The sequence below is a fragment of the Strigops habroptila genome, chromosome 5 (genome assembly GCF_004027225.2).
Source record: "Strigops habroptila isolate Jane chromosome 5, bStrHab1.2.pri, whole genome shotgun sequence".
NCBI classification, from domain to species: Eukaryota; Metazoa; Chordata; class Aves; order Psittaciformes; family Psittacidae; genus Strigops; species Strigops habroptila.
The window spans coordinates 20,002,398-20,146,576 of NC_044281.2; the positions used below are offsets into that span (position 1 = coordinate 20,002,398).

Genomic DNA, 144,179 nt, shown 5'->3' on the forward strand with positions numbered 1-144,179 from the left:
CCACTCCCACCCTGACTCATCATGCAGAGATTATAGTATCTTTTAAAGTGCTCCAGGGTAATTTTTAGCACATTCTCTTTTGGAGACACAGTTTATATGATCACACTGAATGACCAGTCAGACCACACCATGCCTTTTGAACTTGTTGCTCACTTTCCAACTGAACTGGACTGGGTCGTTGTGGTCTCAAAGCTACCACATTTCTGTAGGTTTTGTGAAAATGAGCAGGTAAATAGAGTCTCCTCCATGGCAACAAGAAATTCAGTGTAAATGAAACCATGATATAAGGCACTGGAAAACTCACAGAAGAACATTATGAATATTCCAGCCATAAATGTCAGTCTGAGCTTTCGCTCTGGGCTAATCCAAACAGGAGACACAAGGCTATAGGGAGGCAGTCTTTATCCACTGCTTTCTGAACTACACTTTTAAGTGAGCAAGATTGGAAACTGACATATCTTAATATCACTTAACCCATTCCTTCCCTTTTCTGGTTTGTGCTTCTTGGACCTTCATTAAAATGAATTGCTTTGCATATCTGATGCTAAGATTTTTGTAAACACATTAGGCAAAAAAGAGCATTGAATATGTTAATCTTCTCTGTGTCACATTATTTACTATCTTTCTTTTTAGATACTGGATTTGAACCTTCCTTTGTCCCCCTTACTCTGTGCGTGTGTAACCTTGTATTGGCTTTTAGGTCCTTTCCCAGTTTAAGTCATTTTGCCTTTAGCCTTCCTGATTTGTTCCCTGTCTGAGCATGCTATTCTTTTAAACTCATTTTTAATCGTCTGTTCTTGTTTTCACTTTTCTGTGTGATCCCTTCTTGGTTTTTTAGTTAATCAAATAGCTCCTGTTGAAGCCTCGCTGCTCTCTTTCAGTGCTTTCTTTGCATCAGGGTCTTCTGCTGTTGTGCCTTTAATACACTTCTTCAGTAACTGTCGGCTCTCCTATGCTCCCATTTCCTTCTGAATTTCTTCCAAAAGATCTACCCACCCATTCATTCCCTAAGCCAACTAAAATCTGCTTTTGGAAGCCTATTCTCTTTCTGCCACTCCATGCTTTCTTTGGCATCATTGATTTTATTGTTTTGTGATCAGTTTCATCCATGTACCTTCCACCTTTGTCTTAATCAGGAAATATTAACTCATAAGCTAAATAATATTCAGAACAGCCTTTCCTCTCTTACCTCCTCAACTCTCTGCAACCACAAATAGTTGTTCTCAGTACCCTTCAGGAATGTGCTGGCCAGCTCCCCTCTTGTATAGCAATTTTCCAGGGCTGCGTGTGTGTTGTGTGTGGAAGGCTGGTGGGTGAGAACGAAAGGTTGTCCCAGATCTGCTGACTATGGGGCTGTTGTCTTTTTCTTGGAGGAACATGACATCTCTGGACAGAACCAGGGAGAGGACATTGGACTAGGTGGGTGTCAGATCCAATGGAGCAAATGCAGCTCCCCTGTTCCCAGCACAGGGGCATTGCAGAGTGAGGCAGCAGAGCAGCTCACCTGCAGCTGGAAGGGAACACAGGCGGGGAATCTGTAAATTGTATTACTGTATTTTAATATCTAGTATTTCATCCTCAATCTGGCTTTTCGTTGATGTTATCTGGGCAAAAATTGAAGGCACTATTCAACAGTTAAAAAAACCAAAACAAAACAACAACCCAGCAACCCTAAACTGGTATGACTTTTGCCTGAAAAAAGCATCAAGACATAACCTATTGCTATTAGAAACCACATACAGACATGGCTCTCTGCAAACACTGTCTGTCTCTAATGGCTTAAAATCAAAGGCAACAAAATAAGCTCCAGGCAAGACAGATACTTCAGGAAAGAAGATATAGGGTGTAAAGAGTGAGACAGAAGTATGAAAGATGTGTGGAAAAGCATGAGCTTAAAAAAGAGAGGAAGCCTGAAAGATAAGAGGGGCCTGTTTACCTGAGAGCAGCGTTATAAAAGGAGTAGTCTGACTGTACGAAAAAAATTGCAGAGAATAGCAGACAAGTAGATTGCAAGGAACATGGGAAGAAAAGCAATAGAAGGAAATTATAACAGACAGGTGGGGAAAAAGCAAGTGAATGTAGCATCCATCGCGAGGGTTTTTCATTTCTTCACCAGAGAACATTTAAAACCAAATTACTTTTTATTAAAATGACAAACACAAGAAGGGATTATAAAACTGTCCTTGATTCTGACTGGAATGTAGCTAATAATCTTAGTAGCTAAAGCAGGGAGACTTGAGTTCAGGGGAACATTTCTATGGTAAAAAACCCCCACTGTTTAATTTCTGTGTTTGGTTTGAAGGGAAGCTGTTTTTAGGCTTCTTAGAGATTTGGAGTACAAATAACCATAGCAGAGGTGGATCACTGGATCTGACTGATGTTGATGATAGCAAAGGTATGATAAATGCAGTTTGACAATTACATCAATGATAAAAATATATCTGTGCTTACATGGTGTTTGTGTCTATTTCTCGAATGTAGGCTTAATGCAATACCATTTTTTTCATTTTGGCTTCTCTGCATTTTGATATGCTGGTATATTTAGGGAAGATATTTTTGCTAGTATATTATTTATGTATGTTTTTGTTACCTTGCAACTCAGAGTTGCTAGGAAGTGCTATATTAAAAAAATTATAAAGCATGTAGTGCAGTATATGGCTCGGGGAGAGAGCTCTAATTCAGCAAGGCTCAAAATTGATTTAATCAAGATCTAAATAACTTTTTCCTATAAAAATATTATTGCTCTAAATCAGTTTCAGAAAACTTGAACTAAACTTGAAAATGAATGTTAGTACAATTGCAATGTTCCTGTTTGCTCATAAATGAAAATGCTACGTGAGAATCAGGTGCAGAAGCTGTTACAATCTGAGATGGTGTTCTATCACAGCAATGCACTTGCTGTCACAGTCACTTGGCATTTTACCTTGTATTTGTGCCAAAACTGCATTTTCAATCTTCTGAGCTACAGGACATAGACTGGAAGATTCTAGTCATCATTCCAGCTCAGACTGGCTAGGAGCACATTAGTCTGATACAGGGAGGGTCCATATGTGTGCTCAGCTGTGGCAAAAGGACAGAGTGTTTGAGCTCAAACTTCCAGCATTCCCCAAGACAGAAAACAGCATTTTCTTCTCCAAAGCTGTATTTTCCCAGCATCCTACATTCCATCTAACCTAGAAATGTCATAAATACATCATTTTGATGGTGAAATAATTTAGGCATTTTCTACTTTAGCTGCTGTACCCGTATGTCTATTTAGCTACAAGAATATTTTTCTACTATGATAGTTAAATCGGATTGGCTGCTGGTGTTGGCATAGATACAGGGTGTGTATATGTCCTCCTATGTATGGGGTAGGTGAGTACATATGCACATGTGTGAATACATATACCTATGTATAAAATTTATATATATATAGGCAAATATAATAGCAAATACACAAGTGTGGCATACTGTAATAGCTTATGCTTTAAAAAAATACCATGACGGGTCTATTACCCAAAGTGCTAAGATGACAGGGAACTAACAAAGAATTTGATGCCTTCTTAACAAACAAAACCTCAGTTTCACTGGCACTGCAAATAATTGATGGGCTGAATCAAAGGACTTGAATATTGCTTACAGATGAAAATTGCTTGTTTGAGAAAACAGTAGAAACAAGGGTAGGTAGCTCTATTGTCTGTTGAAGGAGCTGACTTGCTCCAAGTTCAAGAAGATGGAAGGCGGCTACATATTAAATATTTCTGATTAAATGTATGAAAAGGTAAAAGCAAAGAGATGTTATATCCTTGTTTAGTCTGTTTAGAACTCTTAATCAAAAGAAGTAGGTAAAGGAAATAGATGCAAAATGCATCTATAGTAAAAACACTAACAATCTCTGATTCCTGACATTTTTATAATCTCTATCTTACAAAGACTGATTTAAGTTTGGAAGCGTACAGTTTAATACCTTTCCAGGAATGTTGTCATTTATCATAGTTCTGAAAACACTTGACTTTCATTCCTAGAAGTATGAGCCTGCTAAGTCACATTCCTCTTCTACCTCTCCTTCTTCTTGTTCCGTGAATCTGAGGCCTTCCTTCTAATAATTGACATAATTTCAAAATGGCCTTATTTGGAACCTATATTTAAACATACGTTATTTATATAATTGGTTATCTGACCTGAGCAGTCACTACTCCCAGGTGTTGCAGTATCTGCTGCTTACAGGAAACCTAAGCCAGTGAATTTCAGATTGGTTTGCTGGGAAAAAGATAGGTAAGAGATGCCCAGTTATTAAGAACATGTATTATTTGATGTTAATACAGTACATATTTTCTATTAGGACACCAAAATGTATTTAGTGCCTCTGCGCAGCGAAGGTGAACATCTCAGAGTAGGGAGGAAACTAATCTCTCTAACTGGTCCCACAATCATAGCATATTCTTCCTCAAGAACACCTGGGATAAACTCTGAGTTTTATGACAATAACGTTTAGAATGACTTTTCCTTGTTCTGTAAAGGATGTATGTAAAAATTTTGAAATTGACATTTGACCTGAGTGTACCCTTTTCTTTATAGATGCAATGCAGATGTCTCCAGAAACTTGCTCCTGCTGTAATCTTATTTTCACTATGCAGTCCATCAATTCTTTTCTTTAAGCCCTTTCCTTCACTATCTGCCAGTTAACTTCTCTTACGTTTCTAAAGATTTAGGGGTAGATTGTGAACTTCCTGTGAGAAAAGTTTCTTGCACAAATAATTCCAGTGGCAAAGTTGAAAGCTCTCACAATTTCGATGTTTTTCAGGATTGTTGTTGCTTGGCTTTATCATCTTTGGGATAATGAAATGTCTTTATGCTTTTCTGTTCTTCAAGTGTCCTTGATTTGAGGGTTACTACTGTGATAAACCTTGCTAACTTCCATTTGACACATTCTCATGAGAAAAATAGCATATAGGCATTCCACTCCTCCCCGTTCTGATCTGAATTTTGAGGCCCTCTTCCTTACCAGTTAGCAAAACTAAATGAGCTCTCTTGGGCTTCACCTGGAGTCGAGCTTTCCCTTGTAGGTAGGTATATGGCACCTTCTGCATTATTATCCAGTGCAATCCCATTGCAAGGGGATTTCCCCATATCTACTACCTCAAGTTATGCGTGATGTTGATGACATGCAATGTTTACATATGACACTTTGATAGCAAACTGTTTTGCTCCTGAAAACCAGAAGACAAAGATCTGTTATATTTATTTTTTTTTTAAGGAGGAGTAACTTATAGTTACGCCTTCACATAGTACTTATTCAGTACTATTTGAGTTGGATTTAGTTTTTAACATTTTGGGTGCGTGACACTGAGCTGACTGCTCACCACTGTAAGAGAGAGGTTATCCATCTGGCTGGTGGACCTTAAAGTTTTATTGCAAAATGAAGGCAGGGCATTCAAGGAAAAGCATTATGCACACTAATGATGCTGTGTAATAAGGGAAGTCTTTTAGAATATGTTTGGAAATTTACAAAAGGTATTAATGAAGATGTTCTTTCCTGCCATGATGCTATTAAACTGGTAACACTGAAGCAATGCAGCTTTACAGATAAAGGGATACCTTAAAATCAGTGTCAGCACTAACGCATTAAGAAAGTACGTTTTCTGGAAACTACAGAGGGAAAATATACCAGCTCCACGTACTTTTAGAGTCATATAGATTGTTTTATCTGGAGATGATCTATGTAATTCACATTCTGCTTTCAATCTACATGAACAGCTCACAAAACAATGAGATACAGCTCTGCTGTATTACAAAAAGTAGACCCTGACCTGTATTTGCAGCAGGTACCTCATTCTGCCACGTAGGAGGTGCTGTGTTTAAGGAGTGCTCTGATGGTGAGTCCTGCAGCACATGCCCTTTCACTCCTGGTCCCTCAGTGAGGTGCCTTCTAACACATACTGAGATATTGCAAATATCTGGGGTTTTTTCATAGTGTTAATTTATGACAATTTAAAAGACATCATGGCATTTTTGTCATATTTAAACTGCATGTCTACTAGAAGTAGTAATGAATGAATGGGATCTTCCTCTTCATAGCCTGTTCTCTAGTCAAAGCAACTGACGCTTTATTTAAACACAAAGTCCCAACTATCAGTGGAATGACTTGTAGGCAACAGTTTGTAAGCAAAAGTAGCAGAAAGAATGCTTGTTTATGTATGTTTTGGTAAGGGTAGCCGGGGTTTGCATTAAGTGGATGCAAATGAGTATAAACAAAGAGACTCAATTTCTGTAACTTATTGCTTCTTACTTGACAGATTTTAAGAGCAGCATACTGCAGCAGGATAAACTCATCAGTAAATGAGGTGCACATTCACTTAGGCTATCAACTGGATTGTAGGATTATAAGTATGTTTTGTTTTTAACCTTGCAAGAAGTTTCTATGCCAGCTGCTAAATATTAATATCGCATTCAGTGAACTAGCACTGGTTTGCTTCATGCCTAAGTACTAGCAATTTCCTGGTATAACTTCCTTAGGTAAAGCCTGAGAAGTCTTCTCTAGGATCAAGACCTTAAAACCAAGTAAGTCTCAGCTAAAGTATCAGATCACTTTTCCCTGCCCTCCCCTCCCCCTCTCCCCCATGTATAACTGTTACTAAATATATGTCCTGGAACAAACTTATTTAGCAAGTAAATATACTACTTTTTACTTCAAGGTAATACCAAATTGCTAAGAAACTTGCAGCTATGCTGTATACTTGTGGGAGGTGAAGAACTTAGATAATTTGACAGATGTCACTTTAAAAGGAAGAGACAGAATTGGTAATATCTGCCAGATCTGCCACACAACATTAGTAGTCTATTCCTGCCTTTCTCAAATAGAGGAGAAAGTAGGTTAGTAGATGGCCAGGATGTCTCCACACAGCAACCACAAAATGAGTGCCATGCCTGGCTGATGAATATGCTTCTTTATATATACAGAATGCAATGTATCTGCAAACCATGACTTTTTAAGTAATCTAAGTAACTCTTATACCTAAGTTACACGCATAAATTAAAAGGCTTTGTTCCAGAACTGACTTTGCCATGTATCTCACATTCTCAGTGACGGCTATGTTAAGTTTTAAGGACGGGAAAACTGAAAACTGGGTTTAAATTCCGCTATGTCTGCACTTCAGTCTAACTCTAGGAGGAGAGGTACGTTCTGAAAGACGCACACGCCAGGGTTGGTGCCCAGCGGGGAGCCCCAGCCTGTTGGGTGAGGCAGGTGGGTGCTGGTGGGGCCTGGCACATGGCTCCTGCCGAGCTGCAGCGCATCTGGCGGGAGCTGCTGCTTTGCAGCGAGGCAGGTTACGGCTGGTGAGCAACACCTTCTCCCTCAGGACGACAGCTTCTCTCGGGTCCCGCCGAGTCTCCACCGCCACGCCGCCCTGCTAGGGAAAAGAGAAACACTTGAAACCCGGCACAGCCGCGGAGGAAAAGCTGCAAACACAACGTGCACCCACACCGTGCTGGGGAGCGCCCCGCTCAGCCCCGCCGTTACCGCCCGTACTCACCGCAGCACCGGGCTGGGCTGGCCTCCCGTGGTCCCACGCCGGGTGGTGCCGGGTCTCCTGCGCGGCCTCGGCCTCACCGCGCACCGTCTCCGCTCCTGCCCTCGGGCCGGTCGCCGCGCCTTTCCCCGCGACCCGCATGCGGGTCGCGGGGGAAGGCGCGGCGACCGGCCCGAAGGCTCCGTCGCGGGCAGACCGGGCCGCCCAGGAGACCCGGACGAAGGGAAGCGCCGCGGCCTCAGGGGAGCCACCCCCGGCGGAGCACTGCCAGCGGCGCGGAAAGTGCGCGCTGGCCGGGGGAGGGAGGTCCCCGCCGCGGGACAGGGGTCAGCCGGCTAGGGCAGACAGCGGCCATGGAGTCAGGGGCCGGCCGGCGTGCTGAGGCCGCGGGGCAGGTGCGTGCGCGGCGGGCGTCGCTTCCCCGCCCGCCGCCCCTGGGCGGCTACAGCACGGCGGGGCTCGGCTGGGCGCCGGCGGAGCGCGGCGCTCGCTCGGCTCACGATCGTGTTTGCGCATGACCCCTCCCCGCCTGCGCCCTCCCCTCCCCGGCGGCAGCGGGGAAGGTTAGCCTCAGACACAGGCGGCTGCTCGGCGGCGGCGACGCAGTGCAGAGGTGCGGGCAGGTTGCGCTGGCCCCGCGCCCCGTCTCTCCCGCGCCCCGCCTGCCTCCGGAGCCCGCTCCCCGCCGGCGGCCTCCCCGCGCCGGTGTCGGGCCGGCCCCCCGGCCATGAGCGCGGCGCTGGGTGTCCCCCCGCCGCGCCGCCTCCCCCGCCGCCCCCGGCGGCTGCCGGGCTCCAGGAAAGTAGCTTGATGAGTGTCCAAAGTAGCAGTGGAAGTTTGGAGGGGCCGCCATCTTGGTCCCGGCTCTCCACGTCCCCACCGAGCCTGCAGGGCTGCTCCGCGGCGGCGGCCTCCCAGCTCCACGGCGCGCCGCCCGGCAAGCCGCCCAAGGAAGGTAACCAGCGCGCCGCGGGGCTGCGCGGGGGGCCCGGCCCTCGGGGAGGGGCCCGGCAACCGCCGCCGGAGGCCGGTCCCAGGCTGGCGGGGAGCGGTGGTGGTGGTGCGGGGTCAGCGTTGGGCCCGGTGGCGGCGAGAGGAGCCTCGGGCGCTGGGTGAGCGGGGCCCCCGCCCGCGCCTCCCGCCGCCGCCGCCGCTCGTCAGCGCGGCGGCGGCGCCTCGTTGTTCCCCCCCTGTCTCCGGGCCGCGGAGGGGGATCGGCCGCGCTCCCTCCGCTCCGGGGCCGTCCGCCCGCCCGCCAGAGCCGCTCGAGTCTCCTCCCGACGCGGCTCTCCTCGGGCGGCCGCTCGAAATCGGTTCCCCTCCGCTAGCGGCAAAGTAAAAGTGCTGCGCCGGAGGATGCGGCCGTTGTTGCTGGATGGAGGGAGTCGGGCACTTTTGGCATCATGGAGGTGGGGAGGAGAGAGGGGCCGACACCGGCGGGTTCGTCCCCGTGGGGAAGGCGCCCTCGGGGTGGCCGGTTTTGCGGCCAGAAGTGACAGGGCGCCTTACGGCCACCGCGGAATGACTGCAACTTTCTCCTGTCCTCCATCACGCCTTAGATGATAATATTTTTCTCCTCCCTCCCCTGCTCCTCCCCTCTTGTGTTACACCGACAGCAGGGTGTTGTGGGTGTTTGCAGGGAATATCTGTATGAAGGTTATGAGCAAACAAGTCCCTTCGCTATTCCCTTTCGGGTATTGTCTGGTTTTCCTCCGTGTGTTGAAATGTATTGCCACAAGATGTAGCAGTTATACAGCTAGTGGATCGCTCGGTGCTTTTAGCTAAAATAACTACTTGCTGAACGCCGGTTAGTGGTGGAGGAGAACTTTTATACACAGATACTTGCATACCGAGCAGTTGTATAATTTTACTCCATTTGCCCCGGTTTAATGAATACCATGTAGCATTTCTTGTGGCGTCTGCAGAATGTCATCGCCCAAGCAGGAAACTTGCTAACTTAAAATAGAAATAATAGTGAAAATGGGAAGTCTTTGTTTTTCAGGTCTTCCTGTAGCTGCTTGCTTGCCGTTTTTTTTTTTTTTTTTTTTTTTTTTTTTTGGTTGATAAGCGATGTAAGGACTTGGTAACAGGGATCCGACATCCTGGAAACGCGCAACGCAGCCCGTGTTTCTCCATTTTCCACGCCAGTAGTTGTCAGACTTGTATCACTCTGTGTCACTTTTGCACATGCTCCTGCAGGTAGATTGACATGAAATGCTCTAGAAAATACCTGGAGAGGAATTATGGTATATGTTAAAGATGCTGAGTAAAGTGGCAGGCATTTTGTGCTCGTCTGCTCTAGGAAACGGAAGCTTTCAGAAAAGCATCAACCACCGGCCAAATATGTAGTTTAAGTTTATGGAGAGTAGGTTTCTTCAGTGTTGCAACACTTGTTATGAATATGCCTGCACATAATATCCACATAGCGTGTATACGTGAGATATATTTGATGTATTTCAGATGGCAGCATACAGGCTTGAAAAGATTATTGAAGCACAACTTATGTATGTTATCTATTTTAAAGAAAAAGCGTGTTCCTTGAGTACCTCTATTTAGACAAGGAAGAACATTTTTGTGAAATTAATTTCTAACATAATCATTCTTTTTACTTTTCTCTTTCTTACCACTCATGCTGTTGGATTTTTCTGGCTACTGTAATTTACATCCTCTAATACAGATACAGGAGTTAAAGAGTAATCAAAACCCTGGTGTTTGCTTGGTCACTATATTGTACTGTATTTGCACAGTGTTTCTGGGTCGTGATAATTGTGTGTCCTCACTAGGTTGTTCTGTTTGAAGATCAGCATCAGCTGCCAGCCATGCTTGGGTTTATATTTTGCATTCATGCTCGTGGGATGTTACCAGCACACCTTACTTCATGTATATACATTCCACAGTGAAGTATCTTGCCTGAAAGCAACAGGCCCTGAAAAATAGACATGTCAGGATGTCATAGACATTGGCTTATATATGTGAAAGAATGATGTCAGATCAAACTAATAAGCGTGCAGTATTTGCAGTGCAGTGTATTTATAGGAGCTTGTGCTGTCATCGATTCTGAACTTGTGATACCTTGTGATGTTAACAGAGGTTGTGAGCTTTGGAGCAGTGCACGAGGCTGCTGGTCCATACCAAATCAGAGCTGCGTTGCTGCTAATGGCTCTGCAGGTTCTGGGTGGGTGATGTTTCCTGGTTACGGTGCATTCGGTGCTTGGCTGGCCCAGCCTGGCCTTTCCCCCTTGTGGATTCAGATCTCTGTGACAGTTATGCCTATGTTGCCTTTGGATGCACAGGCCTTCAATGCATGCACCACGTGTGCTGTGGTTTATCTGACCTTACCTGTGATTCACTGTGAAAGTTTGGCAAGAGCCCACTTCTCTCTATGGGCTTTTAAGGATTGTGATTTATTAAGAACAAAAACCTCCAGCACCCTGATTTAGGAAGTCCTAAAAATATTCTCTGAAGCTGTAACATGGAGAAAGCAAAAAGAAAAGCTCTGACTTTATCTTTTAAGGTTTTAAAATGAAAGAACTGGAATGGACGTGAATACAGTTGCATCTGTACACTTTTATGGTACCAGAACTGTCTCTTGTTTGCATTTCAGTATAGCTTGTAAATGTCTGTAGTTATGTCAATTGTTTTATATGCCAGTAATTGATGTGTGGGTTATGTGGTCACTTATTCAACAGCCCTGCAATAGATGCTATTGGGAATTTAGGAGGACTGTTACGCATGTACAATTTTGCATAAGGTATGTGATCCTGGGGCTAAATCCTGTGCTGCAGCTCACACAATTGCAGTCACGCAACTTCATGTTTGAAGTTTCTTGACTTTAGACTGCTTTATGTGTGCAACTGAAAAGACAAGAGCACACAGTTGGAAAGTGCTGTTTTGTATATGGGGATGTTCATGCCATTGCTGACAAGGCAGAGAGGCAGAAGAAATTTCCTAAATCATGCAATGGTTTGAGTTAGAAGGGAGCTTAAAGACCGTCTGGTTCTAACCCTGCTGCCATGGGCAGAAACACCTTCCATTAGATCACGTTGCTCAAGGCCAACGTGGCCTTGAACTGCCAGGGCTGGGGCATCCACAACTTCCTGGGCAACCTGTTCCAGTGTCTCACCACCCTCACAGTAAAGAATTTCCTCCTTATATCTAATCTCAGTCTACCTTCTTTCAGTTCAAAGCCATTCCCCCTTGTCCTATCACTACATGCCCTTGTAAAAAGTCCCTCTGCAGCTTTCTTGTAGGTCCCTTTTAGGTACTGGAAGGCTGCTGTCAGGTCTCCCCAGAGCGTTCTCTTCTCCAGGCTGAACAACCCCAGCTCTCTCAGCCTGTTTTCATAGGAGGGGTGCTCCAGCCCTCTGATCATCTTTGTGGCCTCCTCTGGACTTGTTCCAACAGGTCCACATCCTCCTTATGTTGGAGACCACAGAGCTGAACACAGCACTCCAGGTGGGGTCCCATGAGAGTAGAGGGGGAGAATCGCCTCCCTCAACCTTCTGGTCACACTGCTTTCAGTGCAGCTTTCTGGGCTGCAAGTGCATGTTGTCAGATCCCGTTGAGCTTCTTCCTCAACCAACACCTCCAAGATTTGGGAGATACATATGGGTGTTTTAGAATAGCTTCTCTTTTGAGGTTGGGAGCAGTGCCACAGTGTCTGGTAGTCAGGCATGATGCAAGTTATTTTTTGTTTGTGCTGTTGGCTTTCGACACTTTGCTAAAAGTAAAACAGAATGCAAATACAACTTTGAATTACCGTGACAGGAATGTGCATTTCAGTTTTCAAATTTGAGGCCAAATTAACATACGATGACAAAATGTTCAGTAAACTTGGGACGTGTATCTGAAATACTTTGGAGAACTAATGCTGTAGGTGTAACAAATTTTGTTGTTTGTTTTTTTTTCTTTTAAGTTTGATAAATGTATATTATTTTTATTTATTGTTACCTGAAATTTAATGGTAGTTGTCTGTCATAAAGGTACAGTTTTTGCTCCTTAGGTTTCCAGTCTAGAAAATGTTTCTAGATGCGAGGTTGTATCACATATGCTACATATAGTGTATTAGTCCATGAACGTGAAAGCTGCCTGATCTTACCAAATCTTCCTGGGTTGTTTTATTTTTCCCTTTCTTGTTTGCTTGTAGTGTAAAAGCTCATCTGCTTTATTTGCTTAACCAGTAAGTTCTCAGTAAGTTTGTTGGGTTTTGTCATTCAACTGTAGGTTGAGAATTTGATGGATTTGGCTGGTTTACATGGGGACAGAGAAAAATGGGAACACTTGGCATTTAAAGATGATGGTATGTTTTTACTTAGGATGAGCACAGCAATCATGAAAGATTATTTGGGCTGGCTGCAGCATGAGCAGGTGTTGTGGAAGACTTCATGTTGTTCCACTGGTATGCAGAGATTCTAGCTTGGGACATTGTTGCTGGTTTTGTTGCAGATGTGTTTCTCGTAGTGAGCTGATGCTAATGCCAAATTCTGGTGAGATTTTGTAGCATGCCCAAATGAGAAAAGGTGACCTTTTTTTAAATATAGGTCCTTGTTTGAATCTGGTTTTTCTGAAAGGCAAGTGCTGCAGAGAAGAGAGCAAATTAGTACTTGGGTGATTGTTTTGTTTTAATTCTCCTTTAACTTGCTAAAATGGAATTTCCCATTAACCTATTCTATTTTAATGGGAGAGAGAATCAATATGTTTAAGGACAGGCTGTATTTATTTATTATTATCTCCGTTCAAATAAAAAGTTTGTTATTTCACTTTTTTCCCCTATGATTTTTTTCTTGTTTGCTTTTTCTTTCAGCAAGTAAATTTTTTTTCTTCAATAAGCTGTAATAAGCTTGCTTATTAATAATAACTCTGGTCTGCAATTAGTCTTGTTGTTTCTTTGGATTTTCTTAAAGCTGGGTAATCCTAAATGGCTGCAAAATGCTGTTGGAAAGAGTACTGTATATATGTGCATCATGGTCAAAGTTAGGTCTACAGAATTTTGCTACCTGAAGAACGGAGGTTATGGAAATATGACAGGTTTAAATAATTCTTTGTGCTTTCTGTGTTCTGGATATAAAGTTGTGTTTTGAAGTAGTACTTGCTGCCAATCCATATTACTCCCATACGAAATTTCTTGCCCCCATGCTGAGTTTTTTTTTTACACATGAAAAGGTTGAAGTTAGAAAATCGTGTTTATGCAGTAAAGCATTTCCTGAACTGTAGCTCCCCTAAAATGTAAAAGCACACAAGGGGGGGGGGGGGGGGGGAAGGCTTTATGAACTGTATGAACTTCTTTCTGTTTGGCTTGGTGTGTTTCTGCTGCAGAAGAGGAAAAGGGAAATTTGGTTTGCCAAATTGCTCTGAGTGGAGGTGAAAGTGGTTAGAGGAAGAAGAGTGGTCAGGGTTGCTGTTAAGAATGCTGGTGCTCCGCTTGTCATTGCTGGAGGGTGGTTAAATAGAAACTGGCCACCATAATATAATCCAGTTTCTCAGGTGGGCTTGCAAGTAGACAACTTCTAATGGTTGCTGAAGACAACAAGGGACGAGTACTGCATTTTATGTTCAGTGCTTAAGGATTGAGTTTGGTAGTAGTAGAGAAGAGTTAGTAAGCATCGGAAGGTATTTTGAATCCTACGTTTCCCTTCATCTTGACTCCATCGTTATTGAGATGCTCTGTTTGGGGTAGAACCTAAGGCTGTGCTTCCTTCTCAGGCACCTCTCTGGAGGTCTTACTCCTTCCTTTCGTTCCTGAGCAGGGCACGGGAGTACGCCAGCAGAAAAATCCTGGCAAACCAGCCTTTCCCTGGGGACGATGCCGTAGGTGGAGGGAATATGAATGCTTGTAAGCTTTAATTGACCTTTGTCAAACTTAGTCCCCAAAGAGGGGAGGAGAAGGACTTAAAGTGAGGCTGGACGTGCTGAAGTTTAACGGGGGAAGGCTGGGGCTGTGCGAGCCTTTGGGAGTGGGTCCGTGCTAGAGGGATTGACTGAAATCAGAGTGATTATATTACTAATTTTAATCATGACATAAATCAGCAAGCAGGAAATCCTGATTAAATAATTGTTTTTAATTTTATTTTGCATTTGTGCTTAATTATTTTTTCTAAAGAAAAGTTGATTCTAATTGGTCTAATTTGATCATGCCTTTTGCCAGGGAGGAGGGTATGCATCTATATGCATTTACGTAGTTATGCAGCTTAGATTCTTAATGTTTAAGAAACATAATTCCCCATGCTTTAGATAGCTTTTAGCTAACTTTATTAGCTAACTAAAATGAATCCTAATTGTGCTAGATGCATAAGAAACAAATATATCCAAATGTGTTTTGCATTTAAACCAGATTAAGTAGACTTGTCTGTAGTTCGTGGCACGAGTCCATTATTTCTGGTCATCGCACCGTGCAAGATTTGGAGTTAGTAGATCAAATCCAGTCACTGTTCCTTCTTGTTCATCATTTGGAAAAGAAAGCCAGGCTTTCCTGCTTTCCTAGTTGTCCGCTGCTCTTCAGCAGTTCCAAGTGAACCAACTGTTGAAGTGGTTGAGCAAATGAAAATGACAGAAGCAGTTGCTGGTGAAAGCTGGTCAAGTGGCTCAGAGCTCCGACTTGGGCATCTTGCCGGCAGCTTCCAGCGATGTGATGGTTTGGCTGCCAGCAGAGCATAAAAGTTTATATCATTTGAATGTATTTTTCCCTTCTATGAATTTAATAGATTGTAAACATTAAACCTCACCATAGATTCTTATCGCTCCAAGTTTAAGCTTAAGCATTTAATGCTGGAGTGTATTTTTAAAATAAACAAGTAGGAAAAATTACCAACCCTGTCCTCAAAGGGCCGTTTTAGCTCTAGCTGGAGGGGCTCTGGGGCAGATGAATGTCCTCCGAGGACTTAGAGGGAAAGCTAGAGGTTGTTGGATGATTACACAACTGCGATGGGAATCTGGTTGCTTTGGAATTTACTGGAGCTTTTACATGAAACGGAATGCCACGGAGAAGGTCATATTCCCTGGGGCTGCCTCCGCGTGCTGAGAGGTGGCAGCAGGAGCATTAAGAAATATATCTTGCCTCATCATATCTGCACAGTTTTAAGTGGGTGGAAACTTAAAGGCTGCAGTGCTTTCTTTATAATGTCCTTAAGAACCAAGCACTTTGCACTTCTTTAAGAGATGAGGATGGTGGTAAGAAACTCCAGAGTGCCTTTTACAGGAAATGAAGCCCAACCAGAATTACTTGGAGATTGGCAAGTGCTGGGTTCCCTTTCTTTGGACTTCTAATACAGCTATATCTGTAAGAAAAAAGGAAGAAAATTACCTCTTTTTTGGGTTTTTTTTTTTTTTTTTTTTTTTTTTTTTTTTTTTTTTTAAGAATAACAGGTAATCTTGATGCTTTTAGAAAAATCCATTGTATGATGTCACATACACCCAACCTTTTAGATATTTAATTTTATGACTGTGCCTGGAGCTCAAAGCATGTAATAGCTTCAAGCAGTGTGTCCTGCAGCTGCTGCTTCCCGTGGGTTGCAAATTCTTATTTTTTTAGTAAGTAATAGAACCTCTGAACTGCTACCTAAAGGCAGCAAACTGGGAAGTGATGTTAAATACACATGTATTTAAGTTGCTTTTCTTAACTGCTGTAGGTCTGACATCATTTAGTTTAGATCTGGTCTTCCCTTGGTGGGTGTCTACCCTTGGCATCACAGAGGTGATTCCCATTTCTCCACCACTGAACTCTTGGACCTCTTGGTTCTATGGAGAAAACCTCAGATGACGCTACCAGAAGGATTTCTAATACTTCTTTCCTTCCTTCCTGTGGCTTAGGCTAATCAGGCCTGTGCGCTGCAAGCTGTATTTGTTAAGTATTGTATTTTCTGGCTAATGCTGCATTCGCACAGGTTTCCCAGTTTTGTCCTAAATGTTGCAGCTGTACTTCAGCCAATGCTTTTTTTTTCTTTTGTGCCCTAATACCTTGTTTCTAGCTATTTTGGACCTTGAGGAGGTTGTGGTCTTTGCCATTTCTTAGCTTATTCCTAGTAAAAGTGATGAGAGTAGTGTCCTTTAGTAAGTCGATATTTTCATTATAAAGCAATTGAAAATATACACAATTAATAGTATTCATTTTCACATCAGGAGAAACACAAATTTTTAAATTAAATATACAGAATTATAATTTAAAATATTTATTTGTTTAGACAGAACAAATTCTATTTTTGGTGGACACTGGTGACTTACAACAATGTGTGATACAGTGTGATATCACCGTAAAGACCAACCATATTTGCACGTACAAGATCATAATGAAACCAGTTCTCTTAATAAATGTTGTTTGTATAGTGAAAAATAGAGTAATTTTGGAATAGCTTTGGTTTTTTATCTTTTACAAATATTATGTTTATGTAGGAAAACATTTAGCAGGTATTATGCTGGAAGTTTTAATTTATTGGCAAATTCTCTTAGTCTTGATAGGTGATGATCTGTTTTTAACAGTTCTGTTAAGAGTTGTATTGAAAGATGTATCAGAAGTTTTGAAACTTTTCAAAGTAAAAGTCTTTTACTTTAAGTGCTGAGGCACGCTAAGGTATATCCACAAGTGTCTTGCTTCCCTTTCAGCAGCTCTTTTCCCCCTGTGTGTCCCCTTCCCCTGCTAGATGAGCACTTACACGGTGTTGTGAAGGGTGGTGGTGGTCTAGGTAGTGTGATTATCTTCACAAAGTAATTTTAGTTGTGGTAGTGCTGATTACAGGTTATTAAGAGTAGGTTTATTGGTATTGGTCACTATGGTTTTTGTGTGGTTTTTGTTTCTTTTGCAAGTCAGTTATTTCTTGAGCTGGCTGTTGTTTAGGAGTAGTTGCTGTGTCTTTGATACATGTTCTAGAAACTTTTTGATTATTAGTGTTGCATTTTAGTTTCAGTAGTTTTATTCACAGTACAGACCTATGGTAAAAGGCTATCTTGCAAGTTTTCTACAAGTTTCAACTTTGAATAAGGTAGGCTAATTCTTGTTATAGTACCTCTGTATTTAGTGTCATAAAGAGCCATTATGAGTGGGATTTTCATATTTTAAAGTGATACAAATAGAAGGAATTCCTGAAGATGCAGGTGTGGAATTTTTAAATGAGATACAAAAAGTACTTTTGCTGTGCATGTTATTGCCTCAGTATGTGATTGCTTTTTGTGAAGTTCATTGCCTATTTAATTCACCTCTACTTACATAATCAGATTGTGTATTACCTCTTTCTAATTAAATTGTATTATTAAATGATTGTGATCCTAATAGTGCCTAAGAGGGGTAACACCAGTATTCAAACTATGAAAGGCAAAAATCATGGTCTTTGCTTCCTTGCTAGGTGGTATTTTGTATTCTGCATCCATAGTTAATTTTCTTTTTTCAGTCTCTTGTTTGATACATGCTGTCACATCCAGCACATCCAAGTGGTTACTATTAAGGAAGAGGCAATTTTTTATATCACGCATGTACACACTTTTATATATATACAAAATGTGTGTGTGAAGTCTTGATGAGCAGTCTGTTTAGTCATCAGGAATACTAATGTTGTTAGGACCCCCCATCCCCCAGGGCAGTCTCATAAACAAGCTTAGCTTACACAAAAACTTCAGCTGCCTTTTAATAAAAATGTTCTAAATTCCTTGGTTCATTTTTCCAAATATGTGATTTTGCTAAACCTGCTGATGAATATTGCAGATGATACAAAATTTGGCTGCTAGATTGATCATGATAGTTTTGCCGTATCTGGAGTTTTAGCTTTTTATATAGGTGTTTGCTTCTAACCGGAATCATAGAATCATAGAGAAAAATAGAAACATGTAGAGTTCACAAAAAAGCAGAGTCTGGTTGTATATTAGATTATACATTAATGTTACATTTCTTGTATTTTTTTCTCCCTATTTGTTATACTTGCAACATATATCATAATTTGGGAATGAAATGTTGGAGCTATGACAACAAAATAATTTCCAGTAAATGACCTTAATAGTGATGTGGGGTTTTTTTTCCCCCTCTCTGTGTCGTGTGATTGAAAGTTGACCTGATTTGTTCTCCTGGCTAAATCGCAACGTGCTGTTCTCTCCAAGCCTTTCACTTGTTTTTCTTTTCTAGAGAAGTGCAAACAACAGGCACCGGCCTCTGCCAGCATCTGACACCACCTTCCCGCTGCTTTCCTTAAATCTTTTTCTTTAAGTTTGTCCATACAAAAAAGAGAGAGAGAGAACCTGCTATTTTTACTTTTTTTTTTTTTTGTTGTTGTTCTTGTGGCTTTGAAATCCCATCTTTCTAAGGGAAGCAATGATGAGGCAGCAGTACCAGTGACTGTCAGGAGTTGCAGTTTGGCAGTGCGCCACTATCCGACTGGGTTGTGTGCTCTCCCCTAGACCAGGTTCCGTCAGCCTGCCTCCTTCCACGGCCCCTTTCCCTTCCTGACCAGTGCTGGGCCACAAGGGTGATCTCCAGTCTTGTCCTGCTCCTCTGCTTCCCCTGGGCTTCTCTGAACTGTCATTTTCCTCCCGAAATCGTGGTCCCCCTGCTCAGCTTCCAGTTGTACACACTGTTGATTTTGCTGGAGGGAAGGTAGTCTTTGATAAAGGGAGCAGGTCAATGTGGTAGAAGCCAGAACCTTCCGGACATTCAGGTATTGACTGCCCGCGCTCAGGTGAAGGTGCACTCAGTGGCATGGTTTTGCGCGGATGCAGCCAGGAGTGTCTCCTCTCTTGTCCCATGGTGTGTCACCATGTGGGAGCTCTGCCACCGTGGGGCTGGCAGCAAGTGCCTTGTGCAGTTAGGAGTTCACAGGTGCCTGGGTCTAGAAAGACTGGAGAGGAGTGTTGGTTTACCTTGGGTATCAAAGTCCTGCTTGGCCAACAGCTACCTCTTGAGAAAAGGTGAAATCCACTTTTCAGATTGTTGTGGATAAAGGACCAAATGAACGATTTGGGGGAAAGAACGTATTTTGTTATACGTATGCTTTTGGTCTTTAATAATAGAAATTCCTCATTTTTTGGGGTTTAAGTCAAGACTGGTCATGACAATTGCTTTTTGTTACATCCTTTGAGTCATTGAATCTGTTTGGTTTGTTTTATGAATAAGCCAAAGATACTGAGTGATTTCTGGCACAATAAGACATTTTTAGTATGCGTTCTCTCAGTTGGTGAATGATCGTGTTAGGATGTAGTACTCGCAGAACAACATCTGGTTATGTAAAAGCAGTAAACGAAGATAGTGAATGAGTAGTGATCGAGGTGACTGCGGGCCCAGGTGGTGTGGCTGGCTGTCAGGGATGTGGAAGGGTGTCGTTAGTGACCCGGCTGATTCTGTGTGACCGTTCCGCCAGCCCCTGCCGGGCGCACCCGCTCAGTCGCGTTTGCGTTTGCCACCTGCTATTTAGAAGCAGTCCTGTCTCTTTAAAGTCACGCGACCGTGTCACGTGGGCATGCCGGCCGCGGCCGCGTGGTGGCTGTAACTGCCGGCTGCCACCTGCGGGGGGCGCGTCCCGGCCGTTGGCCCTGCCGGGGCGGTGAGCGGGGCGGCCTCCGCTGCCACCCGCATCTCTCCCGGGGAGCTGCTGCCGGAGAAGCTTCCTCCGTAACCGACGTGGTTTTGTACGGTTGCTTTTACCTGCTCTGAAACTTCCGTTGTCTTTTCGCCACTGAGGTAGCCCACCAAAGCAGCGGAGGCCCATCAGGGCTTTAGCCTTGTGTAACTGTCTCATTTGGACTCTGCCTTTTCTAACTGGTGGAGGTAAGCCTGGATCAGCTCTGGATCCTCTCTAAGTCCGCCACAGATTTGTTGATAGATTTATTCAGTTTTAAAAAAATCTCCCATGTAGTTAGCTCGGTGTTTAGTCACCCCCAAAGTCAGGAGTGTGGAAACAGGCGTGTTAGGTGTGCACCAAGTGAAACGCATCCTCATTTCTCAACCATTGGTAAGGTGTGCTGCTACCTCCTGGTAGCACTGGCTGTTCTGTCTCTGTCAAATTGGCTGTAGGAGGTAGGCTTCAGGAGACCTGCTTCAACCATCCCAAGAATTCCATGGTCCTCCTCTGCATCTGGTATGAGCTATTTTAGAGAAAAGTCCTGCGTTATCTCCTGTCAGTTGGGGAAGAGAACTTGGATCACACTTGGTTTTGCTTTAATTACAGCCACAGTGGTCCACAGAAGCTGATGTAGCATCCTTATCCTTTAACGAAGAAGAGATGTGGTTAGTTTTGCAGAGGAACAAGTACTGTGCAGCTGAGTGTTCAGGTGCTTCTACATGATGGATGATGTTAATTGCACAGAAGTATTTTTACTGGTGTCTTGAAGTATGTTTGGAATAAATACCTGAATCCATTTGTTTGGGGTTTTTTTCCACTATCAAAGCCTAAAACTCTGCCCTTTTTCAGGGCTTTAACTTGTGTCCCTGCCCATGGCAGGGGGGTCGGAACTGATTGATCTTATGGTCCTTTCCAACCCTAACTATTCTATGATTTATGTTATGAAGTTTTATTCACATGGTCGCAGACTTTCTTCCATGAAGTCAGTTCTCTAAAACCTGTGCGCTCTGCCTGCAAGATGGGCAGTTCTCAGGAAGGAGGCTATGTTGAAAGGAATGAGAATCCCTTTCTTTTAAAACTTGAATGAAAGTGATAGTATAGCAGAAAAGAAAGCTGGTTTAAAATTAGGCATTGAGTGCTGGATAGGAGAAATGGCTGTAATGCAGATTTCTTTAATGGTAATGCTGAGCAACACTAAAACTGAATTTTTGACAGATGATTACATAGGATGTTTCTTTGTCTGTGAACTGGGTGGGTGCTGAATTTTTGAAAATGTTCAGTACACAGAGTTGCAACTGAATTTAATGTACACTGTTGGTATCAACAGGCTTTGTAGCTGTGCTGTAAGAAAGACGAGTACAAAGTTTAAAATATTTTTTTCCCCTTACCTTTAAACTTGATTTTGAACTGATTCATGTGTGATTTCATATAAGTCTTATTTTTTCCTTGTCTAGAATGGGAGCAGGACCGAGGAGTCCTAAGGAAATACAGGCGTAGTCATTAACATGTCAGCTTTACGCGTGTGTAATTTATCTGTTTAGAGCCATATTCTGAGAGGCTCCTCCCTGCAAGGGACTTTGAGGAAATGAATTTCTTCCCCTATTCAGTGAAGTTTGGATTGTCTTGTCGGTTCAGAGGCTGTTGGTTGAGTTGTAAATTAAAAAGCTGCAAACCTCTAAGGAACACCACCAAAGGAGCACCACAAAAACCTAAGGAGCACCTTCTTTGAGCACCACCTCTAGACAGGCTGCCCACAAGAGAAAAATCATGAGCCATCTTGTTGGTAACATGGCCCTCTCCGCATGGGGGGCAGGGTCCCTGTTGCACGAGCTGCCCACTGGTGTGGTGGTTTCTCACAAAGCTGTGATTCAGCAGTCTAAATCTCTTAATGTAAATTTGTTTTATTTGTTTGTTTGTTTCAATTCTCAGTATTTTCTATGCTGTGTACACCACACAGGTATTTTGAAAAGAGGAAATTGGCCGTGTTGTTTGAGGTTAGTACCTTTTTTTCTTAAGATGGTATAGTTCAAAAGCCATAGTTCATAAGTCTTGTGCTTACAGTTATAGGTGAATTTACTGTCCCAGTTTAATCTTAGAGGTGCAATAAGCTTTTCTGCATGTTTGATGTTAAACTGTGGTTGCTTATATAAGTATATGGGAGTTGAAGTTGATCACAATGTTATGAGTGAAATAGATGAATGTATTTGGAAAGACTTAGGATTTTTTGCGTAATTTCTTCTTTGTAGCCTGTTCCTTACCGTGTCATGGTGAAAACAACATTGGTTAGGAGTTACATACTGTGATCAGCAGTTCATTATATCCTGTGTGCTTTAGAGAGCAGGGCACTTGCGTCTGCCTCTAGGGTCAGTGGACTGTCTGTGCTGGGAAGATTTTGGAGATCATGAGGGCAGAAATGGCAGTAGGAGTTACGGAAGTAAGGAGATTAGGAAATACAGGGAATTAACAACTGAAACACACTCCTTTTGACACAAATACAGCTTTCAAATACCAAATTACTGGTATTAAAAAAAATAAGATACATTTATTCCATAACATTGTTGGAGGATTTTGGACTGCCTTTCTATCCTATAGGTAACTTCCAGACAAATTTATTTGGGGAAAAGGTGCACAATTTATATTTGTTCCTTCATGGTTTACTTTTTCTGAAGAGTTAGGATGAGAACCAAAAACCCTATGGGAAGAGGCATTGCTCACTCTCTTCCTGTGCTCCGTAGGTGACCTCTGCTTTTAACTTCCTTTTCACTTCTTCCTTAGATAGCAGAAACCACTGTTTATTTTTGATATGTGCAAAAGGCCTGTGCCATTTTAATCCTTGCAGTACAGCCATTTCGTGGACTCGGGTGTTTAGAGCTCCCGGTTTGTTTCCTTATAACTGAATCCAGCAAATCAAATTTGCTGTACTTTCTGGTATTTCTCTAGGTAGATGTTTTTATTCTTCAGGACTGCTCCAGGCTTTTAGTCCTTTTCAGCACAGAAATAGATGGAATGTAGCGAGCTTTTGTTCAGAACGTGATGCGCTTTTTGAAAGTATCACAAAACTGGTGTTATCTTGTGAGCTGTTAGTCTGCATTGCCAACAAGTGACCCATGAACTTGCAGTGTGCTTCTCCCTGCTCACTGCCTCTTCCCCAAGGGGACAGGGAGCGTCTGGTTTTGCAGCAAATGAAGCTGAAGTGGGCAAATTCTGCTTTTCTGTTTCTGTTTGGGTACCTTTTACAGAGCTGTCTGGAAGCAGTAGTAATTGCTGCAGATTCCTCTACGTAGAGATGAAAAGGGAGCTGGTAGAGTTAAGAAGGCAGCATGTCACCTGCATGTGTGCAGCCCGGGCTGTGTTAGTGTTTATCTCTCTTAACATAATGTTATGTTCAAGACAGATGTTTGCTACCTAGGAAGACAGTGCTTTAGTGTTCCTGCCACAGATGTTTTGTGTAACTTTGGCCAAGACATTAGGTGCTTTTTGTAAAATATAAACAGGCTTCTCTTACGTTATAGGGGGATCGTAGGCATAAACTTCTCATCCTCATATTGTATATTTGTATATTGATTGTATATTTATATTGTATATTGTATATTGATCGCAGTAGTAGTAGTACAGTGCAGTACAACAGCACTGATACTGCCCTATGGGACACTAACAAGGATTTTTTTTACTTTCAATTGACCGAGGATCTCCGGTAGACAAAAGCATATGCAGGGGTGCCATCATATTTTCTTCTAATCTTTCTTCTAACTTGGTAGCATACAATCATATAGCTATGCATTTAGTGTAGTTTTTCTTTAACCAGAACATTGTTCTTAACTCTGAAGAAAGAAAACCGCTCTTGACCTTAAAATTGTGTAATGAATCTTCCCTTTCCAGGAGAAAGCTGCATGGAAGCTAGATGTGGTTGTTTAAGGCTTTAGGCGAGACTTCAGTGAAGTTAGTATCCAGTTTATGCAGGCACAGACTATAGTGGTCAGAGATGACAAGAAACATCAGGAAGGATCTATTAGTAGGCTACCTGGTTGCTGCCAAAACTGACGGTTGTCTTAACAAAACTTTATTAAAAGCACTTCAAATGATTGCTTTGTATCTCTGATTATTCTGTCACTGAAACAGATGTTCACATCAGATGCTGTCATTACAAAAAGTTTTACTGAAGATGCATTTGTTTTCAGTATCTATACATTTGTTCAAAATGAACTAAATGCTTAGAGTAGCACTTCAGACAGCAAAAGTCAACTAGTCAATAAACCTGCTCATGGATATCACTCTCTTTAGCTGTGAAGAGTGCAAAACAATCAGTGAAGACTAAGTTAACAAATCTACTTGTTTCTTTGAAACACTCTGGCTCCAGCAGTTCACTATTAAATAGTAGGAGTTGGTGGTGTTGATACAGGCATCAAAATCCTTCTGTCAGATCAGAACCCGCTCTTTGGTTGCTCTTGGCAGTTCAGAATAATCTAGAAAACAATTGTGAGCGAGTAATCCAGGTTTCTAAAAAATGAGGAAAATACAACACTTGGGATTATATAGCTACAAGTTTCAAAGGAATGGATACTATTCGCTGTAACAAACACGTTCAGGATATCAGCCGTCTGGTTTGTATATGTTCAAAGCATTGACTTCTTTGTCAGGCTTATTCTGCATATGGTATTGTAGCCAACAAGTTTGGAAATCTGTTTTTAGCAATTTTGTTATTATTTAAGCTCTTAGTTGTAAGAGTTCAGCTGGAAATGTTCAAGGCCAGGTTGGATGGGGGTTTGAGCAACCTCATCTAGTGGCAGGGGGGTTGGAACTAGATGGTTGATAAAGGTCCCTTCCAACCCAAACAAACCATTATATTATTCTATGATATTATTCATTGATGCTACTTTTCTGCAGAGTATTTTTTGTAATGGCTTTTTTCTTTGATTATTACAGGAGGGCTTTCATGGTGGAGAAAGATCTTGCAGTTTGGGATTTCAGTGTAGGAAGTACACTCTGATCTTGCTTAGATCAGCATTGGTTTTAAGAGCCTAGAAGGGATTACTGGACAAGGAGAGGGATTTTGAGTGTGGGGAATTGTTTTTCTGAGTGGACTGTTCTGCTGTTGGGCACAGCAGATGTTTCTGTTACTCTGTACATGGATTGATCTGTTGAATTCAGTTTTCATCTAGTTAAGATGTGCAGAGAAGAGAAAATACAGTTATACCAGTCTTCAAAATGTAGCCTCCTTACTGCTGTTGAGGGGTGGCAATTCCAAGATAAACAGCTTTCAAGATGCTAGTAATACACTGCATGTTCTTTCAGTTGTCCTTTTTCCCTTCATTCATCATGCTAAATGTTATTCAACAGACTCAGGAAGGACCTTGTCGTGGTTCTGTTGCTCATAGCAGTATTTGCTATGCTAACGCTTCCTGTACATGGTGCACATGGGAGTTACATTAGAAGTTTGGGAAATGGATAAGTGGATGCCATGTTGAGTGTTCTACACTATATCTTATTTTCTCTTTATTAATTATTCTATACCTGCCAACTCTTAACACTAATATGGAAAAAGAGACTGCAAAAATAATGGCATAGTAATTTCTGGGTCAAGATATGGGGAAAATGTGGTCTGTGAAGAATTCCTTCAGGAAGAACTAGTGTAAAGAAAAGTCTGGCTAAAACCCAACCTGTTGTAAGGATTCACATGCCAAATAAAACTAAATGTTGACTTGTTTTCTGAATAATGAACAGGATTGGAATGAGACACAGCATGCCTGTTTCAGTGAATATTGCAAAAAAGCTTCAGTAGCTTTCAGACCCATCAGCACCATTAATTGTTAGACAGACCTCAGTCTTGAAAGCTGTCATGGACATGCGTGTTACCATTTTCCAAGTTTGGGATGTAATTTTTAAAGGTACTTAGTCAGTTGGTTTTTTTGTTTTCAAGTCTTTCTATTTCCTACATTAGTACTTACCTTAAGTGCTGTGCTGCACCTCAAGCAGGTTGTCTACACCTGTGCAATGGGTTTGTTGTCTCTGGTGTTGAAGGAAAGTGCAGTTGCTTATATGCAATATGTATTAAAAATGCTGTCACTCAGAAATAAGAGCTTTTTGTTGCTTCAAGAGGCCTGTGCATTGCTCTTGAGCCATGTGTGACTTCAAGGCAATTCAGTTGTACTTCCAAGGGGTTGGATTAGTAGAGGGACTTGTCAGAAACAAGGCATCACCGGTTTGCCTTGGTCATAGTTGCATGCGTGGTTCAGCCCCAGTTACAATAGAACAGGCCCTTGGGGAGCTATTGTTCTCTCTGTTGTATGAATCACTCCCTGAGCTCTTGAATGAGCCATTCTGAGTTGCCATCCTTGTGGCATATACCCACACGCATGAGTATACGTTGTTTGTGGCCAGATAAAGGCATTGGTAGGCAACTTGTAAATTCAGCTCTTCCTTCGCTGCCTACAGCCATCTGAGGAGACACATAATGGCCAAGGGATCCTTAGAAGAGGGTGCCTAGCTGAAAGGTGGGGAGAGTTAAACATTCTTAAATTGTTTTCCAGAAATGTCTGCTGGCTGATCTGGTGTTGGCTCAAGTAGTTCATTCATAAGTCTTTCTTCAAGGTGTTAGCAGATGTTCCCTCAGGAACATATTTCTCTGTAATTCACTTTTCCTTTCCAGGTTGTTGGCCAGACAATTGAAATCAAAAAACTGACAGCACAGAGATGAAGTCTAAAGATCATTATAATCTTTTTAGCATTAAAGAATTGATTTCTGTTGTAGAATGATTTGCAGAAAATTACTTATCTATCCAGCAGCCAAAGTTGTTTTTTTGTTTTAGATCATGTTTCTGGGCCGTTGGACTGTTGGAAACAGTGAAATAAACAATGTTCAAATGGCATTTTAAAAAAGTGAGCTGCGGTCATTAAAAAAAAAACCCAAAACTTCAACTTCCCAAAAGAAATAGACTGCATCTCGGAGAGAGAAGGTACACAAGGAATATTTTCCTGTGCTTTGAGCACCAGCATAATAAACATTGAGTGGTAAAGTCCGGGTAACCCAACAACCTCTCCGAAAGGCACTTCCTCGCCAACTCTGTAGTTCACAGGAAGTTGGTGAGAATTGTTGTGTTTGGGGTTATCTCCTCATCAGAAAACCTTATTTTCTCTAATTTGTATTTTAACAAGTTTGCATCCAACAGTCATACAACTGTAATCAGCAGGCACAAAAGTTTTATTTGTCAAAACTGTCTTCTGATGTTTATATGGAAGTTGGTGTTTTTTCTTAAAATTCGTTAGATTTACCATAATTGTGCTTTTTTTAGGCCAAAATTTTGCGCTTACATTATTTCCCTCCCACAGATTTTATGTAGACAAAAGCCTGATCTGTATGCCTGCTAATTACCCAGTTTTTCCCCTTCTTTCTTTCACCCCCCAGCCTCCCATAAACAGTAGTCACATTTACCTTGTTGCATCCCTCTGCCCATTCTTTTGGACACAGTCTTTCTCATTTTAAGAGGGTCAATTTGTGGAATAAAAACTCTCTTTAAATTATTAAGAAAAGAACTTTGAGTTCACCTGGGCACCTTCGCAGTGGTGGTAGTGGTGGTGTTTGTTAGGAAACGGGAGTGCCTAAATAGAGAATAGAACTTTAATGAGAAATACTATTTTTATACTTAATTTTCTGTGTTGTGTGCTTCAATGTCACTGGCTCAAGTGCTGAGAAATGCTGCATTTTCACTGTGCATGTAAAACGACTCTCGATTAATTAAATGGATTCTGTTCTTTCCTGACCCTGGGCTTACATATGTGTCTCATTAGGAATTTCTTATCACTTCAGATCTTTTCAAACAGCTAGTTTCACTTGAATATCAGGATGTATTTTTCCCCTTTGCTATTGCGTTTACTGCTGCTGTTTGACTTCGGCTACAGTGATGGTTTTCATCTCGAATGTAGTACACTGAACTTTTTCATGTTAGCTGTTGTTTGGAGGCTCCAGTAGCTACATAGTCCTCTGTAGAAGTTGTTAATCCTCTTCATTAGAAAACCAGTGATTTTAAACATTTCTGAATGTTCAGGTTAAACTTTGTCATGGGTAATCTGTAGCTTGTTGTTATTCTGTAAAGTATTTTGGAAGAGCTGGAACCATGGTGTCCTTTAGGATTTGGTTATGTAGCTATTGTTAGGAGGTAAATATGGTTCAGGGATTTTTTTTTATTTGTTTTACTTTAAGTCTCAGAGATTGTATCTTGCTGTCTGCCCTATTGACTGCTAATTTAGGTTGAGTGGGACCTTCTTGACTACTGAGTCTGCAGTACTGAATCACTGTGGCCTTGGGATTGTGGCTCACATTGGATGGTGATGCCCTTCAAAGCCTTCTGGTAAGGGCAGGCTGTGTTTTTACTGTTACCTTGGAATTGAACTCTTCTCATATTTCTGCTGCTTGGCTTTATGCCATGATACAAGCATCTGAACTTGTTTTCTTAGCACATTAGTAGTTTTCAAGGCTGTTTCCAGTTCTGTTTTCTGTGATTCCCCAAAACATGCTATGGAAGAAAGACTATTCAAGACATGGTTTAGCAACACAGGTCAGTTTTGTGGGTTGTTGTTTGTTTTTTGGGGGTTTTTTTGACTCAATCTCACAGCCCAAATGTTCTATTTTAAATGGAACAGGTGTCATTTTTTCCAATTTAAAAATCAAGAAATTTGGATTCACTCTGTAGAGTTTGTTGTCTTACTGTATTTTGATTTGCCATACTTTTTCGCTTGATTAGACTTATATTTTAGAGCTCTGTATGTTCCTTCACTGACAAATTGTTCTGTGTTGCTTTATTCGCCATTGGCTTTGTAAGGTACTGAAGCATATATAAAGTACAAGCTATAATTAATAGAAAGTTTTACTATTAATAGGAAGAAACCTTGGTCAACATGACAGTCACTTGCTAGAATTTACCTGACTACAAAATAGTTTGTTATTAAATAGTTTGTTTTCTTGGAAGCAGAAGTGTTTGCTTAATTGCCTTATTTTCCTGGAGACTGAAAAAGTCCTTTCTCATTCGTTGGGCAATAAGAAAAGCTCAGACTTTCAGAAAGATGAGAGAGAAGAGTGAAGTCGAGTGCATGGTTTGGTTGGTTTGTTTTTCTTTTTCCCGATGGACAAGACAATAGCTCACTTAAAAGGAAATACATGTGGATGCAGAGACAAAAGGTGCATCTTCATGTTGGTGAAAGAAGAGAAATAGTTGTGTGGGCTTTTTTTTTTTTTTCTTTTTTTTTGAGACTGATTAAGGACTGATCAATTTTTAGTAATTTTCTGTAGTCTGTTTTGCACTTGATATTTTAAAGCTTTGTTTTTATCTGCTGTTAGTATGTTGGACATAATTCTCATACTGTGTGTGTTACCATAAAAACTAAATGCCCTCCAGGAGCACATCAGGAAATTCTATTTACATTTGGGCTATTTATTATTATTAATTCTTCTATTCGATAGATATGTCACCATGTTGAAGTATTTTGCTTTGGCATAAAAAGCTATATGGATGTAACTCTGTTAAAGAAACCAGACCAAACCAGTATGCCTTTCACTTAAGTGATAGGTGGCTTGTGCTGGCTTTGCATTCGGGGGACGGGGGCCTCAGTCAAATCTGAAGGGTTGTTCAAAGACAAATCTGGCTTCTGCGTAATGAACTTTATCTTCGTTGTAGAGAGCTGACAATGTGTGAAGCTGTTGAGCTTTCTTCATCTCCAAGCTGTAATTGATTGCCAGATAACAAGAGTCCATTCAGGGTAATAAGAGGGTTAGAGATAAAGATTGAGTCTTGGAGCTTGTTTCCATATTTAGTGGAAAAGAGAAATATGTCTCATCTGTCAGGCCTGTGTGTTTGGGTCTGTGATGCTGCTCTGTAGTCTAGCAGTGTTTTGAGGTAGAGACTGTAGTAAATGTGTATCCCAAAAGATCCAGTTTTAGGAGGTGAAGACTTGCAGTTGCAACTCACTGCTAAACTTTTTCTCCTAAAATGTCCATTTTACTCAGATATGAGCAAATACTTGGTTAAATAACTGGATCTTTTGCAAGTATTTGTATATTTGGAGGTGTCAAGCCTTGGGGTACAGGTGTAGTTGCACTTTATTATTTTCCGGTCACCAGTTCAGAAAAATTCAAACTACCACGAAGAATCCTCTGATTTGTTACATCTCTGTTTTGCTAAGGTAAAGTACAGTATAATTGATTTTATATTGAATGCTATAAGAGAGCTTATAAATTGCTTCTCTGAATTTACAACTTTGACTTCTGACAACCCATTGCTCAACCTATTCTCAGAGGAGTTTGGAGTTCTTTTCTATAGAGTTCTTGCAAAAAGTGTACTCTTCAGGACAAGAAATCTGTGTATTTTATATTAGTTTTTAGAGGAGAGGCTTTGTGGTTCTGAAAGATAAATTAATATGGAAGATACCTCCAATCCCAAAAACCGCAAGAACTAGGTAGTGTTGGTAACTTTTTGAAAAAATACTAGAATAAGCATTCCAAAACCTGTAGCAGTTACAAGAAGTTAAGAAAAGTAGTGGTGTGTTTTAGGGCTTTTCTGTGAGTTTCAGGTGATAGTAGGTTTGAATGGTAGTGGATTGTAGCAATGCCAGTCCTTCGTTTAGCATCATTGTAAATACACTGAAGGTACTTCCAGAATGTGATTGTGTGTCCTTTTGAGTTAGTGAGTTGGCCTTCAGGGGTAGGAATGAGCTTAGTTCACGTAAGAAGTCTGGGTATATGTTCAGAACTGTAAGTTATGTCGATGTTGTGGGCAGCAGGAGACTTTATAAGGTTTGGTATTTAAAAAAGCTGATTTTTTCACCCCTTACACGAAGCAGCTTAAAGCTTAGGGCACCTTTAAAAGCAGGTAACTCGTGCTGAGAACTGCAGAGTCGTACAGAACTGTGTGTTCTTGAAAAAACAGCTGTGTGTCTGGGAGTGAATGGTGAATTTTAAATTACAGTATGAATGAGGAAGGCAATTTAATAGATGTTCCTAGGATTTACTCTGTGTTGAAAGAAAGTTTGAACCCAGGTTTTCTGTCTTGTCCTTCAGATGACAAGAATGGAGGAGTGTGTGTTGATTTTTGGATCTGGATACTTAACACCAATAACCAAAGCCAAAGCAAAACAACCCCCCTAAACATAATGAAAAACAACCACTCCAGCAGAAATAATGAAGAGAATACAGTGTATTTGTTAGCATATGCAGGCTCTAAAATCTGAGCAGAAAAGAAAGAAGGGTTGTATTTCATCTGTGCTGTGGACTACCCCTTTACCTGCTAAATTACAATTCTGACTTGTAAGGTAACCTGGGATGCCATCTATTCAGTACATGAGTATTTAGATACAGTATGTGAGACCTGCAGTAGCAATTTTACCTTGCAGCACTTTGAATGTGCCTTAGCTGTCCACAGTGGTTATTGCTTTCCCATGTTTCGTAAAATAAACAACATAGGATATGATAGTATTTTTCTGTAATATATGCATGTTTTGTAATTGCTAGAATGTCAGTAATTTTAAGTAAGCTCAAAACTTCTGTGGGCAGTGACTATCAAGTAGGCTAGTAAATCAGAATAGTGCTTCATTAAATGGGTCGCTTTGGTAAACTAAAATAGGTTGTTTCAGAGTGGCATGCACTTAAACATTTTCACTGTTACGAATCAAAACAATAATAATTTAAACTTGCCTGACGAATCTGGTGTGATTAGTTTGTTAGGCTTTTTCAGAGGAATACTTGCCCATTATAGATTACATACATACTAGGAAGGGTGTGCTGTACACATCTGTGCACAATGTATAAATGTGAGAAATATATTCTGTGCATATGGGAAGTGTACAATTTGGTTTTGAAACTCTTGGAAGCAGTACACAAGCACATTTTAGGAAGCAAGTGTATAAAGAGGATTCCTGATTGTTCTGCATTGTGCATACGCGTAGTAAAACAGTCTTTACCCTGGAGAGCTTGCAATCTAAAATATGTAGAGATTGGAGGAATTTTTACAAGGCAGGTTCAGAAGCAGTGTTACAACTGCTGGTAATAAGCCAGCTGCAGTTTCAAAATGGGTAAAATTTGCCTGTATTGCTGGAAAAGAGACCTGCAGCTCTGTATGTGGCTGCATTTGGGTAAACTTCCCTACCTCCAGAAACAAAATGTGGTATCCTTAAACCACCACTTGCGGTTTGATATTTTCAAAAGAAGGCGTTGGCAACCAGACATTTCTCAAATGTCTCCTTTTCAACCATTTTTCTCTTGGTGTGGTTTTCTTCCGTCGGAGGAGGTCTGGGTACCAGGCTCTGCACTAAAGAAACGCTGACACCACACTTGCCATCATCTGCTGACCCACAGGAACAAGGGCAACTTGAATTAGCCAAATAGCAGAGCCCGTGCTTTTCTTACCAGGAGGGTTAGCTGCATCGCCAGGAGTGGCCAAAATGTGCGATACGGAAAGGTCTAGTTCTTGAACGTTGAGATTGGTGAGATACTGGAGAGTTGGATAAGAAAGTGTCTCATCTTTATTATTGGTGATAATATTATCAGCTACGCTGTTGCCTTGGTTGTCAGGATGCTTAGCTGATAGGTAGAAGTTCATGAAAAGCATTCATGAAAATGGAATTCCAAAAACCTTTTCTCATAGCACTCTGAATATACATAGTTATTACTGTAATGTCCTTTCTGAACTCCTGTGTTGTCCTCTGGGACTGAGAAGCACTAACTTGGTAAGTTGTGTCTTAGTTGAAAAAAATGAGGCTGTATCTCTTTATATGGTGCTTGAGGGATATGCTATGAAATAGTGCATAAAGACTTCGGCATTAAATATCTTACTTAAAATAAAGCAACTGGAATGTTTCCAATTGAAGATAAACTGAATGTTCAAGTAGTTGAAAAGATAAAAACAAAGAATGCAGTTTGTGTAAATACGGAAGACTATTTGTCTAGATCAACTTTCAGACTCATTAAACAGCCGTAAGTGATTTAAATACAAATTAGAAAGCTGCACATCATGTTGCAGCCTACTCATGTAGGCTGAGCTCATCAGGAACTCCTTTTGTTCCTCCATTTCCTTCCATCTTCTTTTCCCTGCCAATGCCAGCAGCACTGCTTTACCCTGTTTAGCAGGGCTCTGTCAGAGGCAGCACCTGTGCGACGGTCTCTGTTACTCATGGCTCCTCTCATATTGCTTCTTGCTTGTCTGCCCTTCAAACCTCCATCTAATCCTGTATTCCCTTGCATGTGTTGGGGACTGTGGTCTACCTTCTGATTTTCTTTTGTTTTTTTCTTTCCTATGATTCTTGTTTGTCTTGGTTATCAACATATCAATGTCCTAAACAATTTTAATAGTATGGAAAACAAGGGGATTGCAGAATTGGGAGGGTTTATGCTGGAAAGTGTTTTGCTCCTGTCAGCTAGTTTTTAATCTATAAATAATTTCCTGGTTGGCGTATCGCACACCACAGACTTCATGTCTCTTACGCGCCTCTAACACATTCTAGTTTTCACCAACATTGACAACGCTATTCTGATACACAGAACTTCCCCCTAAATTTCTGGAATTCATTGAGTGCATTTGCTATTAGGTAACAGATGGTAAATCGTTGTCACATTGAGAGTATAAATCTTTTCTTTGCATAGGCTGGTGGTATGTTTGGCTTGTTTGTAAAATATTCCACTGCAAATACTAGGGAATATAATGAATTGATTTATCTTTTTTAGGAGCAATGGATGAGCTTCATAGCCTGGACCCAAGAAGACAAGAATTGTTAGAGGCAAGATTTACAGGAGTAGTAAGTGGCAGCACTGGGAGTACTGGAAGTTGCAGTGTTGGAGCTAAAGTAAGTTCTAAGAGCAGTCTTCCAGATCTACCATCTTTGAAATATGAATGTGTCTCACTTGCATATTGCACATGTGATTTACTTGCAAAAGTACGGAATTGGAAAAATCTCAGGAAAATCCTTACTAGTTGGTAATTTTATTTTGAGATAGGGCTGTTTATCCTAACCTGTCTATGTCATGGTCATTGAATTGTTCTGAAAACCACCAAAGAGTAGGCTTATACAGGCTCTTCTGTGGTTTTGCTTTCATGCACGTGTGATCAGAGGTGGGAGTTTTTCTTGGTATTTAAGTGGAGTTGTCCATTCTGCAGATGACCAGCTGTTTACAGTTCAACTTGAAATAGACACAGGGAGTGTGGTGTGGCCTGTTTTTAAGGTTAAACTTGTTTGAAGACTAATATATCTAGATTAATAAAGCCAAATTCTTTCAAATTTTCCAGACATATATATCAATTTTACCTACTTTCACTGTAGACTTTCTGGAGTTTGTCCATTAGTGTCTACATCAGGATGCAGCAGTTGAGGTAAAACCTTATGAACATTGAATAGTGGGGCTTCATTAAATTCCATATGTCATATATTGCCCTTCAGTTGATGCATCTGCAAAATAAATTTGCATTTTTACAAATTCTGCTCAAGTTACTAGCTTCAGCTTCCAAGACTGATTTCTGCAGTACTGTTGCCTAGCCAGAGGTACTTCATTTTGTATTTGTACGTTTGAATATTCTCACCAAGTGTAGTACTTAATACACTGCTGTTAAAAAGATGTAATACTAATTTTTTAGGCACAATTCCCCCATGACCAAAGTACTTTCAAATTCCATTTTCAATGTGTTTGCAGTGTCCTCATATTTCTAGTATTTTACTCAAACTTGGTTAGTATTTTTTGCTTCCTATTCCACATTTTAATTAGCAGTGTAGATCAGAGATCAAAATACTACCTGATAGCAGAAGTTGATGAAATTTCTGGAGACGTGTGATGTACTGATGACTATTAACAAACTATAAAGGGTTGAAATTGGTGCATAGTAATCTTGCATCATATCTTCTTAATTTGTTTTTGGGAGTGACAGCAAGTTAACTGTCACAAAGGTGTAAAATGGGTGACACATCACTTCTGTTACTACCATTTTAACCAAGAAGTGAGTTAAGTGTCCAGGGGAAGGAATCAGGTTGCATTGGCACAACGTAGTTGATGCACTGTTTTTCTTCTCTTGTTAATTGCCTTCCAAATATGACTGCAAAAATGTATTCTAGCCGTATCTTGTGATTAAAATTAGATACAGACAAACCTTGGGTTCTCTAGTACTACTTACTTCCCTAATTTGTTAGCTCATTGTAATTGCTCAGGTAAACGCTCATAATTCAGATGACTACTTGTCCTTTTTCGTTACTAGCTCTGTACCTTCTTTTAACTTCATTTAACTTCATTTAACTAGTGTATTTATAAACACTTCCATTAGTTTTTGATACAGTTGTGCTGGTCCCTTGCCTTATTGCCAGTCTTTCCTTCTCAGAATCTGTCTGCTGCTATGTGTGTAATACATTTTCCCTACAAGTAATTACCAAGTTTTATCCCCTGTAAGTCACTGCTTACCATTTCCATAAATCTGTTCAAGTTTGGGGGTGTTTGTTGTTGTTGTTACTGTCTGTTGTTCAGCTGATTTCACTTTCAGACTAATTACATTCCACTTTCAGGTTTTCGATTTGTTCATCCAAATTAGCCAGAAAAAAAAATTAAACCAGCTGATTTCCTTTTTGGCTCAACCATGTAAAATATAAATTTCTTGTCCCTGACATGTTCCAAGGTCTATTTGAACATACAATTTTATCGCATCCAGTTGCTTTTCAAATGGATAGAAGGATAAAGTGTTTGGTGTTTTTTTAATATTACCAAAAGCTTTGATAATTGTTTGCAGAAGGTACTTTTACCACTGTCTTCTGATTGATGCAGATACTTACCTAAGACATTGTTCTTACCTTCGGCCAGAAATACTCTGCAAATGATCTTCAGTATACAGTGCAATATCTCTTCTTTTTGCTGCTTCCTTTTTTTTTTAGTTTTGGGAGGCAGGGAGGCAAAGGGGAATGCCAGTATATAGTCCTGTGATTTATCCCACCATCAGTAAAATGGCAATATCCGATTTGTATCTCTTATTTCTGCTCATTCAGGGTATCCAAGCAGATAACATTAAGGAAGGTCTGGGCTGTGTTTGGAATATTCCTTTTTTTTCCTTTTTTTTTTTTTTTATCTCCTTAATACAGTCTTTAGTCTTGGTGGGAGATGTTGATAGAGTCTTGTCTGATTTTTATTAAAGAAACCTGATAAAACCTTTTTGATCTGATGTACAAAGGTAACTGGGAAAACGTGATGTATAAATATGATCTCCATTGGTCTGCTTTCACTTTGAAGGCAAAAATGAGAAAAAATCCTCTTCACATACCTATCCAAATCCACACCTACCAAATTCTCATTTTCCGAACCTAGCAAGACAATAGAGCAATACAGAGCTTGCAGCTGCACTTACAGATTATTTTTTGAAACATTCTAGGTCATTCTTTTTCTAGTAATTAAATTGAGATGTACTTCTGTTTATTGGGGCTACTATTTTGAAAGCCTGCCCATATCTACTGTTTTGCTGAAGAATTTTGGAATCGTTGAGGGGAAAAAAGCACATAATCTTCAAGCTTTTGCAGTAAGCAAGGGTGGAAATATTTATATAGGTTATTGAGATTGTTTTATCTGATTCAGATCACCAGATACTCAGACATTGCAAGGAAGAACTACATATAGGCTTTTCTATAGTAGCAACTGCCTGTGGAGGAGAACACACAGGGAAATTTTGTGGGTTTAGTTAACATTTCTCCAGAAACTTCAATTCAGAGATGATCTAGTTGTTCAGAAGGTGTCACACATCAGTATTGTCCTGCAAACTGATGCAGTGTTAGAATGTAATGCTTTGAAGCAAACTGAGTGTTTGCCTTGAAAGTAGTTGTTTCACATCAAAGTATTTGCTCTGCCTTCCTATATGGAAGAGAATAATCCAGTGGCATAAGATTTTTGGTTTACTTTTAACAAAAACGTTAGCATTTTTGTTATATGAATGTGGAACAGACTCTTTCAGTAAAATCTCCTTGTTGCCATTCTGTGTTCAAAAGATCTCAGCATTAGAAAATTTCTGATTTAGAAGTATTGTAACTTGAGACTATTTCAGTTTCTTATCCCCTTTCCTGCGTTCTAAATTTATTACTTTGGGGGAAATTATTTGTTTAAAGAATGTAGAAGAATATTGTCAGTAAGTTTTTGTTTTCTGTTATTGAATGGATAAAAAAACCTTCAATCTCTGCAGCAGCCTACTATCTGTCTTGGAGAAAATTAATTCTTTGAAAAATGATGAAAAATGAAATTTTTTAGTAGTCTCCAGCACCTTCAGCAGTATTGGCTTTTTAAGTTTGTTCTGTGGAATTGTTTGGTAGGATTTTTCATTGGATGTTTTGCTATTCCCAAATAAGACTGAAGTGGTTTTGACTGTTCTGGGGTTTTACTTGGCTTAAAAGCAATTGAAATACAGAATTTACTGTGCCCTGTCAAAACATCCACCTGTCATACTCTTTATCCTCCTTGCAAGTCACAAATGCTCTATAGTTAATAGATTGGTTTTTTTAATAGATTGGTTTTTTCCTTGCAAGCATGAGATTTTATTATTGTTACTTGTTATAACTGTGAATGATGATGGTGGATTAGCTGTTTTATAAATCTGCATATAATATTTAGTATTTTATTTGTCTTGGTAGGCCTCAACAAATAACGAAAGTTCAAATCACAGTTTTGGAAGCTTGGGATCTTTAAGTGATAAAGAATCAGAGGTAAGTATATGGGGGAGATTCATCATTACTTCACAATTTTAGTGCTGCAAGTAATAATTTTATATTCCACTTTGTCTTATTTTATATAGAAGCTTTTAAAGTAAAATACAAAATACGCAGCTAGATAAGAAAAAGCATACATTACTAAAAGATACCATTTCTTGAAGGAGGAGACATTACTTCATAAAAATTTCTTAGGATTTTTGGTCATGAAACTAGGTGCTTCTCCTCCTGTATTATCTTACGTAGTCATGTTGTGATGATGCATACAGCTTTTGGAGATCAAAATGCTTAAAACAGTTTGCTGTCTTTTGTTTACTAAGTAATAAGGTTTTTATCAGCACAGATAAACTTTGACTAGTCTTTGGCTGCATCTTTAAAAATAATCTAGAAACTAGTTTGCTATGTTTTCTTCAAAAATATGGATTTACTCCAAGTTCAGGCAGGAGCTATCATCTGCATTTGTAAAAGCTGCAATTGTCACTGTGTGTTCTCTTACCTAGTACCACTTCAGAATCCAAAAAAAGGATTCATACTATTAATAGGCTTTAATGTGCAGAGTGCAGATTTCCCCGGAGTAGAAGATTTGCCTCTTAGTGACCAGCATTAATATAGGTACTCTAATGCAGCTCTCAAAATTTACCTGTTTTGGAGTCAGCGAGTCCTTTTTGACAATTTTGCCTGTGTACGTCACAGATTGCATCAATAAGATTATACCCATTGTAAGCAGGAGCGTATTTCTAGCCAAGGCTAGACCTGTGTTTAAGGATGTGTCATGCCAGAGGGAATGTTGTTTGGAATGTGCTTTCAACGTTAATTTCACTTTATTTGGGGGCCTAATTGTTCATTCACTTAGTCACTATGAGACACTGTCTGATGTTTGCTTTTACGTTGGACTGACTAGCAAGTGAATTTAGTTTATTCCTAATACCAATATCTTCTAAAGAATTGTGTGATTTCATGTTTTTCTCTTTGAAAAAGGCTCTACTATCGTTTTTTCCCCTTGTCTTTCCCGGCTGGATTTTCCTTTCAATTGTATATAGACTATTTTCTTAACCAAAAGAGTCTGCCTGTTGCTTTTCTTCATGGCTTTTCCTAGAAATACTTTTGGTAGTGTTGCAGTGAAGCAGTTCTGATGTAGGGGTGGGAATGGAAATGTGCTGCAGTAGCCTGAAGGTTACAATGCATTATTGCAATTACTTGACAGAATAACGTGTCTGATTAGTCAAGTGATCTCAGAACACCAACTATATGTGTAATAACTTTTTGGTGTAGAAAAATATTATTTTACAGTTGTATAAATGAGATATGGAGGCAAGGGTTTTCCAAGGCATGTAAATTTGAAAGTTTGATGCCTATCTTTGGTGTTTTAACCTCAAGCAATGCTTCTGGGTAGGGATACTTGGGTTTGTTTTCTTTTTACATGTTCTAAAACTTGGATTCTAAAATAGAAATAGGCTTTTTCTTAAAAAAATCGCTTCACAGACAGATTTCCAGTGCTCCATTGCACTGTGCTTCAGGTTTCTTCTGTTTTCTGAAAGATGAGTCTTAATGACATAGAACAATGAAATATAATTTCTTCAGCCATTTTCAGAAGTTGTCAGTTGTATTCACTTAAATTACAATTGTAATACCAAATATGATAATAAGTTTTTAGAGTTTTGTTCTTAAAAATAACATCTGGTTACTTATATACGGTAATCCCATAAAAGCACACTTTAGTTCTCAATATTGCAAACTGGTTGTGGGATTTTTTTGAGGGGGGTGGGGGTGGTCGTGGTGGTTTTTTGGGTGCTTGGGTTTTTTAATGGTGTGACAATGAAGGTTTCCTCATAATAGGGAATTCCTCTTGTGGATGGTAGCATAGAAGTACAAAGACTTACTCATATGGGAAGCAGAGAACTGTTTCATCACAATAGATTTTAGGAGGAAAAAAAAGTAGAAATGCAAGTCTCAGAATAATTGAAATTAATTTCTAGCAAGAATGTCAGTTTCTGATCAATTTGTGATGGTACATTCATGTCACCGTTCTGTGCTTTCATCACTAAGCAACACATTAAAAGAAAAAGTCTTTCACAGTTTTCAAAACAAGGCAGGCTTCTCGCACACACACATACACACACACTCTTTTTGTTTCTGGTGTGAATTTTTTCCTTTTTTACTTTTTGCACATGGGGTTGCAGAAAATACACTCTCTTTTTGTTGTTTTTCTGTCTGATGGATGTATTAAGAGAGGCAACTTATCTGAATAATATAGTTTTAATTGAGATACTTCACAGAGGTAAACTTTGATCTGCAAAATAACTTGAACCAGGCTTTACTCTGGATTCAGTTCAGCATTGTAAGCAATAAACATTAGCTGCATGTTTAATATTAATATCCAGACCTGTATTCCAGTTTCTTTTTAAATGTATACATTATTTTTATTTTATTAAATGCTTTATTACTGTTGTACATAGGTCCTAATTTGAGTGTATATTAGCTATTTGTAGTTAAGATAAATCCTAAATTGGCTTCCTCGGGTTATGAACAAGTGTTTCTGGTAGTCTTCTGATATTTCGGCCCTCCCCACCATCCCTCATTAAGGAGATTGCTCTTCCCTGTTTTGGTTACAAATACATTCTTTTATTTATAACTAGTATTTTCTGTTCTCCATAGATAATGAATTATGTAAAGGAGGACAGCTTTGTTTGTTGCTTGTTTTGTCCAGTTTGATTAGTTATATAAATGTTTCACTGTGCTCTCTAGTAGTTGCTGTTTAGTTGCTGTGGTTCCCAATAATCCAGAACCCTCATAAATGTAATTTCAGAAGTAACTAAAGGTTTGATCTAATTGAAATTTATAATGTGCTGCAGAGGAAAACAGTGCTGCTGTATTTGCTGTAGCTGTGAAGCTTGGGGGGGGGTAGGATTTAGAAGAAAATAATTGTGGAAAACTATCAACTCATTATGCATATGAAAAATATTTACAACAAAATAATAAGTATTAAGCAGACTGGAGATCTACGTTTTAAGAGACAAAAAATTAAAAAATGTATTTTATTACACGTTAATTTCTTTTTTTCTCTACAAAATTAAATTCCTGAATTATGTTGTTACCAGTTCTACAGTAATGGTGGAAAATATGTAACTATACGTAAAATACATAAAAATACTTATCCAAGTATTTTTTTTTTAAGAGGATTAACTATTTGAGAATTGGTACTTAGAAATGTGTATTTTATAAAAGAGGATGTGGAAAGCCAAGATTTAAAACTGTAAATGTGAAGAGAGAACTCAGGGGAAGCATATTAAAATTGAAGGGTAAACTAGGATCAAGACCATGATGTATGAGGCTCTGGTGGTGGGCCAAGCTGTGGATAATTTTAACGTAGCTTTACAATCTAATTTTGGATAACTTCAAAACTAGTTGTCTTGCTTGTGGAGTAGTGCTGTTTTAATCTAAGTCTTGGCTATATGTAAATCCTTCTGAAGTAGCTGAAAACAGCTTCAGTCTTCATTTTTCAGGATACTCTTCAGCCCCATTAGTCTTCAATTTCTTGTAATTCGTGTGATTTCATTCATTAGAAGAGATTTTGGAGAACGTATTCTAGTGATGTAAGCTGTACATTACCATGTGAATTTTGTACTTGGAAGAGGTGAGCGTGACCTTGTTGGGTAACCTCATTACTAACCTGATTAGTGTGCTAATACTTTTTAGTTTGGAAGGTTAAATTAAACACTGAAAAAATCAGAAGAGCTTAAGGAAATAGACACTTATGAGTTACTTGAGCTTCAGTTTTAAAACTATAAACCTTTTTAAATATCTTTTTTTAAATACAAGACATCAGTCACTGCAGTTCAAAACTAATTTTGGTGGGGGAAATCTTAAGTATTTACTCATTAACTGCCTTTTAAACAAAATTTTTTGCTTGGTGTAGTAGGCAAAACTGACTACATTAGAATGATAACTGCAGAATTGAAAGCTGGAAAATAAAACTGACATGAAAATGTTAGATTAAATAGTTTCAATTTATTTTTGTGGAAAGATAGCTTAATGCCATTTGTTTACCTGGCAGTAATTGCAAGTTATTAAAGTAATATTTCTGAGCTATGCTTTTGGCTTTTAGAATCATGCAGTCTGAAGATAAAGTAATTTCCAGAAGTCTGTGTTGTACAGTTTGCTAATGTAAAAAGCAAACTGTAAAAGATGCAGATTTTGGTTGGAAGAGTTTATTTAAAATAAAATGTATTTAGTTTGAATTTCATTTGTAGCCTGATAATGCACCAGGTACAATTGTAAAACTTTCAAAGGTATTTTTATGAAGGTATCCACAGAGCTAAAACTTCTAAAAAAAAAAATACATGATATAAATAAGAAAGACCTTTTTGTCCTACTGTTCTTTTATAGACTGATAATTTTCTGTGGATCACAGGTAACTTAAAGTGGTTCTTTGCCAAAATAAATATTTTAGGATATTAGTAGTAAAATTATATTTGAAAGTATCCACATGAAGATTTTGGAACTGAAACATAACTTGAAATGCTTGTAGGGATGGGTTGAAATTTGAATTTTGGTATCATTTGCTGTGTTGAGAAAAGGTACGTGGAGTACAAAGTGACGAATACAGTGAAATAATAAAATGATGGTATCATAAAAAAAATTAAGCATCTTGTCACTGATTTCAAATTTAGTCCAAGGTATTAGGGGTCATTGATTTCTTGATTGTAGAACAGAGTACATGTAATGGCTTCTGTGCTTTCTCCAGCTTCTGTTATGAAGCTGCTTAGAGGCTGAATACATACACAGCTGCAGTATCTTTTCCTTGAACCAAAGCAGCTTGCAGAATTTAACTTACACTGGGGAGACTAACTGGTTTGAATCCTCAGATCAAGGGAGAGCAAATATAATTTAGAGATGCTTCTGATCACAGCCCTTTCTTGTTATCTGTGTTGTACATGCTGACTGTAGTTTCTAGGCAACTATATGTAATATTTCTGGAATAAAAATTTAACAGGTCTGTATTTTTTTCACTTATCATTGATGTTTTTCTTTGACCTTCTTGAGATACAAATAAAATGGGATGGGGATGGCAATACTTTCCAAGTGGATACTCAAATTTTGAGCAATTGCTTGCTCTCTCCTTTTTTTTTTTTAATCCTAAGCAGATTCTAGAAATCTACAGTTTATATTAGTTTGGAGATGACTCCTGCACTTTGAAAATGCATAACATTATTGGCTTCTTATCAAAGCACTAGCACTTCATTTTTATAGCATGACAAAGTGTAGAAAACGCCATCACGAATCGGCTTATTTCCCTAAGTATTAAGCTTTAAAACACCCAGAAACAAAGATACGAAGATCTTGGTAAAATGTAGCCATAGTGAAATCAAATTGGGTGTTCATAAACCCCAGAATGGATGAAAAGGTATGATTGCTTAACAATTAATATGTAGAATTGCCTTTTGGGAAATTATTTAAGAATTCTCACTTTCTTAAGTATCTTTTCTCACTTGTATTTGTCTGATTGACCAAGGACCATATTATCTGCTTCAACTATGATCTGAAATTACATCCCTGCTGAATTGTGAAATCATGTTTTATGAATGAGGATTTACATTAATTTCACAATAATATAGCAATAATATAAATAAATAGAGCTGCTGTTGGATCATATTCTTTTTGTTGCTTGTAGACTCCAGAGAAGAAACAGTCAGAACCTTCCAGAGGAAGAAAAAGAAAAGCAGACAGTCAGAGTGAAAGCAGCCAAGGTAAACTAAAATATAAATTGATTAAATAGTTACTGCATGTACTTAATCAAATTATAATGCACAAAATTTTCACTGTTAACCTTAAAAAATCTGTATTTTTGCTTGCATAAGATAGGTGTTGGGTTTTGGATGATAAATTATGTATCCTCCCCCCTCTGCCCTCATTTGTCACTGGAAGGCATGGGCAGGTAAAACCCAAACTGGGCTGGTGATTACCTGTAAGAATTGTGCACCACTGCGTGTGCAACTTGCAGCTATGATACAACTCAGTATACTTTTTAAGAACTGTAGCAGCTCTTCTCATCCAAAATACCTTTGTGGTTTGTATTTCTTTTCAGTAGGTAAGGTAAGGGGGAAAGGGAATTATGGATTATAATACCCAATTGCTTGTTTTTCAGGTATATTTAAAAATTGAATTTTATTCTTTCTTTTCTATGGATTATTGTACGGGGTAGTTGTCTAAAGGGTTGGGGAAATCAGGATGAAATTGATTTCTGATTTAATATTTACAAAGCATAGTTTTTGTCAGTCCTCTCTTTAATATGACTTTTGGGTAAGGAATGGTCTAAATTTAACCTCAAAAGAAAAATTCATCAAAAGAGGAGAGGAAATAGTTTTGATAACATCTGTATTAACTTTTTTTGGTTTCTAACTGAGCTAGGAAATGTCACTTCAGATACGTATCAATGGGCTCCATATCTGGAAGTCTTCATGATGCAACATGCTATTAGTAGAAGAATTATGTAGTTTGACTAAAATTAATTTCTTTGTAAGTGTTGCTTCATAGAGACCTGCTTTGTTTGAAGAACTTGAATGAAATTTCCTACTTCCATTGTTCTAGAAGCCTATCCTTCCTGCTACCAATGAGAGTTGAAATTAGAGATGATAGAAATTTTAGGAACTTTTTGTCATAGACATTATAATAATGTCTTATAATTGCTATTTTACTGTCAGCAGCAGTGAAACTGAATAGTCTGCACAGCAGTATTCTCAAGGACCTAGTCTAGGGAGCTGTAGCATGTTGGAATGGTACATACAGTACAGTGGAAGCACACCAAATACCACTATCGAAAAAAAGAACAAGAGATCTATCTCTTGTATATTGCATACCTAGAATTTTTGTGATATGTACTTTGTGATATGTGAAATGAGCCATAAATGGTGAAGAAAAGTATTATTTACAACAAGGAAGTAATTGGGAAGTGGGATAAAAATCAGTGTAAATCTATTTGTAATTGGCTGTGCCAAAATGATATATTTCTTCAGCGTGGAGTTCTGTAACATGATATAGAATAGATTTTTCTATACTGAAAGGGAATGCAGTCTTGTCTCATTTATCTGGGTGAAAGCAAATTTTAATTTGATAAAGTGGTATATGAGAATTAAGCATGAAGACAGAAATCACTCGCAGAATTATAGGGTGCTAAAGAACTGGCTAAACGGCAGTAGCAGCAATGTGAACACTAACTGGGCAACTACTGGAAGAGTTAGGTGTATGCTGTTCTAGGTGTTTGAATATTTAGGTAAACTTAAATATTTCTGTTTAAAGTCTTGACACAGAATGGGCTGCCAGATATCTCTGTTTCTTCATGATATTTTTTAGTGACACAAAGTTAGCAGCAGTGCCAGCACATTGGACTAGAATTTAGAGCTGAAGCAACAGAAAAGCTTGGAAATCTTGGCTAAGTCCAAAATTACATTTTTGGACCTATGGCTAATTATTTAATTCATCAAAATAATTTCTTTCTATAAAGGAAAAAGCTTTGAACAATAGTCCATGTTAAAGATATCTCCTGACAGGTAGTCTGACCTATACAAGAGACAAATACAGTCTTAAGATTTATCAGTCATCTTAGGGCCAAATAGATGAAAGCATTTATGCCACTGGGTAAAGCATTGGTGCAATCTCTGGAATGCCACATATAGGTCAGGTCCTCATGTTGAAAAAAGATTCATTCACATTGATGCTTCTCAAATCTCAATACTGATTAAGAGAAAAGAAATTCTACTCTCTCATTCTGCTCTATTTATCTCCCAGGTTAACCCTGAGAGTTAATCGATTCATAATCAGGTTGGGAGGAATGGAAATACTTGTCACCCTCCATGCCCTCACTGTTACTGGCACTTGGGCTGGACATTTGGGCACAGTGACTCACCTGGATCATATAATGTTATAAACTTGGATAATTTGGTATTTTGGAAGTGGATGAACTTTGAGATAGTTCTTAAAAAGGGGAAGGACTTGAAGCTAAAGGTTTGATCTGTAGGATGAGAGATGAGTTTCCTGTTATCTAGAAGAGGTCTAAGTTTACTGCTAAGTCTGCACTAATCTGGTTTAGGAATTGAAGTGTGACTTAATTTCTGATTTCTCAATGAATGGAATATGCAAATTTCTTTGTTGTGGCAAATCCTTTAATTATCTACATAAGGAGATCAAATAGTAGCACATCAAAGAAAACCAATTAACAAGTGGTAAGACTTGCTATAATTACTATATAGGTAAAAATGTAAGACATCTATAAGTAATTTATTTAATCAATTCTAGCATGCATTAATGTATTTTTTTCAGGAAAGAATATTGGGGGACGTGGTCACAAGATAAGCGACTATTTTGAGGTAAAGTTTTTGTGTGTTTGTAAAACTTTAGCTTTAAAATGTGCTTTTAGCACTTTTTTATGTTAAAAGGATTTTTGTTTGTAATGGACAGGCCTCTCGAGAGAATACTTTCTTGTCTTTGTGTATGTTTATGAGTATTAAACCTTGAAGTAGAGATGCACTGTCTCTTGGTGCAATCTGACCTAAAATACAAAAAACATTTTCTTTCACGCTTTTCTTTAAGTAGACAAAGGCTACACTACTAAAAGTAGTACAATCTGATTTACAAATCTTGTGTACAGATAAGCCATGTCATTCAGTAGATGTTTAATGTATTTTGATAATAAGATTGACTAATTGGAGGGCCATATCTTCTCTACAGTACCAAGGTGGAAACGGCTCTAGTCCAGTGCGAGGCGTACCTCCTGCAATCCGATCTCCTCAGAATTCACATTCCGCTCCTTCTTCTGTAAGTTCGTGAACTTTGTAACTGCTGGAGAAACTTTCACAGTCTAAAAGTAGCATAATTGAAAATAATCATATTCAAGGGAAGAGTTTTCAAAGTAAGGAATCCTTGGAAGATGTTCATTATTTGAACAGGGAAAAAAAGGATCAAATTAAATATTAAAACTAAAATTTTTTGTTAATGCTGGGACTTTTTTTCCAAACCATCATTTTTAAATGCAAAGAAAGTATGTAAAATGAAAAAATGTTAAAATGTTCTAATGACACCTATTTAGAAAGTTCACACAAAGGGGAGGATTTTTGTTACTTATGAGGAAACTGGACCCCTAACTTGGGACTTTAAAAGCTCAGGTTTTGATAAATTGTAAGTTTTTTCATAATTGACACCTGATTTGCCTGTATCCTTTTAAACTTCTTTGCTTATCACGCTAATTAATTGTTTTCTTCCTCATATGCACAATTGCAGTGTTATGCATATCCGCATGTGATTCTGAATTGCCAAACAGATTCTGCCAGTTACAGAAAGGGTTTGTTTTCTCTGCTGGTAGACCTCAGCTTTTGTTCCATATACTTTCAACTTAAGGCATCCTCTTATTCTTGCTGACAGTATGGAGTGTAATACAGAATGTAGAATTTGGCTTGAAGACGGTCTCATTCACACAAACTGGTGGATTTTGGAAAGTTTCATTAACAGGATTTGTGTTCTGATCTGCACTAGCTTCCCCTTTGTGGTTCTCCCATGGGAAATAACCACTCCAAAAATAACTCACATTATTTTTGAGTTGTGAAAGCTTAGAATCAGAAAAATAAGTCTGTGTAAGTCTGACATCACCTTATGTTAGTCTTGTATTGTCTTAAATCTTTCAATCTGTTTCCAAAAGTGACAATCTTTAGTTTTCTCAGAGAATATATTGCATCCTTTCTACACTACAAGTGATATATAACAGCATAGTGATAGCTCTCAGTGCAGTACTCCAAGTAGTATTTTCTTTAATAAAGATACCTGATTTCTCTATTCTATCTTGTTTTCCTGCCATGAGTTGTAAACAAGTCTATATTCATAATTATTACAGCTGTATCTAAAATACTTTGTTTTCATATATTCCAGGTTCGACAGAATAGTCCTTCTCCTACTTCATTAGCTTTTGGGGACCACCCTATCACACAACCAAAGCAGTTATCTTTTAAAATTACTCAGGTAACTATTTTTGGGTCGAGCTGTCCTGTATCACTTAAGACTGTGGAAAAAACCTGATAGGTATATTTCTTTGTCTGTCAACTTCTTCTAAACTCTTAAAGGCTTTCAAAAGCTTTGCTTTTTATAGTCCACCAAAGCATTTCTCTGTTAAGTTCAGCAGGTCATAATTTAAATCTCTCTGATTAGTTTTGTATTCTGCACTTGCTCTGCTGCCAGTGTTGCACTTCACAAGTAGTTAGATGACCATGTCATCGGTAGGCTTTTACTCAAGCTTTGTGTGATCTTAGAAGTAGAGGCTGCTCTTTCAGGCAGTATTTGAAGTGACAGCTGCTGTTGTCATATTGCATTTAAAATATGACATTGAAGAAGAAAAATGAGTTGCTGATCAGAATGATCAAGATGTAGTTCTGTCATGAGTTTTAAAAGCCAAAAGCAACTGTTTTATCCTCTCTGTCATTTATGACATGATCTGTTCTATCTTTCACAAGTTAGTCAGAACAAGTCTACTTCACCTGTTGACCAAATACAGAGAATTTAAAGTAATTAGCTGACATTTACATTCGTGACCTGTTTTGTATGCTTTTTTGTGAACAATAACTTTCCCCTTAGAGATGACATCTTGTAATACTGTTAGTGGTTTGTCACGACAGTTCACAGTCATACTCATGAAGAGGGAAAGCAGTTTTGATTAAGAACCTTCTCTGTCACTTTCAAAACACATGAAAATAAGATGTGCTAGTTTTGTTGAATGTTTTAAAGCAGTTTATTTTTCTGCATAACAAACATGAGAAAATAATGCTGTAATTGTTAAAGGAAAGGATAAATATTTCAAAATGTTCTTTTTAGACTGATCTCACAATGCTGAAATTAGCTGCACTAGAAAGTAATAAAAATCAAGACTTGGAAAAGAAAGAAGGTCGTATAGATGACTTACTCAGGGTAAGTGTTAGACATGGGGTAAAGATGTTTATTCAGAACAACAGACAGTCAATCTGAAGCAAGTATTTTGAATGTTTGAATAACCTTATTTTTAAAAATTGCCCTTGAGTTACCTAAATTAAAAGGTGAAATGAGTTTTTAATTTTGGGTTGGGGTTTTTTTTTTTCCCCCTGAAAATCCAAGAAGTCTATAAAATGAAATGTATAAAGCTTTTTTTTCTGCTTCTGTGCTACAGCTTGTTAATGATTAAATATTTTTACAGACTTTCTGAAGGTACAAAGAAAACTGATGCTGTTTTGCAGGCAGTTGATTAATTCCTTAAGTTCATGATATAATTTGACATAACAGGTGGTGGTTTTGTTGTTCTAATTGTGAATAGCAGTTATCAGTGCTACAGAAAAAAAAAATCAATGCTTGTGCTCTTGAAAGAAGTGTTAGAGAGGTGATACTTAGAAATATGAAATAAAAAGCACTTTTCACAAGTTGTAGTCTATTTAGTGCTAATATGTAAACAAGTACACACATATTAACCTGTACATGCAGATTTTTCTAGCACATGTTCAACAGTATGGGATAGACAAACTTAACCTTAAAAAAAAATCACTTAGTTTTAAACAAAATAATATTGCTGTGCTTTTTAAGGTAATAATTTAAATACAGTTGGGATGTAGGGAACTTGTTAAACTTCCTACTCAGATAATTGAAACTTTTATCATTGTGAACTTCTTGTTTCCTTTTTAAAAGTTAGGATTTCACATGACTTCAGTCAGATGTAAAGGATCCAGAGCTAAAATTAAACTTTCAGTTTAACACTGGAGGACTAGAAATGGGATCAGTACAATGCTTTTATATATTATCTATATGTTGAATGCTCTGTGATACAGAATGCAGCTCAGTGTAAAGGAAACAAAAAAGGAAGCGAGACATCCTTCTACAATATGGGATAGATCTGTGAAATGAGATTTTTGCATATATATTCATTTCGTATATATACACATGTATTTAAGTTTATGCATGTTCCTTACTTCAGTCATGTGAAGGTAAATATGTTTATTTTCTATGACAGCCGATTTAAACAAAAGTAGTTTTTCCATATATCTTTTCATATTTTGTATGTATTTGTTAGGCTAACTGTGATCTTAGAAGACAAATAGATGAACAACAAAAGCTACTTGAAAAATATAAAGAAAGATTAAACAAATGTATTTCAATGAGCAAGAAGCTTCTTATCGAAAAGGTAAGTTTACTGCTTTTAAAATCTTTGATTAAAAACTGAGGGTGCTGCAGAACTCCATTATGATTCCTTCATTTTAATTTAAGGAGGGTTTTCCCCAAGTAATTCAGATATAACAAAATAAAAAATATAAGAATTTAGCATGTGGCAAATTATCTGGACAACCTGTCAGAATAAGATTACAGTGGATGAAAAAAATTCTGAATTGTGGAGAGGAGACAGATAAAATCTCTTTGAGAGACACTGAAGTGGCTGAGATAATTTTTCATGTACAATGATTAAATGCTATGTTAGCTCTGAATTAATGGAAACAAGGAAATGAAGGTGACCATTTACATTCATACTACTGTAAAGGAAATGTTTATTTCAAATCTAATGCTAATTATATGTAAACCAGCACCAATTTCTTAGAAGGTAAGGATATTTGTTTCTCTCCCTTTTCTTCAAAATAAAAAAAAAAAAACAAAAAACCCCAACCAAGAACCAAAAAGTGAATAGAAAATCAGTTCATTAAAGTTAGGATAGAAAAAAATTTAACGTAAACAGCCAGGTCTCTTCCCTAACACTAGCTGCTAGATACTGCTGTCAGATACAAGGGCACAAACTGATCTGCTGGAGGAATAGGGAGAATTTCCTTACTAGCAGGCCATAAATAAATTATTGCAGTCCTTTTTAAGTTCCAGCATGAGGGGAATGTGGGGAAAAGAAGCATCAGATCTGATCAGCATGATGCTAGGTGAGCAGCTTCAGACTGAGGGTATCACAATAGGCCATTTTTCATGAAAGGTCATACAGGTGTCCCTTTTGATCTAGAAGTCTGTTTGCACAAAGATCCTTAATTCTCACTTCAACTTCTTCCTACTTTTTCCTTTCTCTCTTTTATTTTTTTTCTTTCTTTTGTATGCGTGTGGGTAATTTTGGGCCACAGATATTTATAAAGAAGCGAGCGTTTGTAACAATTAAAGAAGCTTCTGTCCATCAGCGGTGCTCATAGTGCTCGCTCTTCTTGTGCTGAAGCAGACTAGGTAGACTCAGTTATTTATTACATCCCAAGGATGCTTGTGGTAGTAGTGACTGGTTCTGAGAAGGGCATCTGCTTCTGTTACTGCAAGTTAAGTCTACCTGCAGTGCGTTTCTACATAGAGGTTCCTGAACTCAGTCAGTTTGGTACAAGTAGTAACATAGATGCTCTGACAAGGGAGTTTCCAAGTTAAGTATAGTAGGTGCACTCTTTCTAATACCTAATCAGGCTCAATTAGTATAATAGGCATGTACAGACATAATTTTAATGTATGATGCTGATGCTCTGTCTGTTTTGCTGTACTTACAAGTAAAATATTTTGTTAATTATAAAGAACAGTGAACTTTATAGAAAAACTGTGTCAAACTCAGATTATCTTTTTTAGTGCACAAATCATTATTAGTACCAGGTCTGACAACTGCCAACTTTAGAAGTTCTACGGAAATGAGAATAAATGAAATAAAGTAATAAAAGATATTTCTATCTACTCTCCTTTTATCCCTCCCTTAGAAACTTGCTTGGGGGAGGGGGGGGCGGGAAGTGTTTTACTGACTTTTTGAACACTTTATATTACTACATATGAATTTTCTTTTTGTTGTTTTCTTAGAGCACACAGGAGAAGCTGGCAAGCAGAGAGAAGAGCATGCAAGACAGATTACGCCTGGGGCATTTTACAACAGTTCGTCATGGTGCTTCATTTACTGAACAGTGGACAGATGGCTTTGCATTTCAAAATCTTGTGAAGTTAGTCCATGCTATGTTCTTAAAATTCTCACTAATTGTTAGTTCCCTCTAGTGGATTTCTTTACTACTGAGGTTCTAGGATTTTCGTACATTGTATTTTGCTTTGCCTTTTGCAGACTGAGAATACAGTGCAGAACTCCCTTATGAGGGAGTACTAAGCTGGGTTCCCTTGAAAGACAACTTTGTTTCACTTGATTTTTAACTATCCTTAGAAAAGCATCAATGTACTAAATGTGCAGCACATAATTATTCAGCTGAGCTGGTAGAAAGAGCTGTAAAACTAAATTGGTGATTTTTCAGGCGTCTAACTACGTATCACTGGTGATCATTGGGGCAGATGAGGTCTGTGAAGTTCTCATTGGTCACATAGGTGTTGCCTGTGCATCCATCACTCTAGCAGCTTTTTCAGGCATCCTGCTCCTCAGTGCCATGGAGGACGAGTGACAAATCTGACAGCCTCGGGTAGGGTCTAGTGCAAGTGGATGGGGGAGAGCAGCCACCTGGAAAAGAGCTGCTGCAACAGGCATTTCAGCAGAGATGGGACCAAGGAAAAGGGCTCTGGGAGAGCATCGGGATAATGGTGAAATAATTAAGCAAGGCCTCAAAAGGTGTTCTTCGGTAATGGGTCTGATTCAATCTTTGGAGATGTATATAGGGGGATGTGTGTGTGTATATAGATATATATAAAAATGTAAAAGTAAGTCACCAAGATTTTAGTTTTTGAAGGGCATTGCATAGTTTTAGCATTACGTGATTGCCTAGGGCATTGGGGTTTTTTTAAAGAGTCTTAAATACTATCTGTATAACTGTTTTGCATAACAGCTGTAATTGTTTACCATACAACCAAGATGATGATTTACTTGGGATTGATCAGATCAAATTAAGTATTTTGCCTAAAAATCAAGTACACTCTGTTACATTTCTTTTTGTGGTATGAAAGGAGGTATCTACCAGCTCAGATACATTTCTTTTTTCTAATAGAGAAATCATGTGTAACATTTTGGAAAACAAAATAACCCCCACAACAAAAAACAAAACACTACATTTCAGAAGTAAATTGTGCCAAAACTTTAGCAAAATTTTTCCACGTCATGAAGAACATTGGTGTTCTTTTTCCTTGGAAATATTTTCACATGTACAGTAAATGTTCTAAAAATTTCTTTATGCTTTATCAGTTACAAAGGTAGTTCTTTAAAAAATGCAAAATGATGAAACTTTAATAAAGCTTTCTTTGGGGTTTACAGGCAGCAAGAATGGGTGAATCAACAAAGGGAAGACATTGAAAGGCAAAGAAAGCTCCTGGCCAAGCGAAAGCCTCCAACTACAAATAATTCTCAGGCACCATCTGCCAATTCTGAACCCAAGCAGAGGAAAAATAAAGCTGTGAATGGGGCAGAAAACGATCCCTTTGTTAGACCCAATTTACCACAGCTGTAAGTTTAACATTTCAATCAGTCTTTTACATAAATTCTCAGATATTGTCTGTGTGAGTTCTATTCAAATAACAGCATAAAAAGACACTCAGTATATTCAGCAGCTATATTCTCACTGAGGACTTGCTGATGTTAGGGAAATTTGCACCACTGCCTATGAAGATGTCATACAATTGCCCAATTTATTTTTGGTAAAGTCATCAGAGAAAGGCCCGTTATGTGTTTATGCAATGTTCCTTCTGTTTTCCTGATCTAGAGGAGTCCTTATTACGGTTTCCTCCTTTTACAGTGTCATTGATACCTATTGAACTTTTCTTGATCCACATTGGTTTAGGAACCTCTCCTTTAGTTAGAGATCATTTCATTTTTCATATAAGAGACTTTAGCTGACAAGAAAAGCATTTTTCAGCCTTCAGTATTTCAAGACATGTATCTACAACAAATGGAAAAGAATTTTTTTTTTTCCCCTTCTGAATGCTAGATCTTGAGAGCAACTGTCAGAAGTTACTGATCCCATCTCACATATTGACAATGTTGATTACTTTTTTTTTGTCATTTGAACATAAAAATTGAGAGCTATCAAAGAATTCTCCATTTTTTCAAGTGATATTTTTTTCCTGCAGACAGAAATGGCATAGTTCAAGGCACAGACAGATGTGTTCTTGACATTTAATTTGAGTATTTTAAGAAGTTGCTTCTTGGAGATATTAGTTATTGTCCTTGATGCTAAGAGGCTGCAGCTGATAGTGTGTCTGTTCCTAGTCAGCTTAAATAAAAAGTAAATAACTAGGGTTAAAAAGACTAACAAATTAATCTGTGTTACTTTGCAGAAGTAGGCTACATGTGTTGAACAAAATCACCTGTCACCTTTCACTTGCAGAGGTAGTAATTTATACCTCTGGGGGTGGCGGGTAAATAAATTACTCTGGTTAGATCTGCAAAATAAATACAGTTGGACAATCAGTTTGAAGACAGCTGCATATGTTTTGCATAATGCATCATTCTTAATGTTCTATTGTGAAATTGTTTGGCTGTGACAAAAATATCATTAAAATACTGTAGTAAGGCTGGCGATGTAAGCAAATCCAGATTAGTGTTACTCGTGTATTTTGATAAAAAGCTGAAGAGTCATCGCTCAAATTGATTCTTTAGTAATACTTCCTGCCTATGTTCGTACTTCTGAATAGTATGGTAAAGATTACTGTCACATGAAAATACCTTTTTGTTTGAATGCAATACCTCATATTAAAAGTAACATTTAAGTAATGGAAAGACCTGAAAAATTACAAAACTTTTAATTTGCCAGCCTTTGTTCATGTCTTCATTCATGTTAAATTTCCATAATCTCATTGCTGCTTTAGGAGATGATAAAATGTGCATTTGGGAAAAAATACAGAAGACACATTCTAATCGTTAAGTAGGACAAGATTCATTCCTGATAATAGACTTCTGAATATTTTCTGGTGTTGGGCAGTTTTAAATAATTTCCAAATGACTAAAAACTTTTCAAATTGTCATTTGATTTGGCTTAACCAGTTCCATGTTAAATGGCATATGAAAATGCTTGCTGGTTATGGAATTGCCACGAGAACTATCAGAATTGCCCTTTTGTATCTAATGCTAGCATAAATATAAGCCGTTACTGAGTCAAAGCTGGTTTGCCTTTAAGCTTCCTAATTTGAACATTATATAATCTAGATAGAGATTGCTTGCCTCAGTGATAAGCTTATAAATTTTGTTTCAGATCTTTGAGAAAGTCTCTGATATGTCTGAGATCACAGAATCATTAAGCTGCATCATACTCTTAGGCCTTTACTTGAAAGAGTTTTTTAAATGTTTGTATTTAGGGTTTATTACAATTTTGTGTAGTAGTATGTGTTCACACATCTTGTGTATTTTGGTAAACCAATAATGGTGCACTTCCATTTTAGAGTAAATTTGTCATCTTTCCTATTACATTGTGCTTATCACTGTTCTGTGTTAGTTTGAAAGTAATCATCTTAATTAGTAGAGCCAAATGGAAGAGGTTCTGTTTATATAAGGCATGGGGAAATGCAGAGCTGCTTGAGATTGATGAACTAAACCAGTAGTAAGTCAGTACAACGTACATGCAAGTGATTAGGCAGATCTTTTTAAAATAAACAAACAACTTGCTAGCAGTTGTTAGCAACAAGTGTCTCTGCTACTGCGTTGTTTGCCTTAGAAAATGTCTCCAGCTGCAAGTATTGACAAGACAAAATGATCTGTAGCTTTGTAACAAGCAATATTATTGAAGCCCTTTCCGAAAACAGGTGAAATGGATTGAAGGTATTGCCTGAGGCATTCTTAATAAGAGCATTGTTGTACTTTTGCTGAACATACTATGGTCTCTGGTAGGAATTCAAAAGCAAAATATTTGCACTGAAGTTATTAGTATAAAAGTGGCCATCTGCCAGTGCCCTGTGAGTGAATGGTGGGTTTGGTGTTTAAATAACATGCAACAGGTGAATCTAAACATTGTCCTGGTTTTCCATCATTCTTTCCCTTTTTGTGGCCCAAAACTAAAAAGTAGGTTTCGTTTTGAGAGATCTCTTTTCTACTGAGCAAAGTAATTTTATTAGTCTTACATAAAAGAAAGAAATTGAAATTTATTTAAAGGAAAAAAAAAAAGACCCACACATTTATTTGAAGTAGAGGTTGCTGCTTTAGCCCTTGAGAAATCTGTTTGAAAACTCCATTCCAAATTCTTTGGAGACATTATAGTGCTAGTCCTTGCTTTTTGGAAGCAGCTCTTATTTCACTAGACAGTTATTTCTAGGAGCGATGTTTTACTTAGTTTAGGTGGCATAGTCCTTTCTGTGCAGCTTCAGCCATGTCACTTATATTCACTTCACAGTCACCTCTTCCTCTGCTTCTCAGTTCCTCCATTTGAGTCTACATGCATCCTTTCCTTGTCCCTGCATGCAATTTGGAATAGGGGAGCAGAGGGAGCTGGCAGAGTTTGTTACTGTAGCTGAACAAATGCATCATTTAGAGGAGCATTCTGTTCCGTATGGAACAAATAAAAATATTTTCAGAAACTTCTTCAGGCTGAAGTGCCAACAATGTGTCTGGGCTTTACAGGACAAGCAAAGACAGCTCCTTTCCTGAGGCAGTCTCTTTCTAAGGCAAACATGGAAACAATGGGCGAGAAGACCTCATGGAAGTCTTTGTCTTAGTCAGTGTCTGCCTGTCCTTGCAGAAATTTGAGGAACTAGAGTGAGAATAAGGCTGGACCAAGAAAGGGGTGCTTCAGAGATTGTAGCCAAAAACTTATATTGGATGTGTGTATGGTTGGCTGCGGGCATGGCCACATTCTGCTGTGCCTGGGTATCCAGATGATTTTTCAACTGGGAAAAGGAAGGAGGAGAGACAGTTCTAAATATGCCAGGCTTGATCATCATGAAGACCAAGGAGCTGATGGCTGTTTTGTTGGAGTTTTTTTTGTCTTGTCTGTACCCCCTAGTAAGAGTGGTTTGATCACAGAATCATAGAATGGTTGGGGTTGGAAAGGACCTTAAGATCATCTAGTTCCAACCCGCCTGCTATGGGCAGGGATGCCTCGCACTAGACCATGTTGCCCAAGGCTCCGTCTAACCTGGCCTTGAACTGCCAGGGATGGAGCATTTACCACTTCTTTGGGCAACCTGTTCCAGTGCCTCACCACCCTCATAGTAAAGAACTTCTTCCTTATGTCTAACCTGAACTTTCCCTGTTTAAGTTTAAACCCATTCCCCCCTTTGCTATTGCTACAGTCCCTGATGAAGAGAAGGTTTTGTCTGAACATGTGAGGAAGAAGTGCAAAGAAGATCGGTTATGTCTACCCATGCATAATATGTCAAGGCCTTTGCAATTTGGCTTTAACATTGTTAAACAACTGGAAGGCCTATTTTTGCTAATTAAAAAAAAGGGTTTCAGGCCAGGGAAGCTGGCCTTTCAGTGACAAGTAAAGGTGACACACTGTGGCCCTACATGTCACTGGAAAATTACGCTACATGCACAGAATATGTCCAGTGCTTTTCGGTGAATTTTAGGAATCCATTGCATGTGTATGATAGCTTGTTCAGCTGTAGACAGTTAAAAGACAGCATTTATTGCACTGTAATTTTGAGCAGAAAAGATCAAGGTCAGGACCAGATTGTTACCAGATTAATTCATGCAACCTACTCATAGTTGCCTTTCTTCCCCGGTGCGCCTCAGGTTAGCCTCAAGCCTGACTATCCAACTAAAGTTCACTTGGTTCATTGGCAGCAGCCTGTTTCTGTCCAATGTCCCTCCCCTGTGCTCCTCAACCTTTCTTCCTCTACATCTGAGACCTGTGTGTCTCAGGTGATGGAGGAGCAACCTCTTCTGCGGGAAATGATGATCTCATAGGTGACTTCTGTTCTCAGAAGGTGCCTCCAGCGTGCCACTGCTCTGCAAAAGGTGCAGGAAGGTGCAGGTGGGAAGCAATGGGCTGATCGTAAGCAGTCTCTAGGCTGGATGTATTCACCCTGTGCAGCAGGGTGGTGGTCCGTAGCCAGAAAACAGACAGCATGCACACTGTTGTTGTTTTACTGCTGGTTGTTGTGTGCTATTTTAATAGGCATATGAAGTGCAGTATATTTATAGATAAGAAGCAATAAACTAAAAAAAAAAAAAGAGTAAATGTTTCTGAATATGAGGGAATAAAGTTTTGTTTTTCATAAGTAAACAAACAAAATCCAAAGCGACTGTGTCTGCAGTTCAGCATTTTATATGCCTTTTCCAAAGTGTGGTGGTCAGTAACAACAGTTTCAAATTGCTGTGAATCATGCTGTGTCTCTAATAGAGTTAGATTTGTAAGGAAATAGAAAAATGGAAAACAGTCATTTATTGGGGTATAGCATGGAAACATGGAAAGAGTGACTTGGCATCTTAATGTTTTCAATATGACCTCTATGTTGTGCTCTGTGCTCAGGAGGGCTATTTAAAAACTTTTTGGAAGGCAGGACTTGCTAAAGCTGTCTAGGCACTTTGTCATAATTCTGTGTAGATAACTGAGGTTTCGTTAAAAGGACCACATTTTCTTTATTACGTTAGTTTTTCAAGGGAGCCTTGGTTTTGGGGCTCTCAGTGTTCATTGAAAATTCTGGAAGGTCATATCATAAACTTTGTATTCAGTGTCTTTTACTTGTGGTTCAGCTTTGCTAAGCCACCTTAAATACTTTTCTTCCTAAGACAGACAAATGTTACTATCTGCATTTCTGGAAATTCAGAAGCCTGTAGTTTATACCGCAGACAAGAATCTGGAAAGAATAACATTCAACCTCATATACATTGGCATTGATCCTTTGCCTTTTAATTGAGAACTTAATCCCTGTTAGAGTAGCTCACTGTTTGAGTAGAAGTATTGAAAAAGTGGCAGGGATGCTGCTGTGAGTTGTCTAGCACGGTCTCGATATTCTCTTTGATAGGTATAGCAGATGTATTAGAGCAGGAATTAGAGCATTGCTTTCTTGGGTTTCTTGCTGTTGTTTGGACTGTACAGGGAATGCATTGCCAGCTTTCCTAGGTATTGAGACACCCTGTTTCATATTTGCTTTAATGCCTCTTCTTTTAAGATGTAGTGTAAATTGTCTAAAACCAAAGAAGATACTGCGAGGAAAAGAGTATAACCATTTGGTTCCAAAATCTGGTACTAAGGGGCCTTTGCCTTTCTTGGAGAGGCAAATTTTCTCACTCTGACGCCTTCAGAGTGTTTGGGAATGTTTGCTGACTGGACTACAAGGCTGCTTTTCATTCCAGTAGGAAAAAAAGGTGCAGGATAGCTTTTAAAAGAAAGGATTGCTTCCTTCTCAGATGCTCACGGGGTGCGGTGATGGGTGCTTTTGTCACCTGATCTGAAAGACTTCTATACATTATAGACCAGAAGGTTGATGAAATATTTAGAGTCTTGTGAAGCTGTTTCTTGGACATTTAAATGCTGTAGTCAAAAAAGAATCTAGCAATTTCACTAATATTAATGGAGTATATCTGATCAATTAAATCTTCTGTCCTGGCCAAGTCAGGAAGGGGGCAGTGAAATTCAGTATTTATGAAATCAGGAGTAGGAAAGGGCTCTATGAAAGCTTCAGAACAAGCAGGTTTTATCCTGAAAAGATTCACGCCTGTTATTAACAACTTTTGACACCAAATTAATACAGGGTTTAGAATTCTAAAAACTATGATGAACTACATCCAAATTTAAGAGGGAGGAAGAAGCCTTACGGTTAATTAGAATTCTGCAAATTTTGTCAAAGTTGGCATTTACTGTAAGAGAAATTTGAATTGGTGTTCCTCACCTTTGGGGAAACTCCTGGTGATTCTCAAGGCACTCTTGTTCTTCAGACTTGCAATATTAAAAGCCTGTATAGCCTTCTAAACACTTTTTGTAACTTACCTTCCCATTGATAATTTAAGTCCCTAAATGAACTTTGTGAAAATGTATTATCCTATTAGTTTTAGTTTTGCATCATGCAAGAAATAATAGATCTAGGCAAAACAACAAAATGGTTAATTTTAAGTTGTTAGTAGAATTTTGTGTGAATTCTTTCAGTGAGGCTATACCTCTTTCTCTTTCCCCATGCCTTGCTCCCCTTCATCCTACACATATGGTTTCTTTTCTGGAACTTGAAGTCTCTTTGGTTTCTTTTCTTTAGTGGTTTGTCTCCTGTGTCTTTTTCTTTCATTTGTCAGATGGATACTGCATACAGTTCATGGGTTTCTTAGTTACTAATCTATATGAACAGTCTAGACCTTCTGGATGGTAACTGACTTTGTGTCCTAGCAAGTCTACAGACACTGCTGAATTAATTGTAGCCAGGAATCTTTTTCCAAAGGAAGATAAAACGAGAACAAGCAGAAGAATCACATGCTGATTCCAAACTGAATTTTTGGTCTCATGCAAAATGCAGTGTTAATGAACTTGGAATGTGTGGGTTTGCAGTGTGTTCTTTAAATCACAGCTCAAAAATCCAGTGTTATCAGTCTTGTCTAGTTGGTTTCTGGATCTCCATCTTTTGGTTCATTAGGAGTTGAGAACCAAGCAGTGGAGTAGCATCAGCTAAAATACTGGGATAGTGATAAGATTCAGGATGCATCCAGATAATCTAAGAAGCAGTCTGAGAGAAGAGAAATGGTGCAGTGGGAGAGGCAGTTAATATTCCAGAATACCAGAGACAGAGGCATTCTTTAAGTATGTTTTGACCCTGGAATTACAAACCAGGATGTTCAAATGGTTCAAAAATGTATTGCTAGCATCGTGGTAGTAAATAACATAAGATACTGTATTTACTGTAGTATTTAAGAATGCTATTGTTTTGTTTGTCATCATGTAAAAGCTATAATTACATGTTTGGTTTTTTCAGTTTGACTCTAGCAGAGTATCATGAACAGGAAGAAATCTTCAAGCTTCGATTAGGACATCTCAAAAAGGTATGTATATGGGCTTTTAAGATTTTTTTTTTTTTTTTTTTTTTTTTTTTTTTTTGGACCATGCCCCAGACCATAAAAACTAGTACTGTCAAAAAAAGGAGAGGGCTTGTTGAGAGCTGACTTATTAGAAAACATAGCACTAAAAGTGCTGTACAATTTTATGCCTAACAGTGGCTTTGCTTCCTTTTTTGTTTATTTGGGAGTTTTTTTGTGCAACTTGCTGTAAGCACTGGGAATACAGGAGAATAGTTGTGAGTCCATTCAGTGTAACACTGTACCGATTCCTTGAATCCTTCTAACAGTGGGAATAGTGATGATGCCACCAATACTGTTCTTGTTTCAGAACAGAGGAAGTAGAGTTAGCCAAGTTTGATATATGGGCTTTTTATGTTAGTTTTTGGCCTTTAAAAAGCTCTGTTTTACAAAGCATTGCATTTCTGAATGAATATCAGGTTTTGATCATCTACAGCATTCACTGTGGTTTTATCAGTTAGGGAGATACAGTTTTCCTACTTTTATGGAAAATCTTTTTTCTGTATCTTAAATTTTTTTGCAGTCAGGTATTTTACTCCAGTTTTTGACTTTTGGAAAAAAAACCCCAAACAAACCAATATTTTTTTTCTTGAAGCCCATCATTCTAATAAATGTGTGTAATGAGATAATTGTGATATTAACAAACTATTGCTTATTCAAGTAAAGCTTTTGAGTTATAACCTGTGAAAAGGAATGACAGTTGAAGCAGGCAGAAATATCTCAAGTGTGAAAGAAAAGTGCCTTTATCTGTTGAGCAGTAGTTCTTGAGATGTTCACTTGAAAAAGGTCATAGTGTTTTTCCCCTTGAAATATTGGAAGAGTCTGTTTCAGGCCTGTTCTTTTCAAATGTATATGTCACCTGTTATAAATCCTGCCATAATAAACTGAACTGGGTCCCTTTGGAACATTGCTGGTTTTGAAAAATATGAGAAGAAAGTACTTGAGTCTGTGGTAGGGAGTCTGCATATAAACTTGTTGGCACTAGTGAAGTAGACTGCCCACATAGTTCTTCATGGCTAATGCTTTAGAAATAGCACCAGCTTTACAGGAAGTTCTGTAGGTTTTCTTCTACGCTTTAACTTTTTGGAAGTCTAATGGAAATTTCAAGTGATATATGAAGGAAGCTGTTACAAAGTTGTTGAATTTTGTTTTCGCTTTGAGCATCAATGCTGGGGTGCTCTATAGATGGAAGCTGACTAAATGCCAGAGGAGAAACAAATGTTATTTCTTAGCAAATCATGTTCGAATATATCTGAAAATAATAATTAAAATACTTTCATTTTAATTCTTATGTGCAATACAGATTTTGTCATTAACTAAGAAAAACAATTTTCTAATCTTCTTTTTACATGACTATATTTCTTCCATAGTGCTTTTTTGCTGGTTACATTATTTTTCTTCTTTCCCTCTGCATATGCTGTTTTGCTGTCTGCTCCTCTTCTTTTTCACTTTCCAGATGCTTTCCTGGTGCTCTTATTTTTGGTGCCCTGTACATACTGCCACCACCAGTTTTCTTTTCCTTCTGCTCCCCAGGAAATTCTTTTCCAGCTAGCAGCTTTGGTCCTGGAGAGAGGCTCTTGTTTTCTCACTTCCTTTTATATAGCAGTGACCTGAGGCAGCTAAGCTGGTTCATTCTTGCTTAAAGGTATTCACAGCCTGAGTGTCCTAAATAACAGCTGGAAACAATGCAACCAGCCAGTTCTCTTTGGACTAACATTGGCCTATGAACCACATTTTGAGAACCGCTGAATTGCATAATATATGAACAAAAAAGCCCGAAAGAGGCATAACTGATGGATTTTTTTGTCAGCCTTTGGGAAGAACATAGACAATTGTGTGTGTATAAGTGTGTGGCCTTTTATGGGGGGAGAAGGGCTAGAATTCTTTAGAAAGAACTGTTGGGTTATGAGGAACTGCATATCATTTCAGGGTATTTAACAGGGAACTCTTAACAAGATAAATGTAAATTTAAAAAAAAAAATAGAGTTTAATGTTCTATAAACTGGGAGGGGAGAAGCTTGATGTTATATGTTAGGAAAAACAAATGGTCCACACAGATCTACTAGCAGACTAGTGTTACTTAGTCCAGCTTTTAAATTACTAGGAATTTATTTTTCATTTTTTGAATGGAGAATCATCTGATGTCTTGGTTTGGGATAGTAGGTTTTTTTCCTTAGCTTCTGGGGAGGGATTCAGGATATCCACCGAAATGATCTGGTCCAGACTTCTCAACTCATTGAAAATATGGTTATTTAATCTGTGGTTTAGATTTTATAAATACAGTTGTTTCAGGATGTGGTTTTATGATATACAGTGTTTGAAAATACCAGCTTTATAGCATTTTCTCTCCCATCTAATGACTTCTGCCTCCAGCCCTTTATGCTATGACTTGTTGACCTATTGCTTTTACCAGTACCACCAGGTTGTGCAGTCACAGTATAAATTGGAGAACTGATCTAGCTTCTTTCAAAAGCCAAATATGTATCCTTTTTTGAGCCGTTAAAAAATGAAACAAAAAAAAGGATTAGTTCTCAAGTGTGGTTCACCATTTGGCTCTACAAGAGGCTGTGCCAAAATAACACGAGATGATGTGGGACACTGCTTCCACTGGCACTGCTACTAAAAAATACCTATCAGGTGCCAGACATTCTTTTTTCCTTTTCAGCTAGAATAATTCCATAATTATGAGCTGTCTGGTATGGGCTACTTTTGTCTCCCCTTTATTCAAACTTTCAAGTGCTAGAAGTACTAACTCTGAAATCAGTAGAACCGTTTCCTCAGTGTTTTTCAATGAGTGTACATTTTCCACTTTGAATATAGATACATAGGTTTCCATAAATTAAGCATCGTGAATTCCTTACTTTCTTAGAGAATCTGAATAAACAACTGTTTCAGTGTTCTCTAATATGTAGCATAAACATGAGATAATTTTAAGTGCTGAAATTAGTTAGGGAATGTGCTCGTACCTGACATGCTGCTTATGAAATTGCACTCAAAATCTTAGGCAGTACACATTCTCCCTTTGTAATTTTAATAAGATATGAAGGGAAAAATCTTAAATTAGCTTGGTTTTGGTGTGTTGTATCAACATCTTAAGAATGTTTCTGCTGTAATGACTTAGTCTTTTATTCTTTTTTTTTATTTGCACTTCAGCCTAAAAATATTTCAAATGTCTTTTCTTAATTCATCAGTTTGTACAAAATCTGTAACTGCACATATCTCAGTTTTTTCTTTGTACATCAATTTTAGACCGCTTCCCAAATAATTTCTCTCCTTGGCTGAAATACAAAACCCTGCTGCCTCTCATTTCAAATAGCATCCCTACAGTGCAGAACAAAATGACGAACATCCCGTTACCTGTGGGTTCACGGACAGAAAGGTTCCTTGAAACAGGCTTTTGCCTTATCTTTCTGAATTTTTCTGGCTTTAAGAGAAAAGCAGTGCTTTCTTCTAGTTCAGCAGGGTTTTGTAATGTAATGTTCCTCCATCACCACTAGTATTGATGCAGGGGTAAAAATATCCTTTTCAAATGGGGAGTAAATGAGCTTTTATATTCCATTCTTTTCATTTGCAGGAGGAAGCTGAAATACAAGCAGAACTTGAACGTTTGGAAAGAGTTAGGAATCTTCACATAAGAGAACTGAAAAGAATAAATAATGAAGATAATTCACAGTAAGAGACTTGCTGTCTTAATTTTGGATGTCTATTTCTAAAATAATGCTCTAAAATCACATTTTACCTACAGAGGAGAAGCTTATTCATGATTTTTTCTTTGGTTCTCTTTTAGTTCTCAACTTTTAAAAATAAAGAATTACTTATAATTTGGTAAACTTATTAATGGTTTTACGGAATATGCAAAAAATTACATATACACAGCTTACAGTGCAGGAGAGCTAAAACTTCCTAGACTATATTACTAGGCTAAAAAGAATACTTGTAAGGGAAACTAATGCAGTTAATTTAGCTGACAGTAATGCGAGAAAATGGTGGGGAGGTTTGCAACAGCAGCAATTTTGTGATGCAGTTAAAATCACATTTGGTTTTATTGCACTGTGATTTCATTCCTATTAGATACGTGTACATATAAAAGACATATTAAATATTATTCTGTACTTCAGCTTGCATAGCAATATACCATAAGGTTAAATTGTTATTTAATGTTAGCGATTACTATGTAGATTTGAAAGTAATAATTACATAACCTAAAAAAATTAGTCTGTTTTCTGTGATGGCACATACAAAAACACTAATACCAGCACTTCAGGCTGAAGGGAACTGGTTCTGCCTATCCCTGACTGCTTATGCCCTTGCCCTGTTTCCTTTCACATGCCTGCAATGGCATTTCTTTACTGAACAGATGCTGGAAATTGATCCAAGTTGAAACTAGCTCCTATGGTTTCTTTTTCTGGATTAATTTTAACTCCAGATCAATTTCCTAGTCCAGTTCTTTGCCCCAGTTGCAAAAATGCTTATGTTGCCACGAGGAGAGAGGGCAGTGCAAGGGTTGGTATGAGAAGCCAGGTGGAAGGAGAGGATGGGACTTGGCTTCTTTCTTTCTGCACTACTAAATGTTTTTGAAACAGTAGCCTTAAGACTATAGGATTTTATTTTCATTTTTACTTTTTAGATACAATAGAATTACATCTACACCAAGACTTATAAGCATAAAAGCAACAAGATGTGAAATTGTGCTTAACTGTTTTAATGGGCTCCATACCTACTCTGCAGGAATACAGAAAATTTTTGTTCCTGTGTGGCCATAGTGGTAATTGGCAGCTAAATTGGTGTTGTGTTTTGGATACAAAAAATAATGGCTTGATTCTTAGAATTCAATGGCAGAATATTTTCTTTTAAAAATGGATTGCCTGCAGCAAATAAGCAAGCAGCTCTTTGCATGTTAAATGATAACTTTTTTAATCTTCAGTGTTTGCATTAGAAGAGTTTTGTTTTGTTTTTTTAAAAGGGATACTTCAGCATGAAGGAATAAATGCCACAGAAAAATGACACGCTTTGACTGTGTAAATAGTGCATATGTGGGGCAAAGAATGTCCAAATTACAGTCCCAGTTGAAAACAGAATTACAGGACCTGGACAAGCAGAATACTGCAGCTTCACTGCTCATTTTCTGCAGTCAATGTTGACACGTTTTATGGTGCAGAACTAAAAGCTTTAAACATGTTTTTGTAGGAGTTCAAACTTGTGTATTTACCGAGTGGCCAAGCTGCATTTTACATTCATAATATAGAAGACAGACCCAATGGAGAAGTATTTTAGGTCTGTGGCCCCTGCTGTCTTCCCTAACATGTCTTGGCAGCTGGCCATTTGGTAAGGGACAGGGTTCTGAAGTGAAGCAACTGTTGGGTCCTGGCTCAAATCCTGCTGGCTTTTCAGCTTCCAGCTGTGGTGCAAAGCTGAGCCCTCTTTCTTGTTCTAGAAGTGTTCTCCTCTATGTCCCTCTACCCATGGGTGACCTCCCCAAGCCCGGTTCAGAGATGGGTGAACTTGGATGTCTGCATGTGTTTTTTACATTTGCACTACAATAACAGGACAATTTGAGAGTGCGAGTTAGGGCTTCCCTGTCTGGGTTTAGAGCCCACGTGATGCTGGGGCTACCTGCAAGATGTAGGTTCTTAGCCACGGAGAGCCACAGAGTAACAAAAGCAGCAGTGGAGAGGGAAGGTGATAAGGTTCACAAGAATGGCATCACTGGAGGCATACATTCAGTAGAAGGACTAAAAAAATATGAATTAAATTTGAGTGTGGTTTTAAAAGAATTGAGCTACTGGTCAAGGATGCTTTTGAGTAGAGTATGAGCAAATATTCAGTCCTTTGGTGTGTTTCCCCCGTATTGCTGTTGTTAACTACTTTGTGTTACATAGAATCCATTTTGTTAAAAAGAGGCAGGCGTATACAACAGGTCCACTCACCTTTCATGTGAAATTGGAAGAATATCCTCCTTGTCTGTTCCAAAAGGCTGAAGTTTGAGACTTCTCTAAATTTTGGTACAACAAAGAGAGAACCCTTCTATCAGATGTTTAGATTTAAGAGTGTTTTCATTATCTTCACAGAAATGGAGAAAAATAACAAAAAAGTTTGCCAGAATTGACTGGTTTGGTGACGGTATTGTGGTGTCATTTTTACACAAAATAGTCAAAAGGTACTGAAATTGGCCAGTTGTACAGTTGTGCCATAAGGTTACACATAGTGTAATATTGTGCAGCATATTATATATAATATATATTGCTAGTAAAAAGAAAGCTCCTTCTGAGGAGTAATACTAAGAGGTTTACATTTTAGACTCTATTTGTATACCTTACGTAGAATTAATTTTTTTTTTTATTTTCTTTCAAGGTTTAAAGATCACCCGACGTTGAATGAACGATATTTGTTACTCCATTTACTTGGCCGAGGTGGCTTCAGTGAAGTATACAAGGTAGAGTGTGTTGGGTCTGCTAAACCTAATGTTTGAGCCAAGTACATTTGTACGTTTAGTTTTTGGGGGAGGCAGAGGATCTAAGTAAGCAGAATGATTGTACTGTGGTATACTCTTTAAGCACTGGTTGAGCAAACTCTGATTAACCTGTAGAGGGAGGTAGCATTACAATAGACTTGTCAATAAACTTGTCAATAAACTTGTCAATTACATGCCAATTTTTTTCCTCTCTTTATCGGGTGTTATTTTTATCATCTTTGGTTATAACTTTCCCATATTTGTGGGTTTCTTTTTTAGGCTTTTGATCTTTATGAACAAAGATACGCTGCTGTGAAGATTCATCAGCTTAACAAAAGCTGGAGGGATGAAAAGAAAGAAAACTACCACAAGTAAATATTAATGACTTACGCTTCATATGTTAAACTGAATAGCATTTTATTGATTGTAGAAGGTTAATGTATCCATTTTCTTTTAGACATGCCTGCAGAGAGTATAGAATACACAAAGAACTGGATCACCCCCGGATAGTTAAACTATATGACTACTTCTCCTTGGATACAGATACGTAAGTACATAAAATCATACATTTTCCAGAAGTTGGCAAGGATTTTAGTGCTGTATATTAGATAAACAGAAATGAAGAGTATTTGAACAAAAATAGCGTGTTCTTGCTTTCAGCCAAAGTGTTTAGTCCTTAAGGGGACTTTAAAAAAAACCCACACTAGTTGCAGACACTAGTCTCAGCTAAATATTGCAGGCCTTCTATAAAGTGATGAAAACAGTGTTTTGCAACACATGTCCTGAGGGCAAAAGGGTATGCAGTGCTGTCATGTTTCGGGCAGAGCAAGGGCTGCTGCAGCTTAAACAAGTTTCCAAGAGTAGATAGCATCAGGAGTGTAACTAGCTTAAGCTAGTAATATGGTCACTGGGCTGCACCTCTTTGCATGAAATTATGTCGCATCTTAAGGGAGTGAATTTATTTTTCTATTGAGAAACATGCCTACATAAATAGGGTGGGTTTTTTTCAACTTAACCTCTCATCAATATTGGGTGCATTTTGTCTTTTAGTGAGTATGAGTGTTCTGATTGATGTTAGTTTTCATAAAGCAGTAGTTATGCCAGGTGTTGTATTAACAATTTCATTCATATAGTTTAATATTCAGGCAGCCATTCTTAAACTAGGTTATCTCTGTTTCTCATTGTGCAGTTTGAGATGTTATTTAATTTTGTCTCTCTGAATTCTACCCTAGGTTTTGCACGGTGTTAGAATACTGTGAAGGCAATGACTTGGATTTCTATCTCAAGCAACATAAATTGATGTCAGAGAAGGAAGCTAGGTCCATTGTAATGCAAATAGTAAATGCACTACGGTATCTCAATGAGATCAAGCCCCCTATTATACACTATGATCTTAAACCAGGTAAATAAGGAATGTTACAATTGAAAATTTAATTATTTTTTTTATCCTTTTGTTTGTAATTCATGTCTGAAAGTACCAAAATTATCTTCTGTATGTCAGGTTTACTGTAAACAGCCTTTATTTCTAGCTTTATTGCCAAAATAGTCTGTCTTTTCTTTGAAAAAATATTTGCTATAACTTTTCTACTTTGTATTATTTTGATTTGAATTTGTAGGCAAAAAATCATACAGCAGCATATAGATACATACATACATTGGTATTTAGCAATATAAACAGATAATATCATTAGTTGGCTCTCCTCTCTGATCATTGTGGAATGCTGATATGTAAATAATTTTTCCCTTATGTATTTCTTAGTCTGTAAAGGATTTAAGTAGGTAATCAGTCTCTTCCAGCATCCCAATGTAAGCACTTCAAAACAGGACTTTATGGAAGTTTTCTTTAGAATGAATAACAAGCATTGTCGTAAGCGATGTATTCTGTTTTGATTCCATGGCCTTTGATTTACCACCTTGCATGAAAGATGCTTGTATACTATATGTACTTTAATCTGCTACACTTCCAAGTGTGGTGTTTGTAATGTAACTCTAAATGCTGGCCTGTTTGTTTACTGCTATGTAATAAATTAGGTTCATGTAGATTTGTCTCACATTATGGAATTGCACAGAATGTATTCTTAGTCTCGTAAGTCTTTGTTCTTAAAGGAACTTCATCAAATAACTTTTATATCAAGAAATTATACTTTAACACATGAAGTAAGCAATTTCTTGGCAGAATTTTATGGGACATGCAAGCCCTGAAACCTGTAGTGTAGGATTTGTTCTGGGCAGAAAAATATGAAACTTCATTGTAACTGGTATCCTGCTACCTATGTTTTGGTGTTTCCTCACTACATTTTAGTGTTTCCTCGCTGTCCAGCCAGCTCCCAGCTGAGGGAGCCATTTCAGATGATGATGATAACCTAGAGAGTTCCTGAGACTGCACTGAAATGTGTCATAGTCAAGTTACTCTAGACTTGAGGGTATAAAGTGATGTAAAGTTGTCACTTGCCCTCATGAACTTAGATATTTCTGCAAATTTAACCTGGTTGTGAAAATAAAGCATTCTGTTAGCTTTTTTGAGGTAATTTTTTTTTTCCCCCCGCCCTCCTGGATAGGTAATATCCTTCTTGTAGATGGAACAGCATGTGGAGAAATAAAAATTACTGATTTTGGCCTCTCCAAAATAATGGATGATGATAGCTACGGTGTGGATGGAATGGATTTAACTTCACAGGGAGCAGGAACTTACTGGTAATACCTGGTTTGATTTTGCTGTTCATGTTTCATAAATGCTCTCTTACCAAGCCAATTTGGAGAGAGAGCTAACATTAAAAGTATTAAAATGGATGACAAACAAGACTTTTGTGCAGCACTGTGAATGTTGATATTCACAAATGTTAGAATGGTAACATAGCAAGTAAGAGAAGAGAGTGTGAGAGTGTGTTGTTTGTTTTTTATATGTATAAAAAAGTGTGGAGATGATGACTGTGATTTAGAAACATGGTTTCCTTGAAGAAGCAGGTGTTTAATCTTCGGCTGCAGGTGGTTGAAGATGTTTGACAGTGCTATGATGATTAAGTGTGGGTGCTTAGTCCTTGGGGATCTTAGAGCAGGGATTACCAGCAGGTAATGTCCTTACGACAAAAGAGTATTCACTCTTCCATCCTAAAGGTTAATGACAGCTCAGCAGCTGTGATTTGTTTTCTGTGTGCACTTGCTTGCTTGTCCAAAAACCTGAAGTTTTAGAGCTGCCTACAGAACAGGAATGACAATAAGCTTGCAGAAAAACTGTTTCTAGAATTTGCTCTATGAAGATGCAGATTCTTCATGGCACAGCAGCTCTTTCAGATACCATGGTAGCTGTGTCAGCTTATATTGGCCAGGTTATTATTTGTTAGTTCATTTGTTCTTGCTCTCCTCGTTCTTACTCTCCTCGTTCAAGATCAGAGTCAGGAGCTGAAACTAACTAAACAGAGAAGCCAGTGTTATTCCCATTTGCTCTGCAACTTGTCCCATATTTGGAAGTTGCACATAATAAAGTTTTTTCCTTTTCCTTCAGATTTTTTAGAAAAGAAAACACACATACTCTTGCACAAGTGCCAACATGCACATGCTGTGAGAAGACGATTATTCAAGTTGAAGCATTTTGGAAGCGTTAGGTGTTTGCTACTCTTTTTAATGCTTTACCTATCTAAAGACCAATTTTAGCCTTTGGATTTCATCTAAAATGCCACAGGCATTAGTGGTGCTGTAAACTAAAACATAAAGAAAGGTCTGTGACCATTATAAGTTCATGATGAATCTCTGCATTACTAAATCATACTTTCTCTGAGCCCAAAATCTTCATTAAGGAGGGAAATATTATGAATGAGATTGAGGTGGGGGATGAGTCTCTTTAGAGCAGATTGCACAAACTGCCAGCACCATAGTCCTGGAAGGGATTTCCTCAGTCACTGGGTCCAGTTACCTGCCTCTCCGGATAGTCAGGTCACATAATCTCTTTTGTAAACTTAAAGACGTTTGTATTAAATTTAGTTAGTGTTTTGTCCCCAGTAATCTGATTTGAAGTGTGTTCTGTAACCTCAGTTCTCTCATCATTAGAAACCTAATCCTCTAATTTACAGACTGTGTTTATTTGTGGCCAGTTTATACTTGTTTGTTCCTGTGCCAACACTGTCCTCCCTCAAGTAGGTTGTTTCCCTTCCTCGTACTTTCCTCTTGGTGTTTTTATAGCCTTCAATACTTTTCCCTGAATTGTAGGCTCTCAATTCTTCAGATCATTTTAGTAGCTTTCTTTGCACTTGCATCTCTTTAAGCTCATTTTTCTTGGTTGTGTAATCAGAATTGTACACAAGTATTCCAGATGAGATTTTTGTGGTACTGTGTGAAATTCATTTTTATGTTGCATTCTTATCTCATTTTTCTCCTTATTTCCATTTCTAGAAATACTTCTTCAAAATTTCTCTAAAAGCCTTGTATGTTGTTGATGAAAGAATGTCTGGTCTGTAGATATTCTGATAGCTTTTATGCCTTTTTTGATCTTAGATGTTACAGTCGATAATACTTGACTGCTTCCACATTGATATGCTTGGGAGGTTTTGTTGTTGGGTTTTTTTTTTTTAAGGAGGTTCCATTTCACCAGTTCTTTTGTAATTCAGGAATGGCACAGGAACTTCCACAGCTTTCAGCTCTTTAAGTATGGCTTCCTGCAGATTGTAGGAATGGAAATAGCAATTACCTTTGTCTACCATATACCCCTCTGGTTAATGTTATTGTTCTTACTAAAAACTCAGATAAAAGGGTCTTTAAGCCATGTCTATATTATCTTTGATTTCTAACCAGGCCTCGCTGTAAAATGCTCTATATGGCTTTCATCTTTTCTTGCTGATAGATGGAGACAGTTCATATTTAACCTAGGATCCCAATTAAAATAAAACAAAGAAAGGTGATAATTAGTGATTTAGGTAGAGAATATTGGTATTTGTGCTTCTATGAAATAGACCCTCTATTTGACTGACTGACTATACATAAAGCTGTCATGTCAGTTTTGATGGCTGTGCAAGGTGTTGGAATGTGGATCATAAGGCAGCTGTACAGTTGTCAAAAGATCAGAGATATGTATGTGAAGTGTTTGTATAATTTGGTATTTGAGGAAGTTCCAGTGATACCATACATCTACTTGCAGACACTGAGATGCATATTTTGTTTTCCAGGTACCTGCCTCCAGAGTGTTTTGTAGTTGGCAAAGAGCCACCAAAGATTTCTAATAAGGTTGACGTATGGTCAGTTGGAGTAATCTTTTTCCAATGCCTTTATGGTAGAAAGGTAAGGAAAACTTTGAAAATCAGAGGTTCAGTATAAATGCCTGTTACGAGTAGAATGTGAATTATACTCACAAAAATGTGAGTCTACATGGAAAATTACTTGTGTTACTTTTTGGTGGTGTGCATTGATACTGCAAGAAATGTAGAAAATCTTGACTGAAACTTTTTATTTACAGAATGGCTAGCAGTTTGTATTAACACTTCAGCAACTTACTACAGCATAAATATTTATGAAATCAAAGTAGTTGAATAACTCTCATGAAGAAAATAATGTGCTTATTTTTCAGCCATTTGGCCACAATCAATCACAGCAAGATATCTTACAAGAAAATACAATATTAAAAGCCACAGAAGTTCAGTTCCCTGTTAAACCTGTTGTAAGCAATGAAGCCAAGGTAACTTTTCATATGATCTCTGAGTAACAATTAAAATATTCATCATAAAGGATTCTGCTGTAAAATCGCTGTTAACAATGCTATAGGACATAGTAACTAAACGTGTAGGAAAACATAATTGAGAACTGGTATTTTGATGTTTTTATTTAAGCAAACTTATTCTGGGACTTCAAAGTGAGCCTATATATATTCCAGAAATTTGCAAGTGGTTTTAAAGTAGGCCGCCTCAAAAATTGTCTGCTTTGCTTTTTCCCAGATGATCTTAGTGTCTCACTCAAGCTGTCTCACTGCAAATTTTTGTGAAATACTAATGCTAACAGCAGCAAGCTCTCCCTGAAAATAGTGAATGTTATTCTCTTCAGCTTTACTGGCTTGAAGACCTATTTGACTACCAAATACCTGGAGGATATGCCTGCTAACACTCTTCCCCTTGAAAGGTCGTAGTATGTGTGTGTTAACTGAAAGCTGGGTTTAGAAACATAAATTCTTAAGATTAAGAATCTATAAAATATGTTGATGACACAAAGGTGTGGATGGCAGTTTCCTGAAAAATGTTATTTTGTACTATCTGTACTATCAAACTCATCTCTGTAGACTAGTTGAAACAGATTAAGGTGGTTTCCCAAATGATTGCTGCTGAGAGCATCCATAACACAAATCCAGTTCTCTGAATAGGGAAAAACGCATTATATGTGTTACATGTTTTGAAAAATGTATTCATGGCCGGATGCGAAAGAGATGTGCTCATTGAAAAATAAAAAAATGCTAAGATAGTAGAACGCCTGTTCAAATTTCAGCAACTAATTAAACATACTTAGATTTGGGACACAAGCCAAAAAAATATTTGGAATGTTAAGGTCTAGCTTTTAAAGATTAAAAGGAAAGGAAACCTGTTTCTAGAGGCTGTAACCTCCCAAGAAAATAAGTCTTTTGGGTACATAAACCTGCTGTTAGAATTTGTGGTACTTTTCCATCAGTTATAATTCCTAGAAGTAATGTTGGTGAGTTGCGGTTAAGGTTATGAATATTTGCTGAAGAACTGTAGTTCTTTTGGTAGAATTTTCTGGTTGCTTTTTTGGGGGTTTCACCCCCATTTGGAAAAATTGTCTCCCTTGAATTCATTTGACAAATACACGTCATATAACTTGATAGCACTGCATGTTAACAGTTTATATCCCTGTCTTTTAACTTCATGTTTCTTTGTCATTAGTACTTTTAATTTAGAGAATGTTGGGAAAGAGGAGGCAGACAAGAGTAAACAATGGAGGATTGGCAACTTCTGTTTTACATTCTCTGTGTATTCTGTGTTCTGTTTGTTTGTTTGAAAGACTAAAATAAACTTTCAGTATTCTTCACTCTTACTAACATTGTCACGATAGCTGTAAGAGAAATTATTCTCTGGAAATGCTATAAAACAATTTCAGACTAACTTTTAAATTCAGACCATTTATGATGACTATGTAGAATCCAAATTGTCTTTCAGATTTATAGGCCTGGCACTTGGAAAAGAACAGCTTGTAAACTGAGATTCTGATTTGGAAAACATGGGGATGAAATAAATATGGAACCTGAAATGACATTGTTAGTTTGTTTTCAGACTGCAACTGTCCTTTGATCCTCCTTACTTTTTCCTATTTTGTGCAGTGTTCTCCTTCTCCTTGCAGTGATGTGTCTACAGTGCCACAGAAGCATGAAGTCTTTTACAGACATTTTAGACACAAACTGTTACTCTGAGGATCTTGCAAACAACTCTTAACAATTCATTTGTTGTGAAGGATTCATTGAGAAGAATTTGATTAAAATCCATAATGTCCAGGAACATCTGAATATATATTAACAGATGTGCATTATTTTTATTTTGTACCTTGTTCATGCTGGATATATAAATGGTAGAAGTAAATTCTAGCAGGATTCTTCGGAGCTTGCATCACAGATTTTTTCCTTTAATCTCCAGTTTTTAATTGGAGCAAAGAACAAACAGCTGAACAGATTTATCAAAGAAAAGATTTGCAATTCTTTTAAATTAAGTCCTAAATTAAGTAATGACGTGCTTGTCAGTTCTGTAGTAATAATAAGGATTTTCTATCATTAAATGTTGAAGCCCAACCTCTCAGGAGACCAAATGTTCTGTTTATGCTAGACATAAGACTTGACAGAAACTTTCAGCATAAAGTGATTGGCATACATTGTATGGACCTAAATGTAGGATAACGTAGTGTCTCAAGAACAGTCCTGAAGAATTTCTCAGTTGATTAGATATTTTTAGGCAGATGGGGTTGAGTTTTTTCTGGGTAAGGAGTTCCAGCTACGTAGTGTTTCTTAAATAGTCTATTAGTTGTTTAATGCCAATTGAAAATGGCAACCACCATTATCAAATTTCACAGTTTGTTTTATTCCATCATGGTACATGTGGTAATGCCTGGTTTCAAAGGTCAGCTAAAGCATTAAAATTCTGTCCCTGCATCTTCCATCTACTCTTCATCTACTGCACAGCTGAATGGTTTTAGAAGCTCTGTGGAGCTCCTTTCTACTTTTTCAGTCCTCTGACATTTGCTTCTGGTTTTCACTAAGCTGTTGAGGGATAACACATGCAGAATTCTAATTATGTGGGATGCTAATATTTCACTTGTAAATGCAGTTCCTAAACATGGAAATAAATAAATATTTTAATTATTTGAAGCCAATTAATTTGCTGATTTTTTTTTTATTTTTTTTATTTTTTTTTTTTTTTTTCCTTCCCCCTTCAGTGATGTTACATTTTTTTCATGGTCTCAGTAGGAAAATGTTACACTGTCATTTGAATTGAATTACATAGGAAGAAGAGTTTGTACAGGAGGACATGCATATTTGCTTGTAAGCAGACATAATTATTTGGAATGGTACTGTAACTTTTTATATTTCTTTTCTAGGCCTTTATCAGACGCTGTTTAGCATACCGAAAAGAGGATAGATTTGATGTCCACCAGCTGGCTAATGATCCTTATCTTCTCCCTCATATGAGGAGATCAAATTCTTCAGGAAACTTGCATATGACTGGGCTAGCAGCGTCCCCTACACCACCTACTTCAAGCATTATTTCGTACTGAAATTTCTCCAACCAAGGAATGGCATGATACCTTTGTGTAGTTTCCAGATGCAGACTTGAGCTTGAAAGCAGTTGAGTGTTTTTACACAGGACAAGTTTGATAACTGTGTTTCCAGACTGAAGTCCTCCTATATAGTGTCATTTGTATGATTGGAATGGATCATGGACTGTGAATAAATGTACCCTTCTGAGAAATACTTTTAAACATTGAAGGATGACACTGCCTGTTACACACTAACAGGTGTATTGTGTTTAGGACTGAAGAAAAGGTTTTTAGTTTTTTCTGGGGAACATTGTAAATAATCTTTTTAATACTTAAAGTACATTTGGTTGATACTGGAAAGTTCTAACATGAAGGGTAGTTTTTCATTATTTAAATAAAAAAGGGTAGTGAACAAATTTGAAAACAGGAAAAATTCCGTGCCTGATTATAAACTAAACAAACTGCCATCTTTCCAAGACATTGATCTTTTGAAACCAAAGTAAGGAGTGTGAGACAGTCGAAGATATGTTCTGTGTCAGATTCCTCAGATAAAATTGTAGTATTTTATTTGGCGACTCAGGCTTGTACCTCCAAAAATGTGGTGGTGTTTCACTGAATTTAGATTGGAAGGGTGATATGGAATTCCTGGTACTTACTTCTCAAATAGATTGCTAATTTTGAAATCTGCTCAATTTTCTAAAAATACTATACTTGCTGTGGTATTGAAACTTGTGAAACTTTCCAGACTTCTGATAAAAGCAAGCAACAGTATGAAACCAAATGCAAACAGGTCATGTATAATGTTCTATGCAGGAATAATGATAAATTCCCTTCTAGCTCTATTGTAAATTGTTGTACAGACGTCACATTTTCAGTTAAATTCCAGCAACTTATTCCTGTACAAATGTTTAAAGTATGGCTTTTTCTAATTGGATATTGTATTTTTTTTAAGTCTCCCTCAAGGCGCTTTTAATTGCTGCTAAATGACGTTGCTTTTACTTTTGCGAAAGAATCAAATGACCTCCTTAAGGTGCAAGTCAACTGTACGTTACAGAGAGATTAAGAGTAAGTAATTCATTAACAATCAAGGCATGTAAAACAGATCTGTGTTGGCAATATACAGTACAGTTCTTTAAGCCAGTTTATTGCGTTCTCTACATGCAGAGCGCATTGATACTAGATGTAGAAGTTGCTCATGGTTATTCTCTTATTTCTGGAAGTTCCTATCAACAAGGAAATGTTTCTTGTGGCTTGTACAGATATTTTAAAATGTGAAACATTTTCTAACTGCCTTGTATGGTAGAAACTTACTTTTCAGAACAGTGTATCTCTCTCTCTCATTCACTATTCTTTTTACTATCCCATTCTTGATGCTGAATACCTACCTATATGTAATTTTGTCCATGTTGCAGAAAAAGGAGGCTGTATTACCACCGGTTTTCATTTAGTATTGTACAGTTAAACTGTTGCTCTTGTTTCTGATGTTGCAAGCCATTTTGTTTTCATTGTATATAAAGAAACATTAACTGTCTCTTTAAGATGCTGCTGAAATTGTAGAGAATGTAGCCAAAACAGTAATAAACAATGACAGTTGAAATTTCAAGGTTTTTGTTATGTGCCTTTGCATTTCAACAAAGGGCGAATCAGCTAACCATATCACTGAGCTACACTTAGCTATTTAAAGCAAACACTCTTCAATTACAAACAGAAGGCCAATAATAATTAAAGTAACATTGGAGGTGTAAGGGGAAGATTCCGTGAAACTTGAAACTGTCATAATGACATATGTCATAATGAAGTAACCAAAGCATTGTTTCACTGAATAGACCTCACAGAAACAACTTCAAATACTTCAGCAGGTCCTTCTAGAGTTCTTTAACTGTGGAATAAAATTAGCTCGTAGAATAAAATTAGACTTAAATACTCTTTCTGCCTTATATTCACCAGAGTACTGGGACTGCATCCCTTCCATCCTCCACAGTGTGAGACCAGGTGCAGGGTTCAAGGAAAGAGCCTACAGCCATAGCTGATTTCATTTCTTCTTATTCTGCATGTATCAATATTGGAAGTTAAATTGAAGAATTTGTAATGGTTACCCCTAGTAAATGAAAGTTTGGCAATGTATTAGAGAACTAAAGTAACTAGAAATCTTACACCTACCTAAAAACTAAGGGGCTTTATGCATTGCACTAATTATGTACAGACTTGTTTTTCCTGTTGTTAGCATCTGGGAATACGCTGCTGTGGCTGAATACATGGCACTTCCTCCAGGTTTACACGTACACATTTCTGAAACCTAAACCCTCACTTTAAACAAAGTTCCTTATAGAAATACATGAAAGAAAAGGAGAGTCACCATTACCTCTTTTGAATCATAGTTGGAGTGTGTATTGGAGGTTTTTACCTCTAATATGCACAGTTATGTTTGTGTTAGCATCTTACAGTATTGTTAATAAAAATTTCATATCCCCACATGGAGTCATTCTGTGATCACAAGAAGACGTCTGAGTTGGTGGTGTTTGGTGCCTGGTATTGAGCAGTTTGTGCTTGGGGTAGAAATACCCTAGAGGCTGAGTCCAGAGGCCCGAATTACTGCTGCTCGTGGAGGAATGCTGATCCACTCCCAGGTAATCAATGCATTGGTGGTTCAGTCTGTACTTCATGCACATTTTATTAATTTTATAATGTCATCCATCACTAGATGTCCTAAGCTCTCTTGATTTAGCAGCAGGTAGACAAAAGGAATAAAGTTAAACTTCATCAGGCAGGTTTTAATGAACCTTGGAAACAATGGGCTTCTTGTACTTGAAATTCATAAATACTTCCCATTTTCTGCAGTTACTGGAAGGTGCTAAAATACTACATTGCTGTATAATAAAAAATAAACCTATGTATGAAATAGGTGATTATAGGAGAAGTTCTGCCCTTTTAACTATGATTGTAGCGCTACAGGTCATTGCAGCCAGAGTTTGGCTGCAATGTTTGGCTTGTTTCTGGAAAACAACCATGTTTTGTCATACTCTTATTTATGTTTGCATTGAAGTTGCTCAGATTTCAGTGAACATTCTTCACCCTTAGCTTGGTCTGCACTAGTTGATAGGTACTGTTTTTATGGAGGCCAGTTAATATTTTAATTTTCTATAAAGTGCTTTTAACACTCACAAGAAGATGGGAAGGGCATCTCCTTGCTGGCCGGCTGCCCAAGTGCTATTGACTGCACACACTTTGCTGTGAGCAAACCGCTGCATAATTAGAGAGGCTTTCAAAAGCCCACAAAGCCGGGAGTGTTCTCGGTATGCGAGTCACGGGTATGCGAGGTGCCGAGCTGCTGCAGGGGCCAGGAGCTGCTGATGGTGGCCTAAGCAGGTGACTGGCTAAGTGTACTTAAGAGGAAAGCATGCCCTGGGGTCTGAAGAATCCTGGGTGCTCCCGCTCTAGCTTCGACATCTTCCCATTGAGGAAACCACAGGACTGAGGCAGGGCCACCAGCCTGGCCAGGCCTGTCTTCCTCATCCCATCAGCTCCAGTCTGGGGAGCAGATGCAAGTACCCAGCCGCGCTGCTGCTCCAGTCCTGCTGGGGCTGAGCCTGCTCCTGTCACAGCACAGAGGAGCTGCGGCAGCTGAGGGCCCCGCTGGGCAGGTGGTGGCAGCCACTCCCTCCTCAGCCGCTGCCATGTTTTGTGCGGAGGGCTGGAATAGTGAGGGACACTGCTGGGTGGAAGGGGGCCACCAGGAAGGGTGGGGGTGTCTCTGGGACGTTTATTTGTCTTCAAAGATTCCCGGGACTTGCTGGTCTTCTCCAGAAGTGGGACATTGTGTTGGGAAGGGGTCTGGGAAGCCTGGCCCAGTGCAGCGCCTGGGCAGGGTGTTGGGGCAGGGGCAGCCTCAAAATTTGGAGGCAGAGCAGTAAGAAAGTCTCCCAATCTCAGTGTCTAAAACATTTCAGCCTCAATTGCTGTTGTATTTTTGTAAGTATTTTTCTAACATCAACTGCTGTGAGAGGGAAGACCCTGGTTTCACAGGGGAGGGGTTCCTGGCAGCATGGACTGACAGTGTTTCACCGTTGTGGGCTCACACTCTGTGTGTTGGCCAGCCCACCACGTCTGTCTGCGGCCACACCACCTGGGCCAGGCACTGCCATTTCTGCAGTCCCAGCCTGATCCTGCTGGGGGTTTTGGGGTGTAAATACCTCTCCTGAGGCCTGGTGCATACCCAGCAGCCATGGATGGGAGAGTGAAGAATGGCGTTGTGTTTCTAGGAAAGGTAAGACTGCAAATGCTTTCAGAGAGGTCATGAATAATCCAACAGTTTCATATCCCTGTGGCCACTGATTGGTTAAAGAAGACTAATAAGATAAACAGAGCTCCCCCTGAGTCACCAACCTGGGGGCCTGGTGTTATGTACCTGCCACCTGAGGCTGGTGTGTTTCCAGGTGCCCTTTCCACAAAGCAAGCAGGTTTTACTTGGTCCTCAATGCTCACAAGGCAAGGGTCCCTGGAAAATTGCCTGGTCTATTCCAGTACCCATGTTTGGCTCAAGTTTACTTATATCCTGACAAATTTATCCACCTTATTCTTACAGATTCCCACCAGTGGAGGCTGCGTTACTTATCCACGCAATCTACTCCAGTTTTTCCTAGCATCCTGTCTTTCTTGCTGCTTGTTAAGCCTATTATTTCCAGTCCCCTGCATTATGGCATGAAGAACAGTTCCCTGTCATGCATAGTACGTGAGCCTTGCTTTCTGTGCCCCCTCCACGTATTTCATTTTGAACTTCATGCATGCTTTTTGAGTATCTTTCAGAGTTAAGATCATTATCCTCTGGACAAGTGAGGTCTTTGCGTTGTCTATTTCAGATATTCAACTCCTAACACAATGTTAGGGAAACTTGCTGTTGAAGAAATTACTTTTATCTATTTTGCTCTGAGTAATTGAGTCACCTTGAGATGTTTTCATTGTGCTATGTTTTCTAAGCCAGTAAAAGTCTGTGCATAAATCAAAGGAAAATGTTTTCCCTCAAATTCTCATTTTGTATCTAGTGTCTCTAGAGCTAATCAGGTATCATTAAGAAATTACATGATGTTTGAATTTCAGAATCCCCTTGTGCAAATCTGTGGGTATCTTCTCTGCATCATTAAAACACATGCAGGGACTTTCTGTTTGAAAGATGATGAAGATCAAAACAATATTTGCTATATTCTCAGAGGATGTGCTACCGTCAGACCAGCAGGTCAGCTACTAAAGCAAGGCATTTTCTTGCTCCTGTGTGGAAGCTGTGCTGTGGTATTCAGCAGAGCACAACTCTGCAGCCCAGTGAAACAAATTTTTCCTGGTAAGAGAATGCCAAGCCCTCAGCCCCAAGCCCAGTACTGCTTCTGCAGTTTGGCAGTTGTGCTTTCAGTGTAAAACACCATAAGCAGCCGCTGCACATCACCCTTGTGTTTGCTGTTACTCGTGGAAAACCTGTTTACCTATACACAGGGTTTGAATCAGTTTTGCAGGTGGCCTGGGGTTGTGGCTTCTGATTATTTTTCTTCTTGATACACATACAGATTGTGTAATTGCTCCCTTCACCTGGACTGGCAGGATGTTCCTTGGCAGAGTCATTGACTTCAGTAAGGCCTGAGAGCAGCTGTAGCTTTTTCGTGGTTTAAGCCCGGCCGGTAACTCGGAACCATGCAGCCGTTCACTCACCCGAGACAAGCTCGAAGAGGCATAAGCACGATGCAGCGCTTCAGCGCTTAGAAGCACCTGTCAGTACCTTAGCGAATCAATACCATAGTTTGGTTTTGATGCTGAAATTCTGAAATATTTATAGTCCAGGACAGGAGGAAAGGAGTCTTTATGCACTTTTAAATCAGCTGCTTCTATATACTGGCCACTAACAGAGAAATATGGTAGCTGAAAAAATCAATTGTATGTAGCTTTATGAAAGGAAGTATGTTAAATACTGTATATAAGTGTATTATGATAAATACTGTATATATTATGTTAAATACTGTATATAATACAGGCATAGCTTATATTTTTTTGCTGATTCTAGCTGTAGGGACAAAAGTGCCAGGCACATCTACAAGTCCATGGCTTCTATAAAATACATGCAAAGATGATATTTCACAATAGTACTCCTGGGTAGGATCTGGCAATATGTATCTCATGTTGCCCAAATGCCTTTTAACCTAAATTTACATATTGTCTGCATACCTTTCACTGTAATGGAGCAAGTGGAACTGGGGCTTGTAAAGAAGGAAACCCTGTGATGCTTAAATATGCATCTTCTAGCCCTAAGGCACTGGTCTTTCAACTTCCAGGACAGCTGGGCTGGTGCTGTGTTCAAGAGCCTCCAGTATGTCACCATGCAGCCATAGTCCATGATGTATTCCTGAAATGTGCAATGGTTAGCAGTTGGATGGATAACAAAGATTCCTGTAAGAACCAGTATAATGGGACAGTGATATGTGCAAGTCCTTAAGAAATATCATTTGAATACGCAGGGATGTATTTTGCACAAGCTCTTTCCTATTCATATTCCACTACTGCTTCCAGAAAAGAGTTCTCGGTGTGAATGCAAGATAGAGCCTGGAGAGATGGTTTCTGGTGTCTTAACCTGCTGGGACGCACCTGTGACTTTAAGCAGGCCTGGAAGGAAAGATGGAAAAGGGAACTGACTTGCCATTAGCATTGGTGAGAGCTTTGCAGGACAGAGCACCAAGAACTGCCCTGCTTTGTGCGTGTGTGAACAGATCCAGTAGATCTTCACTTACCTTCATTAGTAAAGCAGCAGTTTCCATTAAAACTGTTGGGATTAGCAGGGACTTAGAGGATTGAAAGAAGTAAAACGTATTCCCCCGTGCTCCCAGATTTCTACATTCTTCCTCATCTGCATGACAGCAGGACCTGCCAAGTGGTCACATACACGGGGCTGACGTAGCGAGAAGATGCAGCTTCTTTCATTCTCCTAGGTTTACCCCTCTAAACAGTCACACGAAGAGTTATTGCACAGCTTTCTACATTTGCATAATGGAAAACTTTCTTCATGACAAAAATAATCACCCTAACTACTGCACAAATGGCTCTTTTCAAGCTTGCAGCTGTGGCTCATTGGCAGCTGGCAGAGCTCTCATCACTGATTAGAGCACTGGAATACCTTCCTTGCATGCCCTTCTATTGCAAAGCCAGGTAAGTAACATATAAGTTGGAAAACTACACAGGAGCACTTGTCTATAGTGAATTCGCCCATCTTATCCCATTTGTTAAATGTCAACTCGTGTACATTTATATGATACCACAAAATTCTCATGTTGCTTGCAGGGTTACATAAGGATACATCAGATACTGAGCCTGATCTCATAAATTGTCTTCTTAGAGATATCAGATGTCAGGACAGTTTTATTACTGAGCTCAAACACATTCCAATCTAACAAATTAGCATATCATAAGTTATCGTCCTATCACCCAATTAACAAAGCCCGTACAGATAAAATAGAATTACTGCTCTCTCATCCTTCATCATCTGTCAGAATTCCTGTGTTTTTAATGAACCTCATCCTTTTCCACTTATATTAATACCTTGGTGTATTGGTAAAATCAAAAGCTTAATGAATAGGTAGCACGTTAAACAAAACATGGTCCTAATGGTGCAAACTCTGAAGATTGGGATTTTTTTATCCTTATCTCAGAGACAACTGAGAGGAAATCAGCTGAATTATGTTGAGATAGCTTTTCTACTTTGGGGCATGCTTTGATGTGCTCTGTTAACATCAGACAGCAATGTGAAGTTCTCTTTTTTTACTTGGTGAGTCAGGTCATGTTTTTCTCCTCTCAGGTTTTGCAAAAGATTACTTAGGTTGAAAAGGATTTTGCTAGTTTTGTGCTAAGAAGCAACACAGATGGGGCACAGAGATCATGAAGAAAAGCCAATATGAGCCATTCCTGCTTGAAATTGGGGAAAAGCAAGCAGGAGTCAGCTGGGCAAGGCTCCAGACGGATGGTGTGACTGAAATGACACTTCAGCTGTGCTCACTTAGATAACTTGCTCTATGTCCAGAACGCTTTCAGACTCAGCTGCTATGCAACTGGGTGGATATAAGGTAGATATTGCTATAATAGCTAGTGGCAGAGTTTTACATTGTTTCATATTCAGATATACAGAACATATGCTTCCTTATAGCAGCCTTCCAGTACCTAAAGGGGGCTTACAAGAATGCGGGAGAGGCACTTTTTACAAGGGCATGTAGTGACAGGACCAGGAGGAATGGCTTCGAACTGAAAGAGGGTAGATGTAGATTAGATATTAGGAAGAAATTCTCAACTGTGAGGGTGGTGAGACACTGGAACAAGTTGCCTAGAGAAGTTGTGGCTGGCCCATCCTCGGAAGTGTTCAAGGCCAGGTTGGACAGGGCTTGGAACAACCTGGTCTAGTGGAACACGTGGGGTTGAAACTAGATGATCTTTAAGATCCCTTCCAACACAAACCATTCTCATTCTATGATTCTATGGTACGGAAAGCAAGACCTGGGCACAAGGGGAAAAGTAGTGGTGCCTGAACCATCACAGCTTTATAAGCAGCACTTTGCTGCTCAAAGGTCAACCCAAAACCAGGGAGGCACATCAAAACTTGGCTTGCCACTGGAGATCCGCATCAGACATACTTGCCAGCAGCCATGGGGGGAAGCACATGATTTCTCAGCGCCCACTAGATGGCAAAGCAAGGTGCTGTATTCAGACTACTAAACTACCTGTCTGCACATCACACTGGCATGACACAGAGCTTAGGCATGGCGATATCAGAGCAGCAGATGCTGTGACTTAGTGGTCAGGACTGCTTGTCCCTCTGGGGTATTGGACCAGCTTCTCGGTCTCCTGCAGGCAGAGGATTTAAATATTAATGACACTAATTTTCCTAGAAATTGGCATGTGGTAGTGGTATTTGCTCGGATTTGTCTGTACTTGGCTAGCTATCAATTCAACAAATACTAAGAGAAAACGGTTTCTCTTATAGCTTATGTAAAGCAGGGAGAAATAGCTTCTAACAAAGGGTGGAGGAAAACTTATCAGTTTATACAGTCCATCTGACTTGGAGCAAGAGTCTTAAAATAAGAACCAAAGCTTCCAGAGTGAAGCTTGACTTCTGTTTGGAGTTCATGGCAGTATTAAGTTATAGTGTCTGGAAATAGGATCTGTAATTAATAGAACTTAACTCTAACCATTCTGAATTTTGTCTCCTCGATTTCTGTGTTAAGCTCTAGCTTGTTATTGTGAATCTTTGGACTTTAAGGTGCTCAAATCCTATGATGATGAATCTATAAAATGCATTAATTGACACCTAAATAGTTTGAAGCAGGATTCTCAGAATATATTTGTAATTGAAAATGGCTGGAAGTATTGTAATTCAGCTCTTCTTCACTCTGGTCTGGATTTCATTCTTATTACTGCCATTCTTGTCATTTAAAATGCCAAAATTACAACTCAGAAACCTTTTAAAGTATCATTTTATCATTTACAAGACACACATTTTCCTGTGATGGTCACTGCTTATGATTTCTAACATGTTATTCATAGAACATTGTGCTGATAAAGGTGAATTAATGATAAGCAGTTCTAAACTAATTTCAAATAGTGAAAGAAAGAGTGGTAGCTCCTACAATATACAATCTGCAACAGAGTTTTTCACTTAAAAATATAATGCGGCAGTTACTAATCCTAATAACATGGCTGTTGTGGTTCAGGGCAATTAAATATCCTCTCACCATTAAAGATTTTTTACCCAAGACAAATATTTAATATGAAAATGATCTGAGTGCTTCACAGAAGTGATTCCGTTACAGTGTGGTTGTATGTTAGAAATTTCTCAATAATTAAAAATGTTGTTTTGCACTTGTTTGTGTGTTTGGAGGGGAAAATGCTCTTTTATAGCTACTAAAGTCACAAAAGGTGTCAGAGTTATGATGCTTTTTGGTCTTGGTCCAGGATTTATTATCCCTCAGTTTCACATTCCTAGCTGGAGATGTGATTTTTGCCATCAATGTAAGCTAACCCAGGACTCACTCCCAAGGCCTTTGTACACACAGCCTCCCTTGCCTCCAGGCCAACGACCACACAGCTGTGTGCTAGGTCCCATCAGCTTGCGGGCCTGGGTGAAAATGCAGTGCTCGTTTTGGCTGGGTTACTTCTCAGCCAGGACTGAGAGCTGAGCCAAGGCCCTAAGCAGCACCAGTACTGGGAAGTGTGTGTGAGCATCAGCAGGCATGGGGAGCAGAGGGAGAGACATGTCTGGAAATGGCAGCAGCTTAGCATGGTTCAGGACAGGTCTTCACTTCCAGCTCAGGCTGCCCCGCTGCCTGGCTGTGCTCACTGCAGAGCCCCTGGAGGAAGAGGGGCTTCCCCAGAGGCAGGCTTACTCTCACAGCTGGGCTTTGGTGTGCTGGCTTTCCATCAGGAGGAGCAGCTCTCTTAATGAGGACAATTGGCTGGCCACCCTATCAGTATTCTCAATTTTTCATTGTGTGGACATCTTGTCAGAGATTTTCTCCTTCCCTCCACAGTTGCACAGATAATTTCCTTCTCCAGGCATGATCCAGCAGCGTGCTGTATCCAGCTGAAACAACAGGGGGAAATTCAGACACAATACAATAAAGCAACTGGAATTTGTTTGTCATAAACCCCAAGGGCATGTTCTCATTAAAGCAACAAGTTGTATCCAGCAGTTATGTTCTTTCATGTTTGCATTACACCCCTCTAAACTGCCAGAGATCGGAGTCTGCTTCCAGTGTCTGTGGGTCTCTGCTTGGTTTGACAGGGAGGAAACTTTTCAGCCGGGTCTTGGAACAAAGAGTGTTCCTCCACACCACAGCTGTTAATCCTACCCTTGCGGGTGAAATACTAGCTTCATTCACTGACCAAAATCAGTTTGGAGGGCAAGGAGGTGAGAAGAGATTATCTCTCACCTGACAGACAGCAAACAGCAGAGGTGTTCTGCAGCAGCAGTCAAAGCCACCAGTAGGAGATATAGGAAACATCCCCTGCAAGTAAACGCCACTTCCCATGGGGCCCTCAGGTAGCTGTTTAGTTTAGTGTTTCTTTCGTACTATCACACAAATAAAAATACTTGGCCAAGCCAATGCTTTTTTTTAGCATATGAGAGAGACTTAGCACACAGCTCATGCTGGGCTGTGCTGTCTGCTGCAGCATAACAAAGAACCAAAACTTCCAAGAAACAACAACCATCACAGCAGCCACCACAGTGATCTGGGTGCTACCAGTATTTAAGCACTCAGCTTCTGCATAAATATCTCTAGGGAGCAGAAGTTACAAAAACCCCCCATTTTTTTTAAGCATTCCCTGACTAAGCTCATGTAGGAAGAACCTGGTGTTCCAATTATTCCATATCCCATGGGCACGAAAGTGATTATTCCTGTAGGTCCTGCATGAATTCAAGCATCTGAAGCTCATATCTAATACTGCATCTATGCTCACAACCCTTTGGACACCCAAAACTGAACCTATGCTGATTATCAGATGCCTTTGTGCACTGTGACTAAGCAATTACATCTGTTCTTGGCAGATACGTACTAATCCAGGATGCAAATGTAAAATGTTTTCACAAGAACAATAAACTTGTAGTTTGAGAACAGTAAAATTCTCAATCAATAGCGTTTATATGTGGTTAGATTAATTAATAGTATTTCTGAATCAAACAAAACCACTGATAAATGATTAGCAAAGACTGGTGCCATGCTAGACAGCATGTTTGCACTCACTGTGCTTTTAAAAATGCTTATGATGTTCTGGAAATCTTTGTCTTCTTAGGTGGGTCTTCTTAACACTGAATTCCTAACCAGACTTGCAAAGAGGGTGTTTTCTTCTCTCCTCCCCGTTGAATGGCTCCATTCCCTCTTTTTAGAGTTGGCTGGTATGCAAACGTTTGTTTAAAACCTCACCTTTCTCAAACTGGAGATATTCCCTCGTTGATGTTTCGGACAGGTACATTGCACATGGTCCAAGAGAAGGCTTCCTCTTGGTCTGCAGAGACCTGGCTCTGGGGCCATTTTCTCCAGGGTGTGAGGGAGTGGGTCTCCTTCCTTTCTCAGCTGAACCCCTTGATAGAAGACCCAGATTTAGGGCAGCTTTCTAGAATCCTGCTGATATCTACTAGTAACTATATTGAGTCAAGTAGTTAGAACATTTGCTACCAGGTTTGTAGTGATAAACTGGTAAAGAGCTTGAAGTTAATCCCAAAGAGGGATGCATTGTCAAATGCTTGACCGAGACCTGGGAGATAAGACTCAACTTCCCACAAACTTTAATGTTTTGCATTTAAAGAGATAGACAGATGAGACAGACAGGCAGACACATACATACATTAATACATACACACACGGTCTCTGCCTGGTCGAAGGTATAGGAGCCTGTAGCCTGGACTCTCTGTGTGTTCACACAGACCCAGCTCAGGAAACTGAGAAGTCAGCTGAGGCCTCTGGACTCTTGCAGCAATGCAAATATCAAACATAAGCCACTGGTTAACCACCATTTTTCACCTCTAAGGGGTGAAGTGTCAGCATCTTCTTTATTTACGAATCAAACAGACAGGTCCTTAAAACTGTTGATTTTATAGGAGAGAGACATATTAGCTATGGAGCAGATTACAACAGTGGAAGCAAACACTTGCCCTTGTGAATTCTTATGAACTATATTTAGAATGTAAATCCAAGCATAATTAAACAGTGCTAATGAGACAGAGGGACTTATCTTCATTTGGCGCATAATTGGTGTCACTGATTTCCTCATTCATTTTTTCCTAGTTTTAAAGCCTTCTTGTTCCAGGGAGAGTTGATGGTAAAAGTTACCCTGCAGAGAGAAAGTATCTGGCCTAGAACTTAAATTCAGCTGGAAGCCTTTTAAGGGATGCAGCTTTCTTGATAGCATCAATAAGTGAGAGCAAAGACACCTGTGACTGCATAGCCAACAGTCAAGCAAGGCACTCTTTTTGCAGTGTACCCTTGAAAAACTGTCATTTCACACAGTATTACAAACACCATAAAGGGGAAGAAAAGCTCGCCACTTACTTCCAGTGAGGGAAACAAAACATGGTAGAAGTTTTAATAGTTGTAGATATATAATCCACCACTATCAACTGGGGTTTAAGTTCCTTCTCAAAATGTGCTCCAACTCATCCAGGCATGCGAAGCTTGCACAGGAACTCTTGGTGCCATTTTGTGGTGAGCATAACGCAGCAGGTCAGGGTGGAAGATGGTAATGATATTGCCAGCCTTTGTAACTCTGAGCCCATAAACAGAGCAGCAGGCTCTGTTACAGCTCAGCTCCAACAGCTGATTTTCTTGCTAAGCAAAGGACAACAGGTACCTGCAGCAGAAGGGCCTGGATATTTTTCTTTTTCCCCTTGGCCAGTAGAGAAGTGGGAGCAATGCGGCAAAGCCAAGTTTTTGGGACCAAAGTCCCATTTTGCTTTCCAGCTTTGGTTGGTGTCTTTGGTTGGACTCAGGCTCCTTTTCGTTATGTACTACTGCCTCAAATGGACACAATTTTTTGGAGGGTTAAGTCCACCTCTGCTGCTTCTGCTTCAAACTGCATCCAGATCAGCTGTTTCTAAGCGGTGGCACAATAATGATTATGACTCTGTGCATTTTAGTGCTGCCCTGTGTGCCAGGGTGCTTGTGCCTACCAGCTGACAAGGGTACTCAGAAGCATCATTCACTTTAGACCTTGCTGTGCTTCACATCCTAGTGGGAGTGCTTACAGCCAGCTGGAATCTGTTCTCAGTGACTGCCTGTAGAATAAAGATTCTCCAAACCCTCCTCCCTCCAAAGTGACCACCGCTAACTAAATGCCCATCCACCCACCGAGCCAAACCAGTTCAAAGAGGAGCACCACAGTGTCTGAGAGCAGGCTCTGCTGGATACAAAGAGGGTAGGGCGAGATGAATCCCACAAAACGACAAATGTTTTTCATCTTGCTCCAGTAATTCAGCACAGGCTTATTCTTTTGGTTGCTGAACCCAAGGCTTTGTTTTGTCCTTTTCTGGAAAGGGATTTGAACCCTTCCTTGCTAGAGACTGTTACGTAGATTAATCTGCGCATTTGGTCTAAAGTTCCTTTTGCTCAGTTTCACTGGACCACTCTGGCTATATCATCCATAGTAAATTCCCTCCCTCTTTCTGAGGCTGCCTCTTTTGACCCCTTAGGGCTCTGTTGCTGTTGTAGGAGGTGAGGCTTCCAGCTGTTTGTCCTTCCCCTTCATCACTGCCTAGCTGAGCTATTCGGTCAGCCCACTGGCTTCTCATTCATAGTCAATAGTACTGGTTTTAACTTTCCAGGGGAACAGATCATTTTAGAAGTTGTTCTTCACACCCAAAATATCTTAATCTGCTTATGTATTTCACAGAATGGCATGTTTGCTCATGCTGCTTTTTCACGTTAATAGTCCAAGTGTTCAAGCATTTAACACTGCCTTGTGGTTGAACAGCAATGAGAAATACCATTGGTAACCAGAAGAACTGAGAGCAGCAGCAAGCACAGCTGCTCTACTTGTGAGCAGTCCAGATCCACAAACACTTGTCGCTTGAGCCCAGCTGAAAGAAGCCCTTTTTCAAAAGCAAGATTTCTCTATGGCTCAGCTGTGAAACAGAGATCCTGGCTGGCCACAGCTTTCAAAGTATCAGTGGCTGAAGTCTTATGAAATTTGAAAAGAATATCACTGCCTTCTGCTGCCTTAAACATAATTTTCAATTATATTCCTTTTTAACCACCTTAGCCTAACTGCTGGGGAGTCCCACTGTCAGGATTAAACAGATGTTTTATTTCCTGCCAAAGATAGGTGAAATAATAACCACCAGCTTTGCCTCATTGGCTGCCATGTGGTCTGGAAAGGTGCCATATGCCCAGCGCTTGGAGACTGCTGCGGATGGGAAGCTGAGGGCATTGCTTATTATTTGTGTAATCAATTTAAATACTATCTTTCTTTCAGAAAGCACATTTCTAGTCTTTGTAAGGAGATATGTACAGGAGTCATCAAACACCCTGCTCTAGTGAAGTGTACCTACTGTTTAAACAGCCAATATCCTGCCTGCACAGCATACACACAGCACAAGCAAAGACCTTGCACTTGAAACTGCACTGTGCTCATCAGCTGTTCTCAGCATCACAATCAGTCATAGAGGTTGTTCAAGTTCAGCCCGTGTGCAATAACGACATTTTTCTATTACTCTTAACCCTTTTGAAGAGTTCTCCTTAAAGAGAGCATGGTGCCTCTCCTCCTACAGGCAAAAGGTGTCAGTGAGCTGCTATTTTCTAACCTGCCTCTTAAAAACTGCCTCTGTGCCTTCACAGTGACAGGATGTGGTGCCTCGGGCACAGTGAAACGTCTGTGGGTGCTCTCTCCCACCGTCTGACTCATGATCCTCCCTCAGGTCAGCCCATGTCTTCCACTGAAGCCGCAGAGCTCTGAGGTGGAGCACAGGCTGTGGCTGAAGGGGGTGGGCAGGGTGTGCAGAGCACACCAGGCAGCGGATGGGCGTGCTGACTCCCGCTCCTTTCTTGGAAAGTCCAAGAAGTAGTTCAAAAAGCATGGGTACTCCCCATGAAAGGATGGCAAATGAGCAGTCCTAGGCAAGAGGTGACAGTAGGACCCCTCTGCTCTGTGAAGTAGCCAAGCAGAGTGCCAAATGCAGTGATCAGAAAGGAGAAAGCCATCTGGCTTCTGTTCTTTAACAGCTCTGTTTCAGTATCTCTCTTCCTATACACCACATGAAATCTCCCCGTGTCTGTAGCAACCCTTTCTAGCCTTTCTGAGTGATACTACACAGCCCCTTCTAGAAATGACATGGGGAGTAAGGCAAAGAGAGAAAAAGGGGAGAAAGATGATATAGCAGACAAGAATCCAAGATGCCTTCAGGCTTTATCCTAAAATATTTCCTCTGTAGTGCAAGATATGGCAGCAGCCACCACGCAGCAAGTGCTTTAGAGAAGAGGCTAGTAACATACTTACTGAGAGATAGAAGTTTGTGGGCTGACAGGCAAGCATCAAGAGGACAGGATTCAAGGCTGAAGCAAGTAATTCTGCAAGTTGGTGAGAGACTCTGGAGCAGACTGTACTTATGCCGAACTCCAGCAGTGTGAATTTTTTGGTAAAGATGTATGAGGATGCCTCCATATGAGTGACGTGTGGCAGTTTCCAAGGGGCATTTAAAAATATTTCACCTCAAAGTCTTCCTACTCCTTTATGATGTGTACTTTTAGGCTAAAAATATTCAGAAGCACAGTGCAATCAGAACAGTATTTTTGCTACTTTTTTTGTAGTTAGGAATAAAAACAGTCAAGAGTGGGTTAGGAACAGTAAGTTCCTTTTCATTATTAAACAGTGCCCAGAGAGCAAGTGTGAGTTTTGGGGTTGTTTTGGGGTTTTTGTCTTCTTTCTGAATAGGTGATACTGGTAAGATGGGTAAGAAATCTGGTTCAAATAAAAATGTAACCTTGAAGCAAAAGGTAATTGTTTTACAAAATCAGCCATTTCCAGTGCCCAGCATGTTATTTGGCAATACACAGACTTCCAGTTGATTTCTATTTTCTTAGCAGTTGCAATTGCTCTCTAAAAGGATTTTACCCAAGTACTGTTTACATGTACAAAAGCATCTTCTATTGTCAGACTTCTGAGCCTTAGTAAAGTAGTGTCACTGCCTGGGAGCATGCTTGTTCTGTTCCCTGTTTCATGTGAACACAAACTCACCTGAGGGCATAAACAGTGCTGTGAAATAGCTTCTTATACCTTTTTTCTTACAGTTCTAGCTTTTAGCATCATAGTTGACAAAACTAGACCTAATGCCTAGTAACTGCTAATACTGAGCTGCTGTTTATAGAAATGTCAACTTTTGTTTCCAAGGTCTAATGTTTCTTAAAGAAGTTGTGCTATTTCTCTGGGCTAGCTTCAATGCCCAGATTCTTTCTTTAAATTGTTTAAGTAGCGCCTAATGGCATGTGCCAATCCAAGCACGTTACGTGCACAGCTTCAAGCCCATACAACAGGCACTTAGAAATACCACAATAGAAGAAATCTTCAGTTTGTTTTTAAAGATGACTACTTTGAAGACTCAAACCCCTGAATTTCAGGGGAAATCAACTTGAAAGATAAGGGTGAGATGGTAGCAAGATGATCACTGCTAAGTCTCAGCTATGCTCTCTCTCACTCTCTCCAGTGCCAAGAACTGAAAGCTATTTCTCTTATAGCAGGTGAGAATGAAGTGGTGTTGGCTGAAGTTTTGTTATTTGTGACTACTGTTCATTTAGGAGCAAGAACACTGCAATGAGCTGTTTGTTCATGTAAGCTGCTAGCAGAGGACATTGGCTGTAAATGCAAAGGCTGGGAAGTGATGTCTTCGAGGAGCAGGATCTGGGCAGTGCTACAATGTCCTTTCTGCACCTTCGAAGGTCCAGATGAGCCGACCCTCAGTGACACCTATTATGTCCGGTGCCCCTTGCCAAATGTAAAGATCATGGCTCTGCATTGGTTTTGCTACTATTACAATCTTCCATTGCAGGATTTTCTTACATATCTAGCAAGCCTATGTTGACTATAGTCTTTGGGGCTTGAGTTCGTCACTCGTGTTTCAATTTTTTTTAGCTTCTGTTGGGGTTTCATAGCCCACCCAAGGCTGCGAGGGCCATGAACAAAGTATGCGAATATGCATACTTTGGCAGAGTAAACAGCTCTCAGGCAAGAGGACTGTTATTAAAATGGGTTGTTTTGTTGGCAGAAGTGGCTTTCACTGTTGCCATGGGTTGCCCAAGGTGAGCCTGACCTCTGTGGTATCTGAAGCTCTCTTTTGTGGGTGAGCTGAGCAATGCTGGAATGCAGCTTTTAAGATGGATTAACTATGAACCTAACACAGGAAACTGTTCAGAGAGATTAAAAATACTACATTGCACAACTAAGGATGAAACATACCTTTTGATCCCATAGGATAAAATTTCCAAGGCTGAGAATGTGATTATTTGATAGGGCCATAGTCAGCTTGTCAGTGCAGTGTAATAATGGTTGCAGTTTCCTCTTAGGGCAAAATTCTGCCTTTCTACGTGCATGTGGCTGACAGAGACGGGACTGCACTTTCCTGCTCTGAATAAGGTAACAAAACTATGTACTCCACCTAACCCTCCTCAGCCAGAGCAGGTCTCCACATGCCAGGTCTTTCTCCTTTGAACTCTAAGTCTTGATACAGTTTTGCATGCCAAGTATGCCATAGCACAAAACCTGCACTTCAGTGCTAACTTGCAACTGAAATATGTGAGAAGGCTGTTCCTAAGAAACACCAGTCATCCACCCAAGTGAAATTCTGATTTGCTAGCTGCACCCTGGCAACGTAATATATTCGCCTAAGGATAAACATGAATTGAGGTTTCTGGAAAAAGATGTATTTGTTCCTTGCTCAGCTTACAAGCTCTCTAGCCACCATCTGCAAATCTCTTAGATATGCTGTAAAATGGCAGATTACTATGCTTTAGCTCATTCACCAGGGCTGCAGGGCAGAACTGATAGAGACTTATCTGAGCTAAGTGAAGTTTTCTGTTTGCTTGGGGTGGTGGCTTGTTTGGGTTTGGTTTAGGGGTTGGGTTTTTTTTTTGAGATTGGCTCTTGCACTTTCAGTATTTCACTTTAAAACTGCTATGGTAGCTGTTGGCTCCCCATTATATCACAGCTAAAAACCCCAAACCTTTCTGCCACAGATGTTACAGGCAAATCAGTTTGAAGATTTTTGCTTTTTCAGCTAAAGTTACTACTAGAAGGTGCAGCACAGTCCAAGACACTGTGCTGAGCTGCGCAAATATGTATTAAGGATGTACAGAGCAGGACTACAAAGTATGAGTTAGTTATGAACTACAGACACTTACAAATGAAGAAACACTTTTGCAGTCCAATACCATTACAAGTTTCAAATCTAAAATGAGACAGATTCTAGGTATCTAAGTCCAAGTGATGAACCAAAGAATCTGAGCTTGGTGCCAGTGGGGCCTCAATAGTAGGGAGCGATTGTGAACACTTCTGACTAGTACAGACAAAGCCTGTGCATAATTGAGGAAGACAGGGCATCATGATCAAACATCCTTATCCTGCCCCCTTTAACTTAATTCCATAATCAGCACTTGCATCACTGAGAGGCTGGAAACATTACCCAGACCTCTCCTTCGGCATTAAGGTATCCCAAACGAGTCCCTTCCTGTAAGGATCTGCCTCGTTCAAAACAAACTTTCACCCTGCCCTGTGGTTAGCTTGGCTTAAGTCAGCAAATTGCCAGCAAAATAGTGGAATTTAGAAATAGCTTAAGCTCAGCCCACTTCTGCCTTCAAATCAGTTGGTTTTACAGTTATCTGTGATTCCTGAAAGCACTATCATTCAGCATCCAGCTGGCATCCATTTGACTACTGTTGCTGCTGGGGGGCGGGAACCAACAACCACCCTCATTGCTGAGCCTAAACCTGTGAATTCAGCAAAAGGAAACTATTGCACGCCATCTCGTGGCCCTGCACAGCTATTTCCCGGGAGCAAACAGAGCTCCAACTGCGACAGGGAGGTTTAATGTTGGGCAGGATTGATTTAAAAGATGGCTGTCGGGCTCAGAAACAGCTCACTCTGTGACCCCACCAAAGCCGTGAAACATTCACCATTAACACTGCGTCCACGCTCCTGCCTTGACCTTGCAGCCTGAGCAGCTGTTTCCTGGAGCCTCAAGCTGCAAAATGCACCTCTTCAGCGTGCGCTGTTTCTCGAGCAGCGCTGTAGAGACAGCCCCGCACTCACAGCAAACATACGTACCCTGAACACCACTGCCCCCCGAGCAGCCTTTGGTGGAGCAGGAAATTACCTTATTCAGTTTACAGTATGTCACGCACGTTAATCATTCCTAATTATATGCAAGGCTAGGGATGTTCATGGTACATCTGTCTTCTTGTCTGCTGTCAGTACTTGTTAAAGAACTCCGTGTGTCAATGTTTCAAATAAAGCTAATATGCCTATTAGTAACTGTTCATTAACAACTGAACACATGAACTCATGGAAACAAGGCTACATTGGCTGTCAGTCCCTTAAATCCTTATTCCTCCTTACTCTCTTTTCTGGGGAAAAAGACATTAAGAGACCCTTGCCAGAAATTATTAGGGTATAATTCATTAAATCTAATTGAGGGAATTAAAAAAACAGGGAGAGACTGCATTAGTATGACTTCAAGATCTTTGCTTCTATTTTAAGTGGTAAGTTTTTGACTTCTCACTGTTTATGACTTTTTCGCTGGGAGATTACAGCTTAAAATCTGCACCACTGAATCATCTCCGAATTCGAAGTCACGTTATCTTTAGCAGAATTGCTTATGGTTACACTTAAACACTGCCTTACTTCCAGTGCTCTCTACCTATCAAAAGGCTGGATCTATATAGTCAGCAACAGAGAACCTTAAAATAGCCAACAGAACAGCATAACTTCAGACCAAGCATCTTATTTTGTTTGCTACTAGAGACAATGGCACAACACCTACAAAAGTTTGCAGCTTGCTATTGGAAAGCATAGAAACATATCAGCTAACATCAGATGTTACTCCAAAGGACGCTGTGCCATACTGTAAGAACAAAAAAACCTACCCAAGGACTCTAGTTCAAGGCATCTGATTACAGTCAGCAATAGCTCTAAATTTGGTATGCAACAAAACTTCTGTTTCTATTGTTCTTGGATTAGAAAAGGAAAATAATAATGATGAGGACTCCAGCTGTGTAAGGAAGTTACAGAAAAGACTGTTAGACTTGTGAGGCTTTATGAAGCTCAATACTTCCTCAATATACAGCAAAGCAAAGAGGGAACATCCTTCTCATGCCAAGGTTTAATTCTGAGGTATGTGACACTGGTTTTACAAAGGTAAATCAAAAACAGTCTGAGAAACGGTGGGCTCCCGGCTTAACAAGGCAGAAGGATTTTACGTTCCAAGCAGCTAAGAAACAGCTCACAGTGTGAAGAGAAGTATTTGGGGTCTGTCTTCAACATAGACTTTTGATACAATAGATGATGAGGAGATGTGCAGTAGTGGGGCAAAGACAAATACTTAAGTGATAAAGATGAGACAGGACAACAGGTCTTAGATAAGGCTTCCACTTGAATTAATCCTTTGAGACATTATGATGAGCAGTTAGATGCAACTACTATTCCAAACAGTGATCAGACACACTACTGCTAAAAGCAGTTATGTAGCTGTTGAAACAGACTTCGGCTCCAGCCTGCTGATGATATGGCTAAAGTTTGCATATGCTGGTAGCAAACGCATAGAAATGAAACATCAGTAGTACAGAAGGACTGGAGTAGTACAGAATTGTTTTCCACATTGACTGTACCTGATACCAGGAGCAAAGGCTATCACCTGGAATATAGCACACGCAGCAGTTTATACAAGTGTATAACCTACAGTTAATCTACAATTATCACCCTGAACATCAATTTTAAAAGCCAAGTATGAATCATATGCAGACAGATTTCATGACTCATTGCTGCAACTGATCTAACTGCTAGTGCTGATCCTGCCTGCCATTAAGAAGTCTGGCATTCTCTCTTGGATCCATTCCTCTGGAGGGGAGCCCTTTCATGATCCGCACTAGAGAGCCGAGCTAAAAACATTTAAATGAGAATTTAAGTATTAAACAAATAAATGTGCTATTTTGTCACACAAAGGATAAAATACCAGGAATTTATTGCTGTATGTATGCTTAATCCATTAATTTGTCTTACAGTAGTCATGAAGTGCTAAATTGTGTGCCACATTTAGCATTTCCTGTGTTCCCTTCCAAATGCCATTTTACAGTGGGCATATGAAACAACACAGCAGCAGTCACAAAACATGGCTTGAGCACCTCTCAAGAGCTTAAAAATAAAGATTTGTGTACAAGCTGAATAACGAGATGTCAATTAATGGGTCACTCAGCAACTTTAATAGAAACATCTTTAGGTGGAAGTTTTGCGATGTTAAAATGTACAACTCGGACTAAACATTCTCATCCCCACTGTAGTAACAAGACACTTGCAAAGAACAAGAAGTATGGTACGTAAATGTCACACGCAAGAACCGCTTCATTTCTATCAGAAGCAAAAATTGCTGATTATAAGCAAGGACAGGCCTAGCAGGCTAAAGCCGTCAGCCTATATTAAAAACATATACCTCCGAGTTTGGCAGTGGAATTCTATGTACCACCTTGACTTGGTTTTTGGTTACATACAAGTACTCTTCCTCCCCTCCCACCACACGCACTTTATAAACCCCCTTTTATTTTTATTATACCTCCATATTATTTACAGGACTCCTAAGATTAAGTACAAACTAGTATGAAATTAATGATAGCTTGCTCTTCAAATATGTATCCAATGGCTGCATAAATACCAAGCCAATCCAACAGAGTGACCTGGAATTATGATTCAGAAGCTTCTGTATCTGTGACTCCAGATGTTTTCTCATTAACTGTAGAGGATTCACTTGATCTGTCAACAATAGTTGCCTTAGAAGTTGGGGTAGTACTATCCAAGGTGAGCGTCGAGGTCTGTTCTACATTTACAGTAGTGCCAGGGTTGATGGAAAAGCTTCCGGCTTGAGTAATGGAGGGAAGCAAATCTGTAGGCACTGTAGATGCCTCTGTGACCAAAGGAAGCAGAGGAACACATTTGGGTGGCATTGATAGAGGTGTTATTTCCATTAGATTCAGCGGTGGCAAGGAGGGAAGGGATGGCAAACCTAAGGAAAAAATAGGGGGGAAAAAAGGGAAAAAAAAGGCAGTGTGAGCTGCTGCATACCACAGACAGAGCTGGAGAGATTCTCCATCTGCTTAACATTTTTATCACCTCTAATCTCCTATTTACTCCTGGAGAGGAGGAAGCTTTTTGAACTTACTGTGAGCATGACATATGTGCAGCACTGACTCAGCAAGCTAGTTTCAAGCCTGATACTTCTCAAATTTCAGAATTGAAGATCAGAATAAACTCAAGTTTGCTTCTACCTCCCCCAAGGATTGGGTATTTATTGCATTAATACTGATGACTAGATTTTTCTGGCATTCAATGAAACTGCCAGAAACAAGAAGTTAACAAGAACCTTATTCTATATGAGCCTCCAATTTCTTTTTGTTTGCTTCATGTGCACCTTCAGCAGTTTTGTTTAACTCAAAACCATAAATCTAGTATTAGTTCATACTGCTGGCATTCAGTAAGGGTGCTTCGATCACCTCACCTAGCAAACAAGGAAACATCTCACAATTTCTTCTACCCATAAAACTATATACTTCATTCTTGGCACAATCCCTTTTGAGATCATAAATCAGGTAATATAAGGTGAAACAACTAAGTATAGACACAGGTTTATAATTAGCTTATCTAAAGACATATTCCTTGTCTACCTAATGGGGCACTACTGCAAACTCTCATCTCATTAAATTCATCTTCTTCAGGACTCCACCAGATGACTGGCTCTAACTGACAGCATCAAGGACCATCAAGGACAGACCCACTATTACAGCGTTTCAGTTTGCAGAAGGACATACCAGGCTGCACGATTTCTGGGACAATGTGTGGTGCAGGTAAATTAAGTTTGGACAGATCAGTCAGGTTGGGAAGTCCTGCTGGTAATGGCATCAGACCTAAGAGAAGAGCAAAAAAGTTACAGCTGAAAACTTAGAATCATTTTTTTTCCTATCTGTTTCTGAGATCTTACTGAAAATTTACATTGCTTTACATCTTGATGAATGCAAGTTCACCCAAGTTTCAACTTTTAGGTATCTGTTTTCACTGTGCAACTTACAGCAGAAAGTCTGTACTAGCAAATACATAACCCCAACTTCTCAGCTTTTCTGAGGAAAATAGAATCTTATATTAAGTAATTAGTAGGTTTGTATTCCAAGTTCAGCTTTAACAAAGGTAGTTATTTCACCACAGCACTGTACAGAAGCCCTCCATTCCTAATTTGCACAGCAGATGATAATCATAGGATGAAATACATAGTATTACTGGTCTCTAATATCGATTACTATTTCTTTTCTACTTAGTTCATAACTGGAATTAAAAACACAAAAATATCTAGAAAAGGCAAGACAACGTAACTTTGAAAGTCAGGACGGACTGAGAAGAGAAACATATAATGAACACAACATGCAGCCTGCCATCACTGTGTTTCCTGTGGAACATCTTTCCCCTCCTGAATTTCCTGTCTTACAAAAGCTGCATTTGTGGAACACGGGCTCTATTCTTACTTTGTGTTTAGCTCAGAGAAGGCTATTTCTAAAATAAACCGTTGATACTACTGTAATAAGACAGAGAGGAAAAAAGTCTTAAAGCAAGGCCACAGTAAAGAGATTGATTAAAAACCAGTCATCTTTACCTACCTGTGAATTCATTAGGCACAAAGGCTGACATAATTGACTCAAAGAGCTTTCAGCTCAGCTACAAGGAACTTTGGATTGAACTTTTTTTTTTTTAAATCTGAAAACAGATGAACTTCATACAAATACAGTCAAATTTTAACCTATATATTTAATATTTAAAATTTCACTATATGGCCATGCAAACTGAAAAAAAATATTCTGATAGCTCTCAAAAAAGCAAGGAGAGCATTCACAGAACAAGGTGAAAGGAAAATTTGTATTGGCAGATTTTGGGGAAAGGGTGGGTAAGGGGCTGGGGAAGAAGAGAACCTTAACAGGAGCTGAACTTCTTAAGTTGTTACCTATTTTCTCTAAACAGTATAAGATTAAAGTTCTTTGCCCTTTTGCATGCCCTTCACTCTACTACACATTTTCTTCTATGTTAGAGAGCATTCCTCCAAGTGTGATTTAAAACTCTTGGACACATCTTTATACACTTGTCTTATAGCACACAGAACAATTCCTTCAGTGTCTGGAGTGCATGACTGAGTCCTGTACCAGTACACCAATTACACAGCAAAATCTTAGACAATCCTCATGTTTCCCACTGTGAATTATTCTGGAATACTCGTGCTTGAAACGTTCATCATTATCAGGAAATAACGCACACCACTTTGTGGACAGAGTCCTACTTTTGTATACCAGTTTAAATCACTAAATAATTCAGAAACAGTAGCTGCAACACACACATCTTTGTTGTTAGCCCTCTATTTATACTAGGAGGAATGACCAAGCTAAGCATTAAAAACGAATTTCCTAAACTGGAGGTTTTATGGGTGAAAGGAATGCAGAAAGGCAAGCTAGGCCTTCTCAGATCTTTCTTCAGCCATGATGTCCCAGTGCAAAGGACAAACTGGAAACTCTGAAGTTATCTCCAAAAGTGTTTTGCAACATACGATTTATGAACTGTGGAAAGTAACAATATATCAACTCCAGAAATGTTGCAAACAGCAAGGCTAATACCTTCCTGAGAAATTTTGAACTGCATCTATTGTGTAGGGGACCCTAAAGGGGAAATGATTGTAAACTTTGTTGCCATCTCAGTCCTCCGTGCTACAGACATGCTGTGCACACACTCTAACAAAACTAACAAAACCCAAATCCTAACATTGTAGAGGTGGTATAGATATCTTTAACATGACGTGTAAGTTGTATGAAGTTATACCCTCTTGCCCCCCAAAAGCAGTGGAAAAAACAGCTCTCTTCACTTGCTTCCTTAAGAATTTTGTTTCAAAGATGTTTTAAAAACTTCTCCCTACTCACCCGGTAACGTTGTCGCTGGGTTAACCGGTGGCACAGAGGTGAGGGACTGACTGACTTGTGGTGGTAATAATGGAACTGTTGGAACACCTGGTGGCATACACAGGAAAACAACATTAATTTTAAGCATACAACACTTCAGCTCCCTTCCTGAAGGGGTACAAATAAATAACTGCTTACAGGAGAACTACTATTTGCCTTAACCATAAAACGGTAATGAAGAAAAATAGTATTCTAAATACTACGCATCATGTTTCTGATAGAAGTTGTTTGCAATTGTTTTGTGAGCAAGTAGGGCACAATTACAGTACTCCATCCTTTCCTGTTGAGAAGTTTGGGGAAGAGAACATTTTATTCTTTCTTCTGCCTTCTATTAAGTTGGCAGAAACATCTGTGAATGCAAAAAAAGTCAAAACCCCCACATATTTCAGAAGTCAGTTACTTCCATACTAACCTGTACTGAGAACGTTACTGACAGTAGTTGAGGGTGAACTAATAGAAAGTCCTGAAAGACTCTGTTCAAGTCCTGCTGACCCAGGGGGTAATGTGGCTGTGGGATTAACTGATGACAGCTGAACCTTATTGAAAGGAAAATAGGAAAGTTACACCATTAGGGTTTGCTTCCACAAGAACCAGCAGAAGCAGAAAAGCAATATAACATCATAATCTATTTTTACCAAGGCAAAGAAGTGACTACAACTTACCTCTGTGAAGCCATCTTTGAGAGGACTGAGAGACGCACTAGGCAACTGCCCTGGGAGAGAAATTTTCTTTCCCTCTTCAAATGGGCGTGTAGGTATCCTATGCAAATATCCATAACCAATGCCACAGCCTAGGCTTTTAAAATGTGAACATTTATAAGTCAGTAAAGCGACTTTACAACTACAGACTTCATAGCAAGCAATGAAGTTGACTCAAGACACCAACAAGTTTCAAGACAAGTTCTGTACAACTTTACCCTTCCCCCCCAATGTTGTCTCATTTTCTATAGAGAAATAATCAACATGAGACAATGGAAAGGAAATTCTGTAGCTTTTAGCAATAAACATTTAGCAGAAAATAAATTTAATTGTCATTTAAATCAAGCAACTACATCAGATACACAGCTTGAAATTCAACTCACAGTTGTCATTTGCAGTCCTCTCTTCTGGCTACTGTGCAATACTTTAATAATATACTAGAGCGTAATGACTATTCAAAGCCTAATGCAGAAAGCAACCATTGCAGTAATTTACACCCCCCATTGGTAACCAAATCTGAATTTCAAGTAAACATATAATTGATTATAGCAGAAACACCTTTGATATAACAACACTTTTCCTGCCTTCGTAGAAAACTTAAGCAAGCAGCTTTTAGGCTAGTGCTGTAAGAAAGTCGCCCCGTCTCCCTGTAACATATTGTCTCCTTACCTGCCTTCTCCACCCCAGGCAGAATTTGGAGTAATCACCACCTCCCGACAATTATCTGTGTCTGTGTTGTACACGTAAAGTTTTAATGGCTTTGCTTCATGTGTTTCAATAAGGGAAAAGAGATCTTCAGACTGCAAAAGGGTAAAAATGAATAAGGGCTTTCTTGTCTTTATCATTGACATTAGAATGATCATCTTCCTAGTCCTAACTTTCTGTATCACAACACCGTAACTGCTACATGCTGAAATTGTTGCAGTGCTGCTGTTTAATCCCAAGGGCAACTTTAAAATGTGCTTTGCTAGCGCACCTCAGAAGACATGGCACAATCCAGATTTCAAATCTGCTATTTGCAATATTAATGTTAAGAGTACAAAAAAAAGTTTCTATCTGACTTCAAGAAGATACTTGAGAGCAATTTTTTATTTTCAGAATTGCATTTAAGCACAAAGAGGCATCATGTCAGAGCTCCTTCCTCTCTGCATTAACTTACATCCATTAGCACCGAACAGAGACAGAACTGGGGATGTTTCAAACTGCTCTGGTACAATCATTATTTTATATTTTTCTTAGTTAAAAAAACAAAAAAATAAAAAACAAAAACCCAACCCCCAAACACCACCTTATTTTTATAAACTTACCTCATTCATGACTGTATCTGCTCCAATGATATAGTCACTGTGAGGTCTAAGTCCAGCTAATGCAGCAGGAGAATTAGGTTCCACTTCCTAGTTTTAAGATGGAAAGTTACAAAGCACTATGTAACTGTCAGGGTGTAGCAGAACAGTTAGACACTTCACAGAAGTTTTGAGTCAGACACACAAACTGGTCAAGTTTTCAACATAATTAGTAGTCACTGAACTAATGAAGCAGTGGCTTGATGACAGTCTCTTTTGATACTGTTACAAGGAGCTCCGAGTATTGTACAAACCCACTGGTTTAAGTACAAGATTTGATAATACACTCAACAGACATACAGTCCTAATTCAAAAGTCTTTCCAAACCCAGAATGAGCGAAGAGAAAACAGACCAATTTGACCTTGTGTACCCCTTTGCAAGTTACTCTTCAAGAAAGAGATAAGAAGTTTAACCGTAAGCAACAGTGAGGAGGATATGTGGAAGTCTGTACGTACCAGAACGTGCCATACATTTTCATTGGCCCCGTCAAAGCTGCAGAAACGAATGCTCACGCCCAACAGGCCCTGTCCACCCCACATGTTGCTGGGCGTCACTGACGTTTCTCTCAGCTCCAGTGTTTTGCTACTGTACACCAGCATTTTTACAGGCTTTTCAACGTTTGCTTTCAACAGGTCCTTGAGAGTGTCATTGTCTTTATTCTGTGAATGTTCAAACAAGGACTTGGGTTAGTGTTTATCCCAGCAACCATCCAGTTCTATAGCACCACCTTTGTATTTCAAATGTCCTATAAACACTGTGCATTATCAGAATATGTATCTACAGCTGTTCTATAACAAGCTTCCAGTCCCTTCACAATTCTAGAATACGACTCCAGTAAAAGCCTGGGATTTCACAGTAACAGATCATGCTTTCCAAACATGAGAGCGCTTCAACCTGTGATATAATGCACCCTGCAGCTTTTCAGAGGCTTTCTTGAATCCAGGTGGAAGACCTTATCCACAGCTGTCCTTTTCCACTGCTATGATCATAGTTTGTCATGTCACTACAGCTCTGCTTGAAAACTTGCTCCTATGATTGCTGCCCAGCTAACAGCTTTGACAACAGCTCTTTCAACCGACCTGCTTTGACTGAAATGAGTTTAAAAGTTCTCACACAAGCAGTTTTGCAGACAGAACTAGTGAAGCACTAACACAAGCACTGAGTGGTGAGTCAGTATCAGATGTCTGCAGAGAGCATGTCTGTCTTCTGTCTGCATCCTTATTCTTCAGCTAAATTTTTGATAGAATTTTATATATTCTATACACGTTTAAATAGAACAAATGCATTGATTTACCTATCAAGCTAAGATTCACAGCACATTGTTGATATTCAGAGTTATAAAATAGCAACACACTTACCAATCTTGAACCATTAATGGACACGATAAAATCAAAGAATGGCTCCAGTCCAGCTCTATGCCCCGGAGAGTTTTCTTGTACCTAACAAAGTTACACAAGAATTTAGCAGAAGTGCACCAATGCTGGTTCACAGATTAGAATTATATTTCTACTTCTGCAAACTGCAGCTCTAGAAGCTGGTAATGTCTGTATGTATCACTTTTAAGTGTTCAAATATAACCTTCTGGACCAAAAAAATCCCTCCCTTGAAAGAAAAAGTAGAGAAACATTTTAAAAGAATCAGTAATCTATAAATTATTGAGGAATGACCAACAGTCACCCCCTGGGATGAGCACTGCTTAACAACTGCAGCAGATAAACTGTAGATACTTATTTCAATAAAGGAGATTATGGTCAAAGGACAAGCCTCATGAACTCTAAAAAAGCTGGTTAAAAAGCTGTATCTTTCCACAGAAGTACCAGCATCAGACTTTGATTTTTACCTTCCTTACTAGAGGAAAAGGAGAGTCACATCTGTGTAAGCAGGGGTTATCTCATGATTAAACCTCACCTGTTGACATTCTTGAGACACAGAGGGCACCTGTACAACCAATGATTTATTAACATACCAACAAGCTGCAAGAAAAGGGACTCATGCAATTGTGCAGCTATGGCAGCTCAAATAATTCGACCACTCCACTAGGACATTGCTCCCAGAAGCTTAAAGTATGCTTTTAATTCCAAACGGAGTAACCGAGAGACATTTTGCCAGGGCTGTTTTTTCACGGTTTCAGGCACTGCTGACAGACAAAAGTAACTCCAATATGGCTACTAGATTTCTCCTACAGCCTCTGTAGTAAAGACTATCTTTCTTTATTTGTAAGCTGATTCATTTTACCCACTGGCTTTATCTTTTATATGCTGCATTCATCTTCCAAAAATATCTAAACCCCACCCTTTACAGTGTGGTTTCTTATATTATGTGTTACTCCACCTGGCAGAGACGGTACAAACCTGCTGGTTTGTTCAATACTGGCCTGATTCCGCAGGAATTGAGTTTTCTCAATATGACTCATCTAGAACAAAATATTCTAATATGGAAAAACCCCAAACTTCATTAATACTAAAACTATCCTCTTAAGAGTCTATTTATCTCTGCCCAACACATTTACAAAATCAGAGCTTGGAAACTCAGATTTCTTGTGGGTAGCTTTCTGTAACAGATGCCAGAAGCTGGAACATTAGTGTCACATAATCTACACATTCATTAAAGAAAAATTATCTGGAATCAATAGTTCCAGAGACACATCACACACACAGATTGCTGTCCAAGACTTGCTAAGCAGCAAAAAGTATGAAACCAACCTTATCCCAAAGGAATAAAAAAATCACTGAGGCAGCAATAACATCCCCAAACTCCACATTCATAATTTCTGACTAGAATTTGAAGTGTCTGTAGAAATAATATCCTACAACTGGGGGTACAGATATTCTCCCTCTCTGCCAAGTATTAACTGTACAGAACCACCACTGTCAATCACCAAAAGAACTTGCAGTCCTGCTAACTAGATCCAAACTACTGCCTTCGTGTCACTTAATTCGTTGGTTCAAGATGCCTCTCATCAAGAATAACTAGAGATCAGACAGCAAGCTGAGCACCAGGCAGTAGGGTAAAAACACAAGCTAAGCACCATGCAGCAGACCCTCTGACACCAGCAGCATAGAAACTCGCAGGCACATTGTGTTTGTTGCTTTGACATTAGTGGACTGTCCCCTGAGCTCATTTTTAACTTTAAATAATGTAGAGCTACCTCAGAACAGCCTCCACAGACAGAAATTTTAGCTTATTAGAAAAGCCACAGAGAGGCTAAAATACACTATATGAATTATACTTCTCAAATTTTGCTTACTAAGTTGAGTACTCGAGGCCTTCCTGCCAAAGATAAGTTAACCAGTTTCACAAAAGGAGAATTCAAAAACTCTGTTTTCCTATGGACATGCTCCATAATTGCATTCTCGGGCTTGAAGTTTCTCTTGTAATTAAGTAATACAAAACATCCTCTCCTCTGACGTGTTTTTTCTAGTAGCAAATGTAGAATAAGCTCGTGCTGTTTGTTGCTCTTCCTTCAGTTTAGGGAGGTGATGTGAAAATACTTTAACAGCCTCTCTTATTCCACCGCTTGTGGCATGTGACATACAAGAACTCACATTCTGTGTTTTTCAATAAGCCTTCCATAAAGGCTTTATACCAAAATGAAATCAGCAGATGGTTTCAGAATTATTGAGAAAACAAGAATTTTAAAGACAGAACATGTCCTTCTAAACCTCATCATAAAAAAAAAAAAAAAAAAAAAGAAAATCAGTAAACCAGCAAACTGATACATTTATTCAGATTACACATCAGATTTTTAGGATGTATGTCATGGCCCTGAAATTACGAAAAGCCAGACTTCACTCAGCCAGTAGAACAGCTGCAAAAGCAGTCCTGACATGATTCACTCTTTATTCAGAGATTATCCTCCATTTCTAAATGAGCTTCTTAAAAAAAAAACCCAAACGACAAAATCCCTATGCAATATCCCTCCCCCATGGCCTCTGATAAGTTACACTCTGAACACTGTGACCAGTTTTCAATAAGGTCATCTTTTAAAAAGAGAAGGAGCACCTATGATAAGTGAGACTTACATACATTCAGCATCCATCAATGTCAAGCTCCAACCTGACACCTGGGATGTACAGATTTGGTATTTTAAGTAAATTATTTATAGTCTGCCCCAAACTGATGAAGGGACTGTGAGACTTTCCAAGTTCCAAACAATTAGTTTGCAGAAAGTACCTTCAGATGTTGAGCTCCTTCCCCCAAATCCATCACAATCCTGAACATCTCTGCACGGTTTGTTTCTAAGTGGGCATGTAAAAACTACCAGGAAGCTGTATCTAAAAGAAATCAAGCTCTTAAGAGTTGTATCAATAACACATGCACCTCAGAAGCATGTAGTTGCATCCCTTCTGTCACCACAGTTCCTCATGCTGCCATGCACAGGTTCAGTCACAAAAAGCTTCCTATTTCTCTCGCTTTTTTGGCCCAGCATCACCGATGGAAAAGCATTTTTATGCCTGGCAGTCCCAGAAATTCAGAACAGAAGTTCTGAATTTGCTCCACATGAAAAGTCTCCTCCTTAAAGAACAGACATACTCAGCCCTGCACTAAAATCACACTAGCCCCATATTGCTTTTATGTCACACAACCTTATTTTCAGCCAGCTACCTACACACTTCATCACCACAGCAGTGCCAAATGCCCTACATGGAGCTCTGCTCAAAGCTCTGGGGCCATGGTTCTCTTCCAGGTACTACAGCAACAAAGGAGAATCAGAGACCTAAGGACATACAAGTGCACAAACCTCACTAATGATGGAAATAAAGATTTCATGTATATGTACACACACTGTGGACCCCATGAGCAATCTGTCTTTGCGCAGCCTTGCTGTATGCCCCAAGCAGGTATTCAGTAACTTGCCTTTGTAATTGAATGAGGACTGTGAAATAATCAAGTAATACCATTTACAACAGATGCCGCTGCAGGCATGGCAGCTTGGAAAGCCTAATTCTCCCAAAGCCAGCTGTTATTTCAGACATATAAGTTACAGACACCTGTGGGTAAATGCCATGACTTTCTAACAGTAGAGAAAAAACAGCAGAACAGGCAGAGAAGCTGTGGAACTGCCACCACTGGAGCTTTTTAAGAGCATGCGAAGACAACCTCTATCAGGAACACTGAATGTCAGAAGGCAGAAAAGGGCTGGATGACTCTTCCAGCCTCGTACAATGCTGCAGGACTTATTCCTCACCGAGATGACAGCAGGGCTGCTGAGCACACAGATTAAACACAAACTATTTCACTTTTAATTCACCGTCAAGAATTAAACAGGGAAAAGGTTTCAAAGTCAAGACACTAATTTTAATCTGCATTACTAAAAAGACTTGTCAGTAAATACATAAAGTTTCTCTTTGCTGAACACTTTTCCCAACACTATCACTCTATGCCTACACAGTATATGTTGTACATTACACATTATAATAAGGCGACTCAGCAACACAACGGTCACAAATTTAAGCCCCGACCAAGCAGTGTTACCATGAATGGAATTAGGCACAGAAACCCTGATTTTCAGAGGCAGATGAAGGCTCTTACCACTTTCAAGAGTCAGACAACTTACACAAGTGTCCACTTAAACTTTCAGAAGCTTAGCTTCAAGCACTAAATACACAGCTTTCAAGGAGCAGAAGCTCCAAAGCTTCCTCCCCACCCCCAAGGAACGATTCCTAATATTTACTTAAGTACCAACGAAATGCTGAAAGAAGTTTTTCTGTAGTTCTTTCACTCACTGTAATTGGTAATAAAACTTCATTATGTACCACGTATAAGCAATTTCTGTTGGGTCCAACAATCTATTTTATTTCTGCCAGCTATTTTAACATATTACATGGCATAACTGTATTGAATTTCCTTACGAAACACCAGGTTTTCAAGAGAAAAAGCTTTATAAGCTTTTTGCAAGAAAATAGATTGCCTATATGAGCATCTTTTGTAGCGAGGGGCCCGCAACTGAACACAGTATTTGAGGTGCAGCTTCACCAGCGTGGAAAACAGGGAGATGATCGCTGCCCTGGCCCTGCTGGCCACACTATTTCTGACACAGGCCAGGATGCTGTTAGCCTTCTTGGCCACTGGGCACAAGCTGGCTCATGGTCAGTGGCCAACAATCAGCACCCCCAGGTCCCTTTCTGACGGGCAGCTTTCCAGCCACTCTTCCCTGTAGGTCGCATGGGGTTGTTCTGACATCATCTATTAGTTGAAGAAATCGTTAAGTCATTACAACAGCCAGGGTAAACTGCAGTAGCTTTGCACTACCGAACAGGAAGGTCATTTAAACTTTTCCTTTCTGTTTTGAAGAGAGAAACAAATGCATACTGAGCAATACCTAGAGTCAGACAGCTGCCCTAACCAGACGCACAACTTCTGTTAAAGGAAGCTTAGAGAGGAGAAAAAACAAACAATGGAGAAAATTCCTAGAGGTAAACAGCACTGCATACTACTGGCCTGGGAGGTACTAGTTAAAAGGAAGACTTATGAGTGCATTACATGAATCAGTAAATGGAATCCTAAGAGCAAAAGCAGATATGAATAAAAATGCATTGCAAAGAATTGTTTCAAATAAATGACTGATTATTAGTTCTTCCTGTGAGGAGACCAGGGCAACGAAAGAGTTTGTAACTTTCTTTTTATTTAAATAATAAGAAAAGGGGCTACATTTCAATGTCTAGAAACCCCAACAGAGCAACCCACAGCAACTTTTCCTGCCAAGTATACACATGATTAAATAATTTTCCTTCAACACCAGTTCAGTCCTGAAGTGTTCCTATTTCCTGTAACAAGTGCACTGATAATAAAGTCCACAATAAAAGCAGTATTACACTGAATAATAGCAGGAGCAGCCAAAAAGATTTAAGTAATCTGCAAAAATCATGTCAAAACTTACTGATGGTATTGCTGTATATATTTCTTCTTCTGTTTGAAGTGAGCAGAGCAAGAGACTTGCTACCAGTTTTATAGGGAGGCAGCGCGTACAGTTTAAAAGTCCCACTATAAGAAACCTGTGACTTGCAACAGTCTCAGTTTGCACATCCCTCTGGCAACTTGCACTCAGCTGCTACCATCATTCTGAACACCTTTAACTTAACTCATTTGTTTCATGGCCTTTTAACACATGCTTTTAGTTACCTGCCCTACCCAAACAAATTCTTCCAATAATTGACATTTCTCTAGTTTTCCAACAGCTAACAAAATCTTTAAAACACCCACTATATGGTATTTACAGAAGTTTGGCATTATCAAAGAAATCTGACCTTATCTGAATTAGTTCTGTAACACTGAAAGACTACCAATGGTTTCCTTTACCATTCTTGTTTATCTGAATAAAATACTAAGTTCAGAAGTAAAGTCTGCTTGAGAAGAAATTAGAAGAAAATCGTGGTATTGCTTGACTCCAACTTCTACCCAAGGTTGGTCCACACGGACAGAGCATTAGTGCAGAGCTCCTCTAACTATGTGAGCCAAGCAAACAGTCTGTCACAAACTTACTACAGAAATCCAACTGGAAAATTAAACTTGTTAAAACTAGAGAGGAGAACTCTGGCCACTTGTATGCCACGTGCATTTCAACAGAAGCATTCCAAATGATAACTGTGAAGCTTCATAATTTTTCTCTACTCTGAATCTATGCTCCCAACTCCATATAAGCACAGGCCTGATTCCTGTTAGACTGGGACGCATGATGCATTTTAAGATGCCTGTCCACAGGAAAAAAAAAAGTAAAATTGCTCATTGTTGTCGCATGTGAAGATAACAGCAAGGTAAGGCAGGGAAAGAGAGAGACATCAGTCTAAGACAGGCAGATCCTTTCCTGCACTTATTGTAGATACAGCTGTCCTCTCAGAAATCTACTTCCTTAATGTGCACCTACCAACTACATTAACAAAGACTGGCAATCAAACACTGCCACTTCAAGCCATAGCAAAAACATTATAACCAAAAGGAGCTTAAATGAAAACAGAAGGTGCCAGATTCAAACAAGATTACAAGAAAAAACAAGCAGATTATACGTCATAGGAGATATGCATCTCAATTTACTAATATGCTTTAATCAAACAGTAAGAACTGACCAATCCAGCATAATTGATATTCTAACTGCAGAGCACTCACTGATTTTACAACCCTCAAAAGCCGGAAGCACATGATACTTACTCTACAGTACGCTAAAAAAAGTCTGCCACTTTCACCAAACCACAAGTGTTTTTTTATGGGGAAAGGAATACAAAAAGGACTGTTACGCATTAGTAACATTGGACTGTTAAATATTAGTAACATTATAAGAGAGAAAAAAAGACCACCATGACTTCAGCCTATATGTAAGTTTCAACAGATGAATGTTTGGATTTGATCAGAAGATCAATGTTTGGTTCTCAAAAGCATTATGGCAGCATTTTCTAACACTTGAAAGATGACCTCCACTCTTTTTTCACCACCATATTCTACACATAGTTGTAGCTCACTGCTAGCAAGCTCGACATGTGAGCTCATGTGTTCTTGCACATGTCTAAAACATGGGGATAGTTCTGCACAAAGAGCTGATCTGAGAAGGTTTGATGCCAACAACCTGGCCCAGCCCAGCGCTCACAGTAAAGGTACTCCGTGCTTGAGCCACAGTGGCAAGAGTGCGATGGTGTGGGCAAGGCTATTAGTAATTCCCGCAAAGTTACTCTATCACCCAGCACAGCAGATTCAAGGACACAACCCAGGTACCCTTCCCCTCACTGACCGCCAAAGCCATGCTGAAGAACAGGCTTCCAAAAGGCTACTCACGAGACCTTTAACGCAGCCTGGCAAAGTATTTTGTTGCGCACAAAACTGAACGTTTGTGGCCAGGGTGCGAGCAAACCCTACGTAACTATGAAAATAGGTTAAAAACACCTATGAAGGCATCTCTGGCAGGTGTGATGCCTGTCGTTTAAATACCTTGATCTAACCCCCCTGCAACTACCGTCGAGCGGTGAAACAGTTACAGACCATGATGCAACGACCAAAATAGAGCCTGACGTGTCACCCGGGCCAGGCACGGGAGGGCTGCGTTCGGACGGGTCAAGCCCGTGTGCTCGCAGCCTGTTCTCTGGAGCGGCAGCCTTGCCCCCGAGGGGTACCCCGAAGCAGCACCAGCTCCCGCGCACCGGCCCGGTTACAACCCGAAGCGCAGGCGGCGCAACCCCCGGCACGGTCCGGGCCGCCCAGACCTCTGCGGCCGGGGAGAGACGGCTCGGAGCCCGCCACGGCTGCCGCCGCGGGCCGGCCCGGGCGCAGGCCGCGGGCAGCTCCGCGCGGCGGTGGCAGCGCGGGGCCAAGCCGTCCCGACGGGCCGCCCGCGAGCCCCGCTGCTCCGGGAACGGGAGGCGGCAGCACGGGCGGACCCCGGCGCGGGTCTCACCGCCGCCACGGGCCGCGGCGCAGGCCCGGCCACGGGCGCCAGGAGGCCTGGACGCCGCCGCTGCCCGAGCGCCTTCTCCAAGCCGGGGGAGAGCGGTGGCACCGCCCGGCTTGGGAAGCCCTTCGGGCCGCTCGAGCGCGGACCCACGGAAAGGGAGGCCGCCGCGCCCAAGGGCCAACACCGGCCCAACGACCACAGCGGCGCACGCCCGCCTCCCCACCGCCCTTACCCGCAGGACGTGGTAGCCCTCGGTGCCCCCGCCGGGGATCTCGACGCTCTGCGAGGCGCCCATGGCTCGGGGCGGGCGGCGGCGGCGGCGGAGCTGCTCCCGCACAAAGCCCCGCGCTCCGGGGACGTGGCACTCGCGCCCGCCCTGCTCCCTCCCCTCTCCCGCCCGGCTCGGGAGGGGCGGGCGAAGGCCGCGCGCGGGGCATGCCGGGAGGCCGCGCCGCAGCGCCCCCTGCCGAGCACCCCCACCGCCGGCAGGAAGCGGAAGCCGCGCGGCGGCGGCACTAGCGCTGCCCTCGCCGGCTCAGCCCCGCCCGGGGGAGGTGGAGGCACTACGGTGGCCGCCGTGGACCACGGGCCCCCAGTTCGCCTCTGCCGCGGCGGTGCCCCCTCGCGGCTGAAGGCGGAAGCGAGCCTGTGCGCGCCCGCGCTGGGGAGCAGCGGCGGTGCTGGATAGGAACAGCTAATGGACGTGTGTTAGCGTTAATTACATTAATAGTAAACAATAATGTTATTTAATAATAATTTAATTATATTGTAGTAAGCAATGTATTATAAAAATATTATATTATAGTAAATGGGTGCACAGAACATAAAGAGTGGAAGGTGGAGCAGGTCAAACCTGCCGACTTCTTTAGTCCTGCAGCTCCCTGTGGAGTTCAAGGCAAGCTGTGATCCTGGGGGGCTCTGAAGGCCCCTCTGTCCTGGGCTGGAGCCCACTGCGCACCTTGAAGGGGTTCCCAGGCACACATGAAGTGGTCTGGTAGCCAGAGCTGAAGTGAAAGGGCTAATAATCGTAGGATCACAGAATCAACTAGATTGGAAAAGACCTTTAAGATCATCAAGTCCAACCATTACCCAGGATTGCCAAGCCCACCACTAAACCGTGTCACTAAGGGCCTTGTCTACAGAGTTTTCGAATACTTCCAGGGATGCTGATTCCATCACTTCCCTGGGAAGCCTGCTCCAATAACTGACCACCCTTTTGGTGAAGAAATTTTTCCTAATATCCAGTCTAAAATAATGCATTGGTGAGAACAGACTGAGTGAGAAATGTTGCCCAGGAGCAGCATTTGGGGTAAGTCCATCCCAGGTCATGCATCCGCTCGCAGATGTTATCAAGGTAACGGGATAGGTTCTTGCTGCAGATGCGGGGTGTGTGGTGACACGCAGCAGAGAGACATCTGCTCTCGGCTCACTTGTACAGGGAGAGCTGCTGACTAGTGGAACACACCACACATCCAGCGGGAAAATCCAGCCCCAAGCCAACTTGGTGCCACCATGTAGCTGGAAGAGGTGGATGGTGGTTTATCAGGGGGCATTATGAGATGAGATGTAAACATTATGTTTCTCTCTGAAAGTGTCCATTGTATCTGGAAGCCTCCAGATGAAGTTTTTGCACAGCCTGCCCATGCAAAACGGTGCCTCCTGGCTCTGGTTCCACAGATCTCCAGGGAGAGGTGAGCTCTTTAAGGAGCGCTGCTGTCACCCGTCATTTAAGTAGTGCAGAAACAGCATTTGTTAGTGAGCTGGAACACAATGTTAAAGGTCCTCCACTGAGCACAGACAGGAAATTTGGATTATCATGCCTCACTTCTTTTGGACTCATTTCCCTCTGTATTATCACAGTGTTTTACTGGTTAGTATAAAAGCCTCACTGCACTGTGCATGGGATTTACCCCAGTGCTGCCTGCTGAGATGACCCTTCCCACCCTTGGCCACCTCACTGTGCCCAGGCATTTCCTCAGGCACTCTTGTCAGGCATGGCCGGTTCTGGATTGTGTCTGCACACCAGTTCAGACGTGTTTACTTCCCTATGCAGTGTCTCTCTTCATCATTACAAGAAGAAATCAACTCTAGGATACCCAGAGGCAGCAATACAAAGTAAGAAGGCAAAGTGAATATCATATAAATGAACCATATCTTAACAAGATTCTGTGCTCTTAATACAGCACAAGAAATTTGTTACAGTGAGCTGATAAAGTAAAAGTCACACAAATGGGGCTAAAAACTATACCGGCTTGAGCAAAATTATGCTTCCATGCACATGCCATTTAGATTCAGGGAGAAAATCCCAGCCATATTCATTTCTGTCTTGCTATTAGACGTTCATGAGAGGCAGCAGTATAACACAGTACAATCCAGGGACAGCAGCTGTGGTTCACCACCCTTTATCCAAAGCTTCCTAAAGGATCCATAGCTGGTGGCAAGCTACCACCCACAGTCATTCCTTCACTCCTCTTCTAGGAGAGTGACTCCTGTATGACACCTCTCCTTATGCTGCTAGGCAGGTGCTGGCAATTCTGTGGATCGCTTGTAGGTTTTCTGTGGCCATGAGGCAGATGCTAGCCAGACGTTGTCCTCCCGGCTGACTGGCTCTGTGATGCCAGCCCCTCCTTTGTTGAGAACAAACCTATGGGTGAAAACCTTCATTTGGCAAAGGCTTCTCTAGGGTATATTCAGTTTCATTACCGTGCCTGTGGACCGGAAGACGCATGAATTACTATTGCTGTGTTAAGAAAAGAAAAAAAACTACAATTGAACAAGCTCTGCAGTGGGTTGCTTCTCTCCCCAGCCAAAGCCCCATAAATCCCAAAGCCCCATAAATCCCAGAGCATTTTTGGACCACACGGTAAATTTCAGTGACAATTCTGTTTCCCCAGATATTATGAAAAGGTGAGTAGCCCTGGAGCTGATAAACATTTCATTAATGGCCAGGATTTCCTGCTCAGAGTTATATGTTTGATCAGATGTGATAACTGTTCATGTGCTCCACTGAAAACACTAAATCCTCACTTCAGCGGGTTGCATACCTCACCCTTCAAGTGATATCTCTCAGCAGAGATTACTATAACATGAATACTACGTCACAGTGAAACACACTGTGAAATGCCACTTAGAATAGTATTGAATTGAATTGGTCATTGAAGGTAATGACCTTTCCCATGTCATTAAAGATCATAATGAAAAGATCTGAACTGTGATTCCTTTGGGAAAGAAAAAACGTCACCCCAAACTTGATAATTCTGTCCACCAATACCAGAACCAAAACACTAACTGTGTTTTGCCATCAAAAAGTTGCCATTTTGATAAATATGTGCTTGAAAATCCCTGATGTGAATACTAGTCTTTCACGCACTTCCATCTGGCCTCTAAACATGTAAACAGCCTTAAAGCTGGGATTGGCCAAATAGCATAGTGCTGATTTTACGACCCTAATTTCTACTTACACAGTTTCCAGTAAGTGGCAAAGCCAAAACCACCACGTACAAAGAAGGTGGAGAAAGCCCGTGTCACTGGCAGTAACACTTCTGCAGCTGAACTCTGTTCCTGCGATCACTGAGAGGTGTGTGAGGGGCTGAGGAGGAGGGAGCAGCACCCTGGCAATTTGCAGCAGCTATTGCATCCATCTGTTTGTGAAAGAGAATATAAATTGTACCTATCCTGAGTGCAGTTGCAAGAGTGAAATCTTATCAAAGGAGGAATGATGTTTCCTGAAGGTGCTAGTGGGGAAACAAGGTGGTAGAGATTTTGCAACTCCATGAATCTGCTCAGACATTACACCCTCTGAGAGCCAGTCAGAACTGTTGCATCAATAACCAGTTTGTCTTATTCGAAGGAATTCTATTTTCCTCAGAAGATCTGTAAAATTTTCATGCCTGGATATGATGAACCCAGAAATGGCAGATATATTTTGTTCTTCTTAATCACTCAAGTCAGCCCCTTCAGATAAATATGGACCTGACCCCTCTCTGAAGACATAAACTACATGCGTTGCTGCAAGACCTGAGATGCCTTACCACAGCATCTCAGCTTTCCATCAAAATGCTATCACTCCTTCTGGGCTGGTTCCACCTCAGTGAAGAAAGATGTTCTCTGCAGATGTCCATCGATTCCCATTAAGGGCTGAACTAAGCCACCAGATTTATATGAGGAAATATCTCTGAACTTGGTTCAATGTCCTGTGGCAAATGGCTAGTCTGTAAAAAACCAAACAAACAAAACCAATATTTAGAACCCTTTTAGGTGGAAAAGACACAAAATTACTTGGGAAATAAGGAACAAGAAACCAGATTGCCTGAAAATATCACTGAAGACCTAATAACAACAAACTCCACTTGCAGAAATTAACTAACAACTATAACCTACCTGTTCCTTTCTGTGTGTATCTCAGCAGCTGCATTTCAAAAGTAAGGAATGAGCTGTACTTTGTGGTAGAACCATGAAAACTTAATTGGCACAATTAGTTGTGAGATAGCAAATGCATCTTCCTGAATAACATGTCATCATTTGATAAGAATAATAATTATTTTAATAAATAAATCAGAGCCCTTCTAATATATTAATAAAATAATGAAGTACATGTGCAAATGATGAATTATTAGTTTGGAGACTGCATACAACTGTCTGAGTAAGACGGATGTGGAAGTGGCCTTCTTGAAACTGTCAGCTACAGCTGTTGGTTAAAATCCAGCTTCCAACAGATGAAACAGCCACGCTGCCCTCTGCAGACCCAATGTTGCAAAGGCTTTCAGCAGGGGCCAGCATCCCTCTGCAGGGCAGGATACACAGTGGCTGAAGAAAGGCAGCTGCTTTTTTGTGTTAATTTTTCCCCTCCCTAAACCCTTCTGTACTGTTGGTGCTGGGCAAGCAGGAATAAAGGTGGACAGAGGAACTCCGGCATGTGTATCAGGAAGGGAGCTACTGAAACACAGATCAGCCTGTTGGGCCCAAATCATTTAGAGGCTAAGACAGGCAGAAAATGATGATTTATGGCAGAAATGGCCTTAAGCCTGAACATAGACAAATACAGCAGAACAAAAGCTTCTGAGGCATTGTTAAGAATCAGTAAATAGAATCGTTTTAACTAATGGGCATCTTTAAAAATAAAATAAGGGAGTACTGCCACAGTTATGGAACAGCCCACATCTCCAGTGGATAAAGTAATAGAAGGGATTATCCCAGTAAGCAAACATTGAAGGAAGTAATTTTAGGCAGAAATAGAGCAGCAGTGTCCAGTGACTGAGAATAGGACAGGGAATAGGACAGGTCCTAAGATAGCTCTTGGTCATAACATCTTTTATCCCCTAATCAATGTATGACCTCGTTCATTCCTGCTCTTAATGTATTGCCCAAGATGAGGAATTGCACGTCAGAATATGTACTTGTTGAGTCCAGTCCCAGCAGAACAGGACTGAGGTTGGAAAGAGCCATAAAGAGTCTGATGTATGTCTAAGAACAAGTCATCTGTTAGCAGTGCCCAAGGAGATTTTATCTCCTTTGCAAGCATACAGGGAAAAAACTATGGCTACTTGGAAGGCATCCACCTGGCTGTGCACCCTCGGTACTTAGACCTTCACATTAATAGAAGACATAAAGCACAAGTCCTTCGGTTCTACAAAAAAAAAGAAAGTAGCTCTAGCTTTCAAAAGGGCTGGTAAAAGCCTGCTGACACAGAGAGGCCTTACACCCGTTTGTTAGGCTACAGCAGTACTCGCACTCCCACAGGTTCAGTTTAGGAGAAATAGGTGTTTTGGAACTGAGGTTATCTAATAAAAAAAGTAAGGCAGCGATGGTCAGCATGTGTGCAAGTGTCAGAGGTGTGAGACTGAGCCTGTCCTTGCGCTGCTGCTGGGAACAGCTGTGAAAATACCAGACCAAGTCTGAAATATAAAGAGAAGTTAATACTGAAGCACTTTTGAATGGAAGAAAAGCATTAGTGAGCCTCAGAACAAATAACCCTCCAAAACTCAGCAGGCTGTGATTAAATACTACGGTCTGATGCTCTAAAAGTTAGTTAAATACAGGAGTAATGGGGGGCTTTTGTAAAGCTGTTTTTATGGTCATTAATTGCTATGCAGCTGAAAAGGGAATGAAATGCAAGGGAAGAGGCACTAGCTGGACAGGTTGTGCTCAAACATAGTCTTCCCAGCAAGAATCCTGCAGGGCTTGTTCTCCTCTTGTGCTCCGCACGGCACAGAAAGACCACACCAAAGTCAGAAAGCTTGGTCTTCACCACTTGCCATTTTTTACAACTACAAATATCCATCAATTTTCATTGCATTATCCCCTATTATCTACATTAATGCACAAAGGAGGGTAAGCAGTTTCAGTGAGATAATGAGGAGTGACTTGTATCCAGCAGAGAAAGAGCTGGAGCTAATAAGCCTTCAACTGAAGTCTCTAACTTGATAATATTGCAACACGCAGGAGCTTCCTTATGTCAGTGGGAGGGAAGGGCCACGATGTCAGCAGGATCAGACCTAGCACACTGCATCTCTGTAAGCGGAATGCTCACATGGCAGATAGCTGGCAGAATTGCTTGCTGCTTTTCCCCCGGAGCTCCTGGCATGGGCATGTATTAGAGATGTAGTCAGTGTCGTCATGCTCTGGTTATTATCAGGAACAGCTCCTCTGGCTGCTGTAATTTGCACGGAGGACTGCAGATGCCATCAACAGATCAGAGGGAGAGGGATTGTGAAGGTAATCGACAGCCTTTTTCCCTGTGTGAGTTGAGACCAGAATCAAGGCTTTTGCTTCAGAAACCAGAAACTCCACAAAACTAATTTGTGGAGCTGCTATTAATAGAACACAGGAAATTAACTTCTAGCTTTCATTACTTTAACTTACAGAAGTGACTGACCTGGTTGTAATACAGGTTAACTTTGCCTGTCTTCCCAAAGCTGCTGAAGACGCAGCAGTTCTGTTTGCTCTAGACACTGGTAAGTAGTTCTCACATAAATCTGTAAGGAGCACAGCTTTGACAATTAAAGATTATTACAGCCATAGGTTTCGGACAGAGTGGCTTTTTATACAATCTTTACTCGCTTCCTATGGCCACAGTGGTTTCATCTGAACCTCTGAGACTGTAGATGAAACTCCAAAATAAACACCTTCTGCTCCTGTAAATCTTTGAAAATGCATGCCTGAATACTGCAATAGGCTTAGTAAAACCAATGTCCTCACTACTCTGCCTCCAGAAGTTATTACTTTAAACTCGCAACCCTTACTCTGGCTTGTCCCATTTTATATAGCCATCAGACCATGATTTCTGGCCTGAAGGATAGTGTTAAGCACTTTTATATAGTTTATGACTAAGAGTAGGCACAGTAGAGAAGAATAACCTTTAAATACATGTATTCACAATGAAAGATGCATTGATGAATGGTTAAGATTGGGCACACAGTTAATGACAAATGTCAGAATGTTTCAAAGGTTTGCTTGATTATTAATCAGGAAATAACGCAAAGCAGATGAAATCACAGACCAGAGGTTTGCTTCACTGTTAAAAACAAAACCAAAAACAAAACCAAAAACAAGCCCCTTTAAATTATCTTGGGCTGAAAACAGGGTTCATAATAGAAACACTGATAGAATCTAAATTATAGAAGCAATTGCACAGACTAAGGTTCTGGCCACCCAATTTAGCAATTAGAATGCAAGTACTTAAGAGGCTTAATAGGCCTGCTACTGTTCAGCTGCAGATAGCAGCTGGCTTTGGGAATACTGTAGCTAGGGGTGCTGCAGAAGAAGAGTTCATAATGGAGGACAAATTAAGTAATTTCCAACCACTTCATTACGTGATCCTTACATGCATTGTAAGTCATTTTTGACCTGAGTGGTTAGCCTAAAATCTGGAGTTTCAAAAATTGCTTACAGTAAGGGACTTGGGTGATAGTCAAGGATTTGCTGCTGCAATCCTTTTTATTTACCAAGGACATGATAAATCCTGTTTTCTTAAACATAATAAATTAAACAAAAGAAATGTTTTCGTTCACAGAATCTACAGAACCTGTGTCTTGGGTGTCCAGTACCTTGTACAGTGATGTGTACTACTTCAGTTATAGTTCTATGTAGTGCTTTAAATTCATTTATCTTAAGAAGTCAGCTACACTTTGCTTTACCTAGAGTTTTTCTAGAGCTCTTTATCTAGAATTCAGGCTGAAACATAAATGACAGACATTGGTATACATAAACAAAACAAAAAAGTCCTACTTCTGAGTTTCCAACTCAGATTTTATGCTTTATGATGAAACAGCAGTAAGACAGAGAAGAAAATTTACACCTTGACTGTATTATCAAACTGCCAGGTTCTGCTGAGGGATATTTAGAATCGCTGTTGATCAAGGCTCTCCTGGACAAAAGCAGTACTGGATAAAGGCTTATGATAAAAAGACCTGTATTTTAAAATGGATCATATATTAAATCTTTTAGTGTCCCATCCTGAATAGTGCTCCATTTATTTTACCTGCCACAAAGGTTGAAAAGATGGCCCGTCTTGGCAGAAAGTCCAGACCTTTTCTGTAGGCCTTACAGAGTTATTGCAAACATGCTGAATATTAAGAAAATAAATTGCACTTGGTTTGACAGACTTGACCAGGCAGAAATGCCAAATACAATTCTGGAGTATCAGGGATAAAAGAAATCCCGTTAGTGGTTTCATCACCAATATTTCATTTTATAGCTTTGGCCTTCATAGATTTCGCTGTCAGAATGCAGGAGCAGTTCTAAAAGCCGTAAGAAACAGGAACTGCCTATGTACCAAGGTACAGTTACCAGCAAGTTGCCTCTCCCAGAAGCCCTGGCATTTTCTTCTGTGTCTTTCAACAGAACAGTGACCTTCTGAAACCAGCCAGTCTACAAAACATCATATGCTACAGATGTGCTATTACTAGGTTTCTACCACTTTGTCTTGCCTGTGACAGGTTAATAGGGTGAAAGAAGGAGAAATACAAAGGTCCTAGAAGGTCCCTCTTTACAGAAAGAAGGCATAAAACAAAGATTATCATGGGAAATTTGAGATAAACAGGACAAATACTGCACTCAGGCTATGACACAGGGATGATCTGACCCTATAGGCTATATGTGTTTTTCACAACACTCCTCTTCTTTGCTCACAGAGCTCCAGCTCTCTGACAGCTCTCCTACATGCATTCATTAGTCACAGAAGGGCACATTCCTCCATCTTCCAGACAGCTACAAACTAAACACCATTAGCCTCTTTCCAGCCATGCTTGAAACAATACACTGCTAGCTCAGAGAAAGCAATCTGCTTTAGCCTCAGGAAAGAATCTTTTTAGTCTTTGTTATATTTTGAGTTGTTTTCAACCCTGACATGTTCTATGAAAGCTTCCACAACTGTGCATTTCATAAGCTATTTCTAATCCCCCCTTCAGGAAAAAAACAAAAACAAAAGCCAAAACAAAACCAAAAACCAAAACCCAAAACAAACATTCAACTCCCTCCTCTTTATCTTTTCTTGCCCTGAGAAATCTTTTGTGATTTATTTTCTTCTGCCTTAATATCTGATAACTTCTTTTCCTTCAAGCCTCATGGAGAAGAGAGTCTATCTTCCACAACAAGGAAATTTTTTTTTAAGCAAAAGTAGGATCTAAGCTTTTTCTGTTATTTATTACATCACTGGGACAGCAGGATGCCTCTGCTAGGACCTTGTGAATATGCTTTATTTATTTTGAGATTAGATTTGGAAGTTTGACTACAATAAACAAAAAAACCTGGTAACACATAACATATAACCCCAGGGAGTGGCAATCAATCCTCTGTTCTGGCAATCATCAAGTAACCACCTTAAAATTCTAGTAAGAATGCTACTTGATAGCATTATGCTGTAGGTAGAGTTTGCTAAAGCCAGAGGACCTTTCTGTTAATGAGCTGTCACTGGAGGGAACAAATTTGCTTAAGAAGAGAGAGAAAGCTTGGGATATAATCAGACGCTATGAGCCTGGCCATAAGGCAATGTTACCTCAATGCAGTACCCTACCTTTCTCCCCTAACAGTAACTTTATGTCCTCTCACATGTACTAATGAGAGCAGCTTTAGCTGAGATTAATCCTTCCTTCGCTGGCTGGCTGAGTGCTCTTGGCACCATTTCCAAATGCTACCCAGGACTTCCTGGGTGAATTAGCAGAACCAATGAGTTTTAGAAAGAGAAAATGTGTGAGAGGTTACCTCCACAGCTACCTATATATGTTAAACTAAATTAAAGTACAGGGCATGACAAGATGCACCATCCCTGGATAAGCATCTATTCCACATGGTTTTCCACTTCACCGCAGGCAGATGGAGCTCTCTCTACTTTCTGCAGCATCCTGAAGGCAGCGGCAGGGGATGTCACCCGTGTGTTGAGTTTAAGATTCAAATGAGCAGTTTGTCATCTGAAATCACCACACTGAAAGCCAAATGACACAGAACAATAATGCTTTTCCGTGCTGCTGACAAGATGATTCATTGGTCCTCACTAATGCCACCTGCAAGAATGCTTTCATCAGCAAGCACAAAGTTTGCGAGACAGGTGCTGGTGGGCCCAGGTGCATCCCACTGGGATTTGCTGGAATATGTTTTATTTATTTTGAAATGACATTTGCAGGTATCAGTGTAATCAACGGGACTGGTGATTTAGTGTAATATGCCAGCTGGAAAGACCCAGCCACTTTCTGAAGCTGCCCCTTAATTCCTGCTGTCACTGGCTCTCGCTGCTCTGGGCAGATCACTTATTAGAGCCGAGGGGCTTCGATCCTGCAAGGACCAGAGTATCTCTCTGAACTCAGGGACTAGCTTTTAGGTTATGACACTGTGAAGAGTGGGGTGTTATTCATAACAATGATCGAATCTTAACCGTTAAAGGGCTTCTTCCTCCCTACTTGCAGGGGTAGCATTTTGCTGCGTACAAGAGAGAACTGATGAACAAAGCATTAACCAGGACTTTCAAAACATTCAAAAATGTTTGTGGAAGGTGTTTTATCTGTTTTCAGGAAAACACACATCACCTACCAAGTGTATTTCTTTGAGCGTCTTGACGTGATATGGTGTCAGACCAGGTGAACTATAGGATGTTCCATGTGGTTTTTAAATCCCATCACAAACTTGGATGCTGTCCTAAGCCCAGGCACTGCTAGAACAAGGATTTGGCTGAAAAGCTGCCAAGAAAGATGTGCAAAGCAACATCAAGGATAGAAATAGTTAAACGGCTGAAGAAAATTGAGTACAGATGATTATTTGGGATTTTTCCCACTTAAGTAAGCATGAAGGGGAAAAAATGCAGTCACCATAAAAGTCTAACAAACAGAAGGACAGAGGAAATTGCTGCAGACAGGAAATGAGTAGGAGGGAGGCAGTTTACCCACTGGTTTCAATGGAAGCCACAGAACTGCTTAGAAAAGAAACAAAGAGTACTTCAGGAATCAGAAATTGCAGGTTAAGACCCAGATCCAGCAGGAGCTGAAGGAGTCACAGGCTCAGAGACAGAGGACCAAATGGGAGTAATTCTCAGATCTAGGTCTCCATGTGAGCTCTGTCCTCACTCATATGCCTGTGGGCACAGTTTACCTCCCCTCGTCTTCCTTCCAATTGCCTTCTCTCCAACTACTGCTTCTCTTCAATGACTACCGAAAGCCCAGAGGGAAACACAAAATCTACTGACTGGGGGCTGCACATGACGTTAGAGTTGTATTTTTTCATATTAAAACATCGAGGGCAGTGGAACTATCTCTATTACAAATCTCCTTTTTATATAAGCCATTTTTGACTGTTAAAATATACAGTGTAAGATTTGTAGGGGTTTTCTAGCTCATTTCAGTTTTACCTTGATTTTTCCCTTGTACCCTCCCTGATAAAATTGGCTACTCCCTTGTGCTCAGGCTTTAAAATGTCCCTCATGAAGAGACTTACCTAGGAAAATGACAACTGGAAAGCAGCATCACAACTGGAAATCTGACCAGTGCAAAATGCAGCCAAAATGCAAAGTTATATAGACATCTTGGAAAAGTGGTTCTGATTTGTTACAGTTGTTTGTTGGGATATTTTTATATGCAATTGATTAACCAAACCATTATAATGAGAAACAGTCATATCAGAGAGCTTTCAAAATAATTACTGTAATATGGGTAACAGTTTAGAAAATCCCACACAGTTAAAAAAGGTACAAATTATTCTCTAGTCCCCTTAAAAACTTATGATTTGCAAAGTATTTAGTGCAAAGTGTTAGCAAAACTGTTGAAACAGATCAAAGCCTAACAACTTTAAATGCAGCAACACAAATTTAACAAAGTGCCTTAGTCAATACCAGTCATTCATGAAATATTCACATCAGCCACAGAGGATCCCATCTCTCCACCTCTGCAATATTTTCTCTGTTCTTAGGCAACCCCCTGACTCAATGTAAGTTTTCTAAGGGTTAACACCCATCAAAATACACAATATAATTATTTATCACCTACGAGATATTTCCAACACATTTTATATTATTTATTATTAATATTAATAATATTAACAATTATTCATATTATTAACATTATTCAGGTAAAATAAATATAAATCATTACTAGAACTCAATCTTGAAATTTGACTCTTCTGATATCTGGTAGGGGATGGAAATACTTCATTTTGGCTCCTCCCTTTCTACTGCATCTCTGTTTGTTTGGGTTTTTTGTTGTTGTTTTGGAGGGTTTTTTTGAGATTTCTATTTAAGACTTTACTAACCAGGTCTCCCTCTCAACCCCAGGTGGAATAATCTACTTCCACTTCCAGGTATGTGCTAAGGCTTCTCTATCACATACAAAAGAAAAATAGGAGACACCAGAGATCAGATTAATTCTTATTCTTCATCCTTGGAGACCTTCAAAAGCAATCCGGATGTGGTCCTGGGCAACCTCCTCTGGGAGGCCCCTTTTGAGTAGGGGGCTTGCACAAGATAACCAGTTCATTCACACAGGAAACACGGGGCCAACCGTTCTTATACCATTATGTGCAGCTGTACCACAGCAGCAAAGTTTGGCAGGTTAAAGTTATTGGATGTTCAGCCATGAAATACGAACCTGAAGTTGTAGCTGGAAACTAGGTGCAGGTTGACAGAAGGAATGCAGAGTATCTCCTGTGGTGACCCTGGCTTCATTTTTCTCCAAACTTGTGTATTTCTCCTACTATAGCAATACCCCTTGTAGAACCAGAGCAGTATACCTGACTTTAGTTCATTAAGTTTCACCCTTATTTTCCTTTGTGTAATTTCACTAAAATTCAATAGAATTACACCAGGGTGAAGTTTTTATGTTAGATTCTAAACTACCTCCTTATTTATACAGTTAGGTCTTTATCTGTTCGAGAGCCATCAACAGATTCCAATGTAACTGCATACATTAGGAATGTAATTTGTTGATAGTTTCCTGTTTTGTTAGGTTTTTTTAAATATCAATCCCACTAAATCCCAGGAATTAAAGTCAACTGCAAAACAATTGCAACAATTACTGAACCAGCTAAAAGCAATTCAACAGCTGCATCTTCTAGAATGTCACTGAATCCAGAGACCTACAAATAATGCAGACTCATAATGCTAGCTGCAATTACAATGTGGCTTATAGAACATGGATAACTATGAATTACATGATAAAGATCTTCAATTTATAAGGTAGTGTATACACAATTTATAGTGTGTAGTGTATAACAATAGAAAGCAAATGATGGCTAAAATCTTTCTAAAATCTTGCATATTTTTATATGTATATGATTTAGATCTATTTATATTATTTTCTTTGTTTCTTATAGAATAACTGAACAAGATATTGGGTCTTACGCAGAGATGTGCGTATACACCCAGTCCTTCGTGAGAAGATTCTGTGTAACATGATACATAAAAGCTTTTCAAACAGTAATTTATTAAAAAAAAAAAAAAAAAAAGTGTGACTTGGTTTTGGTGGACAGGAACCTACCAGATCCCATCTCCTATTCACAATTAGGCATATAAGCCTGATTTTATAGCGTAATAGGGAAAAAGGCTTCAGTTTTTCAAAGTCCTTGGTATTCCTTGCTGTAACTGGACAATTGCCCCAATTGTTGAATCTGCATTTCAGAGATCACATCAGACTCAAAGCAAGTAGAGATAGGATAATCTGCTAGCTCACATTATTTGCTTCTACAAGTCATTGCAACAGTTTTCTCTACAGTATATTTTCCACTGCTTTGCTTTACCCTTTACCATTTCAAATTATTTCAGTAATGAATCTTGTGTTACTTAGCCTAAGAAACTAACACATAATTTGATAGACATCCACATTATTAGAAAATTAACCTGATTTAAGATAGCTAATGCAAGTAAACAAAGTGGGTAGAGGAAAGCTTTACCTCTCCACACAGTTCCTCTTTGCCCACTTTGCTGAGTGATGTAGAAGGTAAAAAGTGCTTCTAGTGCCTATGGATTTAATGAAAAATATTACTGCTGGAAAAATCTTGTGCATTTAAAATTATATAAGTAAGCAGTAACGGACAGGTAGATACCTACATACATTTCAATGTCAAATGTATTCGTACAAAACAACAGAATGTAAACCGGTATCTATTTCAAACTATATGCAATGAGTGTCACTTAGGGTTGATTCTGTTATCAAATTATTTCTTCTGATGTTTTATGACTTTGTAAATCATTCAGCTTGAAGAGTGTTGTACATTTCCTTTTAGCCTGCTGGGCAATTTTACTGTTTTGAAATTAGCCCTGTGTGCCACCACCAATCATTTTACCTCTTCCCTCTTTCGTTTGTATCTGAGAACTCCACCAAAGTCAGGGTGTCTAAATTAGTTCTGTTCACTTGCATTAGGACAATATCCCAATCTACTCTTCCATTCAAACACAGGTGTAAAATACTGGTAGCCTAGCAGAGAGGTAAAGCCCATGTGTTTGTTGAAGCTCTTTTAATTAATTGGTTTTGGTAAAAGATGAGAAGGGAACAGGCATTTCTGTTATAAATTCAAGTCATGTACATTTTTCTGAGTATCCAACCATGTCTCTATGGTGTAATCCAGTGATTTTAGTTCCTTCTTTTGACTACTTTGCCAGCTTAATGGAAACAGCTCTGGACTGAGCTGCAGAGTAAATGAAGGAGTCTTCAAATTCCCCTGAGAAACTCCATTCCACCTCTGGACTGCTTCCAGTATGCCAGTAATTGTACAATTATAGCAGCATTATATATAGAAAATCAACATGAGTTCTGAAGTTGTTCAACAATAGCTAAGCATAATTATTTACATTACAGTCACAGAATTTCTAGGAGAAAAAAAAACCCACACGACTAAAATTAGGCTTTTGGGGAAGGTAAATTGTGGCAATTACTGGCCTAGGAGCTCTTTTTGAAGTAATGTTGGTGTACTGAAAAAGAAGAAATCTAGTTCGGTTTTCTTTCAACTGCAATGCTGGCTCTAATGCTGCAATCACTCTGTATGTATTCACTTAAGAAACCAGAGAGAGCTGTCTGATGGCAATTACAATTCTCACTGCTAGAGAGCCAGGTCACAAATTAGCAATCTGTGACTTCTCATCATATCTTGCATAAAGATAGGCTTCATATCCTTGGGAAGACAAGAGAATACGCATTTTGTTATACTGTAAGATAGAGCTGGTAATTAATTTATACCTGTTCCATGAGGACTGAGTAAAAACAATAAAAACTACTCACTGCTATGAAGTATCAACAGCAGGGAAACTAAACCTGGCTCTTAATAGTGCGGAAAAAACCCCACTCTTCTTGAAAAATATGTAGAATAATTGAAGATCCATGATTATGCAAAACAGTATAAAGAAGTGTAATAACCCTGAAATATAACATAATCCGGTACAAGTAATATGCTTTTGAAAAGTGTGACCTAGATAAGTGAATGCACCAAATTACTGCAGCAGCATACCTACCAGCAAATTAAAAAAATGAGTTATTGAAAGTCATAGTTACAATGAATTACTGAAAGTCTTTTTTTCCACAAATAAGAAAGCCTGCTGTAATCAAAACAATTACGGTTCTTTGGTTCAGCATTGTCAAACCCAGCATGGGGAGGTCTCACCCCATTGCCCAGTGAAGCTCTATTCCTTGAGATAATCAAGAGTCGTGCTACTCTGTTTAGTGACTGCCAGTGCTGTGCATGTGGCAGCAGAGTGAACTAGCTGAAAGAGACAGACAATGCAACAAGGAACCATAAAAAATTAAAAGTGATGGAAATAAAGAGTTCATCACGTACAATCTAGTGGTCAGTCTGGCCCTATGTCCACCAGCACAAATGTCAGTCTAACCCCGCAGACATCCTTCCCAAAAGTAAAGGAAAAGCTTAATTGAGATTAATGGCCTTTTTTGGAGCCCATGGAAAGTCTTAATTAATAAGGCAATACATTGAACAGTGAATGTAATTTATAATACATGTAATCTTCAGAAGACATAAAAATCAGTGACCAACATGACACTGAGTGAAAAACATACCTTTCTCACTTTGCTTTTCAGAGACACTTTTACCTGTCCAGTTTAAAGTTAGCATTCAAGTTTGTTTGGGTTTTTTCGAAGGCCAGTATGCTTGCTTTATACACCAGCATCATCCAAACTCTTGCTGATGTCACACCAAGCAGATATGGCTTCAATAGTGTAAGCTTCAGCTTACATTGTAGTCACGGATGATAGGCTTCTATAAATCTAAGTTAGAGAAATTGTACTTACATTTGTTGATTTTGCTTGTAGTGACATTTTTTTAGGTTTCTTGAAAGGTTAAACTTAGTTTTTCTCCATTTCCTATCACCTGCAATGATTTCATGTATTTTTGTTGTTGTGGCACAACATCTTTGCACATAAAACAAGGCCAAAAATTTTCACACTCATTCTGGCCTCAAACCAACTGTTCTCAGATGAACTAGAGTGGTATCCTGTTAAAACATATATAATTTAAGAATTTCTCATGGTAGAGATTGAATCCTTCATGTACATACACAACACACACACACACACACACACACGTACTTTCAAAGGGAAAACAATTTACTATTTCCTTAATGATATACTTGATAATATTATACTTCAAGAATCTTTGCAGATGTCCTGAAAAGTCCTACACAAAACAGTCAACATGATGTAAGACTTCATTTATGTACATGCATGTGTCCTTGTGTTTTATATCAAGAAATACAAATACACTCACAAATACACATAATGAAGTATACTTATCCAGTCTGAAATAATTCTATTCAGATGCTGAGCAGATTACCTGAAAAACAGAGAAACAGACTTTTTTTCTTTCTTTACCAGGTCTACTTAAAAAATTCTGCTTGCATCTTATCTTTTATTCTAACCATAATTTTTATTCTGCTTTGTCCAGAAGTCTGATCTTTTCACATTATGCAGCCATCCTTCCTTTTAAACTTTACTTTCAGTCAATGCTTGCGCCTTCTCATTTCCTCTTCAACTTAGTTGCAGTTCTTGAGTGAGTAGTACTCCTGACTCATGTATAATCGCCCCAAGCATAACTTTTATAACTTGCAAATTATAGAACACTAAAGAAGAAATTCAGACAGATGTAAATCTGTTGACCACAGTGAGCTGTACACAACTGCAACCATTCTCATTGTAGTCCTAACATTTCATTGAAAAATCTGTATGTAAGCTGAACACTCCTTAATACTCACACATGATGCAATCATCTTCCATAATTTTTAGTGCTTTACATCATGGTATTTTCATGCTAATGGACTTAGTAAGTTTCTTTGCAGTATGTATTTTCCTCATGCCTGGTTTGCTGCATAAAATTCTTTAACTTGCAAAGAAAACTGTTCTTAAGAAAACTCATCCTACTTGAAGGATGCTCACCCTACCCTAAAAGCAATCAAAATCAGATTTGTTACATACTGTTAAAACAAATGACAATTCTATGGATAATTCATGAAGCAGCGATTAATCAGAATTTGTCTATATCATCAAAAAATAATTCAATGCTTTTATGAATTCAAAATGTGTTATTTTTCAATATATTTGGTATACAAGCCCCCTGCCCCACAAATTAGTAATGTTTTAACTCCTGTAAAAGAATGGCAAATTACCCCAAACTATGGTCTGGAATCCAAAATTTTTAATCACCTTTTTAATGCTATATGTGATATATATCAAGTATATATCATGCATAGATAGATAAAGACATACCATATGCCAAAAGCTTTGCCACAGAAGCTTTAATTTGTATTATATTTATACAGGGAAAGACTTGTATTTTGTCATTATTATGCTTCCTTCAAGTACAATTAGGAAAAAAAAGTGTTTCCCTGAAGTTATCCCATTCTTATAAATTTTACATTTCAATAATTTTATGCTCAAACTTAGTTTCCAGTGTATTTTAAAACATCTATGTTTCTATATAAAAGGCATTGAATTTGTTTGATGTTACTGCATTATGCATAGCCCTTTTTTTTAGAGAATATAAGAATTTAAGTATTTTTTCCTACTTCAGACTTATGGTCACATTCTGGTTTTTTATTAGGAAATGGTCTTCCATTTCCAAGAATGGGAAAGATTGATTCATGCAATCAGCAACAGCTCTCCTGTTGACTTCTGTGGTAGCAAAATTAGTCTTCGCTTGTAAAATTTTTCCAAAATCAGTCTTACAAAACATTTTTACTTTACTCACAAAATAAAGCTGCCAATATCTCATTTATTTCTGTTTCAAATAAACATTTTTACTGTAAAAGACTGTGCATTATAACACTTACTACAGAAGTGGCTGAACAAAGAAACCCAACTCTAACTGACTCTAAGAATACTCACAGATTTTTTGTTATGCAGACTTTAAATGCTTTTGCAATCAGGCACCCAGATTCCATAGTACTGATCACACCATGTATTGTCATATGACCCTGAGGGCTCCTCTTGCCTTCTCCATATTACTTCCGAACAAGACAAGCACAGAAGTGCTGAAACATAACACTGTTCAAAATACCTTTATGCCTGTTTCTGTCCTGCAGTTTTTTACATACAGAAAAGATCTTTTTCAATCAAGTAGATTTTTCATAGCATAAAAATATCCTAGTTCTAATTGTGTGCAGGTTTAAAAGTGCTTAATAAACAAACACGGAGATCAAAAGTGTGCAAAGTGAGCATGTATTCAAGTCTTCCTTGGGAGTAAGATCTGCATTACAAGAAATAAGTTTTATGAATATATCCACAAATTAAATAGCAGGGTTTTTACCACAAGGGCTTGACCTTATACTCTTTACCCACTTCAAAGTTCCTCTTTACTTTCTCAGATCCCCTGTAAAAGTTGGATGATAATTTCGGAAACCACACAAAACACCACACTAAGATTTTTAGATTCCCTATTTTTTAGCATTTCTACACAGTACTAATGTCTCGACAACCCTATTCAAACCAAACAAGGTTCAGAGCTTGTGGTTCCTCCTCAGTCTGCATTGGTACAAGCTCACGTTCAATTCACAACTAAAACTAAACAATAGTCTTACTATTCACCTTACTGTTTTTAATGTGAGCAATAACATTGTATGGCTTTTGTCTCCTATTCTTAGGGAAACAAAAAAGCTTACAAAAATTATATGAGACAAATTATACAGTTTTAAGATCAATTTTTATTGAAAAATTAAAACTGCATTGCATATCTTCTTTATAACTTCAACATTTCTTCAACCACAAAACAGAGATTCTGTTTAAAAAATCTCTTCATATTTGTCACCATTCAAAAAACAGATTATGAACTAAGTCAATGATGATTTTAAAATCCTGCATTATTCCCAAGGCCTCTGGTTCCGTCTGTCTGCTGCGAATGGTATTATCTACCTTCTCTAAAACATGCCTTTAATAATACAGTCAGAATTCTTCTCATTCAAAATCAACAGCTGCTGTTGATTTTTATCCAATGGTCAGTCTTTTCCAAATAAATTACGCCAGTTAATAAGCACTGCAGCTACATGTTCAGCTATTGTTTGTTCAGCTATTGCCTACTGTTCGTTTGATTCACCCCCACAAAATTACAGTGATTGTTCATGTGATTTTAAAGCAAAATTGTTACCTTAGAGTATATTTTAAACCTCAGAAAACAAAGTTACTCTCCTGGAATTGCAATGTTTTGAATTAGTCAACACCACTGTACATCTGTACTTCCTGATCTCTCACAGTGTATGGATTAAAATGCAGGCAAATTCCAGGTAAGCTTTGTCTGAGAAGCTGTAACATATTAGATCTTACATATCAGATGAAAATTGCCTACTGAGAATAAAACACAGATGAGTTTTATCATCACTGCTGACCATAACTGCTCTGTTAAAATCAGCTAAGAAAGTCAGAAATTAGTAGGAGCCCTGTGCCTGTGGAACATGGTATATGTAATAGGAAAACACTCCAGAGTCTGTTCTTAGAATTAAAAGCTTTGCAAAAATCTAATTGTATGTGTCATCTGTGTCAAGACACAACACCACAGAAAGGCAAGATAAAATGCAGAGAAGCAGGAAGATAAATCTAACACCCCTGTCTTTAGAGAAAACACCTCTGTGCTAATTGTCTCACTTCTGAAACAGGCAGGAGAAGCTCCATTATTCCCACCTAACTGCAAACCAACAATGGCAATAGGTAGAACCTCTAATGCTTTTGACCTCCAAAACACAAGATACTCTATTAAATGAAGAAGTAGAAATTTTAGCAAGCAAAACATTGTATATGTGCTGAAGACACCTACATCTATTTCTGACTACATGACAGGACTGTCCAAGGATTGCTGTACGAATGCCGATATGCCACATTATGGTCTTTCCTACAGTTTTATGATCAGTTACATAAGGAGTATTCTCTTCACTTAGTTTATAAGGAGGTATATGCTTTAAGGAGATACAATATTTCAAATACAATAAAATATTATTAGAATATTGAAATGATGAGCTGGATACAAGGTCCATGAGGTTAAAATATTAAAGTTAGAGGATTAAGGGTAAGTTGGAATCTTTAGTAATACTGTTGCTGAAATATCTCTACTACAGAGGTGGAGGAAGCCAGAAATTCCCACCTAATAACTGGTTGAAAAAATCACAAAGAGCACGATGCTGCTTGTGTGGCAGATGTAAAATCCCCTAGTGAAGCTAGGTCAACAGTTATGCATCTTTGCATTGATTATAATGCTTCATATTGTTTCTCACAAAGAAGAAAGGCTGAGGAAAATCTTTCAATCTTCCGTAGCTGCCCTTTGAGTAAAGTAAAACTGACAGAGACCAGAATTCAGGCAGAAGCCTGTAAATCAGAATGTAACATGTACTTCCTCTTTAACAGAAACTTCTGTCTGTACTTGAAAAGTAGAAGATTATGGAAGAAGGATAAGCAATAGACCTGTGAAAAGCTGGAAAGGCTGTGCTATATGGTACAGTATTTACAATGACAGCTTCTTCCTTCTCCCTGCTCTGAAGCAGCCCAAGATGTGGGACAACATCCTCAGAAGACAACCAGTGGGACCTGCAGGATGGAAATCTTTCCTGGCTGTAGCTGCCCTTACGCAGGACTGAGAGGGGCCAGAGAGGCTGTGAAAACTGCATAGCATTACTGCATTTCACTGACTCTTTCAAAAATAATTTAATGTTATTACTGATTTGGTGGAGGGGGAGCAAATCATTACTGACTTGCATAGGAGATAGCCATAGAATCCTGTCTGAAAAGATCTGAAATTAGCATATTCCATTTATCACCATGACAGTAACTCAGTAGACAGAGGATTATTGAATCTTCATTTTGTTCCACTACTCTGTTTCCAGTATGGAGTTTTCCATTCGGTAGTATTGATTATCTAATGACTAAAACTGAACAAGCTGTAGATGAATCTGGTGCCTATACTTTGAAAAGTCTAGCCAGTTGAAATCGTTGTGACAAGCCAGGTATACTTAAAGATTCTGAGATTACTTTTGGTTTTATTTATTTTATAAGCTCCAAACACATAGTGAATTCCATTTCACTAAAAGAGTGACGCTGCTTAAAACTCCCTCAGAATTTAGTTAAATGGCCTTTAGAGATTACTCCTGAAATTCAACTCAAAATCAGGGGCCTTGGTTAGCAACAATTATTCACTAGAAAAGCATTCAGAACACTGAACAAACAGTCTGACATTACAATAAATAAAACTGATAATTCTAATAGATTAAAGGGATCTCATCATTTGACAGTCTATACACAGTGTTAGAATTCCTTATATTCAGTAAAATTATCTGTAAGTTATTATTTTAAGGGCACTAGGATTTAAATTAAAGTATCAACTAACTTTTTGTCTTTTCTTCTTTGGCTCACAAAGACACTAAAATACCATAAACATTATTTAGAACTTCAATAATATATAAATTGGATACATTACAAATGGAAGAAAATACAAGACAACTCTTCAGCATGGTAAATCTCTGCATATAAATAAGCAAATATTTCATATACCTACAATTCAACAGTTATCTTGCTGTAAAACTATTACATTTAAATCCTTTTACACAAAGTCATTTAACAATAATATACACAATCTACACAAATTAACCTCTAAAAATACAGCAATAATATACCTGTTACACTGACTCTGCTACTATTATCCCCTGATGTGACACTAAAGGGGAAATACAACTATTATACTCATAGGTGCTGTTAGAGATTGCTGTTTTGTATGTAAGAGAAGCACCAACAATAAGATTTAATACTGTTACACGCTTTCTTTAGCTCCTAAGAATCTACATTTTAGAAATGTTTCTATATGTCTAATTTTAGCCGGCAGAAAAGTCTGTAGCACATTATCCACATATTAGTTGTTGAAGGAAAAGTTAATTCTCTTAAAGTGGAAAACATGCTGTGGCTTAGATCTAAGTTTATAACCACTTTATATATATATGTATGTATATATATATAATTATATATATTTATTTATACTGTACATATATACTGTGCAGAGTTCTTAATTTGCTATTTTAGTACTCATTAATTTCCTGCTGACTACAATAAACAAGACCAACGTAAGAGTCAATAGTACTTCAACTTCAAGATAATACATTTTCCCTCAGTAATATGATCTACCTATATATATGTTTCAGTATCCTACAGTTGTTTTGTTTAAGGATGTCTTAGGAGATTGGAACTTACAGAAAGAGAATTTCCTTAAAACATGTTCTGCAGAACTGGGTTTAAAAATTAGCCAGTACTGGAAAACAGTGAATTAGAGAAATAAATAATTCAACCAATGTACTACAGCTCCTGCCCCAATCTCTCGATTTCCTCAATGAGGAAGTCAACGTCAGACTTAGTTGCTGCTGGGTTTGAGATGACCATTCGGAAGAAGTTGACTTTATCGCCCTGAGGCTGATACCCAACCATCGTAGTACCTGACTCCATCATCAGTGCTTTGATTTTTGGTGCCACCTTTATCATTTAAGAGAGAAAAAGAGAGAGAGGAGAGTAATTTTTAAAGAATTATTCTTTCTTTATATGTCACATCGTTTAATTTGGAAAAAATAAATGGACTGATCATAAAGACACTAATTCTTTTAGAAAGACTCGTAACAGAAAAAGCTTGAAAACCTAAATTTGTAGGATTGGATATTTAAAGCAAAATTGACAATGATAACATCCATCTTTTTGATTAATAGACTAATAGCATCCTAGAGCATTCATTACACAATAATTTTATATATTAAATGTATATGTCATTTCTTTGTACTGAAGATTTTGTCATGAAGAAATGTTTTCTGTCTTTTTATGAAAACTTACTCCAGGACCACCTTTGTGAGGGTAATGATGTTTTCCATGAGAATATTACATATTCTCAAAGTTATTTTCTTAGAGGAGGGGGACACAACAAAGATGGAAATTTTTCAGTAAGATCTATGTTATAAAGAATATTTTCTGTTAGCATAAGCCACGGAAACCTTCCAGTAGTTTTGCAGTACTGTGCATTTACCACAATCTCACTTCCTCACTTTAATTTTCAAGGAATAATGTTCTGACAGTCTTAAAACTTGGTATTGACTGAGCCCAGTTTTTCCATCCAGACCTTCTTTCTCCTGATCTCTCTGCCAGACAAGGGCAAATGTCTGGCTCTTTTACTGTTTTGTAGGATGCTTTATAATGTCCTCTAATGTTGAATAGGGTCATGTCAAACATTTCATCCTTCTTACCAGTCTTATCTATCTTCCTCTTTTCTCTCTTTTTTGGCAATTTCTTTATCTAACATGTCATTGGGTTGACCCAGGATTTTTTATACTCTTCTGTTGTCTTTCCCCAGTGTGATGTAGAAATAAAATCCTCTACAACACCTCCCAGGTTTACCTACTCTTCTCCCTTCCCAAACATAAAAATAATTGCAATTCACTTTAACAACTATAAAACCATTCTTTTGCCTCCTGAATGTATTTCATTCCACTTTTGTCTGTCTAAAATGCTACTACAAAATTAATGTATTTCACTTCCTTCTAGTCCTAAGTAATATGATACTTTTCCTAGTTCTGCCTCTACAATGTCTTCACTTCCCTCTAATCATTTCTGCAAATAAATTTATCCCAAAGTCCTCCAAAGGGTATTAATTTTCACTGAAATGCATTAATGCATGAATAACCAAGCACATGTATAATCCAAATAAAGACCTGAGGAGGACTTATAGGTTTCCATGTCCTTTACCTGTCCCAGCATTTTCAAATAATCACCCTTCCCTTTCTCTTGCTAACATGCTGTCCTGTTCAAACAGGACTGGGCTGTCTTTGTGCCTACCTGCTTTTTAAAGATTTGTAACACTTTAAGGAGCACAGTAGTGATACAAAACAAAAAATAACTGACTATGTTCTGTATCTGGTTCTATAGAGGAAACGTGACTTCAGGCTCAGTATAAATAGGAGACAAAGGTGAACAAACATCAAGGTCATAACTAGCAATTGGAGAACTGACGTCCTGGAATTTGGAACAGGTGTCAACACAGAGATACATAATTTTTAATAGCAGAATACTTTGGGTTGAAAGAATAGACTACATTTTTGCATTTAACAAAAAACACATACCCTGTGTAATTTTTCTCTTCTCTCATCACAGTCCAGCATGCCCCTGAGACTTGGCGGAATATACCAAAAACATACATTTGTATGCTCTGGCTGCAAAAAGAACCAAATACATCAATAAACAAAATAATACACATCAATCACACACTAAAGGCTAGTCCGTAGCATATTTTAGCACAGATACGAAAGATAAAATATAGTATTATGTTTCCTAGTTCTGCATGTTAAAACAAAATAAATGGATTACATTACTGCTGGTTACATCTGCTGTCTTGGATTCCCTATACATTGTCCCACTTACGATATTTTAGGGTGCTAATGAAGTGCAAGTGATTTCCACCTTCATGCAGTTTTATGAGGAACTGGTTTCCAGGATCACAGCAAGGGCAATACAATTTTCCTTTCCTTAGTACATGGAGACAAAGTATATTTGTTATTTTATCAATCAAGAGCTTATGTAGTGGCGCTACCAACAGAATGTACAGCAATATAGCTCATTCTCAGTTATGTATGTTAAAATGTGGAATCTCAGAATGAGTAGATTGTATTAAAGTAGTCTTCATGGCCTAAACTGAGAAGTTTTCTGCAGAAGAGGATGAGATAAATCTGACATTTATGGTACAAATCCACATGCATTCAGACAAAAAACTGCCCAGATGCCAATAGTCATGTAGTTCTTCAGAAAATAAAAGCAGTTTTTTAAAGTTGGCTTGAAGAACTGTGAAAAGTATGAAGACCGTATTAAAAATTCCATATAGATTTGTTTCCTACGCACAGGTTAAATTAAAGAAAACTTACCTCCCCTTCAAAAACCATCTCAAATTCTTCTCTGTTTTTGATTTTAGTGTAGAGATATTCTGCCAGCTCCAGGCATTTGTTGATCTGATTTTCAAATCCTACAGTACCCTGGTTTAAAAAGAAAGTAAGTATTAATTATATGGTCATCTTTCCTACTCCAATGCATTCATCTTTTCAGATAGGCTTCACTCTTAAATGTTTTCAGTCAGAAAATGTTTAGCACTATTATTTCTTGTAATTTAAAAGTAAAGTTAATCAACACTACAAAAGTGGCTAAATGGGGCCTAACTGTAATCACTATTTGGTTTTGGTCTCATTTTACGAGGATTTATTATGATAATAATGAGGGGGGTTGATATTTTTGATAGATTATTTTTAGCTTTTGTTTTTTCCCCAGTTTCCAAAAATATTATGAATATTAAGTTATTCAGCTCTTGCTGAAAGACTAGGGACATGGAATGACAACTCAGTTGAAAGGGTGAGGGTTGCAAAATAAGTTATTTCCTTTAAACAGTGTGAGAAATTTGCATTTAAAAAAGTCAGCAATCACAAACCTGCAATACGTTTGCTAAAAGCCATTTGCCTACCCACTGGTCTTTTGTCATATCTAATTTGTTTTGAAAGATCATGATCCCAGAAAAAGCAGATGAATGTTGATAATAAATAAAATAAGAAATAATAAAAAAAAAAAAAACAATCAGGAAAAACCAACTTGTGAGGTTTTTTGGCTTTTTTTTTAAAGTACCTTTTGTACATGAATGAAGAAATAAGACAGACAAGTACACTCCTAAATTATTGCATACGTGGGGTAAGTTCTTTGTACTCAATAAAATGACAGAAGGTAAAGTCACAAGAATACTCCTGGACCTAGGCTGTGTATTTCTACTATGAGGACAAGAGTATGATCACTCACGACAGCTAATGCTGAAGTCACAAGAATACTTCTGGAGCTAGGCTGTATATTTCTACTATGAGGACAAGAGTATGACCACCCATGACAGCTAATGCTGAAGGAAAATTTCCATAGCTTCTAATACTGTGTTTTCTTAATGTTTTTGTAATATAACCATGAAATCTGCCAGAAACAGGTTCTATCTAATACCTCAGATAACTCAGGTCCAAGAAATCTGAATTTGTCTCAAGACCAAACAGAAATCCAAAGTAACTAATTTCCAGATAGATTTAAATTCCAGATATACAGATCAACTTTAATCTATATTATTTTTAAACAATCACATCCACAAATATCTTACTTCTGAATTTCAAATAAGACCCATATCCATTATGGTTTCCACTGTATTTTTTTTCTTTATTGTGAAGTGTTCTACTTTTTTAGTGAGGTCAGTTTAACCCGTGAATATAACAGCTGAGGTAGAGTCAGCATGCTAGATTTAACAAAATGTGTTCAGCTGGGAATTAGACAAACATTCAGCCCGTGCTTTGATGGTGTCTGTAGTCAGTACTTGGTAATTAGAATCATAAGCAACACACCTCAAAGTTGCTAGTCAGTGTCTGATTCTAGTGTGTCATAAGCAGTTTCACATTACTGGGTTACAGTACCAAAATGATTTATTTTGGAGGAAAAAAATAAATCTGAACTGAAATGTACTTAGCCTGGTCATCAAACCTATGCTGATAACTAAAGTAATTGTTACAAGTATTTTGTGCTGATGTGTTGTGTTTCTTTTTCTGAAGTACTTTTTGAAATAAAGAATGACGAGACTACAATCTGCTTAAAAGTAACTGTATATCTTAAGTTCTGTTACTTTCTTCCCTCAGTCTTCAACAGTGAACGAATCTGTATGAAAATATCTTTTATCATCACAGGTTATTTACTATTGCTGTCTAACTCTCACCCAAAATGAAAACTATTTTATGATTGTACATTTTGACATTACATTTAATCTCAGTTTTATAAAAAAAGATTAGTCTGTGGACAGGTTACCCAACTGAATTCCCATTTTGTCAGCAGAGGAGCAAGAAGAATAGTAGTAAGATGACTGCAGATAAAGAAATAAATATTAAATATGTTTTCTTGACTACCTGTACACTCATCTTGTGAACACATAAACCTGTATACAAGCCCATGCTTAAGTTCAGCCATCCAGGCATACCACAGTAGTACTAGGGAATCAACTGTTAAATCATCAGTTGGTCAAAGCTTCTTAAGAAACAGGCTTTGTCTTCAAAGTTGCTTATAAAATCTAGGCTCTGAAATATGATGCTCAAAGGACCCTTGTAAACCATCAAGTCTACTCTGCTGCTTCTACAAGTAATCTGTCAGAAAATTCAGATGAGAGTGTATAGAATCACAACAAAAGAGCATTTTGGTTCATTCGTTTTACTACAGGACTCATGTAGTGTCTTAGACCTTTCTCGTAATTTCCAGCTGAATTTATCGATGGCTAACATTGTTCCACAATTCAAATGGCTCTTTTCTGACTTAATACTCATATACATGTGTGTTTAGAGATTGTAATTACAAAGGCATTTATTTTAAAAAATAAAAAAAGTGTTCAGTTACATGAGACTTACAAATTAAATACATACATTTTTGATTTTTGAACCAAACTTCTATTATTTACCTTTGCCTTCCACATCAACCAAAATTTGAAAATGTCCACATGTCGACCACACTGTATTGCCTTATCTCCAGTGTCATAGGATACATCATACTGTTTGTCTGGCTGGAAGAGATAGCCTGCACACATCTGATTGCACCCTTGAAGTATACCCTGTAATGAAAAACATGTACTTATATCACTTACTATGGCATATGTGCATATGAAACTGTATGCATTAATAATATATAAAAACTGTATTTTGAATATATACAGAAGAATTGTCCCTGAGTAGTCATATGGTTTTACATACCCACACACCCACACCTGAAAAAACATTCCCAGATTAATATAGATTCTTAGTTTTTGATACTTTGTCCACTTCACTTTGTAAGGCTATGTTCTTAAGACTTAAATTTTTGATGAGTTAAATTACACACTAGAATAAAGCTACGGTCTCTTGTGCAGCAGGTAGGTACAGAAAATTCATTTTTTAAAAAGTAACTGAAGGCTTCAACTTTATATATTGCCCAGCTTTATGACACTTAAAATTAGTGATAAATATAAGTGCAAACGACCTAAACCAGACATTTTTTGCTTACAAATAAATATGGTCCACAGACCAATAGAAACTTATGGATTACTGGTAAACATCTCTGAAGGAAACACAAAGGAACAAATTCCAGTACATTACACAGAAGTCTTAAACATGGGACATTTCTAAAATGGTTTTCATTTCCTCTATAGTTTATTAGTCATTCTTGGAAGCTCAAAGACACTTGGTTTATCCAATAAATACAAAAACACCTATCAAAGTTCTCATACAGAGAATAAAAAATTTTGCCAAAATCCTGCAATACTGAGCACAATAAGCATGCTTGGCACTAGATAATGGCTAGTGCTTCTCTCCAATAGATGTCAAAGTGTTTTATAAAGGGAAATAATGCCTTCAGTTTAGATATGGGCTATCTAGAAGAGCAATGGCAGACCCAGGGCTGCAACTCATAACTCCGTCATCCCTATGCACAGGGAACACTTGGACTAACCTCTTCTAGTAGCAACTGACATGCCAGAAACTAGTAGATACCAGAATTAGTCCTATCCACAGATGATATGATTTTTTTTAACATCTAAGGAAAATACATATTGCTTAAAAGAATTAAGACTTAAGAATTGACAAACTTTTAAACAACTGTCTAAGGTAAAAAAAGTTGGTTTTTATTTAAGCAGTTTAGACTGTGACTTATTACTAAGACCAAGGGTCTGTGTTCAGTATATCATAGAAACAACAGAGCAGATGCTCAGATGAAGTATAGTAGCATGGCTCTAGTGTTGCTACTAGAATATGCAAAAAAAATCAACAATTGAAGATCTAATACAGCTTAAAAAAAAAAACCAACTAACAAAAACCAAGCAACCACCAAATCAAAACAGAAAAGAGAAAACAACTTCCTAAACAACGTAAATCCACACAATTATTCCTTCCAAAATAAGTTTTTTAATTAAATGGATTTTGCTCTACCCTCTTAGTAAGTAGGACTTGGTGTTTACTTTTAAAAATTATTTTTAACTGCTTAATTATTAAATATAAGGCAGACCTTCTCCCGGACAAGAATGGCAGAACATTGTAACAACACTCCCATCATCTTGTGTGGATTCCAAGTAACCGAGTTGGCTCTGCAAAAAAATTACACATTCAGATAGGTCTGGAAAACAGAAACTTAACCTGAAGTAATCATCTTTGTTTTCTGCTTTCAGCTGGAAATATAGGGAGTTTTGACCATGCTGGTTTCGCTATGGAGATTATTACTGTCTCAGGTGTCTTATTTCCCAGCTATTCTGTCCAGGAAAGGATCTTTTCATGCATTAACACTGAAATGTCAGAGTTCTGATTAGTTTATATTATTACTAATACCAGCTAATTAGTGTCAGACTGATTAGACTTCATTCCCTGAAGACTCCACTTCTAGAAATAGCACTAATAAAACTAACAAAAACAGTTTGATAGGTTATATCAATTTGAAGTACTGACTGGGGGAGGGTCGTGTCAGAAAATTAAAGAAATAATATGAATTCTTGGAGACCACAGTTCTTTGCTGAACAGCTGCTGGAAAAGTAGAAAGCAAAAGAAAAGACATTCCTCATGCCTATTTGCTTTCCCAGTTAGAGCCACAAGAGGCCTTTTCCGTACTTAGCTTGTCAAGCCCATGGACTGTTACAAGGCTATAAAACTTTACATCACAATCCTACCATTCTGTATGTAGAGCTTAAATCTTTCTAAACACAGTAGATGCATAAGATCACCTAATTTACTAGCCAAACAGATGAGATGTTCAGTATTTTTAACATACTGTCCTAGACAGTTTAACAATGATGCTAAAATAAATGTGCCAACATTGCACATTCATTGACTTCTTCACCCTAAGTAATTAATTACCAAATGTCCTTTTGATTCACTGTGTGTTCTAGAAAAGGAAAGTGTATAATCATATTTCACAGACTATGCATATGTTCTTACAATGTTGTTGAAAGAAAATTCAAAGATACTTCTTCCTCTTCTACAGCCTACTCTTCAGAAGGCACTGACACAACCACAGTTCCTGTTTTGAGCAATACAATGACTCCTTCATCCCCATTCGAGGACCACTAATTCCATACATTCCAGATATTATTCCAACCTCTATTTGCACTATGTTAGGCCTTAGCACCCCTCAGCCAAAAGAACAGCACAGTCTGTGCTGTACCTGGGGTGTTCACCATCCCTCTAAAATCTCCTGCTTAGGCAGGGCAATCCAGCAGGTATATACCTCAGACTTAGGAGGCCATTATCTTTTTAAAAACTTAACTGAT

The 144,179-nt window shown here is 39.1% G+C and overlaps 3 protein-coding genes and 2 long non-coding RNA genes across 10 annotated transcripts in view; 1 reads left to right on the forward strand and 4 right to left on the reverse strand.

Moving 5' to 3' along the window:
• Positions 1 to 2,122: 2,122 nt before the first annotated feature.
• On the reverse strand, positions 2,123 to 8,024 carry LOC115609086. Its single transcript, XR_003991738.1, has 2 exons — positions 7,518 to 8,024; positions 2,123 to 7,391 (listed from the first exon to the last, which is right to left on the reverse strand). It is a non-coding gene; the product is annotated as an uncharacterized LOC115609086 (long non-coding RNA).
• On the forward strand, positions 7,642 to 77,383 carry TLK1 (tousled like kinase 1). Of its 3 annotated transcripts, none has more exons than XM_030488798.1 (21): positions 7,642 to 8,469; positions 33,750 to 33,868; positions 37,664 to 37,735; positions 43,410 to 43,485; positions 46,055 to 46,101; positions 46,463 to 46,549; positions 47,654 to 47,743; positions 48,590 to 48,682; positions 49,809 to 49,919; positions 51,545 to 51,681; positions 52,926 to 53,114; positions 60,500 to 60,566; positions 64,174 to 64,271; positions 66,951 to 67,032; positions 67,330 to 67,421; positions 67,508 to 67,597; positions 68,283 to 68,452; positions 69,609 to 69,744; positions 72,207 to 72,318; positions 72,605 to 72,712; positions 75,622 to 77,383. In XM_030488798.1, exons 1-21 carry the CDS (start codon positions 8,325 to 8,327, stop codon positions 75,796 to 75,798), a joined length of 2,298 nt encoding a protein of 765 aa, XP_030344658.1. In that variant the 5' UTR covers positions 7,642 to 8,324; the 3' UTR covers positions 75,799 to 77,383. The 3 variants fall into 3 exon arrangements, with proteins under 3 accessions (XP_030344658.1, XP_030344659.1, XP_030344660.1); XM_030488800.1 differs by lacking the exon at positions 7,642 to 8,469 and adding an exon at positions 20,074 to 20,250; XM_030488799.1 differs by lacking the exon at positions 37,664 to 37,735 and having other exon boundaries at positions 8,125 to 8,469.
• A 20,110-nt stretch (positions 77,384 to 97,493) lies between these two features.
• On the reverse strand, positions 97,494 to 113,448 carry GORASP2 (golgi reassembly stacking protein 2). 2 transcript variants are annotated; one of them, XM_030488801.1, is made up of 10 exons: positions 113,173 to 113,448; positions 104,923 to 105,003; positions 104,020 to 104,223; positions 103,528 to 103,614; positions 102,890 to 103,020; positions 102,185 to 102,317; positions 101,935 to 102,058; positions 101,484 to 101,570; positions 99,345 to 99,440; positions 97,494 to 98,542 (listed from the first exon to the last, which is right to left on the reverse strand). In XM_030488801.1, exons 1-10 carry the CDS (start codon positions 113,233 to 113,235, stop codon positions 98,223 to 98,225), a joined length of 1,326 nt encoding a protein of 441 aa, XP_030344661.1. In that variant the 5' UTR covers positions 113,236 to 113,448; the 3' UTR covers positions 97,494 to 98,222. The 2 variants fall into 2 exon arrangements, with proteins under 2 accessions (XP_030344661.1, XP_030344663.1); XM_030488803.1 differs by lacking the exon at positions 113,173 to 113,448 and adding an exon at positions 105,405 to 107,197.
• A 691-nt stretch (positions 113,449 to 114,139) lies between these two features.
• LOC115609089 lies at positions 114,140 to 125,431 on the reverse strand. Its single transcript, XR_003991741.1, has 4 exons — positions 123,963 to 125,431; positions 116,972 to 117,151; positions 116,402 to 116,581; positions 114,140 to 115,648 (listed from the first exon to the last, which is right to left on the reverse strand). It is a non-coding gene; the product is annotated as an uncharacterized LOC115609089 (long non-coding RNA).
• A 4,064-nt stretch (positions 125,432 to 129,495) lies between these two features.
• Positions 129,496 to 144,179, reverse strand: part of GAD1 (glutamate decarboxylase 1) — a 37,179-nt gene continuing 22,495 nt past the window's right edge. For all 3 annotated transcript variants that reach the window (XM_030488805.1, XM_030488804.1, XM_030488806.1), the window contains exons 13-17: positions 142,928 to 143,006; positions 141,354 to 141,503; positions 138,769 to 138,876; positions 137,974 to 138,063; positions 129,496 to 136,345 (exon numbers count right to left, since the gene is read on the reverse strand). In XM_030488805.1, the coding sequence (XP_030344665.1) occupies positions 136,172 to 136,345; positions 137,974 to 138,063; positions 138,769 to 138,876; positions 141,354 to 141,503; positions 142,928 to 143,006 (601 nt within the window). In that variant the 3' untranslated portion in view covers positions 129,496 to 136,171. The remainder of the gene's footprint in view (positions 136,346 to 137,973; positions 138,064 to 138,768; positions 138,877 to 141,353; positions 141,504 to 142,927; positions 143,007 to 144,179) is intronic.

What these genes read in the sequence shown, in the direction of transcription:
- TLK1 (XM_030488798.1), top strand. Translation starts at nt 8,325, where the DNA reads ATGAGTGTCCAAAGTAGCAGTGGAAGTTTGGAGGGGCCGCCATCTTGG. An exon ending in GTATAGATGACTTACTCAGG is followed by an intron (nt 48,683 to 49,808) that starts GTAAGTGTTAGA and finishes TGTATTTGTTAG; the next exon opens with GCTAACTGTGATCTTAGAAG. An exon ending in AATGCCTTTATGGTAGAAAG is followed by an intron (nt 72,319 to 72,604) that starts GTAAGGAAAACT and finishes CTTATTTTTCAG; the next exon opens with CCATTTGGCCACAATCAATC.
- GORASP2 (XM_030488801.1), bottom strand. Translation starts at nt 113,235, where the DNA reads ATGGGCGCCTCGCAGAGCGTCGAGATCCCCGGCGGGGGCACCGAGGGC. An exon ending in AAAATGTATGGCACGTTCTG is followed by an intron (nt 103,615 to 104,019) that starts GTACGTACAGAC and finishes TCTTAAAACTAG; the next exon opens with GAAGTGGAACCTAATTCTCC. An exon ending in GCCTGGGGTGGAGAAGGCAG is followed by an intron (nt 102,318 to 102,889) that starts GTAAGGAGACAA and finishes ACATTTTAAAAG; the next exon opens with CCTAGGCTGTGGCATTGGTT.